This window comes from Eleginops maclovinus, chromosome 17, assembly GCF_036324505.1.
Source record: "Eleginops maclovinus isolate JMC-PN-2008 ecotype Puerto Natales chromosome 17, JC_Emac_rtc_rv5, whole genome shotgun sequence".
Taxonomy (NCBI): domain Eukaryota; kingdom Metazoa; phylum Chordata; class Actinopteri; order Perciformes; family Eleginopidae; genus Eleginops; species Eleginops maclovinus.
In genome coordinates, this window is record NC_086365.1 from 1,172,909 (window position 1) to 1,317,087 (window position 144,179).

At 43.2% G+C, this 144,179-nt stretch overlaps 4 protein-coding genes, 2 long non-coding RNA genes and 2 pseudogenes across 6 annotated transcripts in view; all 8 read right to left on the minus strand.

Moving 5' to 3' along the window:
• LOC134879486 (zinc finger protein 862-like) overlaps nt 1-755 on the minus strand; it is a 1,622-nt gene extending 867 nt beyond the window's left edge. The window contains exons 1-3 of the mRNA XM_063906030.1: nt 425-755; nt 97-335; nt 1-3 (exon numbers count right to left, since the gene is read on the minus strand). The exon at nt 1-3 is cut by the window's left edge and continues 255 nt beyond it. Coding sequence (XP_063762100.1) covers nt 1-3; nt 97-335; nt 425-572 — 390 coding nt within the window. The 5' untranslated portion in view covers nt 573-755. The remainder of the gene's footprint in view (nt 4-96; nt 336-424) is intronic.
• Nucleotides 756-791: 36 nt separating this feature from the next.
• Nucleotides 792-2,123, minus strand: LOC134879363 (uncharacterized). The gene is made up of 4 exons (XR_010167835.1): nt 1,513-2,123; nt 1,259-1,429; nt 965-1,140; nt 792-876 (listed from the first exon to the last, which is right to left on the minus strand). It is a non-coding gene; the product is annotated as an uncharacterized LOC134879363 (long non-coding RNA).
• Nucleotides 2,124-36,905: 34,782 nt separating this feature from the next.
• LOC134879498 (general transcription factor II-I repeat domain-containing protein 2A-like) lies at nt 36,906-37,935 on the minus strand (annotated as a pseudogene).
• Nucleotides 37,936-44,671: 6,736 nt separating this feature from the next.
• Nucleotides 44,672-68,765, minus strand: lrig3 (leucine-rich repeats and immunoglobulin-like domains 3). Its single transcript, XM_063905102.1, has 19 exons — nt 68,318-68,765; nt 63,878-63,949; nt 63,715-63,789; nt 58,866-59,000; nt 58,363-58,506; nt 57,508-57,651; nt 56,416-56,559; nt 55,544-55,687; nt 52,523-52,603; nt 51,931-52,002; nt 51,179-51,250; nt 50,037-50,200; nt 48,511-48,846; nt 48,140-48,421; nt 46,914-47,402; nt 45,870-46,028; nt 45,641-45,781; nt 45,299-45,553; nt 44,672-45,227 (listed from the first exon to the last, which is right to left on the minus strand). The coding sequence occupies exons 1-19, from the start codon at nt 68,509-68,511 to the stop codon at nt 44,992-44,994; spliced, it is 3,339 nt and encodes a 1,112-aa protein (XP_063761172.1). The 5' UTR covers nt 68,512-68,765; the 3' UTR covers nt 44,672-44,991.
• A 6,894-nt stretch (nt 68,766-75,659) lies between these two features.
• LOC134879500 (uncharacterized) lies at nt 75,660-83,859 on the minus strand. Its single transcript, XM_063906046.1, is given in 4 exon segments — nt 75,660-76,344; nt 76,394-76,924; nt 82,437-83,377; nt 83,380-83,859. Coding segments are annotated over 4 exon segments (2,637 nt in total).
• A 7,834-nt stretch (nt 83,860-91,693) lies between these two features.
• Nucleotides 91,694-98,372, minus strand: LOC134879501 (zinc finger BED domain-containing protein 5-like; annotated as a pseudogene).
• A 15,587-nt stretch (nt 98,373-113,959) lies between these two features.
• LOC134878968 (uncharacterized) lies at nt 113,960-115,211 on the minus strand. Its single transcript, XR_010167757.1, has 2 exons — nt 114,865-115,211; nt 113,960-114,299 (listed from the first exon to the last, which is right to left on the minus strand). It is a non-coding gene; the product is annotated as an uncharacterized LOC134878968 (long non-coding RNA).
• Nucleotides 115,212-115,967: 756 nt separating this feature from the next.
• Nucleotides 115,968-118,566, minus strand: LOC134878895 (general transcription factor II-I repeat domain-containing protein 2A-like). The gene is made up of 2 exons (XM_063905071.1): nt 117,324-118,566; nt 115,968-117,055 (listed from the first exon to the last, which is right to left on the minus strand). The coding sequence occupies exons 1-2, from the start codon at nt 118,194-118,196 to the stop codon at nt 116,081-116,083; spliced, it is 1,848 nt and encodes a 615-aa protein (XP_063761141.1). The 5' UTR covers nt 118,197-118,566; the 3' UTR covers nt 115,968-116,080.
• Between the last annotated feature and the right edge of the window lie 25,613 nt (nt 118,567-144,179).

Below are 144,179 nucleotides of genomic sequence, written 5' to 3' on the forward strand. Positions count from 1 at the left end.
CTCCTGGGGTGGGGGATAGAGCAATTAATTTAATTCAATATTATTTATCTAAGGAATTTGATGCACTTCACTTCAAACCTTCATGTTTTCACTTACTGTGACTTTCAGGTCTTCTACTCCAAGCACACTTGCAGCTGCTTTTAGAGCGCTGGTGCGGTTTGCACTATTCCTAAAATAAAGGTGCAGGTCTTGTAGGTGCTTTCTGAATATTTTCATATATGGCACTCCATCTGCTGCATCTTTACATGCTAGTGCAAGGCGATGAGCAGCACAGTGCACTGACACTAATGCTGGCCAGGAGTCAGTCAGCAATTTTGCTGTGCCGTTCCTTCTTCCTAAAATAAAAGTAAAACAAAAAGGTTTTAGATCAAGGCAACCTATTCGTTTCGACATTAACTTAACCGTCCTTTTTCCTATACTTTACCGGTCATCACTGCGGCTCCATCTGTGCCAAGGCCAAAGATGCGGTCCTGAGGTATTTCTTTTCTTATGATGACCTCCTTCACAGCTTCAGCTATAGTTATAGCTGTGCCATCTGGAATAGATACAAGATCCAGGAATTGACAGAACATCCGTCCTTCCTTGTCTGTGTACCTGGAGTATTTACAAAAACAATTAGCCTTACCTGGTTTTGTTACACATTCAGGAAGACCTCATCATGACCCATTTAAAAAAAAATAAGAAGAAGACCACTACTGTACCTGACAAGGAGATCTAACTGTTTTGTCACAGAGATGTCTGTGGACTCATCAATTTCCAGGCCAATAGCCTTTGATGATTTAATGGCCTCTAAATGGGCTCCTCAACCACTTCACCCAGAATCTGTAGCATTTCATCCACAATCCTGTGGGACCTGTAGTTTGTCCTCTGATCAATCTAGGAAAATAATATATCCTTAAATTATAGTTAATTCTACTAGAAACCCATGACAGCAAATGTACACTGTAATGAAATATTTTTTTACCTTCAGTTTGGCAAAATATTCGCAGCCTAGGAGGTCTGCCAGATCCAGCAATGCCGGGTAATTTGTATGGTGCGCAATTTCATGTTTTACCAGCCAGTATAGACATTTAAAGCCACCAATTATGGCCTCATGCTCCAAATTCAAAATGGGCTGAAATGCCTCATTGATGGGCAGACCTAATACACAAACATTCAGCTGTCACTGTTAATTCAAATGTAATAAACATAATTTAATCACCATTTAAAAAAAAAAGTTATTATTATTATTATTCCTGAACCACTCAGAAATACTAACTTCGGCTTGATTGGGCTGTAATGCCCACACATGAAATATGATTCGTTGAGCCCAAGTGCTGGTCCAAGGCATCGCGCCTGTAGTTGGTACAAGGTAGCTCTATGAAAGGCCTTTGAGAGGGGCCACGAGATGCCTTTTGTCGGTGCATCCTGCAGATTCTACAAAACATTCCTAGGAATAATACAATAACTCACTTAATATAGCTTAGTCTACACTTTTCACATATAACATAAAATAAATAATGCTCTACTCACCGTGTTCTGTGTGGTAAAGCCAACCTGCATATTTAGGATCCATAGCCCACTCCGGGTTCCACCCACTGCCTCTGTGTTTGTTGGGTTGCCGGGGATCCGGCGATGGAGGTGCTGGTGGTGGGGGGGGGGGAGACGATGCGGAGGGTGAAGTCGGCCGGCTATGTCGCATGAAGAAGCCGGCGATTTTGGGCTGAGTTTTTCGATCCATTTGGCTGTGAACATTGCGAGAGAAAATTACGTGCAAATGTCAAAGGCAGGCTAGGCTATAATAATATAGCCACGTGTAAACGTTAAACACAATTAGCCTTGATAAGAAAACATTACGCTTATCCAGGTAGCCTACTAGTGAACAGTTGACAGACTATTATTAGACTAGTATAGAATTCAATAATAATCTTACCTTGATACGACAGGTTGTCAGCCATCCAAATAGTAGATTCGACAGGTTGTCAGCTATCCAAATAGTAGTCTTTCCGAAAAATGCTGGTTTTGAAGGATGTTGGTCGAACGATGATAGCACAATGACATATACCACTAGATGCCGCTGTTCGGACGCATCACGCGATTCAGAGGCATATTTGGAGGCATAGCCCCACATTTTAAAACGTTTCTTTTATTTGTTTTTTGTTTTAAAATGCGTTCTGCAGAGAAGATAGACTGTCAGTCACGGTTTGGAATGAAAGGTAGAAAACATGAAAGAGTAAAACGGCGAATATCGCTATAGGCCTATAGGCTATCTATATCATTTTTTTTTTTTCTGGAGACGTGACGTTAGTCAAGGCGGCAACCCCGTGTTGTTAAGGCGGCCGCCTTAACAGGAAAGCGCTGTGGGAAACCCTGCTTTCTCACTTTGGCCTCTGCGAATAGGGTTATAACTGCATCCATGTCAAGGGACTGTTGGACCTCATGCTCTATTGAGATTGTGGCAAGGGCAGACAGCCTATCCTGGGCCATTGTAGACCGCATGTATGTTTTCAGGTGTTTCAGGGTGGAGAAGCTTCTCTCACCTGAAGCCACTGTCACAGGGAGAGTAAGGAGATGTCGTAAGGCTATGCTGACGTTTGGGTAAATGTCTAAGACATTCTCCTTGTAGATGTGGTCTAACATTTGAAGTGGAGAGGTGATGTGTGGAGGGAAGGACTGGACAGCTCCTTTGAGCTCCATCTTCAGGTCGTCTCCATCTACATCTCCTATCACTTCCTCCAGCTTTCGGCAGCAACCATCCAGTTTCCCTGTCTGAATAGTGCCTCTTAATGAATCGGATGAGTAGAGGAACCCATAGAGGTCAAAGAAGACCTCCATGTTCGAGAATCGCTCCTTTAAAGTGGACCTGGCTGTGTCCACTAGATAGAGAAAAAACTCTCTTTTAAAGAGCTCCTCCGGAGTAGACATATGCTCATCTCTTCCCTCATAATCAAACTGCCTCTTCCTTTTTCTCTGTCGCACAACAGGCCAGCTCATCTCCACCTCCATCTTTTCTGCCACTTCCCTGGCATCTGTTTGTGCAGAATTAAAGCCACACTCCCTGTATTCTTCCAGATAGTCTGCCACTGCCATGACCTCTCTCCTTAGTGTCTCAATAGACACACTGGGGCTCTGCAAGATTTTACTGACACGGTTTATGTGGTATAACACGTCGTACCAAACAAAGGTGCTCACCATGAATGACCACTTCATCATGTTCTCCTTGAGGCTGTCAGCAGTGGAGGCGCATTCTGGATCTTTCTTCAATGTTGCATGCTTGTGCACAGCTGTCAACGCATCAACGATCTCTGGGAGTTGGTAGCGCACAGCCTTGACAGCATCCACCCGGCACTCCCATCTTGTAGTGGACAAGGCCTTGACTGAGAAAGCTTTCACATGCTCCTGAAGGATGGTCCAACGCTGAACAGAGCCACTAAACAAAGTGTACAGCCTTTGTAGTGTGCCAAAGTATCCCAGAGAAATGGTTGAGGACTTTGCAGCATCCCCCACCACCAGGTTTAAGGTGTGGCTGCCACATGGCACACACAGTGCTTTGGGGTTGAGTTCCAACATCCTCGCCTGGACACCCTGTGTTTTGCCTTGCATGTTACTGCCATTATCGTAAGACTGGCCTCAGCAGTTGGAGAGGTCCAACCCCAATCTTTCCAGGTGTCCTAGAAACAGCTGCAGAAGACCTTGGCCAGTGGTGTCATCTGCCACAAGAAATCCCATGAAGTGCTCATGGATAGAAACTCCCTTTGTGAGCTCACAGTTGACAATTCGCAGCAGCACTGATAGCTGCTCATTGTGGCTTACATCTGGAGTGCAGTCCATGATGACTGCATAGTATTTGGCCCTCCTCACACGCTCCACTAAGGCATCAGTGGTGCACTGGGCGACAAGGCATATCAATTCATTCTGTATGCGTTTGCTCAGGTAGGTATCAGCAATCTGTTTCGCTTTCATTTTCCAGAGATGCTCCTTCATCACAGGGTCAAATTTGGCCATTAACTGTACTTGCCCCAGGAAATTTCCATTCCCATGCTCGAATAACTTCTCCCTGTGCCCTCTAAATGCCAGATTATACTGAGCAAGATGGCAAACAATTGCAAGCAATCTTTTCATCACTTCTCTGCATCTAATGACTTCAGCTGTCATGAGATTCTGTGCCTCCTGATCTATAGCTGAGCCACTTTGAAGGCGTGCATTTAGTGTGTGCCAGGCACCCATATTCTTCACATGTGCAGCAGACCTCTCGTGCTGCTTGAGGTGAACCTGGAGATTATTCCAGTGATTAAAACCGTTGGTGGAGCTAAGCTGTGTATCTCCCTTGCCAAAAAGTTGGCAACAAAAACATTTGGCTGCGTCCTTAGCCTTGCTGTACACTAGCCACGTCCTACTTATCCTTTCTCCATTTTTCATCTGCATATGGTAGTTCGCAGTTGTGAACCGCCGACCCTTTGCATTTTTGGGGAATTCTGATTGTTGCTGCACAGGCCCTCTTTTAACCAATTCGCACCGTTCTCTGTCATTGACTACTGTGGGCCACAACCCCGGGTCATCACCAAGAGCATCACTTTCTTCTGGGTGGTCAGAATCAGAAACGGCAGCAGTAGGCCTACTCACCGCATCCTCCACGGCATTTTCCTCATCTTTGCTGTTGTCATCAGTGCACAAGCACGATGGGTTAAGCTCCTCTCCTCCTCCTGTTGGATCAACAGCCGGAGCCGGCGGCACCTCCTCCTCCACCAAAACATTCGGGTCCGGTGTTGTCACGCTTTTAAAAAAGCTTGTCAGTTTTCGAAGAGACTCTGTTTTTAATTTAGCCTCTCCCTTTGTTTTCCTTTTTGTAGCGCCACTTGGGTAGTGGCGCTTCATGTTGCTAAATATTCTAGAAGTTCACGGCTTTGCTCACGAGTCACAACACTTCATTTCACCTCGCTTCCGTCTTTCACAAGGAGCGCGTTCGCGGTAGCACCCATTGCGCATATGTGCGCAGCACTGCTCAATCACAATGCGTCCTTTCGCACTGTGCTCATTTGAGTTGCGCATACATGCGCAGGCATGTTGTGTGAGAACATAGCGAATGTTTTTGAACTGTCGTCTAGCGCACATGGCATGCATGGATGGAATATTCCATTTTAACGCGAAAGAGAGGGGGTGTGCACGGAATCTGTATTTCTTTGTAATTTATTTTGTTGTTCTTGTTTCCAATTTAAACATACAAAAATCACCATTTATAAAAATCGCCATTTATTTGTGAATTACTGTGCAAAGGGCCACAATTACCAGCTGTAGGCCTATGGGAAGTTTACAGCTCCCAGTCAGGGGGGGCCCTACAGATGGCGGGGCCCAAGGCGGTTGCCTACCTATGCCTCTATGCAAAGACCGCGCCTGCCTACACGTTCACTCGTGTGCACTTGTATGCAAATGAAGAAGGCGGGATCCGGATTTTGATTGGTCAGTGTTCAACTCTATGCTGGGGAGCCTTGGGGCCGTTCTCCTGCGATGTTTGGCTTTGAGGTCTCGAAGATCTGATGCGCACCAGTCCGGTATTTAATGCCTAGTGTTAGAATGTTGTCCGTGGGAAGTCAATGTGTTTTATGTCTAAACGATTGTTCTGTCACTGCTTTACTTCGCTTTGTGTGTCTTTTTGTTTGTGCGGGTGTCCAGGTGTGCTTGTGTGCAGTGGCGGCTGGCCAATAGAGGGCGCTAGGGCGCCGCCCCACCACTCACCTCTCACCACATTTCCTTGAATAAGACATAAAAAAAAAATTAAATAAAAATGAAATAATAAAATAAAAATATTTCGAAATATATGTATATATTTTTTAGATGTGCAAGATAAATATTTCATAGTTAATGATGAGTAAAGTTGTTTCGTTCATTGACATTGTCTGATTGGTGACGTATTTCCGCCCTGGGGCGCAGGAATCTTTGCCCATTCGCCTTATTCACCTGGCGGCCATTTTGAAACTCGAACGAGGCTGAGGGGTACACAAACCCGGAAGTTTGACTCCGACGCATACGATCTATGGAAGATTCAGCAGCACCAGCAATGGAAACTCCAGTGTGGACCACCAACCTTTCTTGTTTGCCAGAATTAACAATTCAAAATGTGGAGCAGTGGGCCAGTACCGACTGCTCCACACACACACACACACACATACACTGAGTGTGCAGTGAACCTTCCTCAACCCTGGATACACTGCTCCAAGAACTGAGCAACTCTTATCTTATGAATGTTAATACTTAGCTTACCTTATCACTTACATGATAGTTATACTGTCATTATACTATCATTGTCAACAAGCAATAGCAACATGCACCTAGCGCTGTCTGGCTTTGCTAATTTGAAACAAGATAATACTGTATTTGAGTAGATATCAATGAGGCTTATGTGATATTACATCAACTAGAGATAACATGTTAATGAGATAAAATCAACATGTTATTTTCAGTCAGACAGGGAAAGGTACATCGTTGATAAAACTCATAATGAACATTTAGCAAGCTGGTTTAAACTGTGGCACTGCTCTGCGAACTGAGCAGTTTGCCCACTTAGCACTATGATACCTGTATGTTGTACGGTGACTCATTTTTCCGCACCGAGGGAAAAGACCTAGCCCTCACAAATATGTGTGTTGGGCTCCTATTAACTGTCGATTAAATACATGTTAAGTTTTAAATAAAATCAAACATAGTACAGTCAACAACTCCATATCACAGCTAAGCTTACTACCCCTAGCTGCTACACGCTAGCAGAAACTGAGGTAAATTAGCGTCCATTCTTACCTTCAATGTCGTGGATAAAACCTTCGATCCAGTTACTGTATCCTTTAATTAACACCGCTCGGGGGATGTTGCAGTCGGTACTGGCCCACTGCTCCACATTTTGAATTGTTAATTCTGGCAAACAAGAAAGGTTGGTGGTCCACACTGGAGTTTCCATTGCTGGTGCTGCTGAATCTTCCATAGATCGTATGCGTCTGAGTCAAACTTCCGGGTTTGTGTACCCCTCAGCCTCGTTCGAGTTTCAAAATGGCCGCCAGGTGAATAAGGCGAATAGACTCTCGTTAAAAGTTGTACATGCGCAGTAGCTCCTCTTCAATACAAGAGATAGGACGATGTTGGGGCGCACCTCTCCTGCGCCCCGAGCTGAATGCAGCTGGTTTTGGCGGCGGGGCTGACGTCACAGCCTTCTGTCATAAAGTATGTGTATTGTCCATGTTATATATGATATATGTTATTTAAATATATAGATATAGATATAGAGATAGATAGATAGATATTTATTATATATGTATATTGGCCCTCTGTATAGTAATATAGCACATCTGTATATTTGTTCATACTACATCTGTTTATACTATGCCAATTATTCCCACCTCTTTATACTGCCCTTATCTTTCCATAATCACTCTTAACTGCATATACTGTACATACTCTATATATCGCACTTGTTTCTCTTTGCACTTCTATCTATCTATCTATCTATAATGTTGTTTTTGTTGTTTTCATTTATGTAAATACACTCGTTTGATACCTTAGTACATGTATGCATGCTTTTTTTTTTTTATATATATATACATTTTGGAGTTATAGCCCCCCCTGGAGAAAACTCCACCAGCCGCCACTGCTTGTGTGTGAGAATACCGGTGTTCCAGTTTAACTGGATTCCGGTTTAATTGGTGGCGTTTGTTTACCTTTTCTGCCAGATGTTGTGGTTGCCAGGTTTGTCATTTTCACGTAACTTGTGTCTGAAGTGTGACCAGACAACGTATAAAACCTCGGCGAAGTAGTAAAGTAACGGAGTTTCAATAATGTATTACTTTTTGCTGTAACGCAGTAATATAATGCATTACTTCTGAAATGTGGGTAATATAATACCCGTTACAATTCTCAGTAACGCAGTTACAACACATTTCAACCCGAAATGATGTGGTGCTTTGTTTCTAAGAATTCACAAACATCGCAAGACATTCCGACACCAGAGAAATAGTTGTGCGGGTAGAATAGTGTCTCAGTAAGCCTGTTTACTGTTGGTTAAGAGGGCTGCAGAAACAGACTCGCTGCAGGCTCAGAGAAAAGCAAAGAGAAAGACAGGAGTGCGCGCAGGCCGAAGCAACAGAAGGTCACTTTCTCTGGGTCTGCTGCTTGAACCCAGAGAAGTTCAGAGACTCGTGGCGGAGTGTTGTAGATCTGCAGTTTCTGTCCTCCAGAGTTGTGGACTCGAGTCACATGACTTGGACTCGAGTCAGACTCGAGTCATGAATTTGATGACTTTAGATTTGACTTGACAAAATCTAAAAAGTCTTGCACTTTGAGTTGGATTTTAACATCAGTGACTCGCATTTGGACTTGGACTTGCCCCTTTTGACTCGAAAAGACTTGCTACTTTCCCCAAACCCAAAGATTAAAAAGTATGTAGACATGGACAGCGCTCTCTCTTTGCACCTGTGTGCATCTGTGTGTCGTGCCACACACATCCAATCAAATTAGATCCACGTTGTTTTCATCGGACAGCTTCCAACCAATCAAAGTACTGGACAACCAATGAGGCGGAACAAACTATAAGGCGCCAAGTAGGCAACAATGATCCCACGGGTAGTTTCATTTGGATTTAAAACTTTGAGGTGGTCAACAAAAAAAGAACTGCAGTCTGTAAAACATGCGGGACGAAGATAACAGACGGAGACACGACAACTTCCAACTTCGTTCGACATTTGAAGTTGCACAAAGAACGGTAAGTTTTGAATGAAAGCCAACACTAGCTTATTGGCTAATTGCTAGCTAGCTACATATCAATGAGACTGTAAACGTCACCTTGGCTTACGAACACGCTAAACGGTATCTCCTGTGGGTTCATTAATGGATAAGTTCACTATCAAGGTCAGTTTAATGTACTTTATATTATAAATATGTGTACCATTTGAGCTTGCTGCCAGACAATTTTTCCGATAGGAAAACTAAGTATATCTCACTCTCTCCAGCACACCAGATTCCATTGGGGCGGCAGTGGCTCAGTCAGTAGGGACTTGGTCTTGGGACTGAAGGGTCGAGTGAGCTGGTAGCTGGAGAGGTGCCAGTTCTCCTCCTAGGCCACTGCCGAGGTGCCCTTGAGCAAGGCACCTAACCTCTATCTGGCGCCGGGTACCTGGCTGCCTCTGCTCTGCCACCTCTCCTCTGCATGTGGTTGTGTGTGCATGTATTTCCTCTGTGTTTGTGCATGTATATCCTCAGTGTGTTTAATGTGTGTCAACACAACAGAGTAGAGAAACCAATTTCCCTGTAAGGGATTAATAAAGTATGTCTTCTTCTTCTTGACAAAAATGTCTATTTTACTTTGCAGCACAAAGGAGTTGCTAGTCTACTGCTGCCTCATTGAGGTCGTTTATGTAATTTAGGTAAATCACAACAAAGCTGAACTATCAACGAAGACATAGAATAGCACAATTAAACTTAATCATTGAGCCAGCAGTAGACCAGCAATTTCTGTGTGATGCAGGTAAAATAGCTGTTTTTGCCAATGGAATCAGGTGTGCTGGAGAGAGTGAATTAACAAGCATACTTCAGTTTCCTGTCGGAAAGGGCTGCTTGATGGCAAGGTAAAGCAGGAAAAATACAAATTAATATAGTAAGTGTACACTGAAAATGTATTTGATCAATGTAATGTTAAAACAAACACAATCTTACAGTATACAATTCATAATAATATTAACACAATGTTAGCACTGATATATGAGGAGATAGTTTCAAATGCAATTCCCCTGTCTATTGTAGAACACAAGAGTTTTCGGCACTTTCTGACAGTAAGTACAGCCCAGTGTGTCGCAGAACATTGACATCAAACACAGAGAGCCTCGCTGGGGAGAGACGTTCAAGATTAAAAACTCAATTGAGCAACACTGAGCATGTTTCAGTCACTGTGGACTAGGGCTGTCACTTTACGTTCGAGAATCGATTGTACAATCGATTGTACCGACCAACACATGTTTCGAAAACTAAAGAGGGAGTCGATTTTTACGAAGTAACTTATTTTTTAGATAATTAAACAAATAAAAAATATTGTATTTCATTATGATTATTATTAACATAACTCACAAACAAGCAGAAAAGAAAATAATTCCGAAAGTGCAGTAGGCATTGCAAGGGCTAAAAAGTAAATTCCCACCAATTTTACGCAACGGAAACAGCCTGATAGTGTCAATCGGCTGCTGCGGCTTAGGGTTTTGCCCAAAAATGGAGGGCAACGGCGATCAACCTGCGCGACAAGTGATAACCCCTAATCACATGAGGAGTTCGATATGGAAGCACATCGGATTTTGGGCAGAAGGCAAAACTATGCAGAAGGACAAAGTGGTATGCAAACTGTGCGATTGTGAGTTCCCATATCACAGCAGCACTACAACTATGAGGGGGCATATGCAGACTCAGTATGTTCTGGTCCACTGTCTGTTGTGGGGACTGTAGCGATCCTGCGTGTTGGCTAAGTGAAATATTTTCAACCTATTTTTATGTTGGCTAGTCCTCAAGTTTTATTTTCAAACTATTTAACAATCGCCTGCCTATGCGAAATGTGTTTCATATTTATAATGGTAAACAGCCAGAAGCCTGCAGCAATGTTTTTCCTCATCGATGTTGTGGCAGTCCATACTGCTTATTGTTTTTTATTGTTATCCAGAACGCTCCTGTTTTTTATACACAAACTTCACGCAATAAATAATCAGAAATGCTGACCTGTACGTCTCTTGCGCCCTCTTTACGTTAGTCCTAATGGCAGTGTGTTGGCCTTTATTTTGAAAATTGAAATGTAAACGTGGATAATCGATTCTACAATCGATTCAATGAAAATTTAAGCCTAAAAAATCGATTGTGATTTTTTCAAACCAAATATCTAACAAGTGCTGCCAAAGACCCAACTAGTGTAGGGAACTGCCGTCTGATATCAAGGATATGGAATAAATACTCAAACGGCTTGCCATACCGCATAGACTTCATGATTCAAGACTGCTGCTAATAAACGTGTGCATGGACCGTACAGGAACAACTTCTGTCTGCAGCCCCCCCCCCCCCCCCCCCTTCGGAGAAGAGAAGGAAAAAAAACACTTCTCCAGAAACCACTTCTGCTGGAAAACGCAGCTTTGAGCACGTTAGCTCGCTGAGAGAGCATGGAAACGTGTTGTGAGCTCACAGAGTGTGGTTTCTGCTTCAGCCTGCTGCATGACTCACCGACAAGAAGCACGTCCTGTACAGCCTGCTGAGGCCCGGGACCAGAGAGACAATAAGCCAGGCCCGCAGAAGGACATGTGAGTGATGCCCAAATGCATTTTCACTCCATGAGAAAACCAAGAGAAAACTGTTTATGTCATGAGACGGATCATGTTGCTGTCTCTGTTACTTTAAAAGACCTTTTCCTATTCCACAATTATAACAAAGCATATTATCTGACTGTAACAAACATGTGAAAATAACTACAGATGTTTACAATTTGACTGATTGGTCCTTATGAAAAATGTAAGCTGCTCTTCATAGTTTTTTTGTGCTTCTCAGTTTTGTCATTTTAACACCCTTTTTTGATGTTTCCAATCGTTCCATTGATGGTTTACTTTGAATTTATGATGAGTTTGTCGTGCTTTAGGATACAGATAATTGTATAGCTCCATTTGAAGAAGATGAACCTTAATTAATGTATATATTCTTAAGTAATTGTGGGTTCACACTCGTCACAATTAGGGTCCGGAATGTTGGAGCTATATAAGGGTTTATGTTGTTTTTTATTCAATACTTATTTTCTAGCTGTTTTTGTTTGTATTATATAATCATTATTGATCATAGTTACTTTAGTTTCGGTTATTCTTTATGCTTTTATTTTGAAGGAGGTTTTGGGCTCTGTGTATATATCGGACACAGGTGGTGGTGGGATTGGTTCACTCTGTGAGCCTTCTACCTGCTGAAGCAATGGACATTTATTCTTTATTTCTTCTCTATTTTCTTTGTGTTGGTTTCTTTCTAGGTATCCATTAGCAAGACAATGATGATTTCCTTGTTTTTTGTAATTTGGGATACATGTAACTGTATAGCTCTATGTATTTATATCAATCAAAATACTTAACCATGTATAACAATAAACTCATGGAAAAGGGTTTGTTTTTTTATTGGGCAATTAGTGTCTTTATCACAGTGATAGAAATGAAATGGGGAGACGGAGGAGACATGTGCATATTATCCAAACCTGGGTTTGCCATTTCGGGACCAAACCAAAGTACATGGGCCCCCAGCTCTACCAACTGGGCTAAACGACGACTCAAAGGGTTCACTTTAAAAAGAGAGAACAAACACCCGACTACACAGTTCCCTCAGCTCTACCAATTTAAAAAATAATAAATGATCTATTTATTTCAGCAAGGGCCGTGCATACAAATACATTCATCTTAGCAAAGAGAAGACGTGATTTATGCCAGATTTGAGCTAGCTAGTTTCCATCTGCAGTTCTTAGGCAGGTACATAACCATCAACAGACACTAAAAACATTCCATAATCTCACAGTACAGGTCAATAAAATAGTACCTAGCACAATTCAAATATAATATTACAATACAGTTCAAATTGAAAAAGTAAGATGACAGTGTCATTAGTGTTGGCATCACTGGTTGCTTAATATTCATTTTTGTTGTACCATCTGGAAGAATATTCCAGTGTTTGATGGCCGTAAATGAAAATGCAGATGATGCAAAGGCAGTGCGCCTCAGATGGGGGGTTATATCTGCGTTTAACGCAGATCTAGAGTCTCTGCAACTCTGAAAAAAGCTCCTCTGTGGTGGTGGTGTCGCATTGTAAATGATCCTGAATAGCAATCGAACTCCTGAAAGCAGAACAAGATTTTAAAGTTAGCAGTTTGTGTTTGGACAGTATATTGTGTGAAGGTGTTGTAATGACTTCTTATCAAAAACTTGTTAAGGCTTTTTTTAAAGAGAACATAAAGTGGTCTCAGAACAGTCTTAGTGACCGGGGACCAGCAGGTGATACAGTCGCAGAGATGTGAGGGAATCATGGCGTGCAGAAAAGGTTTGTGATGCTTTGGTTGCTCCACCCCGTTATAATGGCCTCCGTTGTTTCTTAGTGGATAGGGGAGGGAAAAACATAATGACATTGTTTTGGTACATAACCTTTCCCATTTTGTGAGCTGCTCTCATCACCTTCACCGTGTCTTCATAGTTAAGGAACTTCATGACGATAGCGCAATGGGGGTGGGGGGTGTGTTCGGATCCTTTCGACCTGGTAATCTGTCCGGACCAGGCTTGGAATTTCTTCATTTTAGGGGCAAAGCCATTTGGCCTTTTGTGTCACAAACTTTTTTAGGGCACAAAGGCCACATGCCAGGGCACACGGGCCATTTAGTGAAAAATTACACATAACACATAAATGACATGGAAAACAAATTACTTTTGTACTACACTGCGCATTGAATAGAGTAGTGTTTCATTCTATATGTGCGGCAAAAAATAAATCACAAGTGGAGCTGATTGGCTGCAAGTGTGTGTGCGAAAAGTGTAGTTATGAAGAGGAGACAAGAGCTTAGACTACATCACCAGCGGTAAATAATACAAACAGAACATGAAAGAAGTTGACCCTCTACTGGAGCTTTGGTGAGCGGAAGTATAGTTTATGTATCGATGGATCGATATTGTAACCACGGTGACGAGTGTGTGTGTTTTCCTACAGTCTGATGTTTTCATGCGGAGGCATCACGGTTGTTGTTATTGTTAAGTTTGGCTTTGTGATAGCGCTCTTTACTCCATGTATTAAGGTACAACAAGCCTTTATATATCTAAGTTGTTCATGCCCCACCAGTTTGGTACATATAAAAACGCCGCTGGGTGAGGAGAAGGGAGGTTCCTGGAGAGAGAGAGACGGGGGAATGCTATGGGAGAGCTAACGGTATGTGTGTGCGAGTGATAATTAACGTTCTTCTTTGTTGTTTTGCCGTGGTTCCGGACGACAGTAACCTGTCTCAGAAGTGAATAAACTCACGGACAAAAACAGACACGAGGCCTCCTTGTATTCTTATAGCGAGACGCTGCAATGATGACTGAAAGATGCGATGATGACACGTGAGGTGTGCCTAACCAATCCAAGCTACAAGGACTAATGCAGTTCAGAGCCCAGACCACCGCTCTGACACTTTTAAAGCAACTTCGAGGTTTTAACAGTAACAGGGCACAACGGCCATGGTGGCCGTAGGACGTACAATTATTTTCGGGGCATTACGGCCAGACCGAGGGGCAATGAAGGCCATGGCCGTCATGGCCGCCGTGAAATTCCCACCCTGGTCCGGACCCAAAACTTCAGGTGTCCAGGTCTGGAGAAACGACACTGCTTCTCCTCCCTCGATCCTCTCTGGCAGACCAATAAGTCGCAGATTGGATCTTCAGTGTCTGTTTTCCAGGTCATCCAGTTTCAGGGTTAGCAGGCTAACTTTATTTTGAAGGGCTGATTCTTTGCCAGAGAGCGAGGAGATGTCGTCTTCGGCTTTGCTTTCATGGTTGGATGCTATTACTTCTCGTATTTGTGAACGTATGGCTGCTAAAATGGTAGCCTCGTCACCAACTTTGCCGCTAGCATCAGCGTAGCTTCTTTTTATATCTCCCCGCTGGCAAGGACCGGTCTGTGGTAGCATCGTCGGCTTCGTAAGCTACGCTGTTTTCCTCAATTTAACTTTATGCTTGTTCAGCATGTTTGGAAAGGTGGGCACTACGATAATAATTCCGAGGTTACTTACCTGGCCTGTTAAGTAACTCTATGTCGAAATAGAATTGCAAATTGGGGCCCAGATAGTCGGAGCCCAAAATCCTGCTGCTGCTCAGGTAAACGCCATAACCGGAAGTCCTGATGATTTGATGGTTAGTGAGTTCCTAATATGTCTACATTTGAAAATGTTTTATTTCAGTTTTGTGTTTTTTAGCTCACTCTTTTGGTTTTGTGATCCACAACTCCACTGTTTTGACACAGAGGACAATTGTTTGAGCAAGAACGCTCTAAAACCCACTGCACCAGAACCTGCTTGCTAACAAAAGGACAGACAGTTATAAGGGGAACCACAGCAGAGCATTTGGTAGCTAAAGATCCAGATATTCTTTCTAGGAAGTGTAGCTCCAAAGCTATTTACAGATTAACAGTGGTTAAAATCCATTTCATTGCGGTCCCGTATGAGAATGCAGAATTAAAGCCTCCCCCTTTATCCTCACATTTGAGAAGATAAGATTCTTGTGTTTTTATTGGTGGTGTTGAAGACAGGAACGTTTTTAAATGATGTCCATACCCATATTCTAAACTCACTGGATCAGAACCGTGTCTCAGATGAGTTTTTATAGTTTCATATAAACAATGACAGCCAGTGCTTCTCTAAGAACAATAGGGTTTTTTAATATCCTACTTTCCTATTTTCAGGCAGTCGGTGCCCAGCTATTCTGCGGGTGTCAGAGCGATCAGGGCAGCATGGCAGTGATTGGAATCAGGTGTGTGATGGATGCAGTCTGCGCCACACATGTGCTGCTTTCACACTGGTAATTACAACACTTTCAAGAGACGTGGAATTCACCTTTTGATGTTAGAGAACTCATTGAGGGACCATCTGGCTCTGAGAGAAAGCTGCTGCTGGGAAACACGCTCACATTAATGTCTGAAAATGGGCTGAGCATGCAGCCAGTTTTTTAGGGACCTTGAAGACTCTGTAAGGAGTCCTCTGGAGGGACATACCCTGTCTGCTCAGGCTGCTGGGAACCTTGGATGTTTCTTTGGCTAGGTTTTGTTTAATGCCTCAGCAGCCAAAGACATCAACAGTTAATGGCAGATTTCTGGTATTGGATGTTCCAATTGGTTTCATGCAATTCCCAATTGCAGAAAAGACACAGAGATCCATTTCTTCAGTATCAGTCACATCCGATAGACCAACATGCAGTGCATGACAGGTGGGACTTTGAGGGAGGAAGCAGGACAAAAGCTTTTTAACTTAACAATGTTACCAGGCAGAGGTGGGAGGAGTACTCTGATTGTGTACTTGAGTGAAAGTAGAAGTACTCAGATCTTGTTCTTGAGTAAAAGTAGAAGTACTCAGATCTTGTACTTGAGTGAAAGTAGAAGTACTCAGATTGTGTACTTGAGTGAAAGTAGAAGTACTCAGATCTTGTTCTTGAGTAAAAGTAGAAGTACTCAGATCTTGTTCTTGAGTAAAAGTAGAAGTACTCAGATCTTGTTCTTGAGTAAAAGTAGAAGTACTCAGATTGTGTACTTGAGTAAAAGTAGAAGTACTCAGATCTTGTTCTTGAGTAAAAGTAGAAGTACTCAGATCTTGTTCTTGAGTAAAAGTAGAAGTACTCAGGTCTTGTTCTTGAGTAAAGTAGAAGTACTCAGGTCTTGTACTTGAGTAAAGTAGAAAGTACTCAGATCTTGTTCTTGAGTAAAGTAGAAGTACTCAGGTCTTGTACTTGAGTAAAAGTAGAAAGTACTCAGATCTTGTTCTTGAGTAAAAGTAGAAGTACTCAGATTGTGTACTTGAGTAAAAGTAGAAGTACTCAGATCTTGTTCTTGAGTAAAAGTAGAAGTACTCAGATTGTGTACTTGAGTAAAAGTAGAAGTACTCAGATCTTGTTCTTGAGTAAAAGTAGAAGTACTCAGATCTTGTTCTTGAGTAAAAGTAGAAGTACTCAGGTCTTGTTCTTGAGTAAAGTAGAAGTACTCAGATCTTGTACTTGAGTAAAGTAGAAGTACTCAGATCTTGTACTTGAGTAAAGTAGAAGTACTCAGATCTTGTACTTGAGTAAAGTAGAAGTACTTTACTCAAGTACAAGTGATATGTTTTATAATGATTGATCATTAAAGTGTTCTCAGAGCTGGTAAAGGTGCAGCTAGTTTGAATGGCTTTGTATACTGCAGGGTAGCTGCTGGATTTACTCCAGGTGAACTAAAGTCTGATTTAAGGGCTGATTATATTTACCATCATTAATCCAGATCTGTAAACTAAAGGGATTAAATACATGAAGTGGAGTAAAAGTACAAGGTAGCCTTAAATGAAAAACTCAAGTAAGTATCTCAAAATTGTACTTAAGTACAGCACTTGAGTAAATCTACTTAGTTACTTTACACCCCTGTTGCCAGGGCTGTGATCTTTTATCCTCCTACTTCTTAAAATCCAAAAAGTAACAAGTCCAGATATGTTCTCTGGGGAAGAGTTGAAAGGCATTCTGGGAAACAAAGGAAAAGTCTAACCAAAGTGAAAGTAGACAATAAAATTAACCTTTATTAGAAACATGATGGACATGTTCCTTTAAACTGTTCCAGGGAGTTTTCCTTGCTTCTTTTCATTTCACATTTGAATAGAATTTGCTTATAGATTAAATAAGATATTTTATTTTACACCTTACAGTAAAGATCCTCTCACATCAGTTTACTAATTTGCTACAATCCTGCCAGTTGTTGTCCTGAAAGCGTGTAGGGATCCCAGACCTACAGGAACATCTGGCTGCTTTTAAGAGTCATGGACGGTTTGCCGCAGGTGGTGGTGGGCGGGGGTTCATATGGGTTATATGGACCGTGGAAGTTTAAAAGGGTCAATACATGCAGATACAACGGTGGCTGTGGGAGCTGGAGGAAGGGGGGCATGGAAGAATCTCAGGAACATTCGGCACTCTTTCTGTATTAAAATGATCTCAGTAAGTCTCTGTGGAGGGAAAAGGTCCAGTTATCTACAAGTTCAAGGGAGCAGAAACTCTGGATATCTCCCGTTGTGAACTGGAAACCCATCGGTTTCTGTTGTACCTTAGCATTTAAATAGAAAAATAAAAAATCACTAATCTATTTAAAGAGTATTCAGGCCCTTTATCGAATTCATCAGCACTTAAAATGGTATAACTAGCTTGAAGTGAATATCTCTGCTTTTTCCTTCAGAGTTGGATTCTGTATGTTTTTACAACTTATCGCTTTAGATAAGTTGTGATTTAAATGTAATGTAGAAAAGGGAGCATCAAATCAAATTTATTTGTGCTGAAAACTGAGCCTTTGTTGCTCCTGGTACCGTGAACCAGCCACAGATGCCGTTACAGAGGGAGAAGTCTGAGGCCTTATGGTGGGAATGGGAATTATGCCCCCCCCCCCCCCCCCCCCCCCCCCTCTGTGGAGGAAAGTAATGCTCGGCAGCAATTTGTCCACCTGCACCTCAGAACAGCGGGATTGGTAACAACTACTGGTCCAGGAAAGAAAACATTACAGAGTCATTACAATAATGATAGTAATCCAGACCAGGAGACGGGGTCTCTGCAGGCCTCTCTCCTCCTGCCTTCTCCTCCTTCTCTCTCCTCCTGCTCTTTCCTCTCCTTCCTTGAGTTTCTTTTTATACGATTTCCTCCGCCTCCTTTCAAATCACTAATACGATTAGGGACTCTTTTTTTACTCCACAATGAACATCAGGCAACACTTTTCATGAATGCTTTGCTGTGATTGGAGTTCATAGCCCCATAAATCACAGATTTTACCTGCAGACACTTAAAGTCTGTGCATGGAGTATCACAGCCGTGTTTCAGGGCTACGCCATCAAAACACTCTGCTATTTTCAGCAAACAAGAGCATGTGACAAGGGAGGGGGCGGTGTAGACGACAAAGGGAGGAGGCCAAGCCTGAGCCCCCGCCTGCCAGCCAGAACTCATAACAGTCTTATTTATGTTTCAGAAGTGACGGTGCCAAGACATTACCCAAGAAGGCTGCTGCCATCCAGTCTGGAAAACGTTTGAAAGCCTTTTGTTTTGAAAGGAGCGTAAAGATGGTTCCGTGTTCCATCTGGAGCTGAGTCAGTGTGGGAGGACGTGTGTACGGTTTCAGTACAACACAGCACACGATAAAATAGCTTATGAAAAAAAGACAAATGGCTGCAGTCACTCTTCTGGGTGGGCCCACAAGCTCATCACATATTGAAGCCTGTGAGGAATTATTTCTGTATTTCTCAGCACTTTTTCAGGAGAGTTAGACTGATATATGGAGCCGTTACTCAGACATGATGTTCTCATGTTTCACGTTTCACTAAAACAAGTACATTTTGATTGTATTTAAACCAGTTGCAATCAGTTAAACCTCGAAAAGATGTACTAAATCACAATGAGCTCAGCTGAAAAGGTGTGTGTGTGTGTGTGTGTGTGTGTGTGTGTGTGTGTGTGTGTGTGTGTGTGTGTGTGTGTGTGTGTGTGTGTGTGTGTGTGTGTCTCAATCAAATGGAGGTAAATTATTCTTGATACTTGAATGTGCCTATAGAAAAAAAGGATAGGGTTTCACTTTGTATTTTTTTTTGCAGCTCATCCCTTAAAAGAGAAGCTTCAGATTGCTTAAAATAAGAGGAAATATGAAGGGTATATTTCAATCGTGTTTTGCAAATACATTTGGCTTTTTTTTTTATCAATTAAGAATTGTTAGAAAAATGTTCTACTTCAATTGACTGAATTTATTTGAAAATGAGACTTATTAACACATGAATACTACTGTGTAATATCTGTTTAATATATATATATATGAAGTACAGTATAAGGAAAGCAGAAGTTTCACGTGTATGCCATCCATTATACTTTTTGAATTTGTTGAGTGCCAGAAAGGGGGTCAGAGATGTGGGTCCCCACATCCTGGGGAAATAGGGTGTGCTGGAGACTCGGCAATATCACAGTGTGGATGGCTTCAGGGATACTTTAGCTAACGGGCTAACTGCTAACAAGATAGCCAGCCAGAACGACTTCAATCACAACAATTCTCTGAGCTAGCTTTAACGATACAGTGCGCACACAGTTTATTTAAAAGAAGTATTTGTACCATCAGCTAGTAAAATGAAAAGTGCAACACAGCAAACTAACTCCCTCTTTTTTGGGACTCTACCCTTGGTAGAGTGATTTCAAGTGTCACGCAGTGTCTTCATTTGGGTAGATCTGTTATACAAGTGCTTTATTTACAGTTTAAGAAATATATTGTTGTTGGAAAGAAGTTACTGTTACTTTTATTGAGTTATTTACGTCTGTAATGAAGCATGTAGATAACCCAATAGACAACGAACCATTATTAACTGTAATTTAATTACGTCACACCTTTACATTAACCAGTAACGCCCCCAGCCCTGTTAAGTGTGGATTATATTAGTCTGTCCCAGCTGAGTGGCGGGGTTCAGGAGCATTGCCACTGATAAGAACCCTTGTAATGATGAAAAGAAATCAGGAGCTTAAAACCAAAACAATGTCAGTAAAGATATTAGAACATTTTCTATGGCTGTTGAGTTTCAAAGAGAAAGAGCCAAGGACCAACTCTCCATCCTCACTCCTCTCCCCAGTCTGTGGGGAAAGTGGGAAATCCCCCGAGCTGCTCCTGCGCCGCCGACTGATGTCGTAATTTCTCACTGATAGCTTAACCCAACAATAAATGTTGGACAGCTCAGTTGCTTTAAAAAGCTGTTTGCTCAACACGGCCTGCCAGAACACGCCTCACAGCTCACTCTGTGAAGGTCTGGCTGTCTTGATTCAGACACCAGGTTGAGAAAGCAGAAGCTAAAGGAGCTCTTTATTAACAGAGATGAAAATGTGTCTTTCTGATGCTTTAATGTTTGTACAGTTTAGGTTCTGTCTGTTTACTTTGAAGGAGTTTAAATGCCTCGAATACTGGATGAAGATCCAATTGCTCGCATGCGGAGGGACCGGCCATGTTTGACTCATTAATGACTGGCACCATGGAGGAAGAAAGACTTTCCAGCCAGCATATAAACTGCAGCATTCCAAACCAGCTTTCCCAGAGAAACTGTTGGAGAGCTTATTGAGATGTCGGCCAATAATCAGAACAAGCTGACACATTTGTTTGGAAGTGTTCTCCTGTTAGTGAGACTCTGCTCTCAGTAGAGTGTCGAGGTGAGCCTTTAGAACACTAACACCCTCTTATCAGATGAGCTGTCTACAAAAAGCTCTCAGGATCAACCAAGGGGGAAATACTTCTTTTAAAGAAAGAGTCTCGCTCAGCTGTGTCATGTTAGTCTTTCTATTCCCTACCCCTCCTCCTCGTCCGCATTTCTTTGCTTTCATTTGTTGAAGCTGTCGACAGCCGGCTCAGCCTGAAATTAAGAACCTTTAGTGTTTGTTTGCTCATTGTCAGCACAAGGTTTTTCCCATCATTCCCAGGCAGGGGCCGCGCCGCTCACGCCTTAAAACTGCATACGGAGGGTGGGCTGCAGTTCAGTCCTTTTTAGCCCCCATGAGAATAAAGCTAAATGTTTAGTTTCAGTGTTAAAGTAATACAGGTCTTTTAATTAAAAAACAGATCCTACACTCTGAATGGACCGAGCCTGCATCTGGTTTCATTTGAAGCACAGAGATGTTTTAAAAGGTTTCATTTCTACCCTTTTCCAAATTTAAAGTACAAAATTATCAAATTGGAAAGCTGGACAACCTTTTTATTGATGCTTTTTTATTTTGTATTGTATTAATATTGCCTTGTGAAAAGCGTTATCTGTTGAAGTGAGATGTAAAGCTGTGTGTGTGGGCATGTCTGTTGTTGGCTCATGGTCAGGGGTCAACACACACTCAGTGCTGGGGTGTTTGACCCAGGAGTGTCTGAAGTGTTGATTCTGCAGGAGGTCAAAGGTCAGGGGGACTGATGACTGAGTGAAGCGGCTTCATTTAGACGGTTTCATTTCAATTTTCCAGCACATCTGGCAGCTATGCAAAGTTATTCAGTTCAATACTTTTGTACATGTATCCAAATATTGTAAATATTGACATGTATCCTCCTCACACTACCTGTTGGCTCTCACTGTTTGCTCCTGCACTGGTCAGCCTGCGCAAAAGACAACTAAATTCGATGAAATATCAACAGAACCCACCGTCATTAATCCATGTTGCAGCTATACTTGGTCTGGTAAGTCCAGTGGCTCATGGCGGCTAATTAATATTAGCTTAACTAATGTTAATGTTAGCTAGACATTTCTGTGTGGAAGTTGCTATCTGGTTAACCCTCTACATAAGGTTTAATGTAACCAGTAAGAGAAAAGAAAGAGGCCATGACAACCAATCTGAACATTTTCAGGATCAAGAATGGCAGGATCTTCCAATCGATTTGGAAGATATAAGACAGATTGCCTAATTATTTGAAAACAAATTGTCCACAGTTGAGATTATTATTTCCATTTTGTGCTCCCTATAGCCAATGTTTCGCAACACTACTCATGATAGTCAAAATCTGCCCCAACGGGGGTACACATATGGTCACTATGTGTTTAAAACTGCCATTGTTAATCCTGAAAATGTCATAAATGGATTCAGCATCCTCAATTACTCACCAAACCACACAGAAACTGTCCACATCTGCCAAGTCATTTTAAAACTATTGTCCACATGGCCATAATGCTAATTAACGCAACTTATGCTAACTGTGCAAATAGAATCGGAGGATGAAACCCTCTTTATTGTCACATACATGCACACAGCAGAGCACACACAGTGAAATTGGTTCTCTGCATTTAACCCATCCTATTACTAGGAGCAGTGGGCAGCTATTGTGCAGCGCCCGGGGATATGCCCTACATGCAAGATTCTATGTGCTGGGGGACCCATACTATACATTTCTTTCAAACGTTGGTGTACTCCACATTTCCGGGTTCACTATGCTCGCAACTACACTATGATTTTGAGTTGAAAAGTTGAAACAATTCATGGTCATGTGCCTCCTCAACTTCCTACCAGTTTAGCTTCTGTCTCTGTTTTCATGTAATATGTTTTCTCTTGTGTTGCTATCTGAGCATGTCTTTATTCATATCCACTCTGATAGAGCTTTCCAGACCCTGTCAGACGGGCTCAAACTAATTGAGGAGATAATTGGGGGCTGCCAGCAGCAGCAGTCACCGTGTCACATCTCTGTGCGCGGTGAAGGAATGCACGGAGGCTGCAGCGTCACCCCGTGTTGACAGGATGAGCGGAAACCACCTGGAGTTCAAACCAAACTCGCAAGGTCACCTTTCCTCATTTTTCTCCTCCTGTGGCTCGTAAAAATATCCCCGGGGGGTCAACCCTGCACCAGTCTGGACTCATCCAGGCCGAGTGTTTGACTAAACACAGGCAATTTCCTCCTTAATGGCAATTTGTTGGGATTATTCCTGAGGTGTTTGACACTGGAACTAGCAGCATTCCTGAATATAGCTAATGCGCTGCTACCAGTCTGAGTTGGTATGCATTCAAGAAAACAAGTATTTGGGAGATAGCAAAGCTGTAAGTGTAAAACAAAGAATGTCTGGAGTCCCAGGTGCAGGGAAATAGCTGAGCCTCCGGCGGTTGGTTGTCAGTCTGCTCATAAATCTGCTCTCATCACTACAGCCCTGCACATACATACCACAGAATACCTCAAACCTCAGGAGCTGCCTGGAAGTAAAGATGTATCTGTATCCAACTCTGTAAATGCTTTGTGGCCGATGTACACCCAAGGAAAGTCTACAGTACAACAAAGATATAAAAGCTGCAGCATTTATTTATTTATTTATACCAACAAAAGATTAAATGACTGTTTAGGTTTAAACTATTTGTTGGCTTTTAATTCAGTTTACACTCGGGAATCGGGATAAAATAAATAAATAATTAAACTTATCGCAACAGCCTGGAACTAGTGCAAAATGACATAAATGTTTTTAGAAATACAATAAGCCTGCCTGAATAAATAAAAACAATTATACAACAACGAAAAAAGAAACATATTAAAAGTCAGAATCGAATGGGCTTCAGAAAGTGCACATGCAGCAAAAAGAGAGAGAGAGTGAGAGAGAAAGAGACGCTCCCCAAGCAGCCTCCAGCTTAATTCACAATTGTCCCAAAAGCAAAAGAAAAACATCACTTCTTCACATAAGAAAAGTGTTCTACTGCAGCTGTGATTTGTGCCATGTTGGTTGTCGTCGTGTGATATGCAAGAACCTGCTCACACAACTTACACTTCACTTTCTTCGGGTCATCTTTAACCTTTTCAAAATAGTTCCACACTTTTGATGTGTTTTTAGTTGCCATTGTGAGCCAATAAATCCGTAAACACTAACGGTCCTGTGTGCTGCTCACCTGCGCTCATTTGGATTGCACAACTGCAGTGGGTGTGATTTATTAATACCGTCATAAGCTAAGACTACCATTTAAACGAACAAATCATTGGAACTCTTTATTTACATAAAATAGACAGATTTTGCATTAAAATAGGCTTTTATATAACAAAAAAAGACATTCTATGAAACAATTAATGCTCGGCAGCCGCGGGCACCCCATATAGTCAGAATGGTATGGTCTTTGTTGTATAACAAAATTTTACGAAGATTCGACTACGAGGTTCATAGTCCAATCAGACCTCTCCGAATCAAATCGTCGAATATTGGAGGTCAGTCCTAGTTACTACACTGCGAGCCCCACAGGTAGAGAGAGCAGTTCAGCTCAGGAGCTTTTGTGAGATGTTTCATGTTGAATTTCATTATTTGAAACATGTCTTGTTGGTTTTTATAAAACATGGTGATTCAGCAGGATCATTTGGATCAGCAGGAGAGATGGACACATATTGATCCTACCTTCAGGTCATGTGTTCAGAACCTGCAATCTTCTTCCATGTCCCTGATAACGAGGACCTTCGTTGGATTTAAAGGATACTGCAGCTGGGGGTCCAAGACAAGTTGAGCATGCTCAACTGGGCATGTCTATGTTGTTTTTGAGGTGTCGTTATTGATGTACATGTCAGACCTCTTCCATTCCCTTCCTTGTCTGGGCAGTGCGCATGTTCTTTTAGTTTTTTTGCTGGGCAGTGTGACAGGCTGTGACATGGTGGCCGCTGCTGCTGGCAGCCTCCAATTATCTCCTCAATTAGTTTGAGCCCATCTGACAGGGTCTGGAAAGCTCTGTCAGAGTGGATATCAATAAAGACATGCACAGATAGCAACACAAGAGAAAACATGAAAACAGAGACAGAAGCCAGAACTGTGGAGAGAAGTTTATGAGCCAACACAAAGGAAGATCCATGAACATGAACTGCTGACAACAGCAATTTCCTTCCTGTCCAAAAAGCCCACTACCTGTAGCTCCAGGATTCTCTTTCAGCTAGGAGAGCAACAGGAGCAGCAACAGCAATTAACAAGACTCCAAAATGAATAGCAATGTTGTTCAGTATCTGCTGAATGTCTACAGCAAGCTGTTGAAGTTCGCCATATCAGCTGAAATGCTGGTGATCACAACCTGTTCCTGTTGCAGATTTTGCAGGATTTAAACTATAGCACACAATTAGCTCTGTTTAGCCTGAAGAAACAGTCTGATGATTTCATCATCAATCCCTATATGCTGCTATAACTTGCAGGAAAAGAAAGATTCCAATACCCCTAATTGACTCTTCAGTGTTAGTTTAAACCTCTCGGTGTAGATAGAGCTCTGCCTGCAGACAGCATCTACTGTGATTCACTGCCGACTCAGTCCCAGCCATTATGGTGAGCCTTTTACAGGCGGGGGGATGTTGGTTACTGCCGCTCACAGACACACACTGATTTAGCTCTTTAGATTTGTGTGGAATTAGTCACAGTGGAGGGCTGGTGGGACAGCAGGGAGGTTCAAACACTGTTGGGAGAGAGAAAGCTGGAGTGGGCGGGCTTTGTCTCTGTTTTACGAGCCCTCAGGTTTCCACCTGTGCTTACACGGCTGAGACTTTACAATGGTCCTGAAAGAGTTAGAAGAACACATTCCAGGCTTTTTTCTTTCCCTTTTACACACTTTCCTTTTTTTTCTCTTTTACTGGAAGGGTGGGGTGGTGGCCCCAGTTATTGTGGAACATTTGTCAGGCAGCCAGTTGCAGAGGCAGGGCCAGCCGGTGATTTATGGCAACATCTGCAAGATGCAAAGCCCCTTGAATATGCTTTTAATCATTCATAGAGCCCTGGCTGGAGAGATTGAAAGGAGATGTTCTGATGGGTCTTTATGGAGTCCAGGCTGGAATCACACTGATGGCAGCTCGTGTGAACATATTATACGACCGTGAGATTTTATAGCCCAGCTGAAGTTGGCTTTGTCGTGTTTGCACCAAGAAAAAGCAGTTTCTATGATTCGATATGGTCTAATGTTCTCACCAAGCTCAGAATAATCTGCGAATGATTTGAATGATTTGTCAAATTGGAGGAAAACCTGCAAGATCAGCCAGGGAGAGCAGAAGCATCATCTGAAGCAGCGGTTCCCAAACTTTTTTTGCGGCGCACCCCCTTCTACGTCCCAACCGGGTTGACGCACCCCCCCAAAAAAACCCTGCAACAAAGCTTTGTTTTATCGCCATATAAATAACTTTTTTATTTATACACCAGACCAACATTACATGTTTCATCTCGCACACCGCCTGGAGGCAGCGCACCACACTTTGGGAATCCATGATCTAAAGCAACATAAAACGTGTTGGATTTGTGTCAACAGTTAGGATGTCAGATACAAATTGTGACCCAAATACCAAAAGCTGGGTCCCCACATTTTAATTTACCACCAAATGCCTCTCCTATAACCTCGCTATGCGTGACTGGACTTGGCTAATGTCCATTACTTGTGTCTGTAGTTCGTTGTTATTCTCTGTGAGCTTGCGGTATATTTCTTGTCAGAGAATACCAATTCATTTTTTCACCTCTGTCTTCGGTTTGTCTTTAAATGTGGATAGCCAGTGTCCTAGCTCCTGCTTGAGCTCTTTGATATTGTTACTAATGCTGGCTAGCCCAACTATTAGCATGTCAGTGTCACCGTCAGCCCTTCTTCGTGTTCGCTAGCTTCAGAGATTACTTCCATTTCACTCTTCTTCCACTTTGTTTTTCTTTCTGTCGGATTTCCGGCTCCTTCATTAGTTTCCCCAGTCATAACTTACTTTTTATTGTCAAGTAGTTGGATTTTGTGTGTTTAATTGACCTGGGAGAGCTTGTTTATTGGCGCCTGCTCTTTCCGCGATCATACATTCAATCGGTATTTTAGCACTGACTTAGCATATCTGATGCAGATCAGTGGTCATAAAAGGCAGACCTCCTTTAGCAGATTTCCAGCAGTTTCTATGATTCGATAAGGTCTAAATCTTCTCACCAAGCTTCAAAATAATCTGCAAATGATTTGAATGATTTGTCACAACAGAGGAAAACCTGAAAGATCAGCCAGGGAGAGCAGAAGCATCCTTCAAAGCAACACAAAACGTTGTGGTGTCGCCACATTTTTATTTGCCACCGAATGCCACGCCTCTAGCTCCGCTATGTGTGACTTGACTTAGCTTATGTCCGTTTCTTCTTTCATCTCTCTTTAAAGGTGGATAAAAGTGTTGTAGCTCCTGCTTGAGCTCTTTGATATTGTTGCTAATGCTGGCTAGCCCGACCATTATCATGTCTGTGTTGTCCTGCAGCTTCAGTGTAGCTGTCAGCTCTTCTAGCTTCAGAGAGTTCTTCCATTTCACTCTCTTCGTCTGCTTTGTTTTGCTTTTTGTTGGATTTACGGCTCCTTCGATAGTTTCCCCTACTCATAGCTTACTTTTATTGTCAAGTAGTTGGATTTTGTGAGTTTAATTGACCTGGGAGAGCTTGTTTATTCAAGCCCGCTCACTCCGCCATCATACCGTAGTCCCCAGGTTGCCATATTTGTAAATCTGTATTTTAGCACTGACTAAGCATATCTGATGCAGATCAGTGGTCATTAAGTCAGACATCCTTCAGCAGATTTCCAGAGCCTCATAATAGAGGAATAATCTTTTTTGCAGGCTGCCTATCGCTATTTAATATAATAAACATCTGTCTGCTTGTCAGCACATCTGGCAATAATGAGGGCAAATTAGCTACACAATTCACAGTGTCTGGCAGAGAGATAAGAGCGTTGCATGCTGAAGTCATTTTCGATGGGGTTGGGAGCAGGGATAGCCTGAGGAGCTGACCCCCGGTCGGTGTCTGTTGACGGGAACACACCAGTGTCAGAACATTGATATTAGATGCTGATCTGAGACCGGGGGTGTAGCGGGGCCCCATTAGCCGTCTGCCAGCCATTGGTGGTCTGGAAGAATCGTCAACTTCCTGTCTCATTTCTCTGGACGCAGAATCAAAGAGGGGAAATTATTCTGCAATCTGGCCTGTTTTATTTTCACTCACTGGAAATGTGAAGGCTCCACAGGAGACTCATAGATCCACAATGCCTTTTAAACCTTCAACGCCTCGGCCGCTTTTAAGGCCATACACTCTTTTTTGGTTGCAGCAATTTCAGAGACTTTTCCTGAGGAGTAAATAAACCCTTCTGAGGGCAATTAGATCCACCCGCTTAATTGTAATAAAACATTTCCCCTGAAAGAAGCTCTTGGTTATTGTTTCTGACACACCCCAAAGTAAATGTTTTATCTTAAAGGTCCCCTATTATGCAAAGTGCACTTTTTGCTGTCTTTTATACATAAATATGTGTCCCCGGTGTGTAAGGAGACTCACAAAGTGTCAGAAAATACAAGCCTCTCTCTTTTCCTCCTTACCCACATCTCTAAAAACGGGGGTACAAACGAGCTGATCCAGATTTGTGGGCTGGCTTTACATTGAACTCCTGGCAACGTCCCGCCCTCGTAACACGTCCCTACATATCGTCCCCCATAGAGTGACGCATGAAGGAGTCCTAAAACCCGAAAGTGAGTTAGCATTTTACAACGTCTGGTTCCCTCGTCTCAGAGCCAGTGGGATTTCTCCGTAGGATTTTGGAAAATAGCCCGAAATAAGGTGAGATGGATCACGTTTTGTTTTACGACATTAAATCAGCAGTAGCATTTTGCTTCTGGAGATTAGATTTATGATTAAAATGATAAAAGTAGGGTAGACGTGGAGATTATCCGGCTGAACAAAACGTGCATTTATCAAACAGGTTCGTTTTCCAGAGATCTCATTTTTTACAATATTCCAAAATCCTACAGAGAAATTCTATTGCTTTTTTGTCGAAGGAACCCATGTGCAGCTTACTTCCGGGTCGGCCTACAAAATGATGTCATCCCTGCGGCGCTCTATATACAATTGGCGAGCTGAATCATAGATATATATATAAAGGCTAGATGTCTTACGGCGGAGTCTAGAACGTCATCACAGGTTTGCCATCTTACCACAGGCAAGCTTTCTGGCGGGATCTGTGGAACCTGAGATAACCTGAGGTAAGGTCAGTGATCTGCACAAACGCTAATACTCTTATCTCGCTGGAATGTTGACGGATTTACAAACAGTTTGGTTTCTTACAAATGTTATTAACGTGGTTATACTTCTGGATGCTTGAACATGTTGAAATCGCAGCTTTTCTCTTCGAAAAACGACGTAATCGTGCAGCTTAGTTGTGTATCACGGCTAGGCTACTAGCTACCCAGTAATTTTACATCGATGGGAGAGGCAGAATTGGCCTTTCTTTTCCATATAACTTAAGTTGCACATGATTTCCAATCAGGTTGGTTTGTTAAAAACATCTTACATTATGATTTCTACAGGAAATTCTGACTTTATTGAAGTGATGCACATTTTAGACACTCAAACATTTCTTTACTTATGTTTATTTTATCTTAGTTTAGTTTATTTAGAAGCAACAACAAGCACAACCACTTCTAGAAGAGCGGAAGATAATCTGCTAATGGACTGGATGCCTGATGTTGTGTGTATTTGTCGAATGTCACAAACTAATGAGAGCATCATATGGCTTGTTACATTAAATCCTTTATCTTGGTGGTTATCTTTGTCCAGAGCCACAAAACGTATTTTTGCCTTATAAATGGAGAAGCCTATACAATATCTTAAAAGTATGCTGTTGTGTTTTCTGTTGGAGAAATGGAGAACCTAAAAATGTATTCAGGCTCACAGAATTGAAAAGTGAAGATTGAATTGTTGAAAAAGTAAGTTATTAATTTCCATATTACTATTATTTAGATATTTGTATATTTTGCCAAATCAACAGGGAGCCCTTGAAGAGAGGAGATTGAGGTGCAAGCGGCAGGCCACTGACCACTTATATGCATTGCCTGCTTCCCCTAGGGCAGGGGTCGGCAACCTTTAACACTCCAAGAGCCACTTGGACCCGGTTTTCACAGAAAAAAAAACACTGAGAGCCGCGAATACTTTTTGACATGTAAAATGAAGATAAGACTGTATATAGTTTGTTATTATTATTATAATTATTATTACTATTATTATTTTACCTTTCCGCTTTGTATAAACAAGTATAGTGTGTTGCTTATGAAATCCATGAAGTGCCGCAGAGAAAAAAGAATTGTATTCATGTAGTGAACACCTTTTGATTTCTTAAACACTAATAAAAAAACACAACAAGTTAAGGGTCTCTTTCAAAAGAAATGAAAGGTTGAACTTAAATAATACAGCATATATGGCATTATATTATAATACAAACAAAAAATGCCGTGAGCCGTCATCATATCGCCATTGGGCTTTTGGGGCGTGTATCGGAGCCTTGACCTGAATTTAAACATGAACTATTAAACTATTTCACATGAAAAATAAATATTTTCTAAATGTCTGCATAAATATTTATTTTACCTGGTTAATGGGACTTCTGCTCCTGAACCTCTGCGCACAGCGTCTCCAAATCAGCGCTGTAGGAAGTCACTTTCATCTTTACGCAGGACTGTAAGCTGTCATCAGTGAGGCGTGAGCGGTGTTTGTTTTTAACAAAGTTCATGGTGGAAAATAGCTGCTCACATACATATGTGGATCCGAAGACGGACAGGACTCCAAAGGCATATTTCTTCATGTTTATGTAGGTGTCGGGGAGGCTATTCCATGTTTCAAACACAAGTTTGTCCAGTCTTGGAAGGTTCTCAATATCACTCCATTTCCATTTTGAGCAAGAGTGGCCTTCTGACGGGAAACATCTTCGAGATCATCCGTCAAGCGTTTGAACTTGGACACCCCTATATCTTTGTCGGCTATGTCAGCCAGCTCCAGCTCAAGATCAGGTTGACTTACACCTGCAAATGCAGTCACATTTAACAGGGTTGGATCGACGGTCAGGGGAGTGACCGGGAAGGACAGAGGTTTTTTTCCTCTCTGAACTCACAGAATCGTTTCCCAAACGATGCTTGCATTGTGGTGATTGCAGACTGCAAATACTCAGAATTGATCACCTTGTGAGCTTGTCTGAACTCTCTTAAAGAGGGGAAGTGAAGCAGTGTGCCTCTCTGTAAATCTCTGGCAAACACTGTCAGCTTGCGCTCAAACGCCAACACCTCCTCCAGCATGTGTAGCGCTGTGCCTCCTCTCCCCTGAAGAGTTGTATTTAGCGTGTTCAGGTTAGCTGTCATGTCCACCATGAAGTGCAGCTTTTCCAGCCACTCTGGCTGTTCCAGTTCAGGAAAGGTGAGCCCTTTGCTGCTCATGAAAGTTTTCACCTCTCCCAGACATGCAGCAAAGCGTTTTAGCACCTCTCCTCTGGACAGCCATCGGACACTATTATGCAGCAGGAGATCAGAGTACGTGCTTTCCACCTCATCCAGTAATGATCGGAACTGACGGTGATTTAAACCTTTTGCCATTATTTTATTGACAATCTGAATGACAACATTCATGACCTCTGTGAATTCTGGAGGAAAGGTTTGGGCACACAATGCCTCTTGGTGCAGGATGCAGTGAAATGTCAGCAGCTTTCTCTCCAGTGACTTCTGCAGTAAGGCCACAAAGCCCCTGTGTGCTCCGGTCACACTCGGCGCGCCATCAGTAGCCGCTGACACCAGGTGGGTTGTTTTTATTTCTTTGGCTCTTAAACAGTCAAGCACAGCCTCACAGATGTCTTCCCCCCGTGTCTGGCCTTTTAGTGGTATCAACTCAACCATTTCTTCCTTTGGTCCATCGGTGTTCATATATCGACAGAACAGCGCTATTTGTTCAATGTCACTTTTGTCTTTGGACGCATCACAGGCGATTGAGTACGCTGCAGCTGAATTGATGTCTTTAATTTGCTGTTTTGTGATATTTTCTGCCATTTTTATGGTCCTGTCTTTGACAGTCTTCGCAGAGAGAGGCATCTCTCTGATTTTCTGCATAATTTGACTCTTGTTCCAAAGTCCGCAAATAGGTGATCTGAAATCTTAATGAATGACTCTTTCATATATTCGCCATCTGAGAATGGCTTCCCACGCCTGACTATTTCCTGAGCGGCCACAAAACTTGCATAGTAGTTGAATTTGTAGACTTCATCCATTTCTTGAATTGATTTTTCCTCAGATCAGCTTTTCCAAAACAGCTTGTTTTCTCTCTTCTCCCTCTGGATATTTTTCAGCAAAGGCAGTGTGTTTAATTTGGAAATGTCTTGCGACATTTGATCTTTTATTGTTGGCAAGTTTCTCACCACAAATTAGGCATACTGGTAAGCCACTCTCGTCTGAGGTAAATGCAAATGAATCTGCCCAGGCATCATTAAATATTCTATTTTCTTCAGATATTTTTCTCTTCTTAGATTTCTCCATAGCCTACCTGGGGTTGAAAGTCTCGATAGATGCACAGCGTTTGGGCGGGCTAATAGGCTTCCGACTTCCGTGCGTGACGCATATTTTGAGCGAAGAAAACTAAAAATAATAATAATAATGTAGTGAATGTAATATACATAATTCACCTCCTTCTTAAGTGTGGTTCTACACACTGTTGTTTCATGCCTGTAAGTATGACCGTTGGTTTATGCTTGAAAGTACGACTGTAAAAAGGGATCGTGGTCCCTTTAATTAATCTGTGTTTACGATGACGTGGAGCCCCATGCTTGTTGGTTTACAGGACAGCGCCATCTTGTTTTTGTTCATTTTTACTGTGGGATTAAATGAGACACGCATTCGTGTGCTCAACTGTAATGAACGTCTCCTGCGTTTCAATACGATCTCCACAATAACATATTAATACAATAAAATCATTTTATTTTAATATTTCACGATCACAATAATGTTCAAATTTAGAACTACAATAAAAACGGACTAACAAAAATAAAATGCACTTCAAGCCGCACAGAGCCGCAGCATAAGGATGAAAGAGCCGCATGCGGCTCGGGAGCCGCGGGTTGCCGACCCCTGCCCTAGGGCTATAAAGGCCAAACTTGAAGAAGCCTCAGCGAGAGTGACGAAACTGCAGCGGGAGAAGAGTAATGCCTTCAGGTGAGAAAAGCGGGCCAAGAACAACATGCACTGTCTTCTGGAGGAAACGAAGGAGAAAAATCTCATCAACGAAGAGCTGAAAGACAAGCTTGAATGCTACTCAGGTAAAATCAAAATATTACATTGAATATTTTGTGTATGTTATGTTCTTTGTTGCCATCCTAGTTACTATTAAAAGGAGACCCCTGTGAGACCCATTTCCCACATCCAGTAACCCATGACAATGTTTTTATTATGATGGATGCTTGCCACATGCTGAAGCTGACACGCAATATGTTGCAGGTACATGCTCATTATTACGTATCTGCTCTGATTGACTGTTCTGCTTTCTATACATTTTGATTGTATTTACATAATTGTGCAGACTATGGTGCTTTAAAGTTGACGTGTGCAGTGGGAAAAAAATCAGATTCTGCAGGCATACAGACCAATTAGAAGCATAACTAGCAGTATCAATTGGAAGTACATAGTTCAGCTGAACAATGTCCAAAAGAAAAGTGGACTACATGCTGCCAACCGAGTCACAGATAAGCATGTGAACTTTGCTAATCAGAAGATGAAGGTATGTTTGCATGAAGATTTATGTATAGAGGGCCACAACAGAAATGGGCTCTAGGGCTTTATTGTGTTTTTATCCTTTTGATGGTGTTTGTATCTTGTAGCGTTAATGTGCCCTTCATTTCTCCTTACGTCTCCCTGGCTGCTCAGACTTTGAGTAACTCTGTGGCTGTGGCGCTCCGCACCGTGCAGGACGTGGCCAATGCAGAGTTCAAAGATTCGGAGGCTTCTTCAGAATTTATTTTGGTAATGCAGCTAGGGATTTGCATCATTGACCAAAAACATTTCCCAACCTTCTGCTGTTCATTTGAGTTATTAATTGCTTTAACACCCACCCTCCCTTTGTCGTTGATCTGTTGGTCAGCTACCCCAAAACGAGGTGGTTGTTGAATGTGAATGCCTCCAGGATTAACCCGTTATCTTTTTCTTTTCATTTTTGGCATCAGGAACGATTAAATAATTATGACCCTCCTCAAACTCAACAATATGCAAAAACTTGAGTTAAAACTGTTTACCTACCTCATACTTTCCTCAAAAGCACCCTTATTGTCACATCTCAGATTTACAGGTTTAAAGCAATGCAGGCCATTTCATTAAAAAAGCATAGGCGCAGAGGAAATGGAGAGAAATCAAACTATGCTATCTGACACCTGTTGACACTAAGTTATAGTGATGATTTCAGTGCTTTCAGATAATTCAGATACAGACAGCCTGTTTGACATCTTGAACAGTCGCAATCCCAGAGCCAAAGGGCTCAAAGCCCCCCTTGGTTCTAGGAATTGGACAAGCACCAGGGAGTTCTTGAGAAAAGCCAGGGAATACTTGTTCACTTTGAAGATGGAGGATGGCAAACCCCTTTACCGAACAAAGAGGTCTTTTAAAATAGTGACTGTTCAATTACTGAAGCATTGACACCATTTGTAGTTGCCAATACCCAGTACAAATTCTTAATTATAATTAAATGATCAGAATGAGACTGCTGATTTAGAATATAAGGGTTTATTTTATTCTTCGTTAGATGTATACAAGTAGTCAATTTACAAATCATTAAATTATCTAAGATAAAACTCAAGTTCAGATGCTCTGTCCTCCTGTCTGCATCGAGTTCATGAGATGCTCTTTTCTGTCTGCGTCAAGTTCATAAAGTGGTACGTATTATATATTATTCATATGATGCTATCTTGCTCCAATGTGTTTGCTGTCTGCACATTTGTCTGTGTTCCAATTCTCTTTTTTCTGGATGGTCTGCATGTTATGTTGTGAATTAATTCAAGAAGGTTTAGTGTCCTAAAAGTAATTTTAAGGATCCTAAACCTCGAAGGTCAGGGATGCAAACTAGTCAGCTTTAACCCCCTCCCAATGGCAATGGAGTGAATGGTTTGAAATGTGGATTTGTGTCTGCCCTGAGAAGTGCTGCTCTGGGAGAATTCACTATTTTCACCCTATACTGTTAGTTTGCATCCCTGCTTTCTTGAGTCCTGTTTTGGCAGGAGCATCATAGTAATACAATATTTGCTTTTGAAGGTTCCTCTCTTTCCTGGGCTTCGTCATAAACATTGACACGCTGATGCCGATGGTTCCTGTCCTGCTTGAAGACCAGCGATATGTCCTGACCTATAGATTCAGCCAGGACCACTTGGAACTTCTATTTAATTCCATCAGAGCATCCGGTAGGGTTCATCATTTATATTTACCAGTCGCACCACTAAGTGACACAAAGTTTCAGCAAATGCTCGTATTGTTTTCAGTTTGTCGGTCCATATGTTTGGTTTTTTTCATTTTTGGTAAAATGTGTTTTCTGAAGACATACACATTACCTGGAAGTGTCACAAACTATTTAGAGTATTTAGAAAAAATGTCTGTGTGTTTAACTATCTGTTAGCCGGACTCATCACCACTGATACAGTCTGAATTGTTAGATAATACTCGTTTATCTTGTGTTTTTTTAAGGTGGCTGGAAGAACAACCCATAATGCCAGTCAGGTTAAGTATATATTTAGAAAGCTGATGGCACAGTGTGGAGTTGTGAAACCATGCAGAGGCAATGTGACAGCACAGGATGAGACAGAGTCCCTAACAGCGGTCATCGACACCTCTACAAGCCTGTCAGCTGTAGATATGTCCTCTGCAGCAGGAGGAGAAGATCTTCCAACCCCCTTTGCTGACATTCCTGCCCTAGTACATGATCACAGCTACCTTCCCGTCCGCTTCAATGGTCTTGTGGACAACACTCTTGTGTACATTTCAGGTGAAGGCTGACTGAAAGTCGATTTTGCCTATAACCGATAGTGCCAATAGTCAAATCTGTGGGAAAACAATCTGACGATAGTCCAAAACGATAACTGTCTCCTTAATTTCTCCATGTTTATTAATTATTATTATTATTATAAGTTATGATATTATTATACCAACTCAAATTTCAGGATTTGTTGAGCGACGGGCTCTGAAGAAGCTGTCCTGTGATGTCTGCCGTGCAAGCCTGGTGACAGACGCTGCATCTGCCATCAAGGACCAGAGCTACCACCTGCTGTCTCTGAAAAACACTGGAGGCCTGGTGATTCCATCAGAGGGAACAGTGAGGGTCGTCAGGGCAGCAGAGTGGGTCATTCGCCAGGCCTCAGCAAGTTGCAGACGATCACAACCCATCAAACTGCTAGAGATCATGTACATTGTACGGAAGAGGATCGGGTCAGAGGATGTGTTTGTGCTCGGGGAGCACATCGGCGACACGCAGTATGGCATAGACAGCCACCACCATACGCTGTTGACATTAGTTGTGTCCCTGTTTTTTAAGCTAAGGCAGGTGTGGGCAATACATTTTTACAAGGGCCACATGAGAAACCTGAACTGTGTTGGAGGGCCGACCCAATGATAACTTGAACTTAATTCTGCTCAATATTCATTTTCTCCCATTTTAAAAGGCAGTAAATTCTATATTTTGATTAGCTGCTACAGGTTATCAGAAGAATAAGGATATTCTGTAAATATTTATATAAATATTTGAAATTGTGGTGTAGGTCAAGAAAATACTCCTATAGAAGTAAACCGTAAAAACAGAAACAATCATGACATCAGTGTTTCATTTTATTTTTAACTAGTTAATCTTCACAAACACTGAAAAGGTGTTTTGCAGTATGTTAAAGATATGCAATTGATCAACTTTATACAAAAAGCAATACATGCTTTTAGTTTTTTTCAGTTCATTTTACTGTTCAGTGAGAGAAATCCAGTCTGGCTTGGAATTGAACAAGTGCATTGAAATCTGGCTGAATGTCTGAGGTGGATATGCAAAGGACAGCTGAGAGGTGATCATCAGTGATAGAGGATCTGTATCTGGATTTGTTTAACTTCCTCACTGAGAATGTCTGTTCACATGTGTAGGTAGATCCAAAGAGGAATAGAATCTTCTGAGCACGCTTCCTCAGGTGTGGAAAGTTCTCCTCTTTGAGAGAAGAGTAAATATCCAGCAGTGAGACTGACTTAAAGTGCTCTGCCAGAAGTGTGTCAGACTGCAGGTCAATGAGTTCCATCTGAACATCACTGGGTGCATTATCCACACTGCAGGTGAAGGGAGAAGAAACCATGTGCATGTCAGTCTCAACTGTTTTGAAGTCTTGAAATCGCCTTGAAAACTCACCATGCAGTGCTTCTAACATGGATGAGTACCTGTGGAGGTGATCAGCTGATGGTGCGGCTTCCTTCAGTGTTGGCAAGTGGGTGAGAATGTTGTCCGTAATTTGACTTAAGAGAAGCTGCAACTTTCTCATGATAGCCTTCACTGCGCTGTACATTTCATGCACAAAAAGGCCCTTGCATGCAGTTTGACATTTAGTTCATTCATTAGTGAAGTCACATCAACAGCAAAACCCAGGTCTACCAGCCAGTCTGCGTCTGAAAGCTGTGGGACGTCATTTCCTTTCTTCACACAGAACTCCTGAATCTCCTCTCTCAGGTCCAAGACATTTTTCAGCACTTTGCCCAGGCTGAGCCACCCGACAGCTGTGTGGAAGCTTATGTCACGATGTTCAGTCTCATTTTCCTCCAAAAGTGGAACAAACTGTTGTGATTCAATGCTCTTGCCCTGATGAAGTTAACTATTTTAGTTACAACATCAACAACAAGGTTCATTTTTAATACTGACTTACACAACACCTCCTGATGTGTAATACAATGCAAAAATACCAATTTCTGTTCAGGGTTCATTTCTGTCAGTTTATCCTGCATTCTCTTCAGAAGTCCAACATTTTTCCACAACCATCCTTTGTCAAATCACTCCCAGTTGTTGTTCCCTTCATTGACTGCATGGCTGCCAGCTCCTCCGTGATTTTGAAGTCTGCAGTTATCCCACGTAAGAAGACGAGTAGCTGGGCAGTGTCACGTACAGTGGGGCAAAAAAGTATTTAGTCAGCCACCAATTGTGCAAGTTCTCCCATTTAAAAAGATGAGAGAGGCCTGTAATTTTCATCATAGGTATACCTCAACTATGAGAGACAGAATGAGGAAAACAAATCCAGGAAATCACATTGTAGGATTCTTAATGAATTAATTGGTAAATTCCTCGGTAAAATAAGTATTTGGTCACCTACAAACAAGCAAGATTTCTGGCTCTCACAGACCTGTAACTTCTTCTTTAAGAGGCTCCTCTGTCCTCCACTCGTTACCTGTATTAATGGCACCTTTTTGAACTCGTTATCAGTATAAAAGACACCTGTCCACAACCTCAAACAGTCATACTCCAAACTCCACTATGGCCAAGACCAAAGAGCTGTCAAAGGAGACCAGAGACAAAATTGTAGACCTGCACCAGGCTGGGAAAACTGAATCTGCAATAGGTAAGCAGCCTGGTGTGAAGAAATCAACTGTGGGAGCAATTATTAGAAAATGGAAGACATACAAGACCACTGCTAATCTCCCTCGATCTGGGGCTCCACGCAAGATCTCACCCCGTGGGGTCAAAATGATCACAAGAACGGTGAGCAAAAATCCCAGAACCACACGGGGGGACCTAGTGAATGACCTGCAGAGAGCTGGGACCAAAGTAACAGAGGCTACCATCAGTAACACACTATGCCGCCAGGGACTTAAATCCTGCAGTTCCAGACGTGTCCCCCTGCTTAAGCCAGTACATGTCCAAGCCCGTCTGAAGTTTGCTAGAGGGCATTTGGATGATCCAGAAGAGGATTGGGAGAATGTCATATGGTCAGATGAAACCAAAATAGAACTTTTTGGTAAAAACTCGTAGTGTTTGGAGGAGAAAGAATGCAGAGTTGCATCCAAAGAACACCATACCTACTGTGAAGCATGGGGGTGGAAACATCATGCTTTGGGGCTGTTTTTCTGCAAAGGGACCAGGACGACTGATCCGTGTAAAGGAAAGAATGAATGGGGCCATGTATCGTGAGATTTTGAGTGAAAACCTCCTTCAATCAGCAAGGGCACTGAAGGTGAAGCGTGGCTGGGTATTTCAGCATGACAATGATCCCAAACACACCGCCAGGGCAACGAAGGAGTGGCTTCGTAAGAAGCATTTCAAGGTCCTGGAGTGGCCTAGCCAGTCTCCAGATCTCAACCCCATAGAAAATCTTTGGAGGGAGTTGAAAGTCCGTGTTGCCCAGCGACAGCCCCAAAACATCACTGCTTTAGAGGAGATCTGCATGGAGGAATGGGCCAAAATACCAGCAACAGTGTGTGGAAACCTTGTGAAGACTTACAGAAAACGTTTGACCTCTGTCATTGCCAACAAAGGGTATATAACAAAGTATTGAGATTAACTTTTGTTATTGACCAAATACTTATTTTCCACAATCATTCGAAAATAAATTCTTTAAAAATCCTACAATGTGATTTCCTGGATTTCTTTTCCTCATTTTGTCTCTCATAGTTGAGGTGTACCTATGATAACAATTACAGGCCTCTCTCATCTTTTTAAATGGGAGAACTTGCGCAATTGGTGGCTGACTAAATACTTTTTTGCCCCACTGTACATCGAAGCTCTCATCCAAAGCCAGAGAAAGGTAGTCAAAGTTGACCGCTCTGTTCCTCAGATGAAGCTCCAGATTTCCCAGGATGTCCTCAACCCTCCTCCTTACAGTGCGTCGGGAGAGGGGCACGTCCCCAAATGTGCCCTTTTTCTCCGGGCATATTAGTGCTGCAGAGTCCACCAAACACTCCTTAATAAACTCTCCGTCAGAAAACGGCTTACTTTTTCTGGCGATTTTGTGGGATATATGACATAGCTTGTCCTGACAGCCGCATCTCTGGGTGTGCAAAGTTTTGTAAAAAGTTCTTGTTGGTTTTGCAGTTTAGCTAGCAAAGCATCCGACTCCCTTGCGCGATCTTCATCAGACAAGTTCTTGTATCTCTCCTCATGTTTGGTCACATAGGCTAGTGGCGATTCAAATTGTAATCCTTTAACACAACGACCTGTGTACCACAAAGCAAACCGCTTTACCTCTGACTTCTGTAAATAAATATTAAGCAGTCCATGTCTTGTTGAAAACGCGGCATTCGGTGTCAACTTTTATTTTTTTGCCATGAGCTGACATTTTGAGGCCTAGCTGGCCAGCATCACTTGTGTCTGTTCATGCACGTCATGGACGTATAATACGCACGTGCGCCCAAACGTAATAAAAAATAAAAACACGTTTTTCAAAATAAAAGCAACACACTTGTATAGCATGAATGGCATAAATATGTTTTCATTCATGTTCTGATTGACTTCACGCGGGCCGGACAGGGACGCCCAAAGTGCCCAGGTCTGAGCTAAGGCTACAACACATCGCTAAAATGACTACACTTGGCTTACATAGCAACAACATGCGACAAAAACTCAATAAAATAGTCCTTTTCAAAGGGCATTAGCCCAATGTGGGTCTCTGGTGGGTCTTCCCGTGACGATAGACACTGGGTTTCAGCGGCCCTCACATCCCCTGGTTGTATTTTTAAACAATTTGGGTTTCAGACTGGTTTACTACCATTTTATATGTGTAAAAATATTTTTATTCAAAATTGGAAATATGGACTTGTATGGTTCTTCGTCTCAAGGCCTCGATTACTCATAAGTATGCAGTGTCATAAATACATCACTGTACAGGGTGGGGATTTCAACATGAAATATTTCTTGATGTATATTTGTAAAGGGAAATCTTGTAGTCTACCTATTTTAGAACATTACTCTATTTTTTAGAACATAACATCATTATTCATAATTATGCAGTGTCATAACTACATCTTTGACGTTTATAACAAACCAAACCGTTTGAAAATCAGTTGAAAATTGAGCAAGTTATGGTTATTTAAAAAGTACATGTACCACTACCCATAGGTTTGTGAAGAGCCGTAATGAAGCTCAAAGTGGGCGACTCCCACCGTCGACATCTTCTCAGTCTACCTCCCGTCCGCTCCCGGCTAATCTAAATATGGACATAGGGTTGGAGCTGAAGCAGGCGTGGCTACTGAAACACGCCCATCTAGCTCGAAGCTACCAAGCTAGCGAAGGCTTCCAAGCTAGGCTACATGCTACCGTGTGCTACTCTCATGCGGTAGTATTTTCTCCAGCGGCAAGGTGGCTATCATACGCTCCCGTTTAGCATCGTGGGCGTCTTGCTCGAAGGCTAACCCACGGCTAATTAGCTAGCTAACGAGCTAATCTAACAAGTGAGCAGACGATACTTCTGGAGCAGACACACTGATAATTAGTGCTAACGGTGCTAAAATAATAATAAAATTTCACTTACCAAAACAACTGGAAACCACATTTCTTGGACGGTCTGAGTACATTTAATCGCGCAGCAAGCCATATTATGTCTGATATTTGCATTCAAAAGGCTCAACACCAACAACATGTCCGACACGGTCAAGTGCAGTGACTGTTAGCGGAGCTAGCAGAGCAGACAACTAGCGGCTAGCGCACACTGACGGCGCTAACCTGTCAATCAAAGCGACCACGCCCTTAATTATGCATAACTTTAAGCCTTAATATAATTACGGGAGAGTTATATAGAAATTCACAATCCTCACAGTTGTCATGAATATGGAAATAAGCTGTAAAGACCAAAAGCAATTTTTGTACCACGCTGTAAACCTGTTTATTTCTGCTGTAAAAATTGGCATTTTAACATGGGGGGTCAATGTAAATTGCTCTGTTTTGGAGCCAGGCCACGCGGCCATTCGATGAACTGCAGTTTTTGGCACTTTGTATGTGTTTCACTGCTCAGCACAGGAGGTTGCCTCTTGATATATCTATGAGCTGAATCCCCCTCTAAAGCTACAGTGACAGAATCAGCACTTCAGGAACAGGGCTGAGATAGAGGCATGTTACAATGGGGGATCTGTTTGGTATTTTGAGCAAAACACTTTACACACTTCAGTTTGTATAGATATGGCCCTACAATATAATGTTCAAATATAGTATAATAGCAGATATTTCAAAACGGATCAAATGACGTGTGTGTAATTTAAAAAGTGAAGATCATAGTGACGAACTAACAAGACTAACCATCAGACTTTGTAGTTCATTGCAGTTCAACTCAGTTACTGTACATGTTATCTTTTTAGAGCTTATTGTTTGGTTTTCAAAGCACACCGTTTTACTGTTTCGGGTTCCCTCTCAAAAGTCTCTACAGTAAAAGCCAGAAAACAAAAAGTGCTAAAAGAGGAGCGTGCCGGACAAATGACGCACCTGAGGGGAGTGTTTGCGTCCACAGGTTGTCCCAAGTGTGAATAACTTAGCAATAAACTGCATATTTAAACTGGACATAGCTGAAGCATTTTGGGACTTCCTGCACCCTGTTTCATGTTGAACCGAAGCCAATTATCAGAAGGAACAAGAAAAAATTATAAATGCACCATGGATTGCTTAGATCCTTACCAAAAGGGGCTTCACGGCAATGCTACTTTGGGTCCACTTCCCTGCCCCGTACTGCTCCAGCACAGAGATTGGGAATCCCCCAATGGGCCCAACTACAGAAGTATACTTCTCTGTTCTGATCTGACATCTGTTTATACACATCTAACATGCATCAATAACTCAGCATGCATCATTTTGCCCACACAAAGCTTTGAAAAAGTTCTTCCAATCAACACAACCTGCCAGTCCAATAAATATCAGCACAATGTGCTCAACAAGAGGGCGATCAAAAGCCACCGAGTTTATCATTAATCTCCAGGCCTGCAGTGTCAGGGTGGTCAGACACAACTGGGCCCTGACATGAGGTTAGGCAGACCGTTCCCTGGGTGTAGCATCAGCAGCCCCAGCAGCTGTTCTCCATGTTTGTGGACGTGTGTGGCTCCACCATCTTGTCTTAATCGCAGCCTCCTCAAAGAACTGGCAACACTTCCAACAAACCCCTCATTCCTCTGCAGTGGGGTAAAGGCTTCGCCACCAGCGCAGCGGAGCCGACAGCCAGGTGTACTTTAACATGAGTCAGCCAGGAGGATGGGACGAAATAACACGGCCTGTGAAAGCAAATCTCATCATCAGCGTTTCCACACACACACACACACACACAGAAAGAGAGAGAGAGAGAGAGAGAGAGAGAGAGAGAGAGAGAGAGAGAGAGAGAGAGAGAGAGAGAGAGAGAGAGAGAGAGAGAGAGAGAGAGAGAGAGAGAGAGAGAGAGAGACCAAACACAGAGGGTGCATTCCATTATAACAGAAAGTAAGTTTGATTCCTCTTCACTTGGTTTCTTTCACGCTGTCGGATTAAATGCAGGACAGAAACGACTGCCTTTGAATAGGCGGGGGGAGTAACTCCCCTGTGAGCTGCTGGCACCCCCATGGTGTATCTAGCTCTCGGTAAACACAGCTCCACCGAGGCAGGTTAATGAAAAGCCTTCCAAGTTCAAGTTTCAACAGCTAGCCCCGGTGCACAAGCACACCTTTTTCCCCCCATGTCGGACAAGGAGAGGGCGAGGCCTGAAACAACAAACCGCCACGCAGGAGGGCTGGGAGGGGAGAGAGAGAGAGGGGTGAGTCACACAGCAAACAGAGGGAGTTCAGTTAGGGCTAAGCTATTTTGACCCATACTGTTCTCAAATCAATTTGAGGGTTTAACATGAATCACATGTAATTATATTAAGTAGTATTTACTTATGAGTATGGTCATTAATATGATGATTGTTAATGATAGTGTTTGCAGCAGTTACATCATCAATGCTGGGGACTGAGATTTTAGAACAGCATACAGACGATACGCTATTTTTTAAGTAGTACTGACATCTTTTGTTTGTAGCTTTGTGAAAAGGACTTCTTCCTTAGCTAATAGTTGTTGCCGCAGCAGAAATAAGTACCAGTTTTAACAGCAGGTAGTATAATAGAAGTATTAGTACCAGTAGTGTAAGGATAACAGAACTAGTAGTATTAGTATTAGTACCCGGCCTTGTGGTCAACACCATTGTACTCTTTTTGCTTGAGTAAAAGTAGCCATACTACATTTTAAAGTACTTTGTTACAAGTAAAAGTAGCAAAAGTAAAAGTACACCTTCTATATATCGTCTACACTGGGTTACTGTTACGATTATTGATGGGCTTTCATCAAACTGCTTCTGGATATCTTAACCATAAATACATCTGAAGGTTTATTTAATAGTAGATTTATATTTTGTATTTGTTCATGATCTAAATTGAAAAAGAAAGTTGTCAGATAGTGGAGTTAAAAGTTCCAAATTGTAGTGAAGTAGTATAAATTAGCATAAACTGTGAATACTTAGGTAGTGTACAAGTACCTCAAAGGTCAAAGTCCTCGGCTGTCCTGATATCTTTAGTCTAGGTACGTTTGTGTCACGCGAGTAAATTATCATTTACCAGCCCTACACGGAGCCAGAGTGTGATACCCAACATCCTTTCTGTCTCTGTGGGGGGGCTGGCTGATGACAGAGCGAGGCGTCCTTGGCGGTCTGTGGTTCCGTCTCCAAGGCCAGCATCTAACACCCACCAGCAGAACCACGTGGTGGGGGGGGGAATCAGTGAGGAGTCGGGCTCTGAATGCAGCGGCTGTTTATTGTTTACATGTGTGCAAAACACGGCTTCATTCAAAGCTGGACTAACTGAACAGGGCTGCAACATACTCGTACACAAAAACGTAAGCAAAAATAATGAACTCTGTTTATATACAATTTACAAAATATAATAAACTTTATATAAAAATGTATATATTCATCTATATTCTTTACTGAAGCTTCTCCTCTCTCCCATGTAAAGTGTTACATTCACTCGTTGCACGTTTCAGGAGTCCTTTATTGCAAAGTGTCCGTTCAGTGAGGTAGAGGTTTTGATTTTTTTGGTCCTTAAAAACCCAGCTCAGCTAGGTGCTGGGCCTGCGCTGCGGGGGGGGGGGGGGTCCGTCCTCATGAGGTCAAACGGCTGCTCATAGATGCTCTGCTCTAAGTCCTTGGTGAGCTCCTCCAGGTCTGAATCTGCGTCTGGAGCGGCGTAAGGATTCTCATGGAGAGTTATTCCATGATGCGTCACCGAGTTGGGGCCGAAGCCTGGGTACAGGTCCTTGTGGGGGGTCCAGGGAGCCTTCCCGAATGTTCCTGAGTGAGAGAGAAGAAGTCAGAACAGTATACAGACAGATCAGAAGGGTTGTGATTATCTGAAGGCTTACCCATGAAGGTGCTCGAGGGGGAGAGACCCTCGTGAGGTTTCCCGTAGATGTTGGCCTGCGCATCCTCCACGGATGTGCGGCGGTCACTCTGCTGGTGGGAGGGGGCCAGGTGGAGGCTGGCGTTAGGGAGCTGCATCAGCACAGAGGAGGAGCAGAGGTCAAAATGCTCAGACAGGAAGTAGTCATTCATTTTAGAGCTGCTCAGGCTGCCGCTGTAGGAGTCCACGCAGGCGGGCCTCTGGTCCATGGAGCAGCCTGGGGGGGGAGTGGAGATGATGAGTGAGGAAGATTCTAGAGAGTGCTTTAGGAACATTTCCTATTCGACAGAGGATCTGTACACACCTGTGAAGACGTCTGCCGGCTCAGAGGGGTACATTTTGTCCCGCCGGAGCAGCGAGCTGATTGGTCCCTGATAGTGGCAGAGCAGAGGATCTATGGCCGCTTCCATGTCCGTTTCACTTCCTGTGTCCAGCTGACAGAAACCTGTACGAGTGAAGGAACAGTGACAGTTAAGAAAAGCTGGACGGTGCAGAGGAGGACCCTGTGAGTACAGAGGAGGAGGAGCCGGTACCGTTCATGTCTTTGGGCTGCAGGTAGAAGCCACTGAGGGACGAAGACATGTACTGATCACTGCTGCCGCTCTCCGAGGGGATGTAGCCATCCTGCCGGTCCGCCAGCGTGCCCTGAGAGGACAGGTAGCTGGGGATGTCTGCGGGCAGGTTGGTCTCATCTGGAGCAAGAGGACATCAAGTTATCACATGAACTTGAAACACAAGAATCCTGCGGGTACATTTCCTGTCTCTAAGCCCAACCAGACTCAGTGCAACTGCATTAGCTTCACTTAAAGCCAAACCTCTATCAACAAGTATCATACACATTTATTTGTATTATTTACAGATTCAGCAGCTTGTATGATACCTGTTCTAAGAGCCATTTAAGCATAGTATTATCGATGGTAAATGTTTATGTTGGCAAAAAAGTTGTACATCTTTGAATTTAATGTCTCAAATTATGCAAAATCCACTTTTTCACGGACATACATATGTTTTCCCTCAGTGTTCATAGACTCAGGAACAAAGACCCCTCTCTTTTTGTCCTGATCCAGCTCTATAAATACCTGTCTGAAAATCAGCTGATCAGATTTTGGCCACTTTGTGATGTCACTATGTTTTTTTTTTGGGGTTGTGCAACAATTAGCCAATAACGAACCAAGGTAAGCCCCACCCACTCTATCACCTGAATCTCCTCCTAGATCTAAATTGTGTTTTTTTAAACCAATCATCTGTCAGAGGGGTGTGGTGGCAGTAGCAGCTCATTAGCATTTAAAGCTACAGAAACAGAATCAGCACTTTTGGAACAGGGCTGAAACAGAGGGGATTATGGGATGCAACAATGATCTGTTTGGTGTTTCAGCCAATCAGAGACAGGTTCTGTATATATCTGAGACCTGTAATATACTGTTGAGAAAGAGTTTATAGGGGACCTATCATTCGAAGTATTTGGGAGCTTTGAGTCATAGCTTGAAATCGCTTCTCAGACCTTGGAAATATGAATTTATGATCACCCTCGGTTGATCTTGATAATATGGAGGTAACAACATCCACCGTGCTCCCACCTGTGTTGGTGACGCTGCAGTCCTCGTTGCGTCTCCGGGTGTGGTAGATGATGACCACCCACACCAGTGACGTGCCCACCACGCAGCACACCACAGCAATGATAACGATCCCCACCGTGGTCCAGCCGTCGTCGTCCCCTCCCGCCCCACCCATCACCCCCACGCCGCCCATCACCCCCACGCCGCCCTGCACCCCGGAGTCGCAGTTGGGGTTGGGTATGACCGCCAGCCGGACGTTCCCACGCTCTGTCCCCAGCGTGTTGGACATCTCGCAGGTGTACTTCCCCGCGTCCCCCTCCGCAGCGTCCACGATGATCAGCAGCTGGTTGGCCGCTGCGAAGAAGTGGCGCTCAGTCACGACCAATGGGCTGTCGTCTTTGGTCCAGTTCAACCTGGGGAGGGGGCTGCCGCCAGCGATGCACTGCAGGACGGCGGTTTCACCCTTGGCCACGGTGCGATCCATGAGGGGCCGCAAGAAGGAGGGCGTTTCTGTAATGAAGGCCACAGCAGAGTATTATCCATCAGTCTACAGCTGACCTACCACCAAGAATCTGTCCGGTTCTACCTCCGTGCTGGTGCTTTCTTGGCTCGAAGCTATAGTTTACAGTAGCAAACCAGTTATTTTTTCCAAAGCCCACTACACCCAATAGCTTCTAGGGTTGGGAATCACCAGGGTCCCCACGATACAATACTATCGCGACACTTAAGCCACCGTACGATAGTATTGCGATTCTACGATATGCTAGGTATTGCGATACGATATTTTACGATATTTTGCGATATGGCGCATTTCTGTTTTCTTTCTCCGTTGACTGCATCGTAGTTTGGACTAACCTCCTGCCAATCCCACTGACTTTACCCATGGCCATGACTGCACAAGAAAAAGCTCAGCACTATCTAGTGGATTGAAAAAGCAATTGTTACCAAAAACTGTCAATTGGATTTGCAATATGAAGAATTTATATGATAAAATGTCGATCGGCGTCCATGTATCGATACAATATCGCCACGCAAAGTATGGCGATACTATGCTGTATCAATTATTTCCCCCACCCCTAATAGCTACTATAATAAAAAACAACAGGAAACGTGTCCTGCCGAAGCAGTGTGCTGCCCTTCAAAGCGATAATAATAACAATAATAGCGAATAGGGGGTCATTAAAAGTATGGTAAAAATACATCCTGGAACCGGGTGGTGTAAAGGAGTAATTGAGGTCTTTTCTTACCTAGAACCGTTAGCGTAGCATTAGCAGAGATGGCTCCGGCTGTGTTCTGAGCCGTGCAGCTGTAAACCCCGATGTCCTCAGCCTTGACGTCCACTATGAAGAACACGTCGTCCTCCGGCATCACGTGCATGCGGCGCTCGCGGGCTGCAGGGAAGTCGGTGCCTCCGTCTTTCTGCCAGGCTATCTGAGGGGAGGGGTGACCGACGGCGGCGCATTCCAGCCGGGCCGTCGCTCCGGCGCGGATACTCAGGTCCATTGGCATCTTGGTGAAGGAGGGGAGCACTGGAAATAAAATGTATCAGATCATTTAGGACTTTGAAAAAAATTGATCCAGACACGGGTACGTACTGATCTCCTCCTTCTGAACCTACTGTTGACGGTGAGTCGGGCCTTGGTGGAATAGGACGACCCGAAGTGGTTGGAGATGATGCACTGGTACTTCCCCTCACTGGAGAACTGCACGTCCCGCAGCTGCAGGGTGGTGGTGTACTCCGTCACCTCCGTCTCTCCTGCCATGCCCCCCTGCACCCGCAGGTGGGCCTGGTTGTGGATCTCGGCTTCGTTCAGGACCTCGTTGTCTTTTTTCCAGGCGAAGGTCATGGGCGAGTCGCTGGAGCTAGCCGCCGAGCAGATAAACGTCACGTTGGAGCCTTTCAGAGCCGACTGCGTCTCTGGCTGCAGAGTGATCTGAGGCTTCGGGAAGTCATCTGGGGAGACAAGGGGGGGGAAGGAATAGTTACTATGCTGAAGTCAGAATCTGATTTTTTTTTGTCTTTGGCGATTTTTGGGTTAAACTGTAAAGATTATTTGACTATTTGTTTTATTCGTACAACGATTTTTTTTTTTTTTAACGAGTCAAATATCGCGACCGCTGACGACTATCAGTTTTTATGCTTGGAAAAACAACTTTATTATTTATTGTTATGCCTTGTTAACATGTTCAATAAATTGACTTAAAAGAAGGGTTAGGGTTAGGGTGAGTACCTTTATCCATTCCACAGAGAGGAAATGTACATTGTTACAGCCAAAGAAAAGAGACAAAAATGGCAAAATATTAATAAACTGTAAATTAAACAAATGATAATTTGGAAGAATTAAGATAAAATAACTGACTTTATTAATCCCAAACTGGGCATTTTTTGTGTTGCAACAGCATAATACAATACAAGGCATAGCAAATAATAAGAAATAAAAAGAAGAAATAAACAATTCTAAAGTGTAGACATCTCAAAGAAGAAATAGAAATAAAAATAGAAATAAAAATAAACTGGCATTAGAGAAAAACATATATATATACAGTTGACTATGAAGATGAATAATCTATAAACTGTCAGACAAGTAGAGGCTATTGAAATTAACAGAACATAAAGCAGGATATTATAAACATAATAGTGCAATGAATGGAATATGAAATCAAATCATCTGCAATGTAAAGTGTAAATTTGTAAAAAGAAACTTCCAGAAGAACAACTACAAGTACCAATAACATTTTTTCTCAGCATGTATAAATAATTGTGATAGCAATAGTATCACAATTACTGTGTGTTAAGGTTCAGAAATGGTTATTCAGCAATGTTCGGTACATTTTCCTTTTGCATTTTGTTGACAGAGGGACTGAAATATTTCCTGAGCTGGTCTCCATGACACTAAGAAGGTGTAGCTGTAGAATTGTAAACTGAACCCAGTACATTTCCACATCGTCTCTTCAGGAGATTCATTAGCTTGTCCAGGAGTCAGGCAGGAAAATACTGAACAATCTGGGTCAGCTCGTAAATGGAAAACCTGTGTGTGTGTGTGTGTGTGTGTGTGTGTGTGTGTGTGTGTGTGTGTGTGTGTGTGTGTGTGTGTGTGTGTGTGTGTGTGTGTGTGTGTGAAAGAGAGTGAATGCATCACTTACCACACACAAACTCGTCCTGGCTGACGGCGAACACGCTCCTGCCCTTCAGCATCTGTGGGTGGGCGCAGCTGGCGTTGACGCAGGGCAGGAAGCTCTGCTCTGCCACCCAGACAGGAAGCCACTTGAGCTGGCAGTCGCACAGCAGGCTGGAGGTGTTCAGACGCCTGCAGGGAGACACCACAGAGCTTCATTCAGTGCTCCTACTTCGCGGGAAAGGGCTGCTGTATATCACACTTTGGACTTGAGTAGTTCGTCAGGACGGATATGTTCATCAGTGAAACTAATAGGGATGTTGGAGCTATACTTTGATTTATATTGTTTAAGAGTTAAACATGTATTTACCTTTACTTAAGTTAACTAAAGAAGTTGTTTTATGATTTTTATTTCAGTAATAAATTTATTCCAGTATGGCTTATGTTTTTTTTGTCAGCTTAAGCAACAGGAGAGTAATAGGAATGGATGCAGATTAATAACTGTATATACAGTATATATAAGATAAGATAATAACAAGTACTTTATTGATCCCAATTTGAGAAATGTTTGCGTTGCTGAAGCATAAAAAGAGAAAAATATAAGGCTAGAAATAAACAATTCAAAATATTTTTAAAAAAGGAAATAAAATAGCATAAAAGAAGTAAAAATATACAAGTTGAAATAAGAATTGAAAGTAAACTAAATAAAAAGCAAGATGTTATATAAACATTAAGTGTGTAAGGAATGGCATATTAAATTGAATAGAAATGTAAAATGTACAGTGTGAGTTTATGTCCAGTTATTCAAGAATAGGGATGATATATGATATTGGAACATTGAAATAAATGTACAAAAGGATATTCTTGCCTGGACGTAAGATTCACTATAGCCCCATCGCAGTTTAATTTTGAGTTTTTATATTTTATGATTTTCCTTTTCACTGTTACAGTGGACTAATGTTGATCTGCTAAATAAAAACAGTCATTAAAACTGTGTGGAAAATGTGTCTAACTATTAATATTTTAGATTCCTTTGTTTAGCTCTTTCCTAGAATCAATGCTTTGGTGGAGCCTGTGCAACGAGCTCTGTCGGTGCTGCCTCTCCCTGCAGACCATAATGAGTTTCACCTGGTGCTCTGTCCCACATTACACACTGACAGTCCTACTCACAGCTCCTGCAGGTTCCTCATCTGAGAGAAGGCATTGGCTTGGATGGACATGATGGCGTTATGGCTCAGATCTCTGTGGAGAGGAGGAGAAAGGAGGACTGGTGAGATCCTGAGGAAACATGGCAGCTTTTTAACATGAGCCGTACAGGAGAATGCTACAGAGACTTCACTGGAGAGAAAAGAAGGTCTGGGCTCCAGAACAATAAAACTCTGGGCAGGAGTTTGCAGTGTTAATCAAGAGAGGCCCGACTCTGGGCGGCTCGGAGCTCGGCTTCGGCTGGGAAAAAACTATAATGAGAATCAAATGCAGCTGTTGTGCGCACACACACACACACACACACACACACACACACACACACACACACACACACACACACACACACACACACACACACACACACACACACACACACACACACACACACACACACACACACACACACACACACACACACACACACACACACACACACACACACACACACACACACACACACACACACACACGCTTTGGTGATCGATATAGTCTGGCACTACAGTAAAAATACTTTGTCTTGACTCCACATCAAAGAGGAGGCCTGGGAGAGGACAGACCGCCTGTGTGTGTGTGTGTGTGTGTGTGTGTGTGTGTGTGTGTGTGTGTGTGTGTGTGTGTGTGTGTGTGTGTGTGTGTGTGTGTGTGTGTGATTCACCCTGCTTAGTTTACAGCTCTCGACTCTTGGAAACAATTAGTGAAACACGAGGCCAACTCACAGGTGGTGCAGCGCGTCCAGGCCCGAGAAAGACTTCTTGGTCACCGAGCGGATCTGGTTGCCCTGCAGAAAGCTGGGAAACGAAGACACTATATCAGTTTGGAACTCTTGCGATAACATAATATGGTCAAGTCTGACTTTGTTCTTGCGTCACAGGAGCTCCATTTGCAACATCAAACTAGGACAGATATTACAGCATACAAGGAAACAGACATTTAACAGAACATTACAATCACTGAAAATTACGACTTGTTTAACACCCTCTACCGTACATTTGATCTGGGATTTAACTCTGGATTTCATTGGAGGATTGATGGTGCTTCAGTCCAACAGAAAGCTTGGGAATCTGAATTGATGGTAACTATTCATTTTCATTGTTCTGTTATGTTATTATGATTCATAGAATGTCTCACAGGGTTGACCTACAATCTCAGAGAAGATTTTCAACTGGCAGAGCAGCTTTGACTTTAAACTGGTCAACAAACACTTGTAGAATGTGAAATTGTAATACTGTAGAATCACAGATGTAAACAACAGAAGGATTCATGATTTGCATTTGTCTGCTTAGTGTTGTTCCTTGAGCATGAACTCACAGTTTGTTCAGCTTGTCCAGAGCAGAGAAAGGGCCATTCATGTCTTCTATGGTCCAGGAGATTTCATTATTCTGGAGATCCCTGTTTGAAGAAACAAAGACAGACCGCGTTGTAAAAAAGTCCACACCCTGCGCTGCGATGTTAATAAAACCTAATGCGGCTTCACGTCTCGTGAGAAGGGGAAATGTTTCAGACTTTCAAATGATATTCAAAGTGGCTCCATGCCTGACAGGAAGTTCCTTCCTCGCCTTTGCGGCACTTTTAAAGTCTGCCACGACTTTTCTGTGTTGTATAGAAACAGTTTTACAAGAACATGCTGAAATACAACATGTGTGCTGCGTTCCCAGACTCTTTGAGGATAAAAATACTCTGAGTCAGATATGTATGAGCCCAAACAGAGGAAGCGCTGCCACAAATCTCCATCTTCAATATCTAATACATCTGAGATATTGAGCGAGGGTTCTTCTGTGAAAGAGTTTGGTTGTTTTGGTTAGCCGCACTTATTCAAGAGTATTACTCCGTGCTGTAACTTGTTCGCTGTGAAATCATTTGTTTAAATTCTTACTGACATAAGGTACAGTAGAAATGTTCAAGCATATTGTTACCTGATTTTTTAAGACAAGGCTAATAATTCTATTTAATTTTGAAATGCTTGACAGGAAATGCTTTTATTTTGAAGTGCAAGGCTCTGTGTTTTCCGGTTGTTGAAAATGAATAAGAGAGGTCAACAGATGTTTTCCATTATAACTGCTGTTATTTTGTTTAAACTGCTGCATTAATATAAAGCAAAATGTTGAGTTTGGACCAGACCCACTTTGTTCATTATTCGAAGATTCCAGTCCACCAATATAATAATATTAACTAATATTAACTAATTACTACCAGAAGCTGAACTGAATCCATAAACAAAGTTAACTGTGGCTTGCTAATGTATTACCAATTTAGGGTAAAAAGTAGACGGATACTTTTTTTAATTGCATTCTATAAAACAACTAAATTTACCAAAAAAGTAAAGGCAAAAAAACCCCCTACTAATTCTGAAACACCTTGCCTCTCCACAAATGCTAAGGTTTTGCTAACAATGTTAATTTTTGTAAGGTGTAAAATCCTAGTTTCCATCATTATTAAACAGCATCTCATTACGTTCACAGATTTCTCCCCCACCTTGCAGAAACCATCACTGTTCAACCCTACTGTTTCACACAACGAGCAAGCTAACGCTAATTTAGCTAGTTGGTTCAGCTAGCTGCTAGCACATCTGGCAGATCAGTGTGTGTGAAGTAAAACACCAGCTTTATATGTGGTGTAAACTCTTTGAGCCTAATCTCCTAGCATAGTCGCAGTGTTTACACTAAGTTTACATTTTCCCCCGATTCAGAATAGGTTTCTCTGCCATGACTTTAAGGGATGTCTTTGTGTTAGATCTACGGACGTCAGGACAAAGGAGCCGCTCTACAGCGAGAGTTCCTGTTCTTTGATTTGAGGGAATGACACCAACACCTGACAATTACAATAGACGTTTCCCGAAATATGTAAATATGTAGTTATTTAAAGGAATATAGCATTCAATTACTAAATCACTAAAGATAAGAGAGGCCTCCTGCTTTGATCCCTTAGCTGCTCTAATACATTCAAACCATTATAACCTCCTCAACAGGCCTGGATATGGCTGACTGAGTTTAAGAAAGGATGTGTGTGTGTGTGTGTGTGTGTGTGTGTGTGTGTGTGTGTGTGTGTGTGTGTGTGTGTGTGTGTGTGTGTGTGTGTGTGTGTGTGTGTGTGTGTGTGTGTGTGTGTGTGTGTGTGTGTGTGTGTGTTTTGGGGGTGTGGAATTTAAAGGCCTGAGGCTCCACCTATCTACACCTGCCCTGTGGTGACCTTCAGCAGCACAGCACACATTTGTTTCCATTTAACCCAAACCCCAACCAGGGGAAATGTTACGGAGCCCCTCTGTGGGAAAGGGGGGATGGGTGCGTGTGGGAGAGGGGGGTCATGCTGAGGAAGGGGGGGGTCGTTGAGGTCTGGGCTGTGCCCCTCGGAGGTTTTCTTTATGTGTGTGAGGAGACCTCAACACGGTAATCTATTTCACATCCCCAAAGCAAATCAGGCAGGATATTTCCACTCAGGCAGGGGATCAATGGTGGGTGGGGGGCGTGGTTGGGCATATGAAGTACTTACTGCTTTTAGGGACGGGTACCTACATATAGTGTGCTGAAACACTGAATCAGAGTATCTACTCAAAGGAATAGTTTGATATCTCCTAAAAATACATCCTGATAAGAGGATTGAATCACTGTCACGTCTCTACAGGAGAGATAGACCTGGGACCAGTGGTTGTTCTACACCAATTTCACTGGGGGGGGCCAGAGCTGGAGCCAGAGCTGGGGCCAGATCAGGGACCAGTTTTTTTATGAGAGGGGCACAATAAACGCAGGTTAAAAAAGACTACGGTCCAGTTCAATCTCTGCTGTACATCCATTTCTTCATCCCAGGCTGGAGTTTCTTCTTCTTTCAATATTCTGCGATGTTTGTGAATTTTAGTCCCTCAACGTCTATGTTTGAGAACAGCCTCTGTTCGGAGATGATACAATGCATTTTTTATCCTGTGAGCGCTTCAGCCGTCCAATGGTGGTGTACCGCTCTAAGGGGTTCGACTAGAATTCTGAGTTCCATTAGTTCTGCCTATCACGCCCTATAGCCAATAAATTGTCGCCTAGAACCGCCCCTGCCTGGGACAGGATTAGCTTAGCATAGCACACAAGACCACCAAACTCACTGACAGCTTCGATCGGCTAAAAGCAATCAAATATATCCCAATCTTACTCATGAGCATGCTAAGCTCAATATGCTAAATGCCAAAGAGTATAAAACATGTTGTGAAGATCAGAATTACAGATTCCATGTGTTCCATAGCTGGTGTGACTACATTCACTGCATCAGATATCATATTAATGAGTCATATCAGATCAGACAGGAAGTGAACCCTTCCGCCTGCTGTGATGTGTGACTGTGTGAACCTACAGCAGGTGCAGGGTGGAGAGGCCCCGGAAGGCTCCGTCTGCGATGAAGCTCACGTGGTTGTTCCCGATGTGGAGCTGGTCCAGCAGGCTGAGGCCCACGAAGCTGGACTCCTCCAGCCTGGACAGATGGTTGGAGGAGAGGTTGCTGCAGGACAGACAACACAAACACAAAAATGAGTACCCAGTAGAAAACATGAAGTGATCTGGTTTTACGATAACATTTATTCTGTACGAGGTGATCAGAGGTTGCTACAACACAGCACTAAACATGGTGAGGAGCCAGGGTTTAAGTAAACTCAGATTGGAGTGCATCAGATAGGTGGGCACGCTCCCAGCCGACCGGCGGCTTGTTTACTCACAGCTCAGTGTGATAAGAGCGGCAGAACAGGGAGAAGAACAACAAGCTGTCTGTGAGCTGACCGCTGAAGTAAACAGCAGCCACAACAAAGGAAACCCAATCTGCTGCCAGGAATGTGCTTTGATATGGACGAAAATCCCTGGGGTTTGTGGGTAACGTAGTGTTTGACAAGGGAAGAAACTACACTAAGATGGGATCGACCAATAAGTGGGTCTTACGGAGGCCGATGTTTGTGGCTCAAGTGACAGCAGGACAGACGAGAGGCAGGGGGCTGTGTGATGAGCTGGCAGAGCATGAGAGACGTGTGTGTGTGTGTGTGTGTGTGTGTGTGGGGATCAGCGTCAGGAGGAACTGGAGTGTGAGGAAAGGCAGGCGGGAGTGCCGGGGGTGGGGAGAGGGCGACACAGAGAAGTGTTTGGAGTTCAGAGTGTGAATGGAAAGTGAGGAGGGAATAACGATAGGGAGGGAGTGGGGCAGGGAAAAAGTAAGGGAAGTGAAAAAAAGGGCGGACTCACAGCTCGCTGAGTTTCTGGCAGAACTCCCAGGCGTCGGGCCGGATCCGGCTGATGGTGTTGTAAGTGAGGTGGAGCTGCTGCAGAGTCAGCAGGCCGTACAGCCAGCCCTTACTCACCTCCGTCAGGTTGTTGTAGTCCAACTGCCTGCAGGACACACACACACACACACACACACACACACACACACACACACACACACACACACACACACACACACACACACACACACACACACACACACACACACACACACACACACACACACACACACACACACACACACACACACACACACACACACACACACACACACACACAATTTAACTCTCCTGTTTGGTTCCAATCTCTTACTTTGGTAATGTCTATTTTAACTGCTCTTACATTAACACAAAAAGCATGAATCATGATCAAATGTTATTTAAGCTGTAAAGCACGTCTCAGACTGCTGGTTTACATGAATAACTGTAGTGAATAAACAAAGAATACACACTGAAAATGTATTCCAAAATGAACATGGTTGTAGATTTGTGTGTGTGTTTACTCTATGATGGATAAACCAAATTTAGGGTCATCCATTCATTTCCTGTGGCGGGCATTGTTGCCGGGGAACACGTTTTAAAGCTGATAGATAGATAATTATTTTATTGATCCCAATTTGGGATTTTTTTTGCGTTGCAGCAGCGTAATAACAAATGGCATTGTACACAGTAAAATTAAAAGACTACAAATAAACAATTCAAAATGTAAACATCTCGATAGAAATAAAATAGGATTTAAAAATATACATGTCGGAATACAAGTGTACACCCAATATCAAAAAAATATAAAGCAGGATATTATATATACATTAAGTGTGTAAGGAATGGAATATTAAATTGAATATACATGTAAAATGTACAGTGTGAGTTAAAGTCGTTATCCAAGAGAAACTCGGCGAAAATGTTCAAAAGCCTACTGTGGAGGATATCGGATCAGAGGGAGAACACAATATTTTTGCAGGTCTTGTACAAACTGTAAAGTCCACTGAGACAAATGATATGGGGCTACATAAATGAACTTTGATTGATTGATGCACATTTCTTGTTGACTCACAGGACTTCCATGTTGCTGAGGCCCCAGAAGGCCCCGTCCATCAGGCGGCTGAGGCCGTTCCTCTGCATCTTCAGGGAGCGGAGGGCGTGCAGCCCGTGGAACGTCAGGCCCTCAACCCTGCGGACCCGGTTCCTGCTCAGCTCCCTGGAACGAACACACACACACACACACACACACACACACACACACACACACACACACACACACACACACACACACACACACACACACACACACACACACACACACACACACACACACACACACACACACACACACACACACACACACACACACACACACACACACACACACACACACACACGCAGTCAAGTAGAGCTCTCAAAATCACATTGATGGGCTTAAATGCTAAATTACCTGTCAATGAGGTTTGGGAGGACATGATTCTATAATATCAATATGGTTATACATGTACCGTGAAAATATTTTTGTTTTTTATCGTGGTAGAGAGAGTGGAAGATGAGCCTCATTTAAAAAATACAGTACTTCATGTGAGAGAAAAACTATTATTTATGTCCTTTATTTACACCCTTTATGGGAGTTATTGATTTATGAATTATTTTAGATTTAAAGAACTAAAGAGGATCTTTAATATAAAACATATACATCCTACTGGTGATGCAATGCAAATAGGTAGGTAAAGTGGAACCGGTATATCATATAAGAGTTTATTAGCTATTTGATGATTGTAAGGATAATGTTGGAAATGTATTTTTGGCCAAGTGACAGGCCTACCGACTGTTGTTTTGTCAGACCGGAAAGTCTCATAAAGAGTTCGATCATCAACATCTAAAGCCTGACTGAGACAGTTCTCCATGAGACGGGGGGACTTACAGGTGCAGCAGGTGGGGCAGCTGGAAGATCTTGGCTGGGATGGAGGACAGGCGGTTGCGGTTGAGCCGGAGGAGCTGCAGACTGCTGGACAGGTTGGTGAAGCAGCCCGTCTCCAGGGAGGAGATCCGGTTGTTGTTGAGGAACCTGACAGAGAAAGATACTAAATAATTACAGCAACAGAGACATGTTGGTCCGTTGAAGCACCTAAATAACTATACAGCTCTGGAAAATTAAGAGACCAGAGAAAAATTAAGAGAAATCTTTATCTCTGCATGTATGTCAGCCATTCCAGTGTCTGTTGAATTCCAACACAGAGAAAAAACGTCAGTAGTTTATAGAAAACAACAAAAATAAATAAATATTCATTTAACTCAAAGACATATCTATAAATAATAAAACTAAAGAAAAACATAATGCTGAAGTGGTCTCGGCTATCTCTTAGCAGTCACAATCAGATGCTCATTAGATGCACGTCAGGCACAAACACACTGGGAGACACTCACAGGTTTCTGAGGGCCAGCGCGGGGAAGGAGCCCGCCTTGATTTCCACCATGTTGTTGTTGCTGAGATCGAGCGTTTCCAGGGCGAGGAAAGGTCTGAGCTGCTCCGCGGAGACCCTGCTGATCCTGTTGTTTGCTCTGAAAACACAGACAGCACAGCTCCAATAAATGACAGGAACACTGAGTGTTTGGCTCGCTGCTCACACCGGCTTCATGTTTCCAGATATGCAAACAGCCAAGTCCCTCAATTAGCTGGTGGTGTGAAAAAACTCTCACACACTCGTAGATCTCACTGCCACCCAGCGTGGAGCCCTTCTGATGTAGCATGCATATTTTAAAGATGACAAACAAATTGCTCGGTGTGATCGAGACGCTGCAGTCCAAACAGCCTTTGGGTTTAGTGATGTGTGATTTTGTTTATAAGGTAATTACCAACAAGGTATTTTAGAAAGTAACCTGCCAATTACCTGGCTGATGAATGCCATTCCCTCAGTGAAAGCATGAAGAGGCAGAGGCCAGCAATTTCCTGAGCTGCACGCCTCCTAAATTGCAGTGCAGGGACTGCTTGGTTATAAACAGAGCCATACAGTGCCCTCTTTGTGCATTGGGGGGGGGGGGGGGTGCGCACCAGACTACAGGCCTGGTTTTCAGTATTCATAGCGCTGGGTACAGTCTGCAGACCTGTGAGTGTGTCTCATTCAGTTTCCAGCTTCAAAATAAGAGCTTCATCTGGGCGGGGGCGGGGGGGAATAAAGCTTAACTGACTCGAGCTGTCAATCAGCTGACCCACAGTTCACACCCACTGTGAGAGAGGCAGCAGCCATGTTAACACAAGAGCTGACCAAAGTGTGGCCCCCCCAGATGTTACATTTCATTTCAATATTGGATATTGTCACTGCTGGTTAGGTTGAGCTCGACCTCAGGTTTAAACTGATTTGGTACATCTTACCTACACACGGGGTTATAGAGTGGTACAGGAACGAGTCCTAAAACCCGGAAGTGAGTTAGCATTTTACCACTTCCGGTTCCCTCGTCTCAGAGTAAGTGGGATTTCTCCGTAGGATTTTGGAAAATAGCTCCAAATAAGGTCTGTGGTTGACTCAAATTTAAGAGACAGATCACGTTTTGTTCTACGACATTAATCCATCAGCAGTGACCCTCCCCCCCACTGGAGATTTCTGAAGAGTTCACGTGTCTGAAAAACTATGGTTGTTAAACAGTGGCTGAATAGGACTACAGAAGTTGTCGAGGACGTTGTACGTCATTACGCAACGTCAACACTCCCGCTAAGTTTGTTAGCTCATCTTTGTAAAACCATATCAGACTGGTTATTGAAACAGCCGTGACTTCTAGTTAAACTCAGTGTGCCTAAAAGGAAAAGCTTTGTTAAAATATGCAAGTGTGTGAAAGTCAGTTGAAAGGATCTTAAGTTGGCGTGACGTTGAAGTCCTGTGACCCTGCTGTACTCGTCTGTAGTTCCTTTATAGCATAACGTTAGCATTTTGCTTCTGGAGATTAGATTTATGATTTAAAATGGTAAAAGTAGGGTAGACATGTGGAGATTATCCGGCTGAACAAAACGTGCATTTATCAAACAGGTTTGTTTTCCAGAGATCTAATTTTTTACAATATTCCAGAAGCCTATGCAGAAATAGCATTTTTGTCGAAGGAACCCATGCGGAGCTTTACTTCTGGGTCGGCCAACAAAAATACGTCATCCCTGCACCACTCTATTCCATTAGAAGGTTTAGTAACATCTGGAGAGCAAGCCCCTGAGCTCAGTGTAGCATCTCCCTCGGTGCTGTGGCAGGGGACACAGTGGGGGAACACAGAGAGCATGCCTCTTCACAATATGAGCGCCATGTAAAGCGGTCTTCCCATCATCCTCTGAACCCACGCCACGTGTCTGTCAGTGTGAGGCTGGACTCCCTGCAGTCCGGCCCCAGAGGTGATAGGAAGTCAGCTGTCTGGGGACAATATCATCTCTCCAACCCTCTGTACTCTCCACTAAATCCTCAAACACCTATAAACAGTTTCTGGTGTGCAGTGACTTCAGGCTTCGGTGAAACACAGCTCAGTGTGTGCAGTGAAGACTCATTCTCTTTTGTTGGCAGGTTTTCAGAGGGCTTTCCACGCTCCACAGCCCGCAGGTCCCAAACAAAAGCTTGGCACACCACCTGTATCTCAGTTTCCATGTTCCCCCGACTGCTCGCTGAGAGAGGGGAGGACCCCGGGTGGGAGAGAACCAGTATTTCCAGTTTAACTCCGGTGGGGGAGGGGCTGCACACTTCCTGTCTGAGGACGAGGAAAAGACCCTGAAGCTCGACTGCTGGAGGCTCTCAGGAATCTGGACAGATACGTTTCCATTGTAGCTATGGTGTCCGGACTCTTCTGTAGGGTACACAACGTACCCTCTGAGACTGCAGACACACACACTCCAACACTCTCCATCCTCTCCACACACACTTCAAGTGTTCACTACTATCAGATAACGTGATTGTAGAGCTATTACAGCTGTGGTTGGACGGTTAGTGGAAGTCAATAGAAGGCCAGCCATGTCAATAACCCCAAGTTGAACCCCCATCCCAGATTTAACTGCTGTGTAATTGTCACAGTTTATGACAATCTCTCTTCTGTTTGGGTTTGTCTCTCTCATCCTCAACCAGCGTCCCTCCTCCCGGACCCAGAGACAGTTCTGCTCCTCTAGATCTAATCAGACCTGGTATCTGTAGGTCATTTGGTGAACCCCCTGAACACAGGTGGAGGGATTCGGAGGGCGGTGGGGTTTACCCCCTTCATGAATTCCTGGGAAATTGTTCAATTAATTAAGATGATCACGACTGGATTACTACCAGCTGCCGGGTTATTGCCGTCGTTTTTCCTCGGAGCCGCAGGGTCAGAGGAGTGGGTAGAGCTGCCGCAATGTCTGACTGGCTGTTTGAATAAGTGCTACTCGATACCCCCAGCTCTTTTTTTCTTCAGGACCCTCCCAGCTAAAGAGACTCTGAAGTTCTGGAAAATCACACAGCACTGCATAATCTGAGGGAGTGGGGGGGAACTACAGTTTCTACAGTGTGCTCTTTCTACATGTTACCTTCACTACCTGACAGCAGTGTAACAGATTCACTATGTGGGGTCTTTGGGGGATATGATGTTCTAAATCAAAGCAGGTAGAAAGGAGAGAAAAGTCCTTTAAATGTGTTCCTTTAACACAAAAGGCAGGGTTTTGTTTTAAGGACAGGTTTATATTTTCTTTACTGTACATTTTTAATGCTATTGTTTTTCTATTGAGTTTTTTACGTTTTGAATTGTTTATTTCCAGTCTTTTAATTTCTCTAAATGCCTTCAATGTTTATGCTGCTGCAATGCAAAAAAATCCCAAATTGGGATCACTAAAGTACCTCTTATCTTATCTTATCTTATCTTATCTTATCCCAGAGCGTTGGGGGTTCAGAAAGCTTCTAAATGTATCTATTAGCTCAGAAAATACATATTGTTTAAATCTTTTTTTAGATATTTTTTCTTAAACTTCAACTCTTAAGGTTATATACTATTGAGAGAACACACTCATTTAACCTAGGAACATCTTGATAGAAATATTCTATCATAGAAAGGAATTAGAGCCTGAATTGTTCTACAGGGTGTAGCAGGAGTGTCACCGGTGCGCTCAACGTGCAAACAAAACAGCGTTGTGTTGGGGTCTGATGCAGAACACTCCTCATCGCGCAGGGAGACATTTACTTTGTTTCACAACGACTTCACAACACTCCATTTTGGAGAGACATGCCACAGAAAGCAAATGTAATTGTTGAGGTTTCACAAACTAATATCTGGTGTTTTTCTGAAAGCCAGCATTGCATAACAATAAACCAAACGTTTCTGAACCAGATGAAATATGACAAGCTAGACGGCTTCACCCTGAATCCTCCTACAGTACAAAATGATGCATTCACTCAGAGAAACTGGGACAAATTGGCTTCTTTAAAGTGATGCACAAGGAACTAAGAGACACTGCCTTGTTGCCATATCAACCACCATTCATATCTTAGACCCATAAAGGAAGCGACACAAATGGTTCAGTATCCTGGTCTTTGACCGGCTTTGTCAATGTGTAAAAGGGCTGTAATAACTATACGGTGTAATATAGGTGTTACATGGGTGAAATATGGGTCTTATAACAAAGTTATATAGGTGTGATAGTAGTGTAACATGGGTATAATATGGGTGCAATATGTTTGTAATATTAATGTTGTAACCCTGATGTAATAGGAGTTATTAATTTGTATATGGGTGTAATAACAGTGTAATGGGGATGTTATAACAGTGTAATATGGTTGTATAACAATGGAACAACAGTTTAGTAATGCTGTACAATATGTGTTGGATGGGTGTAATAATGGTGTGGTATGGGGGCAGTAGAGAAAATAGCAATTAATTTGATTTCTAAATGCTTATATGTGACTGCCCATTTAAGGGATATATTATCCATCCACATAAAAATCACCAAATTTGGGTTTTCACATGACAGATTTTCTTTTCTTTCCAGCATTGCGTCACTCCCTCCAGATTAAACTACACCGACAGCCAGCAAACAAAACATTTCCATTTGCGTGGGTCTGTCCTCCAGCATGTGACCCGTCTGGGCATGGCTGCCATGTCTCAGTCTGCCCGTCTGGGAACGGGCTCAGCCAAAACAGTTTGCTCTCTCTCGAGGGAAGGCAGGGGGGGAGGGGCCACCTCCCAGCTCACTGCTCTAACCAGCAGCGACAAACCTGGCAGAGGATTACCCAGCAGCCCGGTGTGAAGAGAGAGCGTGCAGAGGTGCTCGGGGTTTAAGAGAGGCTTCACTTACAGGATGAGAGTTGTTATGTTGGAAGAGTGAGGGCCCAGGTCAGGTACTTCCTCCATATCATTGTGGTTCAGCTTTCTGTACACATTGGGAAAAATGCAATTGTTTTTCAAATGGAAGACGTTTAAGAAATACTCATTTTACTCAAAATTCAAAGCATACTTACATTTCACGTAGATGTTGTAGTTTGAAAAACAAAGTGCCGTCGAGCACCTGCAATTTGTTGTGGCTCAGGTCCCTGCGGAAGAAAAAAAAAGGGGGAGAAAATAAAGGAAAAGTATACGCCATGTGTTTGTCCGCTGCTGCAGTCTAACATTTGGTTTGACATAGCGAACATAATGACACACAAGTTCTCCGTGTTATTGTGCTCTGACACTGTGAGCGGGGGAAATACATCAAGGAAAAGTCTCTGTAATTAAAGAGTGCAAAAACCATGGTGATGAAATGAAACAGAACGCTCCGAAAAATAAGCGAGCAGGAGATTTGTTGCTGACACACTGTACTCAGTTTCAGAAACAAGTGGTGCTAAATGCAGTTGCCTAATTAGCTTCAAAGACTGGCTGTCACTTCAGGACAAACTATTGATACAGGACCAGAAAGTCATTTTCTTTTTAATGAAAAAAGTTAGAAAACCAAACAAACTGCTTCCCATTCGAGCCCAAGTGAAACAGGCTTTTCATCCATGGCTGAGCCGCTCTCTGTATATCCAGAGCCAGAGCCAAAGCAGACAGGCTGACAAGTTATTGCAGGTCAAGATCCTCTGAGCTGAAAGGAGGCCGAAACCTGGCGAGGGAGGGCGATAGAAATGCTGAAGTCGAAGTTTCCATACTGGACCAGGCCAGGACCAGACCTCTTTAAATCCAGGCTTTTTGCCGCTACTTTTAATTGTACTATTCATATTTCACACTACACTGTAACTTTACTATTGCATTTCAGTAACTGTTTTCAAATGCTATTTTTTTTATGTATTTCTCAATGCCCTTAATGTTTTTCATTGTTGTAAAGCACTTTGAATTGCCTTGTGTTGAAAGGTGCTGTATAGATAATCTGGCCTGGCCTTTAGTTAGACTTTGATAATCAGAAACTCACAAACCAAATGAAACAGATTTAAAACATGTATTTCTATTGATATTTGGTTCATTTTCTGATCTATTTGTATTTTAGAGAAGCCTGAGAAAGATCTCCTTTTGTTGCACACATAGACATTTGTACTTGCACATTAATTGCTTATTGTGTTCCTGAGTAGAAGCTCTAGTCTGGCTCTTCATTTTGTCTGAACCCTGTGGATCTATGGACTGAGGAGTCCTCTCTGGGTGAGACTTGTTTAACACTCGGCCTGTTTTGAAAAGAGGAATGAAAAGCAGCACAAGGACTCTGGCAAGCGGACCATAAAGTGGTGGAGTTATTGACGGTGCTGCGCACGATCAACACTGCGGTGCCAGACGCTTTTTTCTACACCCCCTCCCCCTCTACCCTTCCTACCCCTTACCTCCCCTCATCTGGAATCCATCAAGGAGCTCTGGGAGGAGGGGAAGAACCTATCAACTGCTAATGTATTCACAATCCGGGAAAAGTGAGAAGGAGGCCTTTCATACGTCTCAAACACCCCTGTCCAACTTTTCTGGGGCCTGTTTTTGTTCTTGGAGAGAGTTTCACGAACGACTCAACTAGAGTTTTACATTTTAGCCCCCCCCCCCATCCTTCTCTTTTTCTTTCCAAGCATGGAGCTTTGTTGTTGTTTGGTAGCTGAAGCGCTGTGGGTCATATGGGATAGGTGTTCTATCATACTCTCTAGATAAAGTCTAAGTAGCTCTGACACTTCCACTTCCCTCATAAAGCGACTCTGAGCAGAGCCAGATAACACGGCGCTGCGTACAAGCTGCAGCCTGTTCCTGCTGCACCCCCCCCTATCTTATCAAACAGTGAATAAATGAGCCCCTCTCAAGAGCTGTCACTAAGGCTTTAGATTATGATAATGATGTCATTAAGTTCCATTAATGTACGTCTTCCATCTTTGTGGACGAAGCCACAAAAGGCTGCGAGTTAGCCAAACACAGGGGTGGAAAGTAACTAAGTACATTTACTCAAGTATTGAACTTAAGTACTTTTCTTTTTACATAATAGTACTTCACTTGACTATTTACATTTAATGCTATTTTATACTACATCTTCACTACAATTAAGGGGCACATTTTGTACTTTACCTCATTTATTTTAACACTCAAAGTTACTTTGTACATATAAAAACACATGCCCTGCTGATAAAATAAAAAGTACTGCACTTCTACATTGACAAAGTGCAACACTTAAATGCTGTTAGAAAACTGGAAATTATATAGCAATGAATATTATACTGTGAAAGATCCATTGAGCAGAGGAGTAGCCTACTTTCTCTTTTCTGACTTTAAGTTACTTTTGATACCAATACTTGTGTACTTTTACTTAAGTATCATTTTGAAATCAGGACTTTTACTTGTAGTGGAGTAGTTTAGAAAATAGTATTTGTACTTTTACTTAAGTCAAGAATCTAATTACTTCTTCCACTAGACACATGTTTTAATGCCAAAGAGCTAACATAAGTAACATTATAGAGGTGGTGGTTATGTTATTTTCACAAATGACTATGAAAAGTTAGTTGTTGTAAGGTTAATATGAAAAACTGTAGCCTGCTAGCTTATAGCTATTATCTGGAGCAGCTAGCTACAACGGGCAGGTAGGCAGCTAGAAGCAATTAGCATTAGCTGTGATTGATGTACTTCCTGTCTATCTCCCTGGTCAAATAAATGTTCTGCTTCCAGTCCAAACACCATCAAACTCCTCAGAGAGATGTTTGTCAAACTTAAATAATTGAATGTGTATCCTCCTTCAGATGTGGGAATTATTTGTATTCAAGATTAAAAAGTGTCTGTTATGGTTCCTTTGGGTACATGAATGAGCTATTAGATCGATCATTTACTTCCCTTAGTTTCCCTGGACAAATAAATGTTCTTAAGCTCGCTAAAGTTTCTCTGATGTTTGTAAAAGTCTCAAGACAGTCTTTATACTGCTGGAAAAACAAATGAGTATTTCATGTTATTGAGCTCCCCATGTATTAACATTCAAATGAATGCACATATTGTTTTCAAATTGCTCTTAAACCTTAAAAAGTGACGAGGCATTAAATATAGACATAAATCTGTCCCCCAAACAACTTTCCAGATATTTACGGCTTAATTCCACTTCTTTATGCCCTTCTTTGTTCTCCCTGTTACTTTCTCCTTCCCCCTTTTCTTTCTGAGAGTTTGTTTCTAATCCCAACACGCTCCTCCTTAATCAGTACCATCGCTGGCTCTGGAGTTGCTAATTCAGCAGAAATAACGGGGTGCTGGAAAACAAAGGACCGGGCGGTTTAAGGGCTTTAAGATGTGCTGGAGAGCCACTCGTAAATTAGCATGCCAGAGTGAAAAGAATTTTCCCCCCATGTGGAACTTTTTTTTCACTTTCTTTGGAAGGCCGGCTCTGGTTATGAGGCTCAGGCTGGGTCTGTTTTCTCTGGCAACGGCAAGTTTCCAGAGCAGCACATTTCAGAAAGACGAAAAACTACATTCAACAGCAGGGCAACAGCTTCGCACAGGCAGCGAAGCAAGCACAACACAGCACAATAAAAAGTACTGCAGCGTAACGAGCGGCGGTAAAGATACAGCCGGAATAATGATCTGTAAAGGAGAACACGGAGGAACATTAAAGTGGTGTTTGGTGGTTCTGCTTCAACAGGCCGAGCTCAGCCTCTGATGGAGCCAGAAGGCAAACAGGAGAGTAATGGAGATATTCCTTTAGGAAGCCGGCCAAAGCTGCACACTGACTGCCTCTGATTTATGCCTTTATGGCTCTGAAAGCCCCCAGGTCTGTGAAGCTGAAACCTGAAGACTGAAGCAACACCAATCATTGCGATGTGTATGTAACCACGCTGTCAGAGCATTATAAACATTACAGATGTCTCTTTTCCAAGTACTTTGTGGGAGACCTGAGTACTAATAGTGTTGCTATTACTGCTAGTATACGCAGCGTTACTACGGCCACTTCTTCATCTATGCATACCCTACAATGATACATGAGAAGGCATACACTTCAAAGCCCTACCTGCAGGCACTGGGGAGATTTATTCACAGGTATTTACACTTTAATGAAGAGGAGGGACTAACCAAAAGCACATTGAGGTGTAAAAACACACTGGAGGCTGCTGGAGCTCCACCGTTTGCCTCTATTAACCTGAAATGCTGATGAAGTCCTAATAAAGTGAGTAAAAGCTGTGAAGATACATGAAGATTCCAGCAGGAAGTTTACAAAATCAGAGATAACTTTAGGGTCTTATTTTAATCAAATGTTTTTTCTTCCATTTAAAGTTTAGTGTGGGATGTTGTGATCTGAGTAACACCAGGTTATTTAGGCCTACTGCTTTACAACACGTTCTGTTTTCACTAAAACAGGAATGTGGATCTGAAGGAAAACACTAAACCAACATGTGTTCCTCAGGGCTGAGGTGTGGAAATGCACTACAGAAATACACAGCAAATTAAAATAAAACAATACATCCGAGAGAGGTATAAAGCTCTTTAACTGGACTCACAGTTGCACTGTCCATTCCGGGAGTATTTTCGGGATTTGGCCTCTTCTCAGCCGACTGCAGTCCACCAGCTCCCCGACACACACGCAGGGAGGGGGGCAGCCTGAGTGAGCTCCAGCGCCAGCCTGCAGCCCCGCCATCAGCAGCAGGAGCACGGCACAGCCCGCTGAAGTGCGAGCCTGCGGAGGGGAACACATTCTTCCGTCCACACAGAGAACCCCCTCTTCACTGATCTACGGGTGAAGCGCAACAATCCAAAAAGTGAGGAATCACCCAAAACTAATCCAGAGAGCGGTGGTGCAGCGGCGGCAGGGTTTATATCCACTCCCGGGCTCTCCTCAGGACGCTGGAGGGGAAACGTAAAAGAAAAGTTGTCCTCTGGAACTTGCCCATTCCTTTGCTCTCACTTTGTGCGGAGCCTCGCGCTGCTGAGCACGATCCCCACAGCTCAGCGCGAGCACAGCAGAGGTATGCGGGGGGAGGGACCGCAGGGGTGCTTGGGACCTGTAGTCCACGCGGCTGCCTCTGATTCCTGCAGGTTTGTTCCAGGCAGGAGAAGATTATTACAAAATAAATAATGTTTTAGTGCACAGGGAAAGATCTGCTTTTGGAAATGTATTTATTTCCTCCAGTATTAAACCTTTGAGCACGTCACCAAACCATGTAAAAAAATGGCATCTCACCTTCAGGAAACACATCTTTTATTTATTTATTTTTAATGTAATATAAGAAGAAATATGCAGATATAAAAAGAAAAAAATATATCTAAACAAGGAGAAAAATTAGCTGTGAGTAGTTAATTATTATATACATTAGGATTATTGCAATCACAGTATTTTTTGTGGGAAATGTACTTTTACCCCCAGGGCTTCTTGGTGATAAACGAAGCTACATTTTTAGACTTTTCACCCAACATTATATAAGCTGAAGCATACTGCTGTTGTTAATATATTTTATTTGTGTCATGTAAAACGGTGCAAAAAAAGTATCTTAGTTTCTGCTCAACTGATTTAACATTACTTTTCAAATTGAGTCAGAGCAGGAAGTGCACACTGCAAACTCCTTAACATCCCATAATAAGAATCAGTTGCAACAATACTGCCTACATTTGTAATGCCAACACTTTTGAAAAGATATATACAACTTTTTACATTACAACTATCACAGCTTTTAACTCAGTAACATTTAAAATGTATAACTTTTAACGCTTAAACAAAAACATATTTTCTCTAAGTCATTTTTGGGTTCTATGATAAATTAACACATTTTGATTGCATGTTTTGTGCATAAAAAAACCCCAAATACTCAGTCTTTAATCAAAAAGGCTAACAATATTCACATTTAGGAGGGAGATTGTGTTGCATTTGGCTGTAACAAAAGCAAATGAAAATATTAAAGATAATATAATTGAACAAAAACAGCTACTGATGAGTTTTCTGACCAACAACTTGATTATTGGACTACTTGTTTCAGCTCTACATGTGGTAGTGTTTTCATTCACAGTCTTGTTAGTCTAACATAATGTCAGACTGCTTGTTCAGGGCACTAAAGCCAAAAGTAACATTTATCTTAATATTTGTCAGAAACAAACATGTTTCCTGATAAAAACAAAACTTTGTATTATAACATTTATAATAAATAAGTGAGTGTATAGTGCTGTTTGGCCAGAAGGCATCATCCCAGCTTGTTGCAGGACCCAAAACGACATGTTCCCCTTGAAGGCAGAGTCACTAACAGAGGCTTTAACAGACTCCCTACACTTGAAAGCCAAATGAACCAGTCTCATTTGCAATTTAAAACATGTGTGCTCTTTTTCCCATTTCCACATAAAAGGCCCTTCATGCGATATTCATGCCCAGGCAGAGGTGTCAGGTTCCTTCCAGGCAAAGTGTCAAACAGTTTCCGGTTGACCAAGGTCATCCTCTCACTGTCCGCTGGCACTTCCTTTTCTCTGTGAGGACATTAATCTGCTGTAACACAGGAATAAAGTCCCACTGATGTCAGTGTGTTTCTATATGCTTTAAAGATGCGAAACCTATTTTGATAATGCAAGGTGTGCTCTTACGATTTTTATTCACGTCCAAATTCATTTAAAGATGGAAGTCTCCATCTTCCTAGCATCTGGGTAAAACATGTCCTAATAAAAATAGCAAACCAATCAGGTTATAGCAATCAAAAAGTGCTTGCTAGCCTGGATTAGTGGAACTGATCAGCCATAAACATGCTACAGGAACCCATTCAGCCGGATTTGCCATCATTTTATAAAAGTATGGGATTAGAGGTATATTGTTTGGTTTTTGTAAAGTTAAAATGATCAAAACTTCCCAGTTTATAATTCTATTTAACAGTAATTTAATCAGAATCAGAATACCTTTATGGGTCCCACAGAGGGGACATTTGCATTTGTTACAGCAGAAAGAGCCAAAGACAGCTTAATGTTAGCCAAGAAAAAAAAATTACACAATTTACAAAATACAGAAAATACACATCCTGTAACAGTTCTGAGGTATAGCAGCCAGGTATATACTGTATTTACCAGTATTTTAATCAAGCTTCATGTCAGATTTTCTGACTCCCATGATTGTTTGATATGTAACAAGCTAACTTAAGTTTGGTTGGTTTGTTGGTTCAGCCAGATAGCCAACATATACAGTGGTATGCAAAAGTTTGGGCACCCCTTAGGAAAACCACTGCATCAGTTTGTCACTTGCTGAGCTTTTGAAGCAGCAACTTCATTTTAACATATGTTATACCTTATGGTAACAGAAACATCTCAGTAGTGAAATAACTTTTATTGGTCAAAGAGAAACATGTTTATGTGCATTCAAACAAAAATAGGCATGTGCATAAATTTGGGCACCCCTAAGAAATAATTCCATTAATATTTAGTATTGCCTCCTTTTGCTGCAATAACGGCCTGTAGACGCCTCCTGTAGCCACAGACAAGTCCCTTAAGCCTGGCAGGTGGTATTTTGGCCCATTCTTCCACACAAAACGTCTCCAGTTCAGTCAGGTTTCTTGGCCTCCGTGCATGGACAGCCTTCTTCAAATAAATCCATACATTTTCAATGATGTTAAGGTCTGGGGACTGGGATGGCCATTCCAGAACATTGTACCTGTGCTTCTGCATGAATTCCTTGGTGGATTTTGATCGGTGCTTAGGATCATTGTCCTGCTGAAAAATCCAACCCCGGCGTAGCTTCAACTTTGTGACTGACTCTAGAACATTCTTGTCAAGAATCTCCTGGTACTGTAAGGAATTCATGTGGCCCTCAACTTTAACAAGTTTTCCAGTACCTGTGCTAGCCACACAGCCCCATAACATGATAGATCCTCCACCAAATTTTACAGTGGGCAACAAGTTCTTTTCATTGAATGCAGTGTGTTTTTTTCGCCATGCATACCTGTTCATGTTATGACCAAATAACTCAATCTTGGTCTCATCTGACCACAGTATTTTGTTCCAAAATGCTTCTGGCTTGTCCAGATGTGCTTTTGCATACCTCATGCGACTCTTCTTGTGATTAACACTCAGGAAAGGCTTTTTGCACATCACCCTTCCAATGAGCTCTTCCTGGTGCAAAGTACGCTGGATTGTGGAACGGTGAACAACTACACCATCAGCAGCCAGATGTTGTTGTAGTTCTCTGGAGGTGGTCTGTGGCTTCTCTGTGACCATTTTCACCATCCTTCGCCTGTGCCTTTCCCCTATTTTTGTCGGCCTACCACATCTTTCCTTCACACGGACTGTACCTGTGGCCTTCCATTTCACAACTACGTTTCTGACTGTGGAGACAGACAGTTTAAACCTGTCAGATAATTTTTTGTACCCTTCTCCTAATTTATAATGTTGGATTATCTTAGCTTTCAGGTCAGTGGAGAGTTGTTTTGAGGTCCCCATCTTGCCACTCCCTAAGAAAGAACCTAGGCCAGGCACAGCCAGCTATTACCTATGTTAAATAGCCTTTTTCATGATTGGTTCCACCTGTCTTTGTAATTGAAGGTCTAATGAGCTAATCAAAGCAATTTTGTGCAGCAACCTGTCAGCTATAAATCCGTACAGGTGTTGAAATGAATGCTATTTATAAGGGTGCCCAAACTTTTGCACATCCCATTTTTTGCATTTTATTTTATTATAATAAAACTATGTAATGCTACCCTAAGAATTTTGGTCTGGAAAACACTAAAACGTCTACATCTTTGTAGGAAAACAAATGTTGTTGCTGTGATCTTCTATTATAAAGGAAAAGCAAATTGTCATGAAATCTCAGAGGGGTGCCCAAACTTTTGCATACCACTGTACATCTGACAGTTGCTGGAATGGAGTAAATATTTAGTAATTACTACATTCAAAGTAAGAACATCTTTCTGTGGAGCACCATCTTAAATGTAGTCATAAGAGACTCTGAAACACATGGTTAACATTCATACTGACCTAACAGCATCTCAGTTAACCCATGTGTTGTCTTCCTATCAACCTTTATCCGCCCAGATGACTTTTTATAAAGAATATAGTATAAATATTCACCCAAATTAATTTTACACCTTTAAAGCAACTTTATTCCTACTTATAACCACACGTTTTACTCTTCTTTTGATAATTAATGGTCAATATACTTCATTTACACAAAAATTAAACCTAATTTCCCTCAGATGCTTTGTGGAAAACCAAAGTATAAGCAAACCTGTTATTTTTCTGCTACTGACCTAAAATAAACCTTTTATGTTGACATAAAAACATTTGGGAACGAGTCAAATTAGACCCAAAGACAACAGGAAGGTTAACCCTGAACACTTCAACACCGCTGTACTTTGGGTATACTTTTCATTTTACTTGGCAACAATGAAGTGCTGCTGTGGTAGATTGTGTGGACAATACACACAGCAGACATCACTCTGATTAAATACACATCAGTGCGCTCAATGGATTTGTCGTGAGGCTGTTTTCTACTCTTTGTGACGGGTGATAACCTCTTCTTTTGTTTGTTTTTGGAGCAGTCTTGTGAAAGGTTTATTGGGTCAGTAACAGATGCTCAGAGGTGTGAGACGGTCCCCTGTGGTCCAGGAGCCAGCTCATTAATATTCAGAGAGGATGTCAGCTTAGAGAGGCATGTTTAAAAGACCATTCTAGAATTGTAACATAACAATTTTGGACGTCTGTTGTTTCAATCACCATTGTTTATGACTGTTTCTACAACTAAGCATCTCATGGCAGCATGCAGCTCTTCCTGCTGCTCCATTTGCTCCTAACTTCCGTAATTATTTTAATTAAAACGGGTCAATACATTGGATTGTGCCAGAAAAGAACTGGGCTTTGCAATATTGATTCTGGTCTTTTGGGTTAACAGGGCTTTGAGTAATTCTCCTAAAAAATAACTTCATTTCCAATTGCTGCTGTGGTGGTTTGTAACATCATTAATCCAAACGCATTTTGTTCCAGGAGCAGTTCAACCTAATTTGAACAAACAACCGTGTGGAGTGGATTTGGCTCACTGTTATGTAATGAAATAAAGTTCTCATCTGCAGCTGAATATCTGATCATGTATTATAACACAGCCTGTGGTGTAAAGTAACTAAGTAGATTTACTCAAGGACTGTCCAATTTTGAATGTACTTTATTTGAGTATTTAGAAGTTTCGCTACTTTCTCCTTCTTCTCTACTACAAATTCAGAAGTGAATGGTGTACTTTTACTCCACTTCATGTATTTAATCCCTTTAGTTACTTTACAAATCTGGATTAATGATGGTAAATATAATCAGCCCTTAAATCTGACTTTAGTTCACCTGGAGTAAATCCAGCAGCTACCCTGCAGTATACAGAGCCATTCAAACTAGCTGCACCTTTACCAGCTCTGAGAACACTTTAATGATCAATCATTATAAAACATATCAGAGATATTATTCTGAAATGGACCAATCAAACAATGACTACTTTTACTGTCGCTACTTTAAGTACATTTAGATGAGAGTACTTTCTACTTTCACTGGAGGAACATTTAGAATGCAGGACTTTTACTGTGACAGAGTATTCCTACACTCAGGTACTTCTACTTTTACTGAAGTACAAGATCTGAGTACTTCTACTTTTACTCAAGTACAAGAACTGAGTACTTCTACTTTTACTGAAGTACAAGACCTGAGTACTTCTACTTTTACTCAAGTACAAGATCTGAGTACTTACTCAAGTACAAGAACTGAGTACTTCTACTTTTACTCGAGTACAAGAACTGAGTACTTCTACTTTTACTCAAGTACAAGACCTGAGTACTTCTACTTTTACTCAAGTACAAGATCTGAGTACTTCTACTTTTACTCGAGTAAAAGACCTGAGTACTTACTCAAGTACAAGAACTGAGTATTTCTACTTTTACTTGAGTACAAGACCTGAGTACTTTCTACTTTTACTCAAGTACAAGATCTGAGTACTTCTACTTTTACTCGAGTAAAAGACCTGAGTACTTCTGCTTTTGCTCACGATCGGAGTACTTCTCCCACCTCTGAACACAGCTTAGTTGAATATTCGATTCTGATTGTTCAATTTGGACACTTCAGAGGTTTTAAATACTTGCTGATGTCATGACGCAGCACCAGTTGAGCTCTGTGCGGTGGAAACACAACCAGGGCCCAGAAAGGAGAATCAGTTCTGAACCAGAAAAAGCTCCGAGCACAAAGCCAGAACAGGAACTGGTCTGCTGGGTCAGGGGTATCAGCTCTAGCCGTTGGTGTGCCATGGAACGGGGTTACTTTTTCTTGACGAAACAAATCATCTTTCATTAATGCCCGCCTCGTAGCATTGGGAATCTTCCACTCCATTCAGGATATCAGCCCTCCCTGTACTGAGCTGCTCCTGAAGGACTCTGATGTTTGTCCAGCTCCTTGGTGTGCTGACTTCTCAGCCGGGAGAAAACTAACAAAAACATGAACCTAACGGGGATCTGCAGGAATGGCATGTCTGAGCATTCTTTTGGCCTGTAGTGATTGATTAGATCCCTCCAGACTCCTGAAGGACTTAGGGAGAGCATGGGGAGGGGCGGTCACATCATCCCAACAGGCTCCCTCTGACACCATGTTTCAGACGCCAGGGAGAACATGTTACTTGTTCTTTCTGGCCAGACCCAGTTTCTGATCAGATCGCTGCTCCAGTAAATCCACATTCATTTTCTTCCCTGAGGTCCTGTCATGATCCTTGTTTCGTGTCTGTCATGTCTTTGTGTTGTGTGTTTTATTTTGAAATGTTTTCTCTCTTGTGTCATGTTAGGCTTCACTTCCTCTCTGCGTCATTGATGGGGGTCCCGCCAACACCTGCTCTTGTTCCGTTGGGGGTCCCGCCAACTCCTCACCCCGTCAAGTCGGTGGCCCCTCCAACACCTGTTCCGTTGCTGGTCCCACCAATCCATGTCCCTGTCCAGTTGGGGCCCCCGCCGACTCAAGCTCATGCCCCGCCGACTCTAGTTCATGTCCCGTCGGTGGTGCTGCCGGCCCCTGCACCTGCCTCTTCGGGGGTCCCGCCAACGCCAGTACCACCTGGGTTCCCGCCAAAGCCATCTCCTGCCTCTTCGGGGGTCCCGCAGATACCAGTACCAACGGGGGTCCCGCCGACAACAGCTCATGTCCCGTCGGGGATCCCGCCGACTGGTGCTCCTGTCGCCGCGGTGGCCCTGCTGCCTCCTGCTCCAGGTGCTCCTTACTTTCCCCCGGAGCGGTCCCGCCGGCCTCCAGCCCGCCGTCCTCCAGCCTGCCGTCCTCCAGCCCGCCGTCCTCCAGCCCATTGTCAAGAGGCTTTCTCGCCGTCCTCCAGCCCGTCCTACAGCCCGTCGTCCAGAGGCATCTCGTCGTCCTCCAGCCCATCCAACAGCCCGTCGTCCAGAGGCGTCTCGTCGTCCTCCAGTCCGTCCTACAGCCCGTCCTCCAGAGGCGTCTCCCCGGAGCGGTCCCGCCGGCCTCCAGCCCGCCGTCCTCCAGCCCGCCGTCCTCCAGCCCGTTGTCCAGAGGCTTTCTCGCCGTCCTCCAGCCCGTCCTACAGCCCGTCCTACAGCCCGTCGTCCAGAGGCGTCTCGTCGTCCTCCAGTCCGTCCTACAGCCCGTCCTCCAGAGGCGTCTCGCTGCCTTCCAGGCCGTCCCCTGGAGCTATTTCACCGTCCTCCAGGCCGTCCTCCAGGCCGTTCTCAGCAGCTTTCTCGTCGCCTTCCACGCCATCCTCCTGAAGTTTCTCGCTGCCCTTCGGAGCTATTCCGCTGTCCTCCAGGCCGTCCTCCGGAGCTGTCTCGCTGTCCTCCGGAGCTGTCTCGCCACCTTCCAGGCCGTCCTCCAAAACTGTCTCGCCGCCCACCGGAGCTATTCCACTGTCATCTAGCTCGTCCTCCAAAATTCCCTCGCCATGGTCTACGCCCTTGCCTCCGCCCCTGTCTCCGCCCATGTCTCCGGCCTCCGGAGTTCCCTCGCCTTGGCATCCACCCATGTCTCCGGCTTCCGGAGTTCCCTTGCCACAAGCCCTCGTCCATGCCTTGCCCGTGGGCCGTCCGCCCGAGGCACCCTCCTCGTCCTCTGCCTTGCCCCCGGGTCGTCCGGCCGAGTCACCTTCCTCGTCCTCTGTCTTGCCCCTGGGCCACCTGCCCGAATCCCACCTCTGGACCCCCTCCACCCACCCTTTTGGCCTTGGTCATGCGTCCCTCCTCCAGACCCCCTCCACCCAGCCTGTTGGATTTTTTTGGACTTTGTTGGGACGTCTGGAATCCGCCCCTTGAGAGGGGGGTTCTGTCATGATCCTTGTTTCGTGTCTGTCATGTCTTTGTGTTGTGTGTTTTATTTTGAAATGTTTTCCCCTCTTGTGTCATGTTAAGCTTCACTTCCTGTTTCCCTCCTGTGCCTGATTGCGTCATTGTGTTCACCTGTTGCCCCTGTGTTTTTCCTCCCCCTTCCATCTGTCTCTCGTCTTGTGATTACCCATGTGTATTTAGTCCCTGTTTCCCTTTTGTCTGTTGTTCGGTCGTCGTCATTTCTTCCCTGATCTTGTCCATGATACCTGCCTGTTCCTGTCGCCCTTCATGTCTGGAGCTAAGTGGTTTTCGTGTTCTGTGTTCCCCTTGATTCGTGTTGTCGTCAACAGCTTTTCAATCAAGCTCGCTTTTTGTTTGGACCCTTACCTGCTTCCCCTTGATTTACTGCACTTGTGTCCTGTTTCCCCAACCCTGACAGGTCCTCAAATGTCTCGTTGAAGGGCATAGCTGGGATTTTAACTCCAGACCCCTGCACACTTACAACTCGCCTGCAGCATTTTAGTCCCACTCTGCAGTCCCTCCTAAAGGATTGCTATAGAACTCAGTGGGTCTGGTCGGTCCTGCCAGGCCTTGTTTTAACATTTAATGTCCATTATAATTGTTATGTACCGCTTAATGAAAGTAAAGACCGATGCGAAAACAAAAATAAGTGTTGCAATTAACAATCAGACTGTATACAAAACGTCTGGGAGACTTTTTGTATTTATTCTACTATTACAATATTAGTACAGACTATTTATGAATCCGACAAACACACAAAATTAGTAGTAGCGGGGGGCGGGGGGCAGAAAACATAGCTACAGAAAGTAGAAGGAGAAGCCTCGATAAAACTCAGACCTGCATCACTGCACTTTAACTCAGCTTTATGTTTTATGTATGCAATTTAATCTTATTCATCAATTTAAATAAAGTTTCCTAAAGACCAGATTTGTTCCCCCCAGCCAATCGCTCTCCTCCCATCATGCACCTCTCCTGCGCTCACATTCCTCTCCTGGTGAAATCATATTTTCTAGCCGCTGCTGATTTTGTTTGGTCACAGCGGCGCCTTGCATGACAGATGTTTTTCTGGCTGTGAAACAGAACCCCCCCCCCCCCCCCCCCACACGCTCAGACAGTTTGGAGGGTAGTGGAGGTATGTGGACTGTGAGCTGGTCCATCACGCTTCCAGAACCTCTGCAGTCTGTGAGGCTCGTACAGATGTTGGCAGAGAGACCGTCAGAAATCATACTCAGAATAGTAATACTGCTGAAAAATCCTTACCCGTGCTCCAGGTATCTGTCTCTGCCAGTAACAACACAGTACGGAGGCAGAGTGGCAGCAAGGTATGTCTGTGTGTGCACGATTCTCTCAATGGAAACACTCTTGTAAAACAGCAGAGTGGCGTAAAATATAGTTTGTATTTCAATATCAGGACAGTTATTAATTCATAATCGCTGAATGTAACATGACATTGTGACCTCAGTAGACTCTCTGTTGATAAAGCTTTGTGTTCCGGATCTTTCTTTGTTGGTTGAGCCGTAGCTGCTGGGAGTAATAGATAACAGATAACAGGATACAAAAAAGTAACAGTATTTCCTGACAGTAACATAAAGAAAGACGTAATCAGGATGCTGTTATTTTTTTTTTAAATGGGGATTACTTGCAGGATAATTAGACCTAGCATTCAACTTGCTAAGGGACCTCGCAGCCTGTCTATCTTCTGAGGGTCTTCCTTTGTTAATCTACTCTGTGTATTAAACTAAAATAGTCAGCTCAGATTTTATTTCTGCTTTTTTAAACTGTGCTATGTGCTCATGTTTTTCAGTGTTGGTGGACAGGCTGCTGCCTGAATAGGCTTCATGAAAATGACTATTTCTTTCTTCGGGTATTTAGTTTTTGTAACAGATTTTGTTTTAAAGTAACCCTCCCAACCCTGGCTGCAGATGTGAAAGCTTGTCTAACCAAAATGATTGTATTAACAATTAATTTAATAACTTTGTCAGAGTCAACTGGACTGCATTTTCCCTCAGCTTTTTACAAATCATTTATTTACGCCAGTTTAGCAGTTTTGCTTCAGTCCCACAGCTCTCATCAGTCCCATCTGACAGCTAAACACTGTATGCGCAAGTCATAAGCAAGTCTCAAGTCAACTCGCACGAAATTCTGATGAATAAACCCAGTTTCTGCATTTTTTTTTCAAAACTTTTTTTATTGAAGTTTCATAGACATAAGCGTACAAAATGTCATATCAAAGCATACATTTAAGCAGATATTAATAGCTTGCTTAGTCGCCTAACCCATCAAACACAAATACAAAGACCATAAACATTATCACACACTATTATAAAGTTTTGCCCAGAGAGAATAAGACATTTAAAAAAAATAATAATAAAAACTGAGAGTGCAGTGATCAAACAACTCAAAGAAATGCACCCAAGTCACCATGTCCAAAAAGGGAAGAAAAAAAATAGAATAAAAAATAAGACGCTACGAAATTATCTATGGTACATCAGAAGTGTGGTGTTCCTTGATGTAATTTAGAAAAGGACCCCATGTTTTATAAAATCTGGACGCTGAGCCCCTTATGACACACCTTATCTTCTCCATCTTAATGAAATACAAGATGTCTTTTAACCATACAGATTGAGACAGAGAAGAGGGGGATTTCCACTTCAATAGAACCAACCGCCTGGCTAGAAGGGTTGTAAAGGCTATTAGATCTGCCTTATAGCGCGGTAGTACCAAATCAGTGGGGGTGACCCCAAATAAAGCTGTTAGGGCTGTCGGATCAATTGGAATGTCGATACTATTTGAAATAGTTTGAACATTTCAGACCAAAATCCATGTACGGAAGGGCACGACCAAAACACGTGGCTATATGTGGCCGGGGCCTGATGGCATCTGTCACAGGTGGGGTCAATGTTACCATAAATCTAGGAAAGTCTAACTTTGGTTAAATGTGTGCGATGGACAATTTTACATTGCATCAGCCCATGTCTGGAACAAATTGAGGAGGAATGAACCCGGCGTAGAATTACATCCCATAGCTCCTCGGTTATCTCCTCACCCAGGTCCTCCTCCCATCGGTGCTTGGTGTTTTGTAGAGAGTTAGGGCGTAGTGAAGAAATCAACAAATACATAACAGAAATCATTCCCTAAAACAAGGTACAGGCTTCAAAAAGGAGTCAATGGGGACAGAGTCCGGGAAACTGTGGACTTATATTACGGACAAAATTGCGGACTTGCAGGTATCTAAAAAAGTGTGGTCTTAAAAGTGAGTACTTTTCAGATAGTTGTTCAAATGATGCAAATATATTTCCTATATATAGCTCTTTGAAGGTTCTGATACCAAGTGTGGACCAGGAGGAGAAAGCCCTATCCATTACAGATGGAGGGAAGACGGGGTTGGCTGCAATCGGAGCCAGTAGAGAAAAAGATTGTAAGCCAAAGTGTCGTCTAAACTGGTCGCAAACCCTGAGTGTTGATTTAACAATAACATTTTTAGAGTAGGGGGAAAAAGAAAAGTTTAAAGGAGCATGTGCAAGTGCTGCCAAGGAAGCGGGACTAGAAGAGGAGACCTCTACGGCCAGCCATGCAGGAGGAGAAGGGGAGTTCTCCAACCGAGCCTAGTGGTGCAGTATCCTGATATTGGCTGCCCAATAATAACATTTAAAATTTGGTAGAGCAAGGCCTCCCAGAGATTTGGGGCTTTGTAATATAAGCCTGCTAAGCCTAGGTACTTTACCATTCCAGATGAATTCAGTCACCAAATTATCAATTTTATGAAAAATGACTGCGTAAGGAAAATGGGTAGAGACTGAAAGAGGTATGAGAATTTGGGTCAGGAGTTCATTTTAACCGAATTGACTCGTGCCGGACAAGGATAAGTTCAGTAATGACCAGCGCGCAAAGTCGTTCTGTAGTTTTGTCAATAAAGGGGTGAAATTTACTTTAAATAAGTCTGCAAATTTATCCGGGAAGCGAATGCCAAGATAGGTGAAGCCACATGTACTAATTTTAAAAGGCAGAGTGTGCAGGGGATACTTACGGGCTTCTGAGTTCAAAGGGAATAGCTCACTTTTGTCCAAATTAAGTTTATACCCTGATATTTTACCAAACAGGCTAAAAATGTCAAGGGCAGCTGGGATAGAGACAGAGAGATTAGAAACATACAATAACAAATCATCAGCATAAAGGGAGGTCTTCTACTCAACTCCAAATCGCTTAATGCCAGTTATATGAGGGCTTGTTCTAAGGGCAATGGCCAATGGTTCAATTGCAATTGCAAATAGCAATGGACTCAGATTTGCAGCCTTGCCTAGTAGAGCAAGCGAGAGAAAAATAGTCAGAGTAGGTATTATTGGTCCTGACTGAGGCTATGGGGGAGGTATAGAGCAGTCTAACAAATTTCTCCAAGCTGCGAAAAAGGTAGTCCCACTCGATGCGGTCAAAGGCCTTTTCCGCATCAAGCGAAATCACAGCCTACGGATTCTACAAGCATTTCGTTCACATGCGATTCAAACGGTAAATGCTGATAGATTTTACACATCATATGAAACATAGAGTACATTTATTACTGAGTTTATGTCCGAGCGAACAGAGAGATACGCAAAATGCACCGCATTTAGTACGACACAAACTTCTGCTGTGGATTTTCAAAAATAAAATACAGTAAAACTATGGTTGCAGACCCAAGTTTAACAAGACTTTAACAATAAACACAAGGTCATTATTTACACTGTTACATTTACAAATAGCATTGTTTACTCACTCATACACTGTGTGTCTCTGCTGCTACCTAATGGGAGGAATGGTGCTGCTTGTGCTGAGACATCAGTGAAACAATGTCTGGATCCAAACTGGAGAGTTTTAGTCTCATATCACAGTCCACATTGATCCTGTTACGCTGCTTTGTTTTCAGACCAACAAGTGTAGAAAAACCAACTGCACAGTTGTAGGTGGTTGGAAACGGCATCAACAGTTTCAGAGCAGCGTCAGCCAGCTCTGGGTGCTCAGGCTGGACGTGGACCCAAAAGTCCTCAGTGTCCAATCAGATGCGATGTCCACAAGGCTGTCAACCTGTCTTGATGGGAGCTTGGAACTGACGTGTTTGATGTGCGTTTTGTCCCCAAATGGATTCCTGATCCACTCATAGCCTGCATCTAGTTCTGGGAAATATCTTCCCAGCTGAAAGTGAAGGCCTTGCAGATGTTCCTTGAAGGCTGCAACTGTGCCGCCGTCCAGCTCTTCATCTGCAGCGAGGAGAAAATCCACAAGCGTCGGAAAACAGTCAAACTCCTGGCGATCCAGACGGACACACCACACTTCCATCTTGAGGCGTGCGGCTTTAATTCTGTCCTGCACATTGAAGGCGGTGACGGCTTTTCCCTGCAGCGCTAAGTTCAAAGCATTGAGAGCGCTAAAGACATCGGCCAGGTATGCCAATTTTGAGAGCCACTGGAAATCATGCAGTCTGTCATACAGTTCATCAGTATGATGCAAGAATAACATCACCTCATCGCGCAGTTCAAATAGACGGGTGAGAACTTTCCCACGCGACAGCCAGCGAACTTCAGTATGGAAAAGCAGTTTTGTGTGTTCACTTCCCATTTCATCACACAGAGCTTTAAAAAGACGTGTGTTCAGTGCTTTGGTTTTTATTGTATTAACAATTTTCACAGACTCGTCCAGTACTGATTTGAGGCATGGTGGCATTATTTTCACAGCCAGCTGTTCTCTGTGAATGCAACAGTGTGTTGCTGTGGCGCAAGGTGCAACTGCGCGTACGCGCGCTGCCAGTCCCTTGTGTTTCCCAGTCATTGCAGTTGCACCATCTGTGCAAATACCAACACATCGTGTCCAGTCGATATTATTCTGCAGGATGAAATCGTTGACTGAGTCAAAAATGGCTTCCCCTGTGGTGTTGGTCGGCAGGGAACGACAAAACAGAAATTCATCCTGCACACCGCCATCATAAATGTACCTTACAAAACACAGCAGATTTGCCTCATTCACGATATCAGTTGACTCGTCCAGTTGCAGTGTGAAAAACTGGCTTTGGCGTAAACGTGTGATCAGCTGATCTTTCACATTTTCGGCCATGGCTGTTATTCGCTGCTGGACAGTATCATTGGAGAGGGGGACCCTGTTAATTTCGTCGCTTGCTTTCTCCCCAAACAATACATTAGCCATAACCTTGGCAGCTGGTTTGACTAAATTCTCACCTATCGAATGAGGTTTCCCTGTTTTTGCGATGAGAAGGGATACCCTGTATGATGCCTCTGTAGCCTTCGCATTTTCCCCGTCGCAAAAAAATGTGAGGGCGCCTTCGTCATGTGTTTTTTAAGTTCATCACGTTTTCTCTCAAACAATGCTAAAGGTTTCCCGATGTAATCCTTGTGTTTGCTCTCAAAATGACGCTTGAGCTTGGCGGGTTTCATAGCCTCGTTAGCCAACGACTCGTAGCACAAAACACAGTGTGGATTGGGATCCTCTTCATCTCCAGTCCAGAAAAATCCGAATTTTATGTAGTCGCTGTGATATTTTCTCTTCACTTTAGCGCTGGACTTTCCGCGATCAAGCCGAGTTTCACAGCTTTCAGCCGGGTGGTGGTTAGACGGCGAACCGCTCTCCTGGGACTCAGTAACGCACACAAAATCACTTGTCGCTGCGGCTGAACCACTTGTAGTTGCTGGATCTCCTGCATCAGGACGATGCACCTTGACTGTCACGTCAGATTTGTCATTTAATTTTCTTTTAACTGACCCTGTCTTTAGCCATCGATCCATCTTGTCAGTTGACAGCTCAAATTGAGCGCGCAAATCATTTATGACGTAAGATCGTAACCTACGTAGCTACGCTACATCTATGCTACACTCTATACTAGTCATTTTAAGACAGTTTGAGAAACACTTTAAACTTATAATATATTAATTTCAAATGTGACATTTTACCAAAATACTCACGGACCACTAGGGGTCGCTCACGGACCACCAGTGGTCCGGAGCGACCCCTAGTAAAGACTGGTCTAGAGGATCGAAACAATTGTTAAATATAGACGGATCGTTCGGCGGCTCCGCCGTATAAAGAAAGGAGTAAAATCGTTTAAATTGTTCATTAATCTGTTTGGGGTCAGTGGTTATACCTGATGGAGTCTGAATTTTAGGGATTTGATGAGAAGTTGATTTCTGTCTTAATTGGTGAGCTAGTAATTTACTTGCTTTGTCGCCAAATTCGTAGCAAGCACTTCTGGACTTAAACAGCAATTTCTCAGTGTGAGCTGTAGAAAGAACATCAAATTCTGCTTGTCGCAAAAGGCGTTCCTTGTATAGATCTGGTGATGGAGTTACAGAGTAAGTGTCATCAATCTGTGTGATCTGTTCGGTCAAATTTGTCAGTTTCTTCCCCCAGGCTCTACTTTCGTGGGCACAATAAGAAATAATTTCCCCCCTCAAATATGCCTTCAGTGTCTCCCACAGTAATGAAGATGAGATCCTTGGTGTCCTATTCATTTCTAAAAAAAAAAGTTAATCTGCTGGGAAATAAAAGTAACCAAATCTTCATTTGATAACAGACATGTATTCAGTCGCCAGGATGGACGGGCATTATCGCATCCCTTGATTTGCAAGTCCATTAGAACTGGGGCGTGGTCTGATATGACAATAGCATCATATGAGCAGGATAATACCAATGGAATAAGCCGATTGTCAATCAAGAAATAGTCAATGCGTGAGAAGGTGTGATGGACATGAGGAAAAAAAGAGTATATCTTATTGGATGGATTATGAAAACGCCAAGGGTCTGAAAGTGAGAACTCGTCCATAGAGGACCGAATAACTTTAGCAGAGCTTGATAATACTGTCGTTTTGGTGGATGAGCGATCTAATGATGGATTAAGCCAACAGTTGAAGTCCCCCCCTAAAATGCGATGATACCTAGACTGGTCAGGAATTAAGGAGAATACTGATCTGAAAAAGCAACTGTCATCCCAGTTGGGGCCATATACATTAAGTAGAGCTACCAGGGTTCCATTAAGTATCCCAGACACAAGAACATATCTACCATTTTGGATCAGAGGAGATATCTGAGCATGTAAAATTAACTGATTTATGAATCAAGATTGCCACACCTGTGGATCTACTCTGGAATGATGAGTGATACACTTGTCCAACCCACCTCTTCCGCAAACTGGTGTGATCAGATGGTTTAAGGTGGGTTTCTTGAAGAAAGGCAATGTGAACACCCAGATGTTTAAGATGTCCAAGCACTTTGCTACGTTTGATTGGCTGGTTTAGGCCTTTACAGTTCCAGCTGGAGAATTTGATCACCCCTCCACTCTGCCGCGAGGTAGGCCTATTAGGATGGCTCATAGACTGGTGCTGGGTGTAAAATATATATCACTATAGAATATGCTCTGTGAATGAATTCAGATCGTGGCAACCAAGCAATAAACAAAATATTAGAAATGACGTTGTTCAAACGAAATTGTAAACAAACACAACCCTCCCTCCTCCCTTGTAAACAAACACAGTTTGCCGGTCTAGTTTAAAATCACTGTCCATCTTAAAACCCAAGTTTGTGACTGTTGGCTTCCTGTAGTGTTCCAATGGACCCAAGTCAACAGGAGGGGGTTCACATTCCCCCAAACGCAGCTCTCCTCTTGGCAACAGCGACGGTATAGTCGGTGAAAATTGACAGTTTCTTGCCCTGAAAAAACAGAGGGGAGCCGCGGGATGTTTCGCTGGCCCGTCGTAGAATCTCGTTCCGGATATGGAAAAAGTGGACCCTGATGACAACCGGTCGGGGCGGCTCTCCCGTCTTAGGTTTGGCACGCAGGGTGCGAGGGGCTCTGTCGAGTAGCGGGACTTCATCTAGCTTCAGCAGGTCTTTCAATAAGCCGCCGATGAATTCTGTCGGACGCTGTCCTTCAGAGCCCTCGGGCATTCTCACCAGTCGTAGGTTGTTCCTCCTCGATCTCCCCCCCAAATCCTTACATTTGTCCATCAGTGTTTTCAATTAGGCTTTGAGCGCACTGACGGTGGAATCGAGTGAGGAGAGTCGGTCGCCATGATTGCTCGCCGCGAGCTCCAAGTCGTGAAGAGTTTGTCCATGTTCATTTGTCTTTTGCAGCAGTAGGTTCGGTTGCATTCTTCAATTCTGTGCGTACTGAGCTGATTTTAATTCTCAAATCAGATGCCAACGAGTCGATTCTGCCACATATATCCTCCTTTAGTGAATCCAGCATAGACTACAAAGCCCGTAGATCGATGGAATTAGCCGCGCTAGTAGCTTCGCCCAGCAATGGTGGTAGCTCAGTCGGCTGGGGGGCTTTGTTGCGGCCTCCCCGCGTCAACTCGGATTTCGGCTTTACAGAAGACATTGGTGAATTCAAAACGCAATACCAGCCCAGCACACTGATAAGCAAATAAAATTGAGTCAGCTAGTATAAAGAAATGGTGATGAAGGGACTGTTTATAGTTGAAATTTGTCACAAAGCGACAGAGCTGTGAAAAGCACATCTCACATGTTCGGTGTTCGGCTCCGCCCCCCCCCCCAGTTTCCGCATTTAAATCAGTTAAAAGACAGTGGTTATGAAAAGTTGAGTTTTAGTTTCCACATTAACGTTAATGTTTATTTTCAACCCAAACTATGATCTTCATTACATACACAGTTAATCATTTGAAATCTAATTTAGACCCATGACAATTAAATTAGATTAAAAGTAACCCTGGAACTGCAGACAATATAGCTAGGAATCAAAAGTCTGTTCAAAATATGAACATGATGACATTTGAAACCTAGCGTAACATAGCTTAAACTTAATGTTAGCTTTCTCGCTAACATTTGACTAGCCAATAAGTTAGCTAACGTTAAAACACATTCATGTACATTTCTTTTTGTGTTTTTTTTGTGTGTCAGAGATTTATAAGCTGCAGACCCTGCATACAGCTGTTCTTTTCTTTCTAGCGTCATCAACAATACATAATCCTTGAATCCAAACTTGATTATTTTTTGACTAACGTTAGCCACCTCCACACTGTTAGCTACCAGCAGGCCGACATGTAGCAGCTACATAGCCAGATGCTTCAAAACAGAGGCAACTATTGAGTTAACATTGAATTTACATTACCTGGATGACCAGAAACATGACGCTAATCCTGCTGAATGTTTAATGAGCCGCTGTTTTAACATTCCACCGATGAACTTTCAGAAATGTTGATAAGTCATTGTTGTGTTTCTCAATTATATTTCATCTAATAAATTAGTTAATATCAAAGTCATTGTGTTGTAACCCTACTGTATACATGAAATATGTAATGACCTGTTCTAGCTTCTTTATTTAGCCAAACAGTCCAAAAGACAAAATCAACATGATGCACTGCAGGACCAATCTTTATTTTAAGGGTCCTCTCTTTCTTTTAAATGAACTTTTCAGACGTGAGATTTTACTAATACAGTAATAGTATTGTCAACCTAGAAAACTGAACCACTCTTAACAGTTTCATTATATTTATTTATAATCTAGTTTCTCAGTTAATTTTATTGGCCTTTATTGGTATTGAATCTCATAAAATCACGTTTTAATTTTCCTCTTGGATGTTCTTCTGGACCCTCGGAGAAGGAGTAAATGGTGATGCAGCGGTGTCTTCAGGCATGTACCTAACAGAAATGACAAGAAACATATAACTGAAGAGCAAGTGTGTTATTCAGGAGGTGTGTTTGTGTCTTCAGGAGCTTTAGATATATTTTTACATACAAGTGTTTTTTTAAATTGAGCTGTGTACTACAATCAGATTATCAATGAACAGTTCTCCAACATTAAAATATCGGTTTTTATTTGAATAATATTGAACTGATATCAAACATTAATGTAGCATCATGCTGTTTGGTTGTCTCTCTGCAAAAATTACTTTTACAATGTTTTTTTAAAGACAATATCTGGAGACAAAGGTTAGCAGTTCTTTCTCTTTATATAACTCACCCGATAACTAGCAGGCAGGTGAGTGGTAGACGTCAGGCTCTCAGCTAGCTGCCTTGATAAACACACTTAATTCAATCTCTACAGAAACATGAAAACCATCAGGCTGTTAGTCTTGGTTAGTCGTCACTCGTGTGTTGAAAAGACTAAACCCATTATTTACAGAATTAGTTAACAAACTTGCAGCTAGCTAAACATGGTCTGCATTTCACATTGTAACGCCTTTGCGTTGTTTTACGAACGTCAAAACAACACATATAGATTTATAACTCACCTTTTATTCTGCCATTTGGAATATGCTTTCCCCCGGAAGCCCTCTGGCACGCAGAAACTCCGTTACCTCCTTCATTGTTCAATAGTGCATTATGAGAGTCTCTCACTGAAGTTGGGCCACTACAGGAACCCGTACTTCTGTCTTTAATCTCAGAATTTTGACTTTTTTTCTCAGAACCAAAAAAAATAAATAAAAATGTCACATCCCCCAAAAGATTTTTTTCATGTGGCCCTTATCCTCTTCCGTACATGTAACAGGTCAGTTGTCCTTCTGTTTATACCAACTCATCCAATGCAAACTGTCTGCTGACACGTCACATTCTCAGAGGAGGTCCACAGAAAACATGTTGAGGAATTCAGTAAAGGAGACCTCTGGGATTTCTGAGCTGGCCATTTACAGTCAGCGAGTCTGAGCAGCAACCCTGGTTTGACTTTCATACAAAACAAATGTTGCATAATTGTATTATTGTAACAATCTGCTGTCTCTGCCTTTTTCTTACTGGCAGCTGTACTTGAAATACTCCCAAGCTGCATGGGTTTATGGGATGGAGGTCTTGCTATTAATTCAAAACAAACCAGAGACATAAAACAGTTAGTTTGAGTTCATATGTGGAGCGATCTCTCTGGTTCCACATTCCAGGTGTCCAGCCATATTCATGTCCTCTTGGCCCAACACAGGGGCATTGAGACATCCAAACAGGGTGTGTGCTGTGGAGGCCGAGTCTGTGTGAGGTTGATGTTGACGGCTGGCTGAGAGGCTCTAAAGTGGCCTGTGTTAAGGACTGCCTTGTGTGGCCACCGCAAATTACAAGTCTCAGAGGTGAAAACAAACTGTCTGCTGTGGAGCGGTCAGCGGGGATCAATGAGGCAGTGTTAGCACACCTGCCTCTCATCATTAACGGGACGACTGACTTTGGCTCGGTGGACAGTGATGGGCAAGTTACTTTCAAAATGTAATACAGTACATATTACTTATTACTGTCTTTTTAAAGTAATAAGTTACATTACAATATTACTGTCACTGAACTGTAATGTGTTACACTACTTTTGCATTACTTTAAGTTACTTAAATAACTGCTAAAGTTTGGCTTTAAATGGTAAAATGTAGGTTTATTGCAGCTCAATAATTAAAGCTATCTATCTATCTGGCAGTACATGCTGAACATTAGGGAAAGAGCTAGAAGTTAAACTCATGCTCCGTTTCAGTGGGCTGAATAATATACCGGTAACATGACGTCTCTGTGTGTTATTAATAACATGTTAGTGGAGCCTCTGCACGGCCCTGTGACCTGCTGTATATGAACGAGTCTCTATTCAACGTTAGCTCACCTTGTCATTGGTGTGTTTACGGGGATTTGGCTGACAAGCTTTCTAAAAGCCGGCGATTCCACAGAGGACAGAGGCTGCAGATCTTCAACACTCTGCCACGAGTCTCTGAACTTCTCTGGGTTCAAGCAGCAGACCCAGAGAAAGTGACCTTCTGTTGCTTCGGCCTGCGCGCTCTCCTGTCTTTCTCTTTGCTTTTCTCGAGCCTGCAGCGAGTCTGTTTCTGCAGCCCTCTTAACCAACAGCAAACAGGCTTACTGAGACACTATTCTACCTGCACAATTATTTCTCTGGTGTCGGAATGTCGCGCGATGTTTGTGAATTCTTTAAAAAAAAAAAAAACACCACATCATTTCGGGTTGAAGTGTGTTGTAACAGGTATTATATTGCCCCCGAAACCCCAGAAAACACTGTCACACACCAGCTGGAGAGACACACATCTCTACAGCCTGGAGCAGGTTCCTAATCCTGAGCTTCACAATATAGAAATCATTATTAATATCAGTTAACTCAATGTAAGAAGAAAAGAAACAGCGTCCACTGCATAGACCAGGGGTGGCCAACGAGTCAGAGACAAATAGCTAATTATTTGACTGTGTTACTGCAAAGAGCCACCTCATACACACATGCTGGATGTATGTCACCATGTTATAAATATCCCACAGCAGTGATGTCATTATAAATGCGTGTGCCTGCGTGCACTAGGATGCTATTGTGAGCACGCGCAGAACAAACGGTCAGTGAGCTCCCAGACCAAAGAGACGATGGCTGTCTGTCATTTTTGTCCCGTGAATATTAGTCACTAGAAGGTGCTAGCTAACCACTTTGGTGACTGTTATAAAGATAGACTGCTGCAGAAATGTCTAATGTTACAGGTTATGGGCCCAGGTCACGCAGGCGAAGGTGGTTCAGACTTTTATTTGACGGTGATGAGAAAAATTACGGACTCTGGTGAAACGAGGTTCCTCGCGCACATGGAGTTGCGTGGCGTCCAAGAAGTTATCTTGGAGGACCCGCAGATAACTGAGGAAGACGAAGCAGCTCTCGTGGAAGATGAGGCAAAGAACGGAGAGGCATATGCAAATCTAGTGCAATGTCTGGACAACAAGAGTTTGTCATTGGTAATGAAGGACGCGAAACATGATGGAAGAAGAGCACTGGAGATTCTTCACGAGCACTATGCGGGAAAGGACAAACCCTGCGTTGTGAGTTTGTATTGTGAAATTTCCTCACTCCATAAGGCTAGCAATGAAACGGTCACTGACTATATTATTCGATCAGCGACTATATTCACGTCATTGAGAAGAGCAGACAACATATTAGCAATGGGCTTCAGATAGCCATGGTAGTAAAGGGGCTACCTGATTCATACAAGCCATTTGTCGTGCACATCACCCAGACAACTGACAGTGCAACGTTCCGCGAGTTTGAAACAAAACTGCGAAGTTATGAGGGTACTGAAAAATATGGGAAGAGTGACGTGGATGTAGAAGAAGACAACGTGATGAACACTAGCGGGTCAACGAGGGCACATGGAAGAGGAAGTGGAAAGAAGATGGACCTGGCTAATGTCGGGTGTTACACGTGCGGTAAAAGGGGACACATGGCCAGGACATGTCCTGACGAATCCCAGGCGAGAAGAGAGGAACGAAAATAGGACACACCACAGCGAGGAAGGGGGCGCGGTCAAGGACGAAGCCGTGACCATGTGAAGAAAGCTGACGGAGACAGACGGAGGCAGAGCCTACATCTTTCTGTTTCTTCAAGTTGAGTGACTGCCCTACACAAAGAGGAAACAAGAAGGGTCTCATGGTCGACTGCGGCGCCACAACACACATGATCAACGACGCCACAAAGTTCAAAACAGTTGACAAGAGCTTCAGACCCAAGGACCACATGATCGAGCTTGCCGACGGCACCAAGGTGAGCGGGATGGCAAAGATGAGGGGAGACGCCGAAGTCTACTTGCTGGACAGCGAGGACGACAAGTGAAAATGAGGCTCAAGCAAGCACTCTATATCCCATCCTTTCCACAAAAAAAAAATTCAGTCAAAGCAGCGACAGCCAACGGAGCCGAGATCCACTTCAAGGACGGTGATAACTGGCTGGTCCACAAGGAAGGTACCAAGTTCAAAATGGATGTGTATGGTAGGCTGTATTACCTTAGCACAGTAGAAGATGAAAATGTTAATGAAGTGTATAGTTGTCATGACATTCAAACATGGCATAGGATACTTAGTCATTGTAATTTTGATGATGTTGCAAAATTAGAAAAAGCTGGTTGAAGGAATGTCGATGAAAGGGAAAAATTACAAGTCCAATCAAAACCATGAAATATGCACACAGGGCAAGTTTACACAAAGCAGAAACAGACAGGCAGACGCTAAAGCTACAACCATGCTAGAGCTAGTACACACAGAACTATGCGGTCCTCTAGAACCAGCAGATAAAGATGGATACAGATATGCGATAGCATTTACTGATGATTACAGCGAGATGATTTTTCCATACTTTATCAAAGCAAAGAGTGACACGACAAAAGCTACAGAAAAATTCATAGCAGACGTAGCTCCATATGGAAAGATAAAGTGCATAAGGTCTGATAACGGTACAGAGTTTACCGGACAGGAGTTCCAGTCTTTACTTCGGAGTAACGGGATAAGGCACGAGGTGAGCGCACCCTACTCACCTCATCAGAACGGAACTGCCGAGAGAGGTTGGAGAACCTTATTCGAGATGTCACGATGCATGCTATTGGAGAGTAACCTCCCAAAGCAATTATGGACATATGCTGTACAGACAGCAGCTCAAATCCGCCACAGGTGCTACAGTACGCGGCTACAGCAGACACCTTACCATGTTTTCACAGGAAAAACACCTAACTTATGTAACATGAGGATATTTGGCTCTGAATGCTACATCTATAAGCAGGATAAGAAGAAGCTGGATTCTAGGTGAAAAGGGGATCTTTGTAGGCTATGATAAATATAGTCCAGCATATAACGTGTATCATCCTGAGACAGCAAAAGTCCTAAAACATAGGCTGGTGAAATTCATCTCCAAAGGTAGCGCAGATAGCCAGACTCAGACACATTGTGAAATGGGGGACGACATTGAGAGTTATGGAGATGCACCACCGAAGATAGTCAACCAGGGTCAGGGACAGCCTAAGGAGAGTAAAGAGTCCAGTGTTGAGGAGACTGCTGAGGCAGGTCCGACCCAGACAGACAGTACTCAGGTAGAACAGGGAGAAAGTTGGTATCCTACAAGACAGAAAAAGGCTCCAGAATACTTAGAGTACCAGTGTAAAGTTGAGTGTAATAATGACGAAATTGAAAATGTAGATTATTTCTACAGAGTGGCTCATGATGTACCCAAAACACTTAGAGAGGCTGTGGATGCTAAGAAGTCAAAAATGTGGGCTGATGCGATGAAAGAGGAGATGAACTCTTTGACAGAATGAGACTTTCACTCTGACCCCACTGCCAAGAGGTAAACAAGCAGTGGGAGGTCGCTGGGTATATGCAGTAAAAGAGAGCCCAGATGGATCTGAGACTTGTAAAGCCAGATATGTCGCAAAGGGGTATGGTCAAGTTGAAGGGATTGACTATAAAGAGAGTTTTTCACCGACAGCCAACATCACCTCTGTCCGAGCATTGATGCAGGTGGCTGTACAGGAGGATCTTACCCTACACCAAATGGATGTGAAGACTGCTTACCTCCATGCTCCGATAGACTGTGAGGTATATATGGAACAACCGGAAGGTTTTGAGATCAAGTCAAAAAATAAAGAACACTTAGTGTGTAAACTCAATAAGTCATTGTATGGTTTAAAACAGTCCGGGCGTAACTGGAACTGGAACACTGTCTGGGTAACGACTTTAGACAGAGTGAGGGAGAGATAAAAATGACTCAAAAGAGAAACATAGAGAAGATGTTAACGACATTTGGAATGTCCGAGTGCAAACAGAGATCTACCCCATGTGAGCAAAAGTTAAACTTTGACAGTGAGGGTGAACTTATTGACTCAACAGGGTATAGAGAGCTACTAGGTAGCTTAATTTACATTATGACATGTACTAGACCTGACCTGAGCTGGGTTGTTAGTAAACTATCACAACACCTAGCAGAACCAAAGCAACAGCATTGGGCTACAGCAAAACACCTACTGAGGTACTTAGAGGGTACTATAGATCCAGAAATACACTCGCAGAAATGTGAGGAAAGCCTACAGCTTGAGGGATACAGTGATGCTGATTGGGCAGCCGATAGAAATGATAGGAGGAGCACAACTGGATACTGTTTCAGCTCAACTGAGAATGGTCCAGTTATATCGTGGAAGAGTAGGAAACAGCCAACTGTGGCATTATCCACCTGCGAAGCTGAGTATATGGCACTAGCAGCCACTACTCAAGAGAGTATGTACCTTGTACAACTACTTAAAGGTATAGTAGTAACCAGCATGTACCAGTCAAGATATATGAGGACAACCAGGGGGCGATAGCTTAATCTAAGAACCCAGTATGCAGACAGAGAAGCAAACACATAGATAGAAAGTATCACTTTGTACGGTCTGCACACACAGAAGGGAAATATCTATAGAATACTGTCCTACTGCCAACATGGTGGCTGATGTCCTTACCAAGCCAGTGACAAAGGCTAAGTTTGAGAGGTTCAAAGGGTATTTGTTTGGAGAGTAATGTGAACTGGCAGATGTAAATGTTTTTGAAGTTTTTAAAACACTGCCAGTATGCAATTTTTTTTTATTTTGGAGTTATGTAGTTTTTAGGGCTGTCAGTTAAACGCGTTATTAACGGCGTTAACGCACCTTCCATTTAGCGGAACTATTTTTTTTTAACGCATGTGCGTTCTGTGACCCTCGGCCCGCTCCGTAGTTTAAGAAAATATCAGGAAACCATGGTAACGTTGTGGATCACAGCAGAAACACACTACAAGTGGAGAAAGAAAAGTCACTTTTGAATGGAAAGTTGAGCTATAAAGCCCTGCTGGGTGGTTTTCTCGAGAAGACCGAGGTAATATGTATGTGCTGCAAAGTGAATTAAGTTTCCTCTGGAGTACGCCGAGTTTAAAATATCACTCGCTGACCAAGCATAGCGCTGATTCAGAGACCCCACAGAGGACAACTTAATAGCTAAATGGTGGCTACAGACTGTAGGTCAGTGAACACTGATGAGGCTCTGCTAGAGTCGAAACGACCTTCTTAAGAGCCTTGGAGAGCTGTAAAACTAAAAAAGATTCACAACTTTGTTGCAATAACAATGATGTTTACTGTCTTGAATAAATATAATTACATTATGTATAATTAATAATAATTATTTATTATAAGCATAATTTACGATTAATTATAAAGCACTCATATTTATCCACCTACAAAAACTTGAAAAATATCCTTTTAAGGTACATTTAGAACTGATAAATAATGTGCGATTAATCGCGATTAAATATTTTAATCGACTGACAGCCTTAGTATTTTTGGTTTTTGTTTACCACTATAGAGAGCTATAAACATGTCTTTGAGTGGGAGTGTTCTGGCTCTGCCAGCAGTTATTTTAGACTAAACGATGTGGAGACTTTTATTTTGATACTCGATGCACTGTAGCTACAGGAAGTAGCCAGAAAGCCAGAAGAAGAAATAGTAGACAGCATGGTTAAGAGCAGCACGGACGTTTATTATGCTTTTCCTGCGTAGTTGTTCCTAGGCATTCTCAGTAAGTACATGTTGTTATGACATTTGTGCCTAAAACTAATTACATTAAGAATAATGTCTTATAATTTCCAGCCAGAGTTTTACAGTTTATTTGCCCTGCTAGCTTTGAATAGCCTTGTATTGATCGCATCTGTCTGAGCCATTTATGTGTAACTCATATTGTCATATATTTACTGGTGTATGTACTGTGTGTATTTCAGTTTCACAATTTCCCATATAAAGAGTCATCTTCACCCTCGGTGTCCGGATCTCATTGTGGGAAGGTGTTTAGCTAGTTGGATAGCAGAATAAGGACATTCTGTGAGGCCATCATAGTGAAAAGAGAGACCTTCGAAGAGCTACTGATGACTGCATTGTCGTGCCGGAAGCCTGAATCGGTACAACAACTGCCACGTCACCAGTAAGGATTGAGGTAAAAAACATCCATAGCAGCCATGGACAGAAAAAGTGCATCAGTTAGATCTGCAGACTCTCATATGAGTAGAGCTTCATGTACAGTAGCACTGGCAGCAGCCACAGCACGTGCTAAAGCCCAAGCCGCACACACAAGAGCTGCCTATTCACGTGAAGAGATTGAATTAAAGATGGAAAAAGCCCGTCTAGAGGCAACACTCATCGCCTTAGAACAGTGTTTCTCAAACTTTTTCAGACCAAGGACCACTTAACCAATAAAAAAATACTCACGGACCACCTAACTCCCCCAATATCCCAAAACAAGATTCAAGATTCAAGAAGCTTTATTAATCCAGAGGGAAATTGAGGTGCAACAGTTCAATACAAAGAAGAAGGCCTGCTTACCACTCCAACAGTATATTACAAGTTACAGCCTCATAATGACAGCTTTATGTGACCTTCTCTATATCGCTCGTTCACACATTAAATCAACAACACAAATACAACTACGGATTCTACAAGCAGTTCGTTCACATGCGATTTAAACGGTAAATGCTGATAGATTTTACACATCATATGAAACATAGACTACATTTATTACTGAGTTTATGTCCGAGCGAACAGAGAGATACGCAAAATGCACCGCATTTAGTACGACACAAACTTCTGCTGTGTATTTTCAAAAATAAAATACAGTAAAACTATGGTTGCAGGCCCAAGTTTAACAAGACTTTAACAATAAACTCAAGGTCATTATTTACACTGTTACATTTACAAATAGCATTGTTTACTCACTCATACACTGCGTGTCTCTGCTGCTACCTAATGGGAGGAATGGTCCTGCTTGTGCTGAGACATCAGTGAAACAATGTCTGGATCCAAACTGGAGAGTTTTAGTCTCATATCACAGTCCACATTGATCCTGTTACGCTGCTTTGTTTTCAGACCAACAAGTGTAGAAAAACCAACTTCACAGTTGTAGGTGGATGGAAACGGCATCAACAGTTTCAGAGCAGCGTCAGCCAGCTCTGGGTGCTCATGCTGGACGTGGACCCAAAAGTCCGTCAAGCTTTTCTCTCTGAAAGTCGTCCTCAGTGTCCCATCAGATGCGATGTCCACAAGGCTGTCAACCTGTCTTGATGGGAGCTTGGAACTGACGTGTTCGATGTGCGTTTTGTCCCCAAGTGGATTCCTGATCCACTCATAGCCTGCATCTAGTTCTGGGAAATATCTTCCCAGCTGAAAGTGAAGGCCTTGCAGATGTTCCTTGAAGGCTGCAACTGTGCCGCCGTCCAGCTCTTCATCTGCAGCGAGGAGAAAATCCACAAGCGTCGGAAAACAGTCAAACTCCTGGCGATCCAGACGGACACACCACAATTCCATCTTGAGGCGTGCGGCTTTAATTTTGTCCTGCACATTGAAGGCGGTGACGGCTTTTCCCTGCAGCGCTAAGTTCGAAGCATTGAGTGCGCTAAAGACATCGGCCAGATATGCCAATTTTGAGAGCCACTGGAAATCATGCAGTCTGTCATACAGTTCATCAGTATGATGCAAGAATAACATCACCTCATCGCGCAGTTCAAATAGACGGGTGAGAACTTTCCCACGCGACAGCCAGCGAACTTCAGTATGGAAAAGCACTTTTGTGTGTTCACTTCCCATTTCATCACACAGAGCTTTAAAAAGACGTGTGTTCAGTGCTTTGGTTTTTATTGTATTAACAATTTTCACAGACTCGTCCAGTACTGATTTGAGGCATGGTGGCATTTTTTTCACAGCCAGCTGTTCTCTGTGAATGCAACAGTGTGTTGCTGTGGCGCAAGGTGCAACTGCGCGTATGCGCGCTGCCAGTCCCTTGTGTTTCCCAGTCATTGCAGTTGCACCATCTATGCAAATACCAACACATCGTGTCCAGTCGATATTATTCTGCAGGATGAAATCGTTGACTGAGTCAAAAATGGCTTCCCCTGTGGTGTTGGTCGGCAGGGAACGACAAAACAGAAATTCATCCTGCACACCGCCATCATAAATGTACCTTACAAAACACAGCAGATTTGCCTCATTCACATATCAGTTGACTCGTCCAGTTGCAGTGTGAAAAACTGGCTTTGGCGTAAACGTGTGATCAGCTGATCTTTCACATTTTCAGCCATGGCTGTTATTCGCCGCTGGACATTATCATTGGAGAGGGGGACCCTGTTAATTTCGTCGCTTGCTTTCTCCCCAAACAATACATTAGCCATAACCTTGGCAGCTGGCTTGACTAAATTCTCAGTTATCGAATGAGGTTTCCCTGTTTTTGCGATGAGAAGGGATACCCTGTATGATGCCTCTGTAGCCTTCGCATTTTCCCCCGTCGCAAAAAAATGTGAGGGCGCCTTCGTCATGTGTTTTTTAAGTTCATCACGTTTTCTCTCAAACAATGCTAAAGGTTTCCCGATGTAATCCTTGTGTTTGCTCTCAAAATGACGCTTGAGCTTGGCGGGTTTCATAGCCTCGTTAGCCAACGACTCATAGCACAAAACACAGTGTGGATTGGGATCCTCTTCATCTCCAGTCCAGAAAAATCAGAATTTTATGTAGTCGCTGTGATATTTTCTCTTCACTTTAGCGCTGGACTTTCCGCGATCAAGCCGAGTTTCACAGCTTTCAGCCGGGTGGTGGTTAGACGGCGAACCGCTCTCCTGGGACTCAGTAACGCACACAAAATCACTTGTCGCTGCGGCTGAACCACTTGTAGTTGCTGGATCTCCTGCATCAGGACGATGCACCTTGACTGTCACGTCAGATTTGTGATTTAATTTTCTTTTAACTGACCCTGTCTTTAGCCATCGATCCATCTTGTCAGTTGACAGCTCAAATTGACCGCGCAAATCATTTATGACGTAAGATCGTAACCTACGTAGCTACGCTACATCTATGCTACACTGTATACTAGTCATTTTAAGACAGTTTGAGAAATACTTTAAACTTATAATATATTAATTTCAAATGTGACATTTTACCAAAATACTCACGGACCACTAGGGGTTGCTCACGGACCACCAGTGGTCCGCGGACCACTCTTTGAGAAAGACTGCCTTAGAAAGGGAAAGAGAGGCAGAAGCCGCCACGGCGGAAGCTGTAGTAATGGAGGCTGTGGCCGTATACTTTGAAGATGAGTGCCGCAGTCGTGGACCAGAGTTATCGCCCAGGCAAAGTGCGGAACAGCGCACTGAGGATTATGTAGAGAGACACAGCCATCTCAGTGGCAGCTATCGTTCACCCGTAGATTTATGCTCACAGGACGAGCAAATGCCCCACAATCATAGCACATATGTATCCGTATGTGGAGATAAGGAAAGTAACACCCCAGCTCCTGACGACCACCACCTCGCAGATGGTGTCCCCCATGCGGACGAGGGTCGTGCGGGCAGACACAATTGCACTGAGCTCCTGGGTAGTCAGCCACAGCATACAGCCTTACCTGCTCACGCATCCCGGCACGCTGACCACGACCCACTCAGGCCAGGCTTACCTGCGCACGCATCCCGGCACACTGAGAACAACCCACTCAGACCAGGCTTACTTCCTCATACATCCAGGTGCGCTGATCGCAGCCCTCTCAGGTCAGGCTTACCTCCTCACACTTCTAGGTGCGCTGACCACAACCCACTGAGGTCAGGTTTACCTGCACACACATACAGGCATGCTGACCACAACCCACTCAGGTCAGGCTTACCTGCACACACATCGAGGTACGCTGACCACAGCCCCCTCAGGCCAGGTGTAATGGCTTACACACCCAGGTATAATGACCACAGCCCCACCAGACCCTGGGCTCCTCACCGCTCCAGTGACACAGCTACATCTGACTTGGCGAGGTACCTAGCACGAAGTCAGCTTGTGTCATCAGGACTCACCAGGTTTGATGATAAGCCAGAAAATTACTTATCCTGGAAAGGCTCATTCGTGAACACTATTGAAAGCCTAGACCTCAGAGCAGGAGAAGAGACAGATCTGCTAATAAGATGGCTAGGCCCAGAATCTGCAGAGCAAGCACGCCGCATTAGATCAGTGAACGTGAGAGATCAAGCAGCAGGGTTATGGCTCGTATGGGAGAGGTTAGAAGAGATGTATGGCTCGCCCGAAGCTATAGAGGGTGCACTTTTCAGGAAACTCGAACAATTTCCTAAAATATCCCACAAGGAGCCCCATAAACTCAGAGAGCTATCTGATTTGCTATTGGAGATTGAGTCTGCAAAGCGTGAGGGATACTTACCTGGCCTATCATATCTCGACACAGCAAGGGGTATAAACCCAATAGTGGAGAAACTGCCATATGGGCTGCAGGACAAGTGGGTAATGGAAGGCTCACGATACAAACAAGAATTTAGGGTTCCCTATCCTCCATTCCAATTCTTTCTAGAGTTCGTGCGCAAGCAGGCAAAGGCACGCAACGACCCAAGCTTTAGTTTTTCTCTCTCTAGTGCTGCAAACAGGACAGTTAAGTTTAGTGAAACTCACAACAGCAGCCGCAGAACAGTCTCTGTGCACAAAACTGACATTGCCCACTCTAACCCCACGCTCACTGTCAAAGACCCAGAGAAGCAATGCCCTGTGCATCAAAAACCACACTCCCTGCAAAGGTGCCGCGGCTTCAGAGAAAAGCTAATGGATGAACGAATGAAAATATTAAAGGAGAATAACATTTGTTTTAAGTGCTGTGCGTCAAATAAGCATATGGCCCGAGACTGTGAGGCAGCAATCAAATGCACTGAGTGTTATAGCCATAGACACCCAACAGCGATGCACCCAGGCCCAGCTCCATGGGTCTCCAAGACCTCACCACCCCCATCAGAGAATGGCGGGGAGAGCTATGAAGCGCCAGAAACTGCAGTGGTTTCCAAATGCACGGAGGTATGCGGGGAAGGCTTCAATGGCAAGTCTTGCTCCAAGATATGCCTTGTGACGGTCTACCCAGCAGACAGCCGCAACAAGGGCAAGAGGATGTACGCCATGCTAGACGACCAGAGCAACAGGTCGCTGGCGCGCTCAGAGTTTTTTGACATCTTCAGTATGAGTGGGCCCACATACCCTTACACTCTGAAAACCTGCTCTGGTGTAGGTGAGGCGTCCGGTCGGCGAGCTACAGGGTTCGTCATTGAACCTGCGGATGGCGACATCAGCCTAACTCTACCCACGCTCCTGGAGTGCAATATGATCCCTAACAACAGAGAAGAAATACCAACTCCAGCCGCCGCACACAGCCACTCCCACCTAAGAGCTATCGCCAGTGAAATACCACAGATCGACATGAGTGCTGAGATCCTGCTACTGCTGGGCAGGGACATGCTGAGAGTGCACAAGGTGCGTAAACAGATCAATGGACCACATGACGCACCTTACGCACAGAGGCTAGACTTAGGGTGGGTGATAGTCGGCGATGTGTGCCTGGGCAGCACACATCGGCTTCCTGAGGTCACTAGTATGAAAACGTACATCCTTGAAAACGGCAGACCAAGCTGCCTGCCCCCTTGTAAGAACCACTTGAAGGTAAAGGAGAGACTCTTCTTCCCTGATCAGCCCCAGCCTGTCAGCCAAGTGACACACAGTGACAACCTGGGCGTATCAGTTTTCCAGCAAACCAGGAACGATCACAAGTTAGCGCCATCAATGGAAGATCTCCTGTTCTTTGAAACAATGGAAAATGAAGTCTTTCAGGATTCAGCGAACAGTTGGGTGGCTCCGCTACCTTTCCGCCAGCCGCGGATGAGTCTACCTAACAACCGCCGATATGCCCTGAGGCGTTTCTTCGCGCTGCGTGGCCCAGCCAAACAGTTGCGCTCAGATTGTGGGACAAGCTTCATTGGTGCATGCCGAGAAATGGGCATCAGCACCACAGAGCGGGGCAAGGTCCAGAATTTCCTGCAAGAAGAAAGATGTTCATGGACCTTTAACCCACCCCATTCATCCCATATGGGTGGAGTGTGGGAACGGATGATCGGCGTTGCACGGCGCATACTGGACAGCATGCTGCTGCGTGCTGGACAAGCACATCTTACACATGAGACACTCACTACCTTCCTGGCCAAGGTCACAGCCATAATTAATGCCCGTCCTTTGATACCAGTCTCATCGGACCCTGAGCATCCCTACATTTTGTCACCCTCCATCCTGCTGACCCAGAAATCAGGCACATCCCTTCCACCTTTAGGCAGCTGCAGTCCAAGGGAGATCTTAAAGAACCAGTGGAAACGCGTTCAACTGCTGGCCGACGAGTTCTGGAACAGATGGCGTAAGGAGTATCTTGCTACTCTGCAGTCCCGGCAGAAGTGGCAACACAAGAGACCAGATCTCAAGCCAGGAGACGTAGTCCTTCTCAAGGAGAAACAGGCCCAAAGGAATGAGTGGCCTATGGGGGTCGTTGTTAAGACTGTTCCAAGTCAAGATGGTCTCATAAGAAAGGCTGAAGTCAAGGTTGTTCAGCAAGGGAAAACAAAGAACTATTACAGACCTATTACAGAACTAGTGTTCCTTCTATCCCCAGAGTAATGTGTCATTTTTATGTGTTATGGTATCTCTAAAGATACCAGACGGGGAGTGTTCTGGCTCTGCCAGCAGTTATTTTAGACTAAACGATGTGGAGACTTTTATTTTGATACTCGATGCACTGTAGCTACAGGAAGTAGCCAGAAAGCCAGAAGAAGAAATAGTAGACAGCATGGTTAAGAGCAGCACGGACGTTTATTATGCTTTTCCTGCGTAGTTGTTCCTAGGCATTCTCTGTAAGTACATGTTGTTATGACATTTGTGCCTAAAACTAATTACATTAAGAATAATGTCTTATAATTTCCAGCCAGAGTTTTACAGTTTATTTGCCCTGCTAGCTTTGAATAGCCTTGTATTGATCGCATCTGTCTGAGCCATTTATGTGTAACTCATATTGTCATATATTTACTGGTGTATGTACTGTGTGTATTTCAGTTTCACAATTTCCCATATAAAGAGTCATCTTCACCCTCGGTGTCCGGATCTCATTGTGGGAAGGTGTTTAGCTAGTTGGATAGCAGAATAAGGACATTCTGTGAGGCCATCATAGGGAGTGTTAAGCACATTTAGTAATACGAGTGGCAAAGCCATGTTAAATAGCCCACGCAGTGATGCCATATTAAAACGTGTGTGCCTGCTTGCGCTAGGATGCTATTGTGAGCATGCGCAGAACAAACGGTCAGTGAGCTCCCAGACCAAAGAGACGATGGCAGTCTGTCATTTTTCTCCCGTGAATATTAGTCACTATAAGGTGCTAGCTAACCACTTTGGTGTCTGTTATAACGATAGACTGCTGCAAAAACGGCTAACGTTACAATAACTATCTCAACTTTTACCTAGCCCTCTGACTGAAGCTCTGTATTGATTTTAATTATCTTTCACCCTGAGGAGTAATGAGCGCCTCGATTGTAATACAGATGTCCTGTATTTGTTTGACAAGCGTAATTTTCATCCAATAATAACACACTGACCGAAATGCAGACTAGTCAATATTCAATTAAACTTCCCAATCAACATCCAGCCCTTTCCCCCACTGACAAACACCCCCCCAACATACCCTGCTCCACTTAATGAGTGTGTGCATGTTTTACATGTTGATGGATAGACGCCCAGCACAGTGCAGAATCACACTTTTGTGACGGGTTAAAAAAGGTGAGGCTTGAGCCACATGTTTGTGCAAAATACACAAATACCTTTTTTTGGAGATGTTTTATAAAATGATTACATTTTCAGAGCTGCTCATTACGGTGGCCGACAGGTGCAAACCCATTACAATGCTACCAAACACTTCCATCAGGAGAATCGTGCTGCAGCTTCAGAAACAATGCAGATATAAAAACTGAAATGCCAAAACTCATGCAAATGAAGAAAGGAAGGTTACGTATTGTAACCCCACTTCTATAAGCACAGGCGGAGCCCTCTACTGGACTCTATGGGTACTACCCTTCACTAATGACACGCGAGCGTTCACACACTGAATTTACGTCAACGTAGTCGACCAATCAGGATGAACCTACCCGAATGCACGCGTAGATCTCACAGTATATAAGGCAGCTACACCGCTGTCAGTCATTTTACACCCTCTTCAGCGAGCGGCATAGGAAAGACAGAGCCCCTAGGTAGAGGGCTCCGTCTGCACTTATAGAACTAGGGTTACAATACGTAACCTTCCTTCTATTTCACACAGGCTCTGCCTTCTACTGGACTCTATGGGTACAGTGGGTGGAGCCCCAATGCATCCACGCCCTGTCGCCTCACAACATCGACCCACCACACTGGTCCTGATCGGCCTTTGGTTGACAGCCGCCGCACCCTACTTCTTACTCTCCGGTTGTGACCGTGGAGAAGTCGGGCCGTAGCTTACCTCTCTTGGTACAGCCTAATTGGCCTGGATAAGCCCCTATCTCACCTCTGCAGGTCATGGAGCAAGTGATAAAACACATTGCACACCACCTCTCCCGGGTCCCAAAGGGACCTGGCAAAAAGTGGGGGGGGTCAGATACTCTCACTGACCCACACTCCTCCCCTTTTCACCAGTCCTGTGTCACGCTCGCAAGCACAGCGGATGAAAATGAGCCAGACATGTCCAAGAGATACAGCCACCCCACATGTAGAGTGTGCAAAGACACCAGTGGGGAGCGGTTCTCCCCGCCTGCCTATAGGCATGTGAGATGCACTCACAAAGCCATCCTGCTAGGCGTTTCTTCGACAAAACTTTCCCGGCCACACCATCCCCCAAGTACAGAAACAGCTGTTCAGTGCGTCTAATAGCAGCTGTGCGCTCTACATAGCATGCCAACGCACAAACTGGGCAGAGGAGACGCAATTTAGCCTCCCTGTCCCCTCATGGGCTGGAAGGCTAAAGCTGTCTAGTTGAATAACCTTAGACCTGAAAGCACTCCTTAGGTTCTTGGAACAAAGGAGGGTTTTGGTCTGGGTGTCGCTCCACTGCGTTCACCGCGGATCAAAAAGGCAGCTCGGGTGCCCCGATTGAGCGGTGAGTTCACACACTCTCCTGGCAGAAGTCAATGCCAGCAGCAAAGCTGTTTTCAATGACAACGCCTTTAGAGAGGAGAGCTTGAGAGGTCTAAATGGTTCTGCAACCAAAGCCTCGAGCACCAATGGCAGTTCCCATTGCAGGGTGGAGACATGAATCACCGGGCGTTGTCTCCTGACCCCCTGCAAAAAAACACTTCATAAGCGGTTGGCTAAAGACTGGTCTGTCGCCAAATCCCTCATGGCAGGACGAAATGGCTGCTGCATACATCTTGATTGTGGCATGAGCAAGCCCCCTGTCCACAAGTAGCTGTAAATAGGATAGAATAGAGCCCAATATACAGGACAGAGGCTCTAGACTCCTTTCCTCGCACCAACGCTGGAACCCCAACCACTTTGTCCTGTAACAGGCTGTGGTGGATCCTGCTCTTGCTGCCTGGATGTTCTGTCTAGCATTACCAGACAATCCAACCATTCTCAGTTTGTCCCTGTCAGGAGCCAAGCCTGGAGAGGTTGACCCAGAGTGGGTAACGCCCCTACTGCCCCTGCTTCTTGTGGCCGCGCTCCTCAGAACTGAGGAACGGTCCAGGGCTGAACCACCATCATTTTCGTCATTTCTGCGTACCACGGTGAAGAGCAGCGACCTGGTGCTACCACAACTGACAGCTGTTCTCTTCTTACCCTCTCCAGGATCGGGGGGGTTGAGACGCAGTGGTGGAGGGGGGTAGAGCCGCTTCCTTGGCCATGACTCGTGTGCATCCGCATCCACCCCAAGGGTGGATTGTCCTGCAGAGCCAGGGAAAACCATAGAGGGCAGCTGGGTGTTTGCGTCGGTTGGCGAAAAAGTCCACCTCAACTTTTCCGTGGTGGATGGTCAGCAGGCGTCGTTCGCTTCTCCTGAAACGAAGGCTGGCAAACCACCTCTGCAGGCGACGCATGTGCAGTAGCCCCAACGGCAACACGTGGTGAGCAGCCGCCATGAGACCCAGGTCTGCATGATGGTCAGAGCTGTCACCGTCGCCCCATCTCAGTCTGCCTGAAGCAGAGATGTCTGTCTGTTTTCTGACAGAGTGGCACGTAGCCTGCCTGCATCGAGCAAAATCCCCCGATACTCCACCTGCTGGTGAGGTATGGGACTGCTCTTTTTACAATTGATCGCGACCCCGACTTGGTTAGGTGCAGGATCAATTGGGCTGTGCAGAACATTACCCATTCCCTGGACTTGGCCATGACTATGAGGTCATTGAGATAAAAGAACACTCTCATGCTCCCAAAGTGGCTGAGTCCACACATTTGCTGAATGTGCATGGGGACAGGGTGTAGCCCAACGGTAGCTTGCTTTGGAGCAATTTCGACATGAAAGAAAGCGTCTTCAAGGCGATGGTTGTGAACAAATCACCCGGCTGCCCCAGTTCCAGTAACCGCTTTATGCGGGCAATGCACTGATTCAGGATGTGAAGATCCAGAATGGGCCTGAATTCTCCTGTCTTCTTGGGAACAAGGAAGTACATGAAGTAAAACCCATTTCCTCTGTCCTAAGAGTGCACGACAGACACAGCCTGTTTTTGCCACAGGGCCTGGGTTTCTGTTGAAAGGGAACCTATCTCCTCCTGGGATGATAGATTTGCCTCCCCTACAACCATGAATGGAGGAGGGACGCTGCAGAACTGGAGCGTTTTATCTTTAGTAATCCAGTCTCAGTGTCCTGTCCATCTGTCAGTAAACAGCTGAGCCCCCATTTCCCATAACACTGTTAGGGGACGGGCAAGCAGTTGTGTGACGGCAAGATGCGTTAATCGTAGCCACTATACCAGCTGAGGTGTGTTTTCTGACAGCAACACGCCGATTATAAGTGTTCGGAACGCGCACAGTGCTTTGAGGGCACTCTCTGCGGTTAATCCCCTCACGTGAACGCGCCCAACCGCTGCCTCCTTTACTGGAGTTATAGCGGGGCGGTGAGTGAGTGTTTTACATTGGGTGCCAAGTTAACGTCATATGAAACAGTTCTTGCCGAGTTCATGAGATGTCAAGGGAAAGTGTGGGATAGTGGAGGGAATGGAATCTTGCTCTTGATAATGCAATTTGTTTTAATAACAATATTATCATGGCACTCACACTCATACACACAAACACCATAGAGGATGGGGGCGGAAGAACCCTCGCCCCTTGGAGTGTGGTAGCGTGTGACCGACGACATCGATCCAAAGAGCCCTTCCGTAAAAACGGGGGCTCCTAGGGGATCATCGCAATCTTTTTTTTCAAATCCCACAGCCAGTCACAGCCAGGGTTCGAGTTAGGTGGGAGCCAGTGGGAGCTGAGCTCCCATAGAGTGAGGACTGGCTCCCATGAAAGCAGTTAACTCAAATATCTGTGGGTGTCTCTGAACATACAGCAGTATAATATTTTAATTACAAATAAAGCTATTTTCCCTTTCACATACAGAGTAACATTGACGATAAAGATAAATAACTTGACATGACAAGTAATGAGAGTAGCCTAAACAAACTTCTGGGCTAGTAAAGCACCGTGGATTCAGCATGGCTGCACTACACCACCACACCACTATGAGTGTAAACTATCAATTTGAGAGCTCACGTAACGACCGTTGATCCGAAGAAGATTTTCATTCATTCAGTTTTTAAATAAAGATCCAGAACTGTATTTAGCTTGAAGGCAACTGGCTACCATGCCACCGAAAAAGAGGCCGCTTATAACGACGTCATGCTCAGATTTGACAAGTTTCGGTTTTACTACCAAAATAGCGGACAGTGAGTAGCCGTGTTCAAAAGCAGTTGCATAAAAAAAATGTACATCCACCGTGACAGTGTTGCTCACAACCGAACTATGGAAATAGCAGACCTTAAAAAGAAAGATATCCTTCCAACAAAAGTTGTGGAATTAAATTCCTCTGCGTTAAACGTGACAGCCAGTTCATTCAGGGCAGCCTATACTGTCACTAAAGAAAGATTGCCTTACACGAAATTGAACCTCATTATGAAACTGAATGACCTGAATGGTGCTTCAGTGGGCCCTGCTCACCGATCTGACTACTCCTGTGCCTCCATTGTGCAGCATATTGCAGATGAGATGAAAACAAAACTTATTTCCCACATTAAGTCACTTCATTCTCGTGTCAGTATAACGCTAGAAGAAAGCACCATTCATGGACGTGCGTACATGATTATATATGTGCGGTGCGATGTCACAGTGAATGGGGAAATGGACAATCTATTTTTTCAATTAGTTGAATTAGACCAGGGGACAGGCTCGGAGGCCATTTACAATGCACTACTCAGTAGTCTCAAGGGAGCTGGAATGGATACGGATTTTCTTCAGAAGAACTTGATAAGTGTAGCTACAGATGGGGCTGCATTTCTAACAGGGAGACAGACAGGACTCATAGAAACATTGAAGAAGGATTTCACCTGACTACAGGCTGTGCATTGCCTTGCACATCGTTTGGAGTTAGCTGTCAATGATTCATTGAAAATTGTGGCAGGGTGTAATCATTTACATTTTTTTATCTCTAAGCTATATGCTACCACCAGTCAACGAAAAATACAAGGCAGCTAGAGCAAGCTGCCGTGGAATTGAACATGCAGATTCTTAAAATCTGCAAAGTTTTTAATATAAGATGGGTGTGTAGCAGTTTCAAGGCTGTTAAAGCTGTGCTTAAGGACTTCCCTGTGTTGGCACGTCACTTTGGAACGGCCAGTGAAGATGTCTCGCGTACCGGCGCAGAGAGGGCCAAGTACACTGGTTTACTTAAGCATCTGACATCAACTGGATTCCTCTCTGATTTGGCAATCATGAAAGACGTGTTACGTGAACTGCAAGGGCTCTCCCTGAAATTACAAAGATCTCTAGTTGATGCCAGCAGACATATTCACCAAACGATCAAGGTGCTGTCTGCTATGAAAGAATCAGGGGGGAAAACCGAATCGAAAGTCCAAACAAGCATAACCAGTGGCCAGCTCAAAGGGGTTGCGCTTACCAAGACGCAGCCTAAAATAAATAAGCCCCAATTTGACCAGTCAATCGTTGACAGTCTCACTAAATGTCTTCCAGACAGTGAGCTAGTGTTGAAGCCTATGGATCAGCATTTCTGGCCCAAAGAGAGAACTGACCTAGTTCTCTTTGGAGAACGTGAGGTGGGGAAGTTTGCGAAACTGCTCGGAGAGTCAGCCCCTGAAGTGGTCAATGAGTTCAGAGACTGGAAATTGTAGGGGCATCAGGGAAAAACAGTCAAGAGACTTATTACTGCAAGCATCACCATTCTCCCGACCTCTGCGGAGTGTGAAAGGGGTTTTTCGCTATGCAACGACACTGATGATCAGAATAGAAACAGACTACGTGTCCCGAGCCTCAATGCATTGTTGTTCTTGGACTTAAATGGACCACCTATGGAGAAATTTGATCCTATGCCGTTCGTAAGGTCATGGATCAAGAAACGACACCGGACGTCAGCATCATGGGTTCCTGGACCACGACTACAACCTGCTGTAAACAGACCAGTTTGGTCTATTTTGTCTGTGTAATTTTAAGACAGCTTTTACTTTGTACAATAGTTAGCCTGTGTGACCCTTGTGTCTTCTGTCTAATGCGCATGGTCTGTCTCAACGTAAATCCTCCGTTGCTTTTATATTACCCATCCCTACATCTCTTACACTAAGTACTAGGGCTGCACGATTAATCGTTTAAAAAACCGTGATCTCGATTCACACCTGCATGCGATCTCATTTCTGAATGACAACGATTCTTCTGTTTTTTGTTTAGTTTTTTGTTCCTCACGAGCTGCACCACAAATTAACCCTCCTAGTTCCTCAAGCGCCCGCAAGCGCCAGTGTAGTTGCTTTCTCCCTCAACCTATCACAAATCGACCAGTACATCACGTGATTTAGTGTAGCAGCAACCTGGCAGTAGGAGAGTTTTTCAAAAGACAGCGGAGAGTGAGTGCGGGACCGAGGGAAAAGTCTGTGAGTGAGAAAAGTACAAAATGAATGATGAAAACCCAGATGGTAGTGGGGAGAATCGGGCAACTGCCCCATCCGAACTCGTTCTTAAAAAGATTCGCATTTGGTGGTGTGGAAGTATTTTGGATTCAAGCAAGACAACGATATCAGTCAGAAGTACATTGCAAAGTGTGTTTTGCCCTCGTAGCAGCAAAGCAAGGCAACACGACAAATCTTTACAATCACCTTAAAGGTCACCACAAAGTTCAGTATGATGAAGCCGTACAAAGCAAGAACTCTGAAAAGGGCTGTCACCCGAAAAAACAGACGTCTATAACGGCAACCATACACAACGCAATACCATATCCACCAAACTCCAGTAGGCATAAGGAGATAACAGTGGCAATCTCTTACCACCTAGCTAAAGATATGGCCCCTATAAACACGGTACAGCATGACGGATTTAGGAAAATGATCAACATTTTGGACAAACGCTACTCGATGCCTTCCCGCAACTATTTTTCAAAGGTTGCATTACCTGCCATGTACAACGATCAGCGGGCAATTGTCGTGGCAGAATTGCGCGAAGTGGATTATTTTTCAGCTACATCTGATTTATGGTCCAGTCGGACCATGAGACCATATATGAGTCTGACTGTCCATTTTATAGCGACTGATTTTACCATGAAAAGCAGGTGCCTGCAGACAGCTTTTTTCCCTGAAGATCACACAGGCAAGGCTCTAGCCCAGGGATTAAAGGAGGCTCTTGCATCTTGGAGTTTGGAAGAGGAGAAAATGGCATGCATAACAACAGACAATGGACCAAACATAGTGAAAGCAGTTTCCATCAACAATTGGACCAGGCTGCAATGTTTTGACCACAGACTACATCTGGCAAGTGGTGAGCATTTTTAAGTCACTCTACCATGTTGCCTATATAGCGTATTCTAAAACAGCAACATGACCCTTAGGTTATAGGCTACATTAATGACTAGATAGCCTGCTACTACTACTACTACACCTAACCTACTGTAGGCCTACTACTACTAACAATAATAATAACAATAACAATAATATAATAATTGATTATGTATTGACTAAATGTATTTCTTTCCCTTCTAGAGAATGCCATGAAAGATTCATGAGTTGGCCGTGCTGCAGATCTTTGCAAAAAGATTGTGGGCTCCTTCAGTCACAGCTGGAAGGGGAGGAGAGACCTTACTGAGGCCCAAAAGGAACTCAAACTGCCGGTGCATAAACTTAAAACGGAGTGCCCAACAAGATGGGGATTGAGGTAAGCGATGGTCCAGAGGATACTTAAAACAGCTTCCAGCTATTTCGCATGTCCTCTCCCCTGATCGAAAGGTTAGACATCTGATTCCCACATGGCAAGATATTGAAGTCGTTGAAGCAATCAGCAATACCCTCACTCCACTGGCCGACTTCACAGATCCCCTCTCTGGAGAACAATACGTGAGCATCTCCTCCGTGAAACCTGTTCTCCGTCTTTTTGAAACCTCTGTTTTGGCTGTGCAAGAAGATGACACAGATTTCACCAAATCACTTAAGTCAAAAATCCTGAGATACCTGCAGTAGAAGTACAAAGACCCTGAAAACTTGGGATCTACTTGATATAGCCACAACGCTCGATCCTAGATTCAAAATGAATTACATTAGAGAGGAGAACAAAGCCACAGTTAGAGCAAGACTGATGGATGAGATGACTGGCATAACTAGGGATGTGACTTTCAGTCCAAAACACTATTCGAAATTCGCTAGACAACATTCGAATTTTATTCGAAAATCGAGCCCCCCCCCCTCCCAAAAAAACAAAAAAAAAAAACACACACACGCGCGCTCACGTGCGACATCCCCCTCCTTCAACCACCACACACGACAGAAAGAGTAGACTTAACCAAACAGTTTACTGAATCAACAAAAACATTACAGAACGGTAAAATGGGCATATTCCCTGAGCATTTATCTCAGCTACAGCATGACAACAAACAAACAAACAGTTTTATAATTGCAACCGCTGCGCTGTTTTTCATTTAACTGCCTGTTTGGCGGAACCGGGTGAAACAGTTTCAGCAACGAGATCGAATGGATTTAACAGAAATAGCAAAGTAATAGAATAGTAATAAAATAGCGAAAACCTATTGCATATTTTTATTCAGAAAAATCAACATGTCAACGTGTTCGGGGTGGAGACGTGTGCGCAGCCTATTAACTATTAAGCCGGCAGCGGAGAACACGCGCTCCGACGGCACGGACGTTGCAGGCACACACAAATAGGCGCTCGCCAACTTTGCCAGGCGGGGGTATCTTTTTTGATTTGCTTTCCACCATGTCAGTGGGTCAGTGTGGAGCGGTGGGCACACATCCTGGCAGTACTGAGTCAGTTCAGTGGTGTATGTTGCCCCCTCTGCACTGTACTCCTCTCCAAATAGGACCGCGATTGCCGCTGCAGATAAGCAATCCTTTCGGGGATGTTTTGGCTCGGAGGGCCCTTCATCACATTCCGCTGCCTCTTCGGTCTCTTGGTCATCGGCCATGGACAGGAGGGTTCTCACCTCGGCCTGAACTGTGTCACGCACCTCATCAGTTGTGAACCTCAGGTGTTTGTGCCTGGGATCTAAAAATGAGGCAATGTAGGCGACTTTTCGTGCGCTGCTGGTATCCGCAGGTGCAAGCCGCGCTTTCAATGAGGTCGCCACATTTTTTTTGAAATTTGTGACTTTGTTGGACTCCTCTGGGACTTCCTTGAGATGCTTAGACAGAAGATTTGCAACCACCGGGTAAATCATGGATAGAGAGACATTTGACTCTCCGCACAAGGCGGTAGTGGCGCATTTCAGGGAGTGCAGCACTGGCATCAGTTCCTCCATCACAGTCCAGCTATCATCGGCCAGTTCCAGTGTGCGCGCGTCTGGTAGCTTAGTGACAGTCCTGTCCGACAAGACAGCGCACACAGCCCATCTCTGCTCTAGCAAGCGTTCGAACATGTCATATATTGAATTCCATCGGGTACGGCAGCTTTGCACTAACTTGTGGCCAGGGACGTTTTGGAGCTGTTGCTTTTGCTTCAGTGCTTCTGTTGCCACCGTGCTATGGTGAAAGTGAGATACAAGGCGATTGGCAGCTTTAACGACGTGGTTTATGTTTTGCAATTTGAACCCGTCATTTGTTGCGAGTTAATCCGTGTATCATTCGTTCATTTGTTTTTCCGATTTCAAAACCAAAACCAGAAATCGGATTACGGTTCGTTTTCTCGTTTTTCCGATTTCAAAACCAAAACCAGAAATCGGATTACGGTTCGTTTTCTCGTTTTTCCGATTTCAAAACCAAAACCAGAAATCGGATTACGGTTCGTTTTCTCGTTTTTCGTTTTCTCGTTTTTTCGATTATGCACCCCCAAAAATGGAAAATGAAACAATCGGATAACAAATGAACGAATGATACACGGATTCTTGCGCAGGGCTGGCAGGGCTCGTTTGGTTGTCAGGGAAACCAAACAATCGCGAGCCACAGGGTAAAAGATCATCGGTGCCTACTGTATGAAGCAGCTTGTAACATGGGGGTTTTGAGCATTTGATCTAAATAAATACGTCATATGTTTAATCCTTACTTTAGCAATCTCCATCGTAGCCTATTCGCGTAGGTCTGTCATTGTTATGTGCATTGTTGTTGTTGGCTGATATCAGGCTAGCTTACTATGAAAAACCCATGAAAGTCCATATAGGCATACAAGAGTAGACCTAGGAAATCACCTTATCACCACTGTTGGGCAAGTTACTCAAAAACTGTAAAGCAGCCTACTGATCAGGCCTACCCAATAGGCATAGGCCTACTGTCTTTTCAACCCTTACACTACCATAGGCCTATTACTATTTAAAATGTAGGCCTAAGGCATTACTTTTGCATTACTTAAGTAACTTTAACAGACTAAAAAAATTGCAGGTTCAGGAATAGCTTTCTGACCCACCACACTGAACACCATTAAAATCCAGGTTACAGTAAAACGTATTGTAACTTAAGTTACTAGCATTGTAACTAGTATATATTACAGTTCCCCCCTCTGCAATGCCTTACATTAGTTACAGGAAATAAATAAATAATGCATTACAGTAATTACATACTTTTGTAATGCTTTATTCCCAACACTGCTTATCACGTGGGTGATATCAACAAAATACAACAATACGATAAGATAGATAAATAAACTTTATTGTCCGTTAAGAAAGCTTTCTGCTGAGGAGTTCTTGTAGTTGGTGGTAGTAGATTGAATCTCCTGTCTGGTGGGAGTTGATGAAGGGGATGAGAGGGTCCTCTATCATAAATCTTAATTCTTATGGTAGTCAGCGTAGAGAAGCTTAAGCAGGAGTGATGTCATAGACTGCAGAGAATAATGTTGAGGAATAAAGATGAAGTCTTGGAGAACTGTGGCCTATCCAATGGAACTTGAAGGACACTGTCCGGTGGGATAACAAAGTAAGACTCTTCGGAAACAGACGCAAGAGAAGCAGATCCCAAATCAGGAACATCACATTGCTGTGGAAGAAGACAGAAAAAAACCAGGTATGAGTATATGGGTGGTTGACGTGAACTCAAATCCAAAGTGAAAAAAATAATAATTCAAAAATATATGTCCAATGACATATAATTATATTCCCTTATATGTGAATAATTCAAAACTGAATGTGTCCATTTCTAATTCTTCATATATTTTGCATATTATTCACTTTTTGGTGTGGTAGTCCTAAAATGTGTCCACCGGTGCAACGACATAAAGAATGCCATTATTTAATTCAGAGAATGTTGGACAGGTAAGATAGATAAGCACAAGGCATATTAGTTAGTTAGCACAACTAAACAAACAAACAAATACCCTAATAATAAAGTCATAAAGGATTACAAGTGTGTAGCCTAGCCTACATTCAATTATTAGGCCGAGGCTAGGCTATTTCGGCTACGGTTTAGCCCAGACGGCAAAATATGTTTGGCCCGATCTATTTCCTATCTGGGGCTCATCTGGCCCTGAATCGTTTTCGGTATTCATAAGGCTATGGCAATAATATTCAAACAAATGCCTAGTTCTAGATCTAGGCCTACTCACCTTTTGAATAGATGTCAGGACAGCTTCTTCCAGCTCTTGGTCTGTGATGTGCCCCTTCCGTCTCAGCCCAACGTCGCCACAGAATCTCCTCACCGACATCTCCGAGGACCCCTTAATTCCCATACTCTTCAATGTCTCAGACATTTCGGCGTGAGTTTTCCCCGACAGAAAGAGTTGATTTATCATCTCGTAGTGAGACTCCAAATTAGCCATGTTTCCTTACAGATCAGTTGTGGCATGAGTCAGTTGTTGGCTCGCGATCGGTTTCCCTGACAACTAACATTCCCAGGATTTGTTATCCGAATGTTTCATTTTCCATTTTCCGTTTGGGGGTGCATAATCGAAAAAACGAGGAAAACGAAAAACGAGAAAACGAACCGTAATCCGATTTCTGGTTTTGGTTTTGAAATCGGAAAAACGAGAAAACGAACCGTTATCCGATTTCTGGTTTTGCTATTGAAATCGGAAAAACGAGAAAACGAACCGTTATCCGATTTCTGGTTTTGGTTTTGAAATCGGAAAAACAAATGAACGAATGATACACGGATTCGAGTTGAAGGGTGTGCGCAAAACAAGGCTGCGAGTCCCATCCCAGCCCAGCCTGGGAATTGGCGAGAACAATGTTACTGGCATTGTCGTGTACACAGGCAGTGACTTTTCCAGTGAGACCCCAGTGATCCCTCGCATTAGACAGGACATTTGCCAGATTATCAGCCGTATGCCGCTCAGGCATGGCTTTGGTCTGCAGAACAGCGCTCCGCATCTCCCATTCAAGCATGTAATGACAGGTGACTGTGACATATGATTCAGTGGTCAGTGCCGTCCACGAATCTGTGGTTAGGGACACTTTATCGGCATTCTCTAAATCAGGGGTCACCAACCTTTTTTGAACTGAGGGCTACTTCTTGGGTACCGATTAATGTGAAGGGCTACCAATTTGGTACGCTTCAAATTTGCGCGGTTTACCTTTAATTGTATGTTATTATTAATAGTAAAACTAATTAGTTATATTCACCTGTTTGAGGACACTGCTCATTTTAACAAATTTGCACAATAGGCCTAATTATCAATAATGGCTTAAAAAGGAAGGAAACAGACAAATATCAAAATCAGCACTTTATTTCTATTTCACTGTAATCACCATCAAACAGAACAACATAACATTAAACAAAAGTATTTATAGGCCTATTTAATCCATCACAATCTTTCATAAGTTTTAATGGGAAGCCTGGCATTGCATGCTGGCAACCAGGGCCTCGTAATCTGGGCTGTAATTTGACACTGCAAGTCTGAGTGAGTCTTGCAGATGTGCATCAGTGAGCCGTGTTCTGTGTTCGTTTTTTATGAAATTCATGTCAGAAAAGGCTGATTCACAAAGATAGGTAGACCCAAACAGACTGGCAACCTTCATTGCTGCTGTGCACAGACCACTGTACTTTTCAGTATCAACAAGGCCCCAAAAGTTTGCTGCAGCCTGGTGGGCTTTGAGGCGAATGTCATTCTGCAGTGTCACTATTTCTATTTCCACCTGCCCAGCATCCAAGCTGAACATTGCACTTAGTTGCTCAGCAATGGACGTTGTGTCCACGTTTATAAATGGATTCGAAACGAACGACACACATGGCTCAAGTTTATCAATGTCACAAAACCTATTCTCAAACTCTTGCCCAACCCTGTTTATGACTTGAGTGTATTTTTCGGCAGCGTTGCCAAAAATCTCAGACGCAGAGGTATTGTCGTTCAGCACCATCTGCAAAGAGGGGAAGTGCAGCACCTTTTTTCTCTGTAAATGCGCAGAGAAAATGCTCATCTGTGCTTTAAACGCATTTAAAGCACTGATCATGTCGGCAACAGTCTTACCTTTGCCTTGCAGCGCACAGTTCAGATTGTTCAGTTTTCCAGTAATGTCCGTCAGAAATGCCAGGTCTAGTAGCCACGCAACGTCCTCCAGCAGCGATGTGTCTTCGTCTCTAGATTTCATAAAATCTTTGATCTCCCTCAACAGCGACAAAAACCGGAGCAGAATCCGTCCTCTGCTGAGCCATCGGATGTCCGTGTGGAGAAGCAGGTCCCCATATTCAGCCGACAGCTCCGCCAACATCACCTTGAAACTTCGGTGTTGTTTAGCTTTGGAACGGATGCTGTTTATGATCCTCACAACAGGAGTCATTACGTGCTCGAAGCCGATCACCTTAAAAATAAAATAAAATCACTCTTACTCAAAGCACTTAAAAACAATAACAATACAATACAATACAATACAATACAAAACAAAATGTATTTATATAGCGCCGTATCACAACTATGAAGTTGACTCTAACGACCAAAAAGCGCAGTAGGGGCCGGTCTACAAGCAGATGCGTAAAATATGCCCAATAGGCCTACTCATAATTACAAATAGGATATTAGGCCTACAACAAGGATAACATAAATTAATAAAATACAAAATGAAAACGCACCTTTGCACATAAGGCCTGCTGGTGAATGATGCAGTGGTACTGTACGAATTTCGGGAACGCTGGGTCGCTTTTACAGAGCGCGATGAACCCTGCATGCCGTCCGGTCATCGCAGGAGCCCCATCGGTGGTAATCGACACCAGCTTTTCCAGTGGTATGTTTCTGTTGTTGAAAAACTCCTTCACCGCGTTGTAGATATCAACCCCCCTTGTGCTGGTTTTTAGGGGGAGTAGTGTGAGAAGTTCCTCTTTTGTAGAGAAATCTTGAAACACCATCCGAACAAACATCATCAGCTGCGCCGTGCTGCTGCTGTCGATGGACTCATCACATTGGATGCTGAACCACCTGCACTCCCTGAGATCCTGGTCCAGCTGATCAGTCAAGTTGTCGGACATTGCTGTCACTCTCCTGACCATTGTGCTTGCCCCCATTTGAACATCAGCTACAGAAGAGAGCACTTCCTTCCCATATTTCTCGTCTTTAAGCACAGTGTTCAGAACTATCATCATCGTTTCCTTGAAAAGGTCTCCATCTGTAAATGCCTTCTTCTTCTTTATCAGGTGTTCTGTTGCTCTGAACGAGGCTTCGGTAGCTTTCTGAGATTTTTTAGCTGGTCTTGTGAAAAAAGACTGTTGCTTGCACAATCCTGCCTTTAGCTCACTTACTTTTTCCACTCGTAGTGCGCTGCCCGGTGGGTAGTTAGCATGGTAGCTTGCGTGACAGGTCTTGAAATGCCTCTCAACATTGTGCCGCTTTGGTATCGCCACAGTCGCCCGGCAAATGAGACACACGCAGGCATCTTTTACAGTGGTAAAAAAAAACTCTTGCTCCCATTCACCGTGAAAATAATACGTTCTCTTTCTTTTTTCTGCCATGTTTTCGATTAAATTGTAATCATCCGTTCATCTTGACTTCGCTTCACTGCACTGACTGGACTCGGTCTCCACGCAACGGTTGTCGTGGAGACCAGCTAGGTCCAATCTACGTAATCTGAAGCATTTTATTTTACACAAATTACGTTTTATAAGTAGGCATATGTTTATATGCGTGCATACTGCATATTGTTATCTTCTTACAAGCAATGCAATATATTTAAAAATAATAGAAAGTTTAACAACGAATAAAATAAAGTTGTGTGTCACGTGAGAACTAGGCTATTTTAGAACAGGCCTTCGCGGGCGACTCAAGTAGTCCTCGAGGGCGCCATGGCGCCCGCGGGCGACGCGTTGGTGACCCCTGCTCTAAATCATTGCGTAGGATGCTTGCATTTTCAATGTGAAGTTTTTCGAGTCTGCTAGTGATTGTTTTCCGACATGGAACTTTGTATTCAGGCTCAACAAAGTTCATCAACTCTCGAAACCCCTCTCCTTCCACAAAGCTTATAGGCAGCATATCTTTTGCTACCATCTTCGCGAGAAGCGCCGTTAGCTGTTCAGCACGCCTAGCATTCATCTTAGTAGACCTCACCATGAACGCGGCAACTGACTGCTACTGTCCCGAAGTCACTTCTACGGGGTGTCTCGCTTTCAGGTGGTTGTGCATGGTAGTGGTTGATTTATGGTATGCCAGCTTTACCTGGCAGAGATTGCATTGAACTTCATTTTCGCTGATCAAAGTAAAGGAGGACCATACAGAACTTTTACTAGCTCGCTGCATTGTTGTAGCCTGAGCAATCGCACGTTTCAAATTCTTCTTCTGTTATTTTTTGTTTACTGTTATTGTTTCGCCTACTGTACTCTACTCCTACTGTAGCGGCATCTTCTGGCAGAATTTGCATATGTCAGCTTAAATATCGTTTAGGGACTAGGAAACCTCTTCATTCTTTTTTTTACCACATGAAACGTAATTAGGTTCGGACGCAGGGGCGTAGCCAGGACATTATTTCTGGGGGGGCCAGCTCTGGCCAGTCTTTTATTTGGGGTGGCACTTGATTGTCAAAAACTACTATTTTAAAACTCACGCACTGCATCACTCAGAGCAGCAGTTTTTCTAACAGCTCATCTAGCCATAAACAATGGATTGAACCTTCTTATGGACACTAATGATGTCTTACTGTTACTGATAATCCCATGTTATTGGAATGGGTGCTTAGATAATGTGCGAGTGCGATGTGTCATGATTATGTGAGGGGGTTCAGGACTTTAACATGAGAAGGGGAAGCTTTTAGTGCAAATGACAGAAAGACACGATATGAATTGTCATTTTAGGCGATCATTTATTAAAGTAAACTGTAGCCTTTTAAGTGCAATATTCATTTTATTTGCGATAATAAACATATGTATATATAAAGAGTAAAAAATAAACGTCACACACACACATGTCCCATAAAACATAAAGAAAAACAAATATCAACAATGTGTAAAATGTACATTGAATTGTGTGTGTGTGTGTGTGTGTGTGTGTGTGTGTGTGTGTGTGTGTGTGTGTGTGTGTGTGTGTGTGTGTGTGTGTGTGTGTGTGTGTGTGTGTGAGAACATGTACATTGAACTGTTTCACTACAAACAGTGTGTGTGTGTGTGTGTGTGTGTGTGTGTGTGTGTGTGTGTGTGTGTGTGTGTGTGTGTGTGTGTGTGTGTGTGTGTGTGTGTGTGTGTGTGTGTGTGTGTGTGTGTGTGTGTGTGTGTGTGTGTGTGTGTGTGTGTGTGTGTGTGTGTGTGTGTGTGAGTGAGTGAGTGAGTGAGTGAGTGAGTGAGTGAGTGAGTGAGTGAGTGAGTGAGTGAGTGAGTGAGTGAGTGAGTGAGTGAGTGAGTGAGTGAGTGAGTGAGTGAGTGAGTGAGTGAGTGAGTGAGTGAGTGAGTGAGTGAGTGAGTGAGTGAGTGAGTGAGTGAGTGAGTGAGTGAGTGAGTGAGTGAGGGTAGATCCATGTAAATAATTTGACAATTGTCTTTTTTGTAATTCTTGAGAACATATCTGAGAGTGTCTGTCTGGGAAGCTGACCAGATAAGTCTAAATAGAACAGACATGTACTAACATTGCAATACCCATGTCACATAATACACTTTAGGAAAAACAAAAGAATGTTGGGGCTGTTAATGATGCAGAATTGGCAGGTATAACAGACAGATGCTGGTTACTTAGCTGTTAGTTTACAGCAGCTGTATTCTTCGGTTGTGATGATTTCTAGCAAATCGATCAACAAACTCATCTAAATTTAAAGACGCTGCCCTCCTGTGTTCTATGCTCAACACCCCTAGATCACTCAGCCTATCCTCTCCCATTGTAGTTCTCAGGTGTGTTTTGACAAGCTTCAAGCAGGAAAAACTGCGTTCACAAGCAGCTGTGCTGACAGGTATTGCCAATGCAATTTTACAAAGCCTGGAGAAAACATCAAAGACATCCTGGTATGGTTCAATAAAAGCTGCCAGCTCTACAATTGTAGGTGGTCTCTGCATCCCTTGCTTTATCTTACGATCTAAAACTCTTTTAATTTGGTAGAGCTCATGCTCAAGGTCCACAAGGTCACACCCATACAATTTGGCAAATGCAAAAAGGCTATCTTTGTCACAGAAGCTTCTGCTACTTGGATTTAAAGCTTGTATTCCACGCATTATGTCACAATTCTGATTGGAGAATCTGTTCCTGAGCTCAATGAGCATCCGGTCCAATACCAGATTAAAGATTCCTGTCCTGTAATAATCTTTGCCATCGCCTGTTTCTTGTCTGCCCACAGTAGACAGAACATGGTATCCCTGTAGCTTTGAACTTAGTGTTCTCTTACGTTTTGGAGCAGTGTCTACAGAGACATCACATTGCTTTGCAAGCTCCAAAACAGTGTCCCACAAATCACCAAACACCTGCTGCTCACTCCTGTAAGATTCAAAAGTACTAATAAGTGCCTCCACAAGATCCACTGCTTTGGCCAAATCAAGAGAGGAAGACTGGAGCATGTCTGACAGTAATTTTGCATCTCCCAGAAGTTTCTTAAATATGGCAAGAAACACAATGAACTGGAAATCAATCTGAGGCAAAAGGCCTCTGGCACCTACTGACCTCTCGCCACTGTTCTCATCACCCAGTTCCTCAAGAACTTTCACAACTGCTGGCAACCTATCCCACAAATTACGGCAAGCATAATATCTGGAGGCCCACCGTGTGTCACTCAACATTTGCAACTCTCTGGGTGCACCTGCATACATCTCCTGTTGCACCTGTAACCATTTGGGATGCACTGCCGATCCAGACATGTAGACGTACAGCTGTTTTAATAAGGAAAAGAAGCAATCAGCCTCTGGGATCCCTCTCACAGTGTCCACCAGCACCAGATTAAGGCAATGCGCATTACAGTGAACGTAGAAAGCCAGCTTCGCTACTTCCTTAATTCGGGCCTGCACACCACTGTGCTTGCCACTCATGACTGCAGCCCCGTCATAAGACTGCCCAACAAGGTTAGTCTTATATTCTAGACCATATTTGGACAAGAGGTGAATTATTTTTATTGTCAAGCTCTCCGCATCTAGCTTCTCTGCTACCTCGAATTCCAGAAAACTTTCAAGGATTTCACCATTGTAATAGTATCTCAAAACAAAAGACATTTGTTCCATTTTTTTTTTGTCTTTAGTCTCATCCACAAGTATGCTAAAAGCACCACTTTCCTTGACTTCTTTGATTATTGATGTGCGCACCATCTCTGCTAAGCATGACAAAATCTCATTTTGTATGTCAGGACTTGTATATTTAGCATTCCTGGGACCATCCATCTTTTTCAAAATCTTGTCGTCATGGTTTGCTATGATATTCAACATACCCAAAAAGTTCCCTTTCCTGCTTGAGGCCTCAGATTCACGATGCCCTCGCAGAGCAATGTTCTCGGTTGCACAATGAAGAACCACTTCAGCAAGAGTTTTGATGTACCCCCTGTTCTCTTCAACAGTTTTGTTGTACTCTTTATTTAATTGCCCCATTAGAGATCCCTGATTTTTTTCTGCAATTTGGTATTCTTTCCATGCTAGCATGGCATTCTTGTGATGCTCAGATCTACTATGTGCAGCATACCCTCCGTCTGTATAGGTAGCTTTCTTCCAGTTTTTGAAACCGGAACCTGAATTAAACGTAGACTCATGGCCAGGTAAGCTGAAATGCCTGCAGGCAAAGCAAAAGGTGGAGTCTTCACATATTGAGTACTCCAACCAGGGGTGAACTTCATACCACTCACCCTTGAAGCTCCTGCTTCTGTCTCCCTGGAGTGTCTTGGGGAAATTAACTTTAGGTTGAGCTGGAGCTTCACCCCTGGACTTGGAAATGTCTGTAAAACACCAAAGAATCCCATTAATATCAGCTTTTAACATAAATGCTATCCACTTCCAATTACATGTTGTTCTTTAGTTGTTTTTTAAGACTAAACATGCAATCATTAACATTTTACAGATTTAATAAATACATGTTTATTATATGGCCAGCCTTTAAATTATTGTTGTTTGCCATAACCCGACCGAACATGTCCCATTATTCAGCTACTGATAACCACTCACCTGGAGGGCAGACTTTGTAATTAAATTCTCTTCTCCTAGTATCAGTCTCCTCCTCCTGCTCTGTCTCTGTCAACTTGTCTGCTGAATATTCACTGCCACTTGCTTCCCTTTCTGTACTTGTCATGCTTTCGCAACTAGCTCCTTCTGTTTCCCTTTCTCTGTCTGCAACATTCTCTGTCGTGCTAGCTTGCTGGTCTCTGGTGCTGGCAAAAAAAAGCGCTGATTTTTCTGTCTCCCCCTGAGGCACTTATCCTTTTCATTGTGTCCTTTTTAAAGAAAAGTTTTACACAACATTAATTTTAGATTGCTTTTATTCCATTTCAAGTGTAAACTAGCGACAGTGCGTTATCTATGACTTAGTGACACCTGGGAATGGACTTAAGCTAACTAGCTAGCGATAGCTCGCTAGCCATAGATCATTTTACAAGTTTGCAAAAATAACAACAGCAGCCTTACTCAACTCACTCTGCCACAAATCCTTAATGTCGAGACATCATTACACATTTAATTGAGTGTGAAGATAACTAAATGATCTTATCATTTCAATGATCCTTTCAAGTATCACCAACTTACTCACCTGTTAGTTACAGTGGTATATCCAGCGCGTTCGTCTCCAGTGCTAGTCTCTCCACTGAAGCGCTGTCAGAATGCAGGCACGTTGGAGGGGGCGTGGCCCAACATGTTGCGAATATGGGGCTTGTAGCAGAAGTGACGAATGACAATATAAAACGACTTGATAAAAAAAAAATACTAATGCATTTATTTCAGCTTTATACCATTTCTGTTCATGAGGGTTTGTTGTATTTTTTTTTTTTTTTTCGTGCCGTGAGGTTGGGGGGGCCGGCAGGGTGGCCATACTCTGACCAATGGTGGCCGTGGCCCCCCCTGGCCACCACGTGGCCACGCCCCTGTTCGGACGTATATTTCTATGTAAACAATGCGACATTCTTTCCCAGTGAAACGCAATAGGCCTACTAGTCAATGCGGCAATACAATAAATTTTTTTTTTTTTAAAAACAAAAAAAACAATCAATGCGGCATTCGAAATGAGTATTCTTTATTCGAACGTGTCACGAATATTCGACTATTCGAAAATCGTGTCCCAACCCTAAAACCAACATGTGCACTCTGCCTGCTATACCCTCCTTCTCAAAGCACCCCAGCATGTTCAAACTCAACACCTCAAACTTGCTATATCTAACAGCCGGTCTCTGAATAGCAAGGGTCTCATTATCAATGAATTCATAACTGACACATCTGGAGTTTCTCTGCATCACTGAAACTTGGCAAAAGCCACAGAAATACTTCCCCCCCAAGCAGACCCCCCACCCCCGCTGCCGTGTAACAGGGAGACACAGGAATATTTCGACACAATATTCCGGCTTGGAGCATATAGCCGCGGCCACCAACAACATGGGTGTGCGGAGCGTTTTGTTGATTACCCCTCAGCAAAATGCCCTTACCTTACCGGAGCAGAGTGATTATTTGGACCACGGCAACGGCCAAATTAATAACTCAATCCACGGTGTGGCCGAAGCTGCTGGCCTTGTGATGTCCCTGGACACAGTGGAATCATGCCACGTATGGCTGTGACCAGGGTTCGAGTTATGATTTGATCTCAGTGGGGGCTCAACAAAAAAAAACTATGGATGAAGTAAATAGTCTACAATCAAATAGGTGCGCATTTAGTGACGGCTACGTTCGGCTACGTTTAACACTTGTGCGCGCGCACATATTAACACACACACACACACACACACACACACACACACACACACACACACACACACACACACACATTGTATACTTAAACTGATGTTTTTATTTTTGTTTTAAAATATTGTTTGTGGCTACAGCCCAGCCCAGGCTACAAACTTGTACAGGCGCAATTACGCGTACAACACACAAAGAGAAATAATTCAGTGAATGATAACGGTAGCCTAATTAAGGCAGTGAACATCAGGGGGACTTATTCAAGCAGTTGGCCTCAGCTTGTATTTAAAAAGAGAGATAATACATAATGTAACATAGTTAAAAAGGTTCAGGTTAAATCCAGCTAAATGGGACAACTACGCCACCTGCTGTCATAAAGATTTAACTGCATGATTACAAATAGCAAAGGATGATGGGTAATCTTCAAAGCAACAGAGGATTTACGTTGAGGTAACGTGTCTGTAGATGTCCGTGGGCAAAACAATGTTAACTTGCTTGATAACTGTGTATAAGTTCAGCTGACTGCATGGTTAGATATTGTGTATCCCAGAATGATTTCGCCACGTTCTAGTAAAGATTGAACATACGTTTGAGGTGTTTTTAGTGTTAGTAAAAATCCCCACTGTGTAGCTAGCAATTGTTAACACGATGCCGTCTTTCCAGACAGACCATGCGCTGTTGCCCACGTGATGAAGGTTCTACCCTATTTTGTTATGAATGCAGGTATGCTGCAGTATGTTGCTCTATAATGTGAATTATGCAAATTAGTTACGTTTGCCGGTTATTTGCCAACTGTGTTTTATATTGTGTTATTTCTAAATAAGTGAAATACTAAGGAAAAGGTAACAGTCCAGTGTGAAATTGCATTACTGTAATATTGTCTTGTTTCTTATCCTTACCTAATTAAGAGGGGGACAAGTTCTATTTTCTTTAATTTGTTTTATTGAGTTGACTGAGTTTAATCCCCTATATGATCACCATTTGTATTGTACTTAGTAGGGCTGCACGATTTTGGAAAAAATGTGAATCACGATTTTCTTGATAAGAATTGAGATCACGGTTCTCTGCACGATTTTTAAAAACAAATGTAAATGTTTTTTACACTCATTAACTTTAACAAAAGAAAAGACCATTGAATTGGCTATTCAAGTTCCATACCAAAACTAGTGCAATTTCTTTAAAGAATATACAGCACATGGCTCTGAATAAGGTCGAGGCAAAGTTGAGGCAACCTGATTACTCTCTCTATGAAGTTCACCTAGAACAGACATTCACACACATTCCAGTAGCCAGAAAATTGTAATGAAAACACAGAGATGACTAACTTAACCACAGGCCAGGCCCACTGACTTAGTCTAAAATGAACCATAACCTGAAAAAAGAAAAGACCATTAAATCGGCCATTCAAGTAAAGTACCAAAAACCATGTGATTTCTTAACATGAAGCACAAGGCCCTGAATATGGGCCTGAACATGGCCCTGCATAATTGACTCAACGGTTCTTTGCCAAGAACACAAGTTTGTCAACATTTTGAGGCCTCAGTGATGAACGGTGACAAGTCACAATGTTCCCCCCTGTACTGAACAGCCGCTCAGAAGGTGAGCTTGTGGCGGGAATGCCCAGGTATTTCCTTACTAGCACAGACAGTCGTGGATATTGACCCTTATTTCGCCCCAACCAGATTAAGGGGTCATCTTCACTGTCGATGTTGCTTGTCAGGAGATATGACTCTAGCTCTGAGGACACCGCTTGCTCTAGATGTAATGCTGGGTCTGACTCCTCATTGCCTTTTGCTGCTTTAAAGAAACTTCCAAGGGTCTTTCGGCCCTTCTTCATGGGGGGTGCCAGGGGAGCAGTTGAGGGGGCACTTTGCTGTGAAAGAATGAAGAACATTAATATATGTGTACATATGTAATATCACAACACTTTAGGACTAAAGTAAATAATTACAGTTGTATAACCAATTTAACATGCTCTTACCACAGCTGGAGTTATTGGTTTGTTGTGATGATGATGACATGGAGGGGGTGTGTCAGTGCGGTGCGCGTAGCAGACCAGAGGGAAGGGATGGAATGACCAGAGCAGGAGTAAACAAGCTTTCTTCCAGAGCTTCTGTGGATGTATTTTGGTCGTTGAAGCAGTCCTTATTCTCTGATGGCGGAGATAATCGTTGGGCATGGTGGAGGGGAAAACTGTTTCAGCTGGAATAGTTTTGCAAAGGAGTATGTCCGTGTCATGCCAGACGGGGAGGATGCAGGATGCGAGACAGGAGTTGTTTGCCTGTTGCAGTGAGGTTTTTGAAAGGAGAAGTGACAGAGATAGCAGGAATCTCCACAGCATGGCAGATGATACAGCCGAGTGGCGAGGTTGAGTAGACTGCCAATGAGACAGGAGTGCAAGGGAGAAGGACCGCGATAAGACGGAGCAGGTAGGCGGGTCCACTGCTAGCAATTAGCATCTAGCCACCCGGTGATTGGAGGTTGGCTAGCTGACGGCTAGCTGTAGAGGTGGCGCTACCAGGGCTGACCGCACCGGGAACAGTTGAGAGACTGTATAGAAAATCACTGGGCTAGGCACCAGTAATCAGTTAATCGCTAAAGGGTAGGTGACAGTTATTCAAAAAACAAAGAAACGATTCAGATTAAACAGATGTTATAGTTCTGTTAACTGATGTTAAATGAAAAAAACTAAGAAAACAAAACAAAGAGGTTCAAATGTGAACTTAAATTATCACAAAAGTGGAAAAGCGGCGAACAAGCAGCGTCCTCCCCATGACGCTGAAGTATAACTGTATATCTGAGTATGACTGAAATGAATAGTGTTATGCTATAAGGGTCATGTCTATCCCTTTAAGAGAGAGAGAGGGGTGTGGCGCGTGCATGTGTGGGTGGGCATGGTAGAGGAAGGGGTGAGCGAGCGTGGATTGGTGGTGTTGGAGAAGATAAAATGGAAGCAGCAGAAAAAGTATGTCCATGAAGTGTTTTTCCTGTAAGTTAAGAACCTGAATAAATGCCCCAAGAAAAGCTAGCCTCTCTGCCTTATTTTGCAAAGTGGGTTACTGAACCTCGACCCTGGAAGACTACAGAGAGTCTGGCCTCTTCTCCTCGACTACGGTTTGGGACAGTGACAGGAAAGTTCAACTTCGGCGACCACGAAGGGACTTTCATTATTCAACATAAAGGAAGTGGTGAGTACATAAACAGAGTAAATAAACCGTGAGATTTGCCGTGCTAATTACCAAGTTTATGCGGCTACAAGCTAAGCTAAAGGGCGGCCGCTAACCCAAACAAGCCGGAGGATTACGTTGAACGTTACGCTTGGGCGCCGCCCACCCTGACTTTTTGAGTTAAAAAACGTTATATATACAACATAATTGAAATAAGAAATGTACCGTGTTTATGGGTTAAATGTGTATGGGAGACCACTGTCAAGAACCGCTAAAATGTGTCCGGACATAATATATTGCCATTCGCCTTTTCTGAGAATAGGCAGGTCGGCTACCGTCCGTGGGCGCCGATAACATGGGAGTCTATAGGAGAGCTTATACTTTTCTCAGTCATTTTAGCAAGGATAGCTTTTCATTGGGGGATGAAACTTAGATCTGTGGGCGCAAATCTTTGCGCCCACAGCCAATGGCATTGTTTCTTAGTTCAATGTGACATTCTTAGATACGCGATTGGACTATTTCGGCGAATCAGCATCGTTATCATTCCCTAACCACAAGCGTAAAGAGCAGCACCGTAGCTAGCTGAAACTTAGATTGAGTGAATATGGCGACATCGATGGCTGAGAACTCCGTGCAAGCTCTACTTAAAACACCGTTTCATCGACTATCAGATGTCGAAAAGAAGAAATTGAAAGACTTGGGACCCGAGCGTCCGGATTTAAACATTCAACAGACGACCACTGATCGCGGGAGAACCTACACTCGGACTTTCTCCTCAAACTTGTATGCTAAGCGGAATTGGTTAGCTGGTTGTACAGTGAGCAATGCCTTTTTTTGTTTCCCTTGTCTGTTATTTCAAAGTCCTGGGACTGAAACACTTTGGACTACAACCGGGATGAAGGATCTAAAGCACTTCACACAAAAATGTAAGAAGCACGAATGTGGCCGCAGCCACCTAACCAACTGTCTTAAGCTAAACCTCTAAAAAAGTGCTATTTAAACCGTGCCGCCCAACTGCGCCCCCCCCCAAAAAAATGTTCACCAGCCGCCACTGATCTCAACCCGTTCATGATAACTGCTACAGAGACACTGGTAGAACTTAAAATGGACAATGTTAACAACAGAAATAAAGGGTATGGACTAGGGATGGGCATTCGATTAAATTGTCTTAATCGATCGTCGGGAGAATTAATGATCAATTTTCGATTAATCATTAATATTTTTATATTAAAATTCAGTATTTATAGGCTATATTAAAAATGCACATACAAAAAAAGCGTTTTTCCTCATTGAGAGATTTATTACAAGATGGACAACTCTTGTGGCAGTTCAACCGGATCCGTTCAATGGTTGAACTTGAACATTTGCGCTGCTGTGCTCTTAACGTCGGGACAGACGTCGCGGTACCTCCGTGCTAACTTGGCAAGCCTGGGGAACCTTATTCCATTCACTTTCCACCAGTCTGTAGGATTGCAATTCAGGGGTGGGGGAGCCTCCCTCAGAAAGTTATGAAGTTCTGCTCCTTCGATGCCAGACTCTCATTGAGTGGTATAGTACTCCCCAAGGAGTTGTGTCATAGCAGAGACCTGGGACTGGGAGGCCGTGACTCCAATGTTTACGCTCCCCTCTTCCGTGTCAGACAACGCAGGCTCTCGTCTCCCCCAGCTATTGGGATAACCGCCCTACTGGTCTCCACTGCCTCTCCCAGTTCAACCAGTTTCACATTAGCAGCCTTTTTCTGTGTTGGTGTGAGAAAGCCCAGGTGCTTGTGACGAGGGTCCAGCATTGATGAGCTCATGGGGGCGGATGACACAAACTCATCAGACTGAACCTGTAAATGATGGGAGAAATCAATAAGAAAAAATGCTGTATCTAAATAGGCAACACAATGCAGATAAGAGGCAAGTATGCATGTAATAAGGCACTCTGAGATTCCCTTGGAATGAAGAGTGCATTACAAATTAAATATATTATTATTATTATTATTATGTAATTAGGCCTACTCCGATTGGCTATTTATTATGGAAATCATTTAAAGTAAGATAAAAAGTTTAGCTTACATTCATTCACTTGATGAGGGAGGGCCACACTTTTGTCTTGAATTCGATGAGTTTGGGCCTGTCTTCTTCACTGGGCATGAGGTGGATATTGATGAGGCCGAAGGTGATGGGATAAGTGTTCGAGATGGAGGCGTCTTTCTCTGCAGACATAACCCTGGTGGCAGATTTAAGTGCTGACAGCACAGGTTGTGTGTCCTCCATCATCTGCCAGTACTCATCCTTCAATTCCAGGATCCTGGCGTCTTGAAGCTTGGTCACGGTTCGGTCCGACAGCACAGCAGCAACAGCCCACCACTGCTCCACCAGCCGATCAAACATCTCGCACACGGAGTTCCACCGTGTTTTACACGACTGGATAAGCCGGTGAGTTGCAAGGCCCATATGCTCCTGTTTCTTTTGCAGGGCATTGGTTGCTGCAGTGCTGTGATTGAAGTGGCTAACAAGTTTACTAGCCGCTGATATTACCCGATATATAGCTTCAGTGCAAATCCGTAATTTATGGCCAACTGGAGTGTGTGTGCAAAGCAGGCAACGAAATCCAGTTCACTCTGGTGGGACTGTTGGCAGCAACAATATTGGTGCGTTGTCATGAACGCATGCAATAACTCGGCCTTCAAGTCCCCATTGCTCTACAGCTTCATTCATTTTCTCAGCGAGGTGGTCAGCTGTATGCCGACCTGGCAGGCTTTCTGTGAGCAGGACCGCTGAGTTCATTTGCCAGTCATCACTGATGTAGTGGCAGGTGATCGTGATGTAGCTCTCAGCTGTTAAAGCGGTCCAGCAGTCTGTGGTTAGAGCAACTCTTTCAGCTGTGCTCAATTCTTTTAACAGCTCCTGCTTCCGTTCTTCGTAGTGAGTGTCTATCAGTCTGGTGATGGTACCTCATGACGGAATGTGATATGCTGGTTCCAATTCAGTTTTCCAAAACCTTCACCCTCAACAATACTTAAGGGCAGCATATCTATCTCAATGAACTTGCAGATCCCTACGTAATTTTCTCTGCTCGTTGTGCATCGCAACTCCTCCGTGCTAACATCGAGTTGATGCTAGGTTGAGACCGAGAGCAGGACGCACCGCCACTAACCAGGGTCAGATGCGTGTTTTTCAAGTGGTACATCATTTGAGTCGTGGACGAGTTGTACTTATACACAGCTTCGCAGTGTTGGCAGTGAACTGAGTCATTTTTTTAAATCAAAATGGTCCCATGCCACACTTCGCCGTGACCTCTTCATGATTACTTTTGAAATACACGGAAACTCCCAGGTATCTGAGTAGGCCTGTGGCATTATTTTCAAACACTGCCCCCGTGTGGTAAATGTTTGATTGCTGCCACATAGCGAAATTCATTGCATTCCTTCAAAACTCACACTACGCAACACCTGCATTAGTTTTATCAATAAAAAATAATGTCATCGACGAAATTCTTAATGATCAATTAATCGATTGTCAATTAATCATGCCCATCCCTAGTATGGACGTCATAACCCTTTCATATGTGACAATGAGCCCAGTCCAAGGTTTTCAAGCACAAACCCTTTTGCTGAGGCTAGCGGGCCCAGCTACGGCCTTCAAGACAGCGGAATACAAGGCCAAGTCCCATGCGACCACGTGTATAGCCCCCAAGCTCATGCCAAGCCATCAAGGGTGCGGGACACGTGTATGACTGCTACTATTACAAACCCATTTACCCCTGGATATATGGGAGGATTCATACATAGCACGCCAGTCCTTTATCCTCCATGTCCCCCATGCCCAGGGCTGCACACCACTTGCTGTAACCTAACTTGAGAGGCTTGCTATAGGCTGTCACCAGAAGAAGAGCATAGTCAGACCATGCAATTAAAGCGCTATTCTCCCAAATATGAACGGCCAAAATCTCGTGCACGCCAGCCTCGCTGTGCACACTGCCAGGATTCTTCAGAGGGTGAGGAGGACTGTGAACAGAGAGAAAGAGTCCCAACACTGCGCCCTGGCCAGTATGATGGCACAACGCCTTGGAAAGAGTTCCTGCATAGGTTTGAGAGCTGCGCTAAAGCTAATTGTTGGTCAGAAAAGACTATGGGCCTTTCTCAATATGCGTTCTTGTCTGTACTCGTGTGCTCCTGTTCTTGTGAAACGTCATCTCTTGCTGCCCAAGTACTGTCCCAAACCCAAGTTCGCTTTCACCAAGAACGGATAAAGTTCCCGGATGTATTCCCGGAAATGTTCTCGACACGCCCATTTTACCAAGGATGCATCGGATGCTAACTTATCCCAGCATTCATTTCAGCATTCAAGCGAGGAGCGGAAAATTACTCGACGCCATTGAACAACGGTACGTTTTTACTATTTTCGTATGCTATTTCATCACTACAAATTCACTCTGTGAGAAATCAAGGGTTTAGATTTAAAATATTAGCAGTTTTAGGAAAATCAATGGCGAATTCAAAATCTGCTTAAACGTTTTCGGAGTTGAGAAGCTCCACAATTGTGTATTGCGCAATACCAGCAAGTACGCATCGTCTCAAGCCGCCAACAGCACTCTGTGTGCTCGTCAATTTGCAAGTTCATTCTTCCAAGAACCACTCGCAAGAACGTTCTCCCCAAGTACACAAGTCCGTTCTTTGCATTCTTGGTATTGAGAAACGCCCTATGGCTATCCAATTGAAGTTTTGCCTTGTGGGTGCAGCAGGGGCAATTGTCTACAGAAATCCCAGGTCTTCGCAGTGGGACTACTGCCACCTGCTGAAGGAACTAGAGACCGCATACGGCCCCTCTTCAGAGCATTCAGCAGGCTATTGAATTAAGACAGTGTGTCCGCAAAACGGGGCTCTTCTTTGAGACATGACATTTATGGGAAAGTGTCTGTAGCCTACAGTAACAGGAGTGAGACTGAACAGGACGTGATAGGCATTGAAGTTTTCACTAATGCTGTAGGAGATGCAGAAATGGTACAAAAACTGTTGGAGCAGCGGCCTCAGACACTAGCCCAAGCATATGACATTGCACGCCGCCATGAAACCACCAAGCAGGCTGCGCTTTGAGATTGTTCATTGGGGTACACAGCAACACAGACAGCCTCTCAAGGAGACCCTGCCGGCAGTCTTGTCCATGTAAGCTGCCATGCCCCTCCCCTCAGCTGGTGAGTTTTTGTGATCAGGCGGTGCAGTGCCAGTTGGACTCTGACATCAACCAGGCGATGCTGAGCCCAGTAGGGGTAGAGAGACCCTCAGCTTCCACAGCAGTGAGTCCAGTGGGGGTAGGAGAAGCTTCACCTGCTGGGGTTGACAATATAAATCCTGGAATAATCTACCGGACTACGACCAACAACACTACTGAGCTGTTCTGTGGCTGGAGCCGTTCGTTCTGGGGCACTTGGATGATCTGGTGTATCGCATCCAGAAAGGCCCGAAGACTAAAGTGAAAGTGGTTCACCATGATCAGCTGAAACCCTACCGCTGCCGTGATCCATTGGACAATGCCTGGGTTATGGAGCATGCCCGCAGATGGACACCTACGGAGGTGTCGGCCCCTGCCTTGGACATGGATCCTGCATATCCTACCCTGGGTCTATCTCAACTGTTCGCTGACACTGACGCCACAGCTGAGGGAAGCTCAGGCTTCACCTCATCAGATCCAGAAGTGGACACTTTCGCTGCTGCCCTTTCAGTTCCCTCCACTCCTCCGGACTCTTCTGCCCCTGAGGACATTCAGGTTAGTGGGGGTAGTGTGGCAGAGCAGCATGGTCGGAGCCATCCTGTTCCGGGGCCACGGATGGGCCGCAACAGAGGACCCTGTCTGGTATGGTGAATGGGTGAGGCACTAAGCCCCACAGTTAAAGGACTGTTATGTTGTTTACTAATGTCCAAGCTAAATGTTACTGTTTCATACGTTCATACATAAAAAGAAACAAAACTTGAGGAGAGCAGGCTGATAACTATATGGGACTAAAGTTATGTTTCTGTCTTTGATATTTCCATTTAAAGTTGTACATTTAATGGAGAATTCAAGTTTTGAAAGCCTTCTGACTGCTATTTTAGAGCCTTTTTTTTGCCTTTTGTTTAGGGTTTCCTTATGCTCCACAGTGATATGTCCACACAAAGACTGCTATGCAACTGCATTTCTGAACTGAAATGTTGTACCCTTTTTCTATCTCTCACTTGTAAATGGACTCAATGCAGATGTGGATGTTCATCAGTATGCATTTTAGGTGATGGTCATGTAATTTACTGTGCTGGATTAGAATTGTGTGAAATTGCAATCCAGAGTGGGGGTAGTGTTATGCACAACATTCAAAGATGTGTTTGATAGTGAATTTGGGGAACAGAAAGGCATCCCTGCTGCAGTCAACACAAGATGGAACTCAACACTGAGGCAAGTAAACGCAGTTCTCCAGTGTGATCATCTAAAGCTACCGAGTACTTCAAATAAACTCCACTTTTAACAAGAGTAACATTTACGTGATAAAGACATTAATTCATCAACAATCAAAATACAACCATTTAAAACAAATGCTAATTGATCAATGCTATTGATGCTAATACTTGTTTAACTTTTATTTAAGTATCATTTTTAATCCAGAACTTTCACTTGTAACTGACTATTTTAACTGGGGAGTCCTCTGGACACTGTGGAGGTGGTGGACAGGAGAGTGAGGGCAAAGCTGTCTTCCCTGCTGGACAATGTGTGTGTCCCCCGGTGGTGAACACAAAGGTGGATTTGTTTTAGATATTGCACAAGAAAGAATGACAAATGTGAATAACTCAAACACTGGAAATCTATTGTGTTATTTCTTAAAGAGTCAATGTCTGATCATGGTGGTTGACATGCAAGTGAAACCAGAGGGTCCCCCACTGATAATTGTTTCACCAACAGCCATGGGGCAAACAAATTAAATAAATCCTGTCAGCAACAGAATGCCTGTCCCCCCCTGCTGGCCGGAGGTGGGACAACAGTGCCTGAGGGGGAGGGGGGGGGGCTCACATTAGCATCTGAAAGAGCCTTGTTTAATTAGAGTAAAGAGTAGCACTGCCAGGGTAAAAGGGTCATTGCTGGAAACAAAGAGCTGTTAATAGGTGACTCACTCTGAATAGATAGAGGTGGAAGCCAGCATATCTGATGGGTGGGTGAGTGGGAGAAAACCTGGGGGTGGGGGGCACTGAACACTGTGTGAGAGCTTCACACTGCTCACCCAGATCCGAGCTTTGTTAGTCGTGTGTGTTCAGCACGGAGGTGATGAGGAGGTGCACAGAGCACCTTCACTGCCCCCCCCCCACCAAGACTCTGATGACTCAACCCAGTCCCCCACACCCAACTTTTATCCTCTAAAAACCTCCTGCTGCTGGCCTCCTGATGCTCTCCCTCCTCCTCTGTTCCTCCACCCTGACCTGTTGTTGGAGACCCATGATGCATTCAGGGTCAGCTTTTTGTCCCTGGAGGAACAGGAGTTACGGCGACCAAGGACATGACAGAAGTACAGTTTGTGAGGATAGGTGATGTCTTTCTTTGGTAATCTTTCATACTTTCTAATATATATGCTCATTTTATTCATTTAGTTTTAGTTTTAAACAGTTACTTACCTGTTTATAATTTGTATTTTATTATCCTTGTGTGAATCTGTACTGCTTTTCTTTCTAAAGGCTGTTGCTGCATAAACTCCTGAATTTCCCCATGGGGATTAATAAAAATACATCTTATCTAATTTTATCTTAACCAAAAACATATGAAAGCAGACAGTTACAAGATGTGATGCCAACACTTCAAGTTATTTTCAGTACAAATATTATTACAGGCCAACATAGCCTATATGTCGCTGCTACCTTCCTTTGTTTCCATTAATTACATTACATATCTCTTATTAGATGCTTTTATCCAAAGCGGCTTACATACATTCACTACTGTGGACAATCCCCACAGGAGCAGTTTGGGGTGGAGTGTCTTGCCCAAGGACACAACGACATACTGACTGCAGATGGACTGACCAGCTCTCCCGTAATCCGAAGATCAGCGCACTATCCCTCTGCGCAACAGCCTCCCTATTAAGCCACGCCTCAAACAGACACTTCTAATGCAGTATCTTTTAATTAATTGGCTTTACTTACAGCTGTGTTTGCCTCCCGATGATGTGTTGATGTTGTGCGACTCACGTTTAATCTGAATGACAACCACACATTCAACCAATAAAATAGGCCTTTAGAATAGCCGAACCAAAAGAGATAAAACTCAAATGAAATTATAAATAAACTAATTTTGTCATTCTTTCTTTTACATTGTGTAGGGTAGTATAACTTAATGGATAACAACTCAACAGTGTTTTTCACACAGGTTGCTCATATCTGTGTCTCTAAAGAGGCTGCTGCGGTGGGAAATGTAGTCTTAGTCTCGACCACAGAGGTCACAATATGGGGACAATATTTGGCCTTTTTACAAAACCAAAGACTGGCTCAAGCAACGTGTGTGTGTGTGGAGCAGTTAATATAACACTAAGAACCATTTGAGCATTTTATTGATTGTAATATTTATGGTTTGTTGAGCACATTGCATATTCTTTTAAGTTAACTTTAATGAACCTAATTATAATGATACAGTTTTTGTAACTTTTAGTTTTGTTTAGGGTCTGCCCTAAGTTTATGTTTTGTTATTTATAGAAAATAATTATAGCAGACGGTAGCGCGCAGACTCTAGTGGGCAGTCTCAGGTATAAATGGCGTTCCCAGCGTGACAATGTAAAAGAAAAAAGTCTGAATGGAAGTCTGGAAGGGGCACACGAAAAAGCATGCATCCGCACGCCCATTGTATGTTTTTTTCCATCAACTGATTTTGTGCTGTGCAGAGGTCTCAAGTCGGCAGTGAAAGCTAAATTGAAAACCTTGGAATAAACCACTTCAATGGAATGATGAAGGTGTCTGGGTTTATCAATACTCGCGCCCCCAGACTAAGTGGACTTTGAACATTTGGTTAAGCATAATCGTCCACTACAAACACAATACCACACAAAATCACACTGCTGTGTGTTTGCTGAGCAGAGCAGCGGGACTGTTACCACAATGAAACTCTGCATGTTTAGAGGCCATCAAACGTTTTTTCTCAAAAATGTGAGACTTTAATCTGGGAAATAATGACTTTTTTCTGTGCATTTTAACCCCCTCCATTGATTTATTTTTGATCTACACTTGCCCTCATAAATCGTTTGTCATTTATCCTTCACAGTGTACCATTACTTAGCATAGCCACGTTATATGGTGAGCTAGCAGTGATACCATAGCCCTGTGATCAGAAGCAAAAAGCTATGTTCACAGGTGCTACTGAAGTATTTTGGGGAAATGTGTTTATTTGCCATGTTGCCAAGAGATAAGAATATGCTGCTACACTCAGATCTGTAGGATAAATATAAAGCTACAACTAGTTACCTTAGCTCAGCTTAGCTTAGCATTGAGACTGAAACAAGGAGCAGTTCTGCTGTCCTGTTTGTGGTTATTGACACCTTTATGAAACATGGAAGTGTAGGTGTGTGTGAATGTGAGGCGCAGTGTGAAACAGGTGGAAGTTGTCTACAGCGGGATGTGTGTGTCGTCGTCCCCCCCCCCCCCCCCCCCCCAGCAGAGGGAGGGGTGTAGGAGACACGAACAGGCTGGCTATGTGGAAACAAGCTGACAGGAGAGGTAAACTTCAAGGTGTGGACAGAGGCTCTTCCTTCGATGGCCACCCCCCCCCAGTTTTAAACACAGCCTTAAATCAGGCCCTGCAGACAGGGGGGGGGGGGGGGGGGTAGTGACCTTTGGGGCACAGACAGTGGAGGCTGAACTGTAGAGGCCCTTGTCTGTACTATAAACTTCAAAACCAAAAATAGAGACCATTGAATCAAAAAGACTTCAGAAAGACAAATCTTTTAGATATCCATTTGTGTCCTACTGTACATTCACATACATTAATGGAAATAAACAATACAGAACATTACATTTACTTTAAAACATTGTCTTTTGAGTTTTTCCATCTCAGCATTTTAATTAATTTCATTTTCATTGTTTCATTTCTATTTCCTTCTTTTATATCATTTTACAGCAATTTTGAAAATTAATAAAATTATATAAAACTAAATATAATGATATTTTTCTGTTCTTTCAAATGAAAGATACTGTTGGAGAAGTGCACTGGGTTCCTCCTTTAAAGTATCATTAGTGTAATGGGCAGCAACACAAGGACAAATACTGTATATTTTTATTCCCAAAAATTCAAATGGACATCATGTGATCTAGTGCTGTAGTCAATACATATGTCGGTATTGTTAATGATTTGGGGTAAAGTGCACAAAATATAGTAGAAAACTCAAAATATTCACCTTAAACGTCTCTTAAATTACAAAGTGGAAATGTGAAAAACTCACCCTGTGGTAATTTGAATTCTTGAGGATTTTTGACCTGCATGCTTCTATAAACAGAGAATTAAAAACAGATATTTAAATTTCTGTCGACATTGTGCGAGTCTAAAGTGTTAGAAAGCCAGCTTTTAAAATGCCTGTGCACTGGGAACCTGAGACCTGGATTATTCTGCAGTCTGTGTTCGTGGATGGGTGTGTTTAGAGAAGTAATTTGTCATCATTAATGGACATTTTGTTGGCTCCGGTTTTATGTATTTTTATTTAACCTGTTAGACAACATTACCATTTATATGGTGTCTATCTAATGCTTTAATATAGTAAATCATGCCCTATTTAAACACTTTGGGATGTTCATAGAGTTTAAAGGGTCAAAGGTTCAAAGGTTTTATTTGTCATATGCACAGCAGATACAGCGTATATGTTGGCAAGGATATATATCTATATATATATAGATATATCCCAGGCTCCTCCAATAACTCAACATACATAGTGCAAATAAGAGAAATAAAATAGTGCAAAAAAGTGTGTGTTTGTTCATATTTCTCTGTGAATATTAATGACTGATTTCTTTTTATCTTAAAACCAGATTTCACATTTTCCTTGCTCTCTTTTTCTTTATTGAACCGTGGAACTGATTTCCTTGTTGTTTCTTTAGTGGTAGCATTAGAGGCACCTGATTGAGTCCCCCGAACACTGGGTACATTTAGACTACACAGCTGACGGAAACATTGGATGTTGATAAGAAGTGAGGAAATACAATCTGATATGTTAACAGGAAGGGAAAGGTGCAGCTTTAAGAAACTGAGAGGAAGTCATTGTCCATCATACAGAAAGGAACATGAACTCGTCTCCCCGGTGTTTCAAACCTCAGCTCATTGGTGACCTTTTTCAGTCATCCCCACTTCGCCCCCTGCTGGAGAGATATAAGAGCTCCACTACAGCCTCCCGTCTTGTCCATGTGTCCGTGACTTATTTATATATATATAACACATTTAGCATTACTAACACAAAAGACCCAAGCTCCAGTCAAACAGTCAAAACTATAGTTTGATGTTTCTATCCTACCATGTTTCCTTTCCTCAGTGAGAACCATCAGCGGGGTTAGGAGAATTCACAGGACTGAGGAGATAAGCATACTTGTTCTTATCATGTTGTTTCATGATTTATAAACAACATGTAAACATATATTACTGCACTACCAGGGTTTGAATTAAAATCATTTAAAGGAAAGTGAAAAGAAATGGTTGCTCTTCCTCACTCCATCTGCAAGGAACTGTGAGACGGAATTACATCCTATGGTCCAGTGTATACTAAAAGAGATAATAAACAAAGTAACTTTTATCATGGCTGATACTTGTACTTTCTCTATGTTAGGAGCCTTCCTGAGAGCAAGAGACTGGTAACTGGCAATATATGTATTCCATACATGTTAATTATTAACAGAAACACAAGTAATGATAATGTGTTTCACTGAGGAAAATGTGTTTATATCAGTGCAAACCTTTAAATCGAGCAGCTAACAGCCGCCTGTGGCGAACACCAACTAGTCAACGTTAAATCAACTTCTTGTTTTCCACAAAATACTGTAGGTATCCCTTGTATAGGTATATCTAAGAATCCAATTGAAAGACAGACATGTTGTATGAAGTATATGTCATTATTATCAGAACTGGTGCCACTGGCATCTGGAGGATCCTTCTAAATAAATAATTGTTCTATTATACTTTCAATGTAAAATGGCCAATATAATGACCCAGCCAACCGCTCCATATCATTTTAAGTGAACCAAAGCTCTTTTCATTTACATCCCATTCAAACGTTGTTATGTAATACTGCTCTGTAAGCTCTCATGGTCTGAAATGATCTAGAAATATATCGACTGTATGTATGAAAAATAAAACCATTAAGTATTCTCAATGTAGATTATTTCAAACCAGATATCTGACTGGATTAAACGTATTTGTGTAACACATGAGGATTAAATAAATTAAACAGTCATTTTAAACTTGCAGAACAGAGAGGTTATTTTTTGATACGGCTGTCCTGATTGGTTAGTGTTACTGTGTGATCATTTTATATCCAAACTGACCCTTTAGATCACTGAAGTAACACAGTAACATAGATCTGAGGAGCAGACTACCTTCCATATTTTGCAAGGTAAATTATGTTTCGGTCAGAGGGGTGTGGCGACTTTGAAGCGATTATAAGACTTGAGATAGGGCTCTCTGAAGCTAAGATTAAATGGTGAACATACTGTATCATAAATATAGCATAAACCTTACCTGATACATTTTTTAGGTGGATAAATGCCTGCCAATTACCATCCACAGCAGGTTACACACTGAACATGGTAGAGTACATCATACAAAGGAACCTACTGCCAAAATCTACTTCCCCCTGCAATGATTGAAATGTAAGTAGTGCTAGCTGTTGAAACTCTTCATCTGCAGCATATTAAATACAGTTCACTTCAATTTGAAACAACAAGAGAGAGGTAAAAGGGTAAGGGTACTGCTCAAAACAAAAAGGTCTTCTACAGAATGATGAGTTTACTGAATTAAACATGGTTCGACCTAATGAGTCAGAAACCTCCACAAGTAGAGGAGACAGGGACTTCCTGTCACAGGTTTCGCTTTCACTTCAGTTTCACTACATCACAGTGACTCATTTTTGTTAATTAAAAAAAAACAATAAAAATGATGCAAACTTTCTCACAACAGCATTCTGATGGAATTCTTTCCATCATAATGCTGTTGTGAGAAAGTTTGCTCCGTGCCCAGCACAGGGTTAAATTGTCACACTATACAGCTCCGGAAGAAATGAAGAGACCACTCCAAATGTTTCTTAAATCTTTATCTGTACATGTATGGCAGCCATTCCAGTGTCTGTTGAATTCCAGCACAGTTAAATGATGTCAGTAATTTATAGAATACAATAAATACAAAAAAAATTAAATCAATAACATACCTCTAAATAGTAAAAACGGAAAAAATGATAATGTTGGACTCTTAATTATTTCCGGGGCTGTATAATAATAATAACAACAACAACAACAATAATAATAACAACACTAACAATAATAATGACAATAATAATACTAATAACATTTTTAAAAAGTGTCTTCAAGATTCAAGATTCAAGAAGCTTTATTTATCCCGAGGGAAAAAGTTCACCTGCTGATAATAATCAGCAGGTGAGCCTTTGAGTGTGTCTCGTACAAACCATGTTAGTAGACATTGTCAAATAAATAAACAAAACAAAGCAGTGTTTGGATTCTGATCATTGTTATGTTATCTGGTGGATCATGTTCACCCAGTACCCCCTCGGTCAGGACTATACTGGTTTTATTGTGAGACAGTGGGATATTTGTGTGGCGTCCCTGTGAGCGGCTCCTCCGCCTCAGCAGGAGCCGCTCCACAGTTTCTGTTTGGACTCTGGGTGCGCCCTGCTCCACCATCCGTGTTTGTGTTTTCTCTGCCACCTGAAGAATATGGTTTACAGATTCACACAGAGAGGGTCATGTGAACTCACACAGACTGCAGCGCACCGTTTAACAACTGTAGCCCTCCTGGCTTTACACGTCAATGTTTTATATGAGGTTGTGCGTATGTACAGCAAAGAAGTCTGATGTTAAGGCGATAAGTCTGGTTTCATTATATCAAGACAAAATACAGTATTTGATGTTGTTACTGTCTGTCTTTAAAAAATAAATAAAGATGTACTTTTATTAATCCCAGAGGGGAAATTCAAGAATTCTGCATTTGACCCATCCTAGTGTTAGGAGCAGTGGGCTGCCATATGTACGGCACCCGGGGAAACTCATTTAAACAGTTTTTTAAAAGAAATAAAAGAAATTATAAAAATAATAACTAAGAGTACATACCAAAGCCGCCTGAAACTGACTTAATGTTGTATAAAAGAAGTCCAAATTGTAACTCAATATATTAATATTTTAGTTCAATGATTTCAAAATGAGTGTGAAAGTAAACAATGGTAGCTAAGCACATGGGACACTAGCTATTTTAGCTTTAAGCTAACTCCATTAAGCTACACCGGCTGGTGCATGTCAATGGTCCATATAGCATCACAGCATCAGTAGGGTTTAGCAAACCCTTCTTATTGAAAAGCTAATGTGGTGTATTAAATCTGTTCATACATACATTAGTTATATCAGTTCATATACAGTTAGTTACTCTCTGAGGTCATAGAGAGTGCAGAGAGTGATGTTGTACAACAGGGTGTTGTATAACAAACCTCTGGACTATGTCAGAAGGCCTCCATGGAAGAGTAAGACAAAGATTAACGTATATCTCACCTTATTTGGGTACACATTCTTATAGAACATCGCATTTGGTCACACACACACATTTCTCCTATATAGTGTATGCACAAAGAGATTTCGGGGGACTTCCACAATTGGCTCTGGGAACCTCGTATTGCCGTGTCGGTGTATGATACTATGCTGTTGTAATAAACCTTATTATATACAAGCTGGTGTCTCCGGAGACTTCTTCATCATCTTCACAAACATCGCTTCAAGATATACTTCACTAACGCTAACAAAGCTAGCTGAAAAATACAATTACATTTCCCTTGACAATGTTGTGTTTGTTGATGTATTTACAAATATTCTTTAATTGTCTGATAGTGTCCCGGCCCAGACAGCTACAAAGGAGAGTTGAATCTTTCTTTCTTTCTTTCTTTCTTTCTTCTTTCTTTCTTTCTTTCTTTCTTTCTTTCTTTCTTTCTTTCTTTCTTTCTTTCTTTCTTTCTTTCTTTCTTTCTTTCATTCATTCATTCATTCATTCATTCATTCATACATACATACATACATACATACATACATACATACATACATACATACATACATACATACATACATACATACATACATACATACACACACACCTACTTTTGGATTCCCGCCTCTACACCTCCTCAGCTGCAGCTCATCCCACTGATTGCCACTGATTGCCACTACTTACCAGTGGCGGGCCGTGCATTTCACACCTAGGCCTTCAGTGATGTCCTACACAGTCCTACCTGAATTATTCCACCTCTTAATACCATCATTATGACACCATGGCTCTAGACACTATACATTTAGACAGAAACGCAGTATAACCAGGCGTTGCATCACCTTAACATAGTCAAGTACAACAGAGTTATATTAATATTTCCGAAGCATTTATAATCAATACATCAGCATATTTACAGTTAACTTAATTAATCAGATTATCTGACAAACCGCTCCTTGACACCTGCGTCCGTCACATAACGCAGGACAAGTGCCAGCTGTGCTACATTACCCACATCTGACGTCTCGTCCACCATAACAGCGACAAAGGGTGCTTTTTTAATCTTCATTTTGATCTCTTCTCCCATCACTTCAGCAATAGCATAAATCAGGTCGTTTTGTATTTTGCCTGACGTCCCAGTAAACATGTTGTTTGTGTACAGTTGGTAATGCAAATCTGTGTTGTTCTCAGCAAGAAAAGAAAGAAGCTCCACGTAGTTTCCTCTGTTTCTGGACTCGGCGCTTTCATCGTGTCCCATAAATGAAAGTTCCTGTTTACCCAAAAACAGGACACAATCAATCAGTCTTTCAATATTTCCCTATTTTTGTTCACCCTTTCGTTGTGGAGCTCCGTTTCCCTGCGCACTTGTTCGTTGAGCTGTAGATCCACTCGGGTGTCCCCAAAGGTTTTCAAAAGCACCAGTGCTTCCAAGTGCCCAGCCGTGCTTTGGTGTCTCGTTGCTGCCTTGGTTAGACAACTCAAGTTTGCAAATTTAGTGTGGCTCCAAACACCAAATCGATCAGTTGCAAATACCAGGCATTCCCGGCAGTACAATTTGCAGTGCCTCTCGGAGGCTGTGAGCCAGGGGTACCGCTCGTAGTTTCCCTGCTGTGCTAGGCTCGCTAGCGTTGGAGTTGGTCGTTCCCTTTTCAAGATGTGTAGCTTTACTTGAAAAGTTCGTTTTGAAAATGGCGTTGTAATTATATCTTCGACCAAATTGATCTCTTCTCCTCCTTCAGCCATTGTGGGTTGAAAAAAATAGCTTGTAGAAATCTACACAAATTAGCTCGCTCAAG

Excerpts from the sequence above, each read along its gene's own strand:
- lrig3 (XM_063905102.1), bottom strand. The coding sequence starts at position 68,511 with ATGTGTTCCCCTCCGCAGGCTCGCACTTCAGCGGGCTGTGCCGTGCTC. Across the intron at positions 59,001-63,714 it reads AACATAACAACTCTCATCCT|AGCAAACAACAGGATCAGCA; the intron begins GTAAGTGAAGCC and ends CTGTGTTTTCAG. Across the intron at positions 46,029-46,913 it reads CTGCAGCGTCACCAACACAG|ATGAGACCAACCTGCCCGCA; the intron begins GTGGGAGCACGG and ends CTCTTGCTCCAG.
- LOC134878895 (XM_063905071.1), bottom strand. The coding sequence starts at position 118,196 with ATGGCAGAAAAAAGAAAGAGAACGTATTATTTTCACGGTGAATGGGAG. Across the intron at positions 117,056-117,323 it reads AGCAGGCCTTATGTGCAAAG|GTGATCGGCTTCGAGCACGT; the intron begins GTGCGTTTTCAT and ends TTTATTTTTAAG.